This window comes from Cervus elaphus, chromosome 19 (assembly GCF_910594005.1).
Source record: "Cervus elaphus chromosome 19, mCerEla1.1, whole genome shotgun sequence".
Classification (NCBI taxonomy): Eukaryota; Metazoa; Chordata; class Mammalia; order Artiodactyla; family Cervidae; genus Cervus; species Cervus elaphus.
This window is the reverse complement of record NC_057833.1, coordinates 82,306,842-82,451,020: the sequence shown is the minus strand read 5'-3', so window position 1 is coordinate 82,451,020 and position 144,179 is coordinate 82,306,842. Positions and strand designations below refer to the sequence as shown.

General features: G+C 39.7%; 1 protein-coding gene and 2 pseudogenes across 3 annotated transcripts; 1 reads left to right on the top strand and 2 right to left on the bottom strand.

Annotated features, from left to right (window-relative positions):
• The first annotated feature begins 26,255 nt into the window (after positions 1 to 26,255).
• Positions 26,256 to 142,080, top strand: RYK (receptor like tyrosine kinase). 2 transcript variants are annotated; one of them, XM_043873945.1, is made up of 15 exons: positions 26,256 to 26,688; positions 52,546 to 52,667; positions 64,110 to 64,209; positions 65,983 to 66,117; positions 69,145 to 69,198; positions 72,692 to 72,836; positions 79,233 to 79,333; positions 83,180 to 83,305; positions 84,543 to 84,629; positions 91,839 to 91,908; positions 99,060 to 99,192; positions 100,111 to 100,220; positions 100,384 to 100,543; positions 139,326 to 139,462; positions 140,970 to 142,080. In XM_043873945.1, the coding sequence occupies exons 1-15, from the start codon at positions 26,460 to 26,462 to the stop codon at positions 141,079 to 141,081; spliced, it is 1,821 nt and encodes a 606-aa protein (XP_043729880.1). In that variant the 5' UTR covers positions 26,256 to 26,459; the 3' UTR covers positions 141,082 to 142,080. The 2 variants fall into 2 exon arrangements, with proteins under 2 accessions (XP_043729880.1, XP_043729879.1); XM_043873944.1 differs by having other exon boundaries at positions 26,301 to 26,688; positions 83,171 to 83,305.
• Positions 119,322 to 121,742, bottom strand: LOC122675835 (annotated as a pseudogene).
• On the bottom strand, positions 123,837 to 124,480 carry LOC122675352 (annotated as a pseudogene). The gene has a single exon (XR_006335235.1). The product of XR_006335235.1 is annotated as a proteasome subunit beta type-3-like (transcript).
• Positions 142,081 to 144,179: the final 2,099 nt, after the last annotated feature.

The window sequence follows — 144,179 nt, the reverse complement described above, 5'->3', positions numbered from 1 at the left end:
CATGATCCTCTTGGGCATTGATTCTTGGAATCGAGCTGTAATTGTGTGAGAGACCAAGTCATGTGGAGAGGCCAAGTGTTGGCTCTCTGGTTACTAGGACCTGCTGAGCTCCCAGCCAACAGCAGCATCAATTACTAGCTACGTAAGTGAGCCATTTGGACAAGATGCCCAGACAAACCTTTAGCTGACTCCAGCCCTGGCTGCTATCTGAACACAAGAGCGTGCAAGGTCCTAAGTGAGAACCTTCCTGTTGAGCTCAGTCAACCCCCAGAATTGTGAGCAATAAAAGCACACTGTTCTTTTAATCTGATAAATTTTGAGGTAGGACTGTTACAAATGCCATCGATATGCAGGGTATACTGATACCCCTGCAGAACCTAGATCAAGTCTGAGCAGTGTACCAGATGACAGGGAGGCTACCAAAGCTTGCCAGATATCGGTGAATAAGATATTAAAATGTGTGATCACTACATAATAGGGACCAAGTGCTACAGATTGTCAAGAAAGGCTTCCCCAGAGAAAATGAGATTTAATTTGAGTCTTAAAGCCTGGGTAGACCTTAATAGATGGAAAGTAGGGATAAAAGAGAATATTTCTGAAAGAAGTAAACTGGACAAAAATAGAAGACCAAAAGGGCAAAAGGTAGATGAGAAATGTGAGTTTACTGAAAACACTTATCTTTCAAGATTTCAGTTTAAAGGTGCCTCTACCAGGCACCCTCCTCCTTTTTCTTCTATTTCCCTCCTTGTGTGTGTGTGTGTGTATTTAGTCGCTTCAGTTGTGTCCAACTCTTTGTAACCATATGCACGGTACCCCATCAGGCTCCTCTGTCCATGGGATTCTCCAGGCTAGAATACTGAAGTGCGTTGCTGTGCCCTCCTCCAGGGAATCCTGCAGGAGGATTTGAAGCCTCTTCCCTCCTTCTACACAAACTGAACTGATGCTTTCATTTTTATCATAGCACCAGGAATACTTTAAGCTACTCTCTTTTCTTTTAACCATTCCTGTTGTGGTTAGGGTAATTGTCTAAAAAAAAAAAAAAAGAGTTCCCAAAATAGGGTGGCTTAAACTATGTAGATGTTTATTTTTTCTCTGCTGTGTAACAGTTGTGAGATGAGACCTGCTCTTCGTGATGATTCAAGGACCCAGGTTGTTGCTCTGCTAATCCCTCAGGCAATGTCATTAACTGCATGCTAGAAACTTGGTCACCACCAGATCCAGCTCCAGTGTGTCTGGAAGAGGGAAGAGAGGTGTAGGAGGTGAGCCAGATGTCCTGGACCTGGAAGAGGCACACATCACTTCCCCCACATGCCCTTGTAAAGAACAGGGACACATGGCCTCACCCAAACCCAAGGCAGGCTTCCCAGGTGGCTCAGTGGTAAAGAATCTGCCTGCCAATGCAGGAGATGCCAGTTTGATCCCTGGGAAGATACCCTGGAGAAGGAAATGGTAACCCACTCCAGTATTCTTGCCTGGAGGAGTCCATGGACAGAGGAGCCTAGCGGGCTACAATCCATGGAGCTGCAGAAGAGTTGGACATAACGACTAAACAACAACGAACAAGCCCAAGGCAGGTGTGGAAATGTGGCCTGGCTGGGAAGCCACAAAGAGCTGTATCGAGCTGAAATTCTATTACTAGCGGAGAAGGGGATTTGAGGTGGGCAGTGGCAATTGTGCCCCAAGGGCTCATCTTCCCCTGAGTCTGGGAGCTCTGTGAGGGCAGGAACCACATTTTCCTCATCTCTAGTCCTACCACTGAGATTGCTGCCTGACCCAGAGCCGTGTGCTCTGTCCACGCCTCCTGAATGGATGAAGAGTTGCCATGGCCTAGGCTGGACGTGATGAAGGTGTAAGCCACTGCGGAGAGCCGAGAAAGAGAGGACAGATGTGGAAGAATGTAAAAGGGAAATGCACAGGGCTTGATGAGTCTTGCCAGAACAGAGAGCTTTTAATGTTACGATCTTTTGTCATCTAAGTTGACAGTTCTTTGGCCCGAGTTGAAAGGACATGAACCAAATACCTCACTTAACAGAAATTTATTGAGTGCCTTCCAAAGTTAAGAAATTCCTCAATCATTTCAAAATCACTTTAGGACAAAATATAACTCAAGCTTGGAGACTTTCAAGGCTCTTATTCTACACTTGCCTCTGCTACTGTTCACAGGTTAGAGCAACAGACCGCACATCAGGCTTTCACCTGGTGGGTCTTGCACACCATCAACACCTTTCTGTACTGACAGCGCCCCCCACCCCCGACAAGTAGATGTGTGCCCACTCACTGATGTCCGGACACCAGCTGCTTTCTGGAAACCAGGCTCTGTGGCTATAGCCACAGTTTGGGTGTGTCGTTCTTCAATGTCAGCTCAGGTTTGGAATCCGCACAGACTGAGTCTGAATTCAACTCTGTCACTTACTACTGACTTGGGTCAAGTTACATCACCTGTTTAAATCCCAGCTCCTTTATGTGTAAAACGGGGATTGTGATGGAGCTTCATCACTGGGAGTATGAGGATTAGATGAGGTTCCAGGGGTAAAGCACATGGCCCTTAGTGTGCATTCAATGAATAATAGCTCTTAAACTGTTAGGACAATAGGTTTTCAAGCCCCTGTGGCCTCTTGAGTCAAAAGATATTAACAAGATGATGAAAATAATAGCCAAGGGTGGCCATTGCAATAGAACCTTATTAATTTCTTGAACTGGCCTTATTTTCTGATCTGATGACTCTGTTCTGACCTTTGAAGGATGAGTTGATCCTGGCCGATGCAGTCCTAGCCCATGACTTCGCAGCTGCATTTGGGATGACTATCAGGTTGAAGGTCAGAGCATCCTCTTCCCTTCCTCTGCCTGCTGCTTGTCCAGCAGAATCTGAGAACTTTGCTTATCAGCACAGTCACCATGCAAAGAGAGAGACGAATCCCTTTTTTGGTCTCCTAGGCTTCTTGGTTCTTGCCTGGAGAATCCCGGGGACGGGGGAGCCTGGTGGGCTGCCGTCTATGGGGTCACACAGAGTTGGACACGACTGAAGCGACTTAGCAGGCTTCTTGGACCCAGGATGTTGGCAGCTCCTGATGTCTGATGATCTGTGTGCTTTCTCAGAGATGACATAGCGGCAGCTCTGGTCAGTGGCACATTGTGTTCCATTTAGAGAGCCCTGCCTCACCCTTCCCTCACTGCTAAGGATCATTCCTGTCCCTCTCTTATCTCCTGGGAAAGGTTAAGCCCATTCTGGCCCCCATGGGTAGATGTCTCTTCCCGAAAAGACTGGTTCTCCCTCCCTGTTAACCTGTGATTCACTACAATCTACTAGAAGCCTGCAAATCACTCTTGGGCCTGCAAAATGTGGGGGCCCACTCATGATTCAATGTGATGTCATCCTTCTCTCTTCTCTTTATGAGAACGTAGAAGTTCTATCCGAGCAACTGCAATTCAGACACTGAGTCCACGAACCTTCACTTCCTGGGGGTGCCCCACCCTCCAGGGCAATGCTCCCCTCCCTCTTTCCCTCCCCACATCAGAATCCTGTTGGGGGGGAGACTGTACCACCACTTATCACCCTTGCTCTTCCTCTATGACTCTGTCTCCTATCACTGTCCTCCTCCAGCACACAGCTCTTTTTATGGAGGTGGAAGAAATATGTACACACACACATACACATCATGGAAACCAGTTCTCCAAGTCTGTGCAAACTTTCCAGACTGTTTTGTCTCCTGTCCACCAGAGAACAGAACCTCTTTGAAAGAATAAGCTAGGGCATCTGCCATTCTTGTTGCTGGCTGGCTTCTGGTGGTGGTTGAGAGGAGTGAACCTGCTATCTGATGTCTGTGTGCCACAGATTAAGACTTCATGTTTCATCCTGTCTCATGAGTTACACGGGTTTTTACTACGTAGCTGGAATGAGGTCTATCAGGCTGCTCAGTTCACAGGGTGAGCATAACTGCTTCATCATGTTCCAATCCACCCTTCTTTATCCCATTTCAATTCTTCCACTTCAATTTCTTATCAAAAGCCTATATACATATAATTTTAGAAGTCAAGTAATTCTCCAAAACTTTAGAAAAACAGCAGTCTTCTGGTCCCCTCTCTTATCCCCTACTCTCAGTCTCACTTTACAAAGAACTAATTTTTAAAAATATTTTCCTTCACATTGCTAAAAAATGCAATTATATTGCTAATCCTTGACTTTTCAGCAGCATTTACTGATTTTCAAGTATGGGAGTTAAAAGAATCCCGCACATACTAACTTACCCTCCTTCCGTCAATATTTAGGATTTACATGATTTTGACAATATAATACTAGTCACAGGTGAGCCCTGTAGTATACTCTAATTGCTTTTCCTTTCTCTTTTTTTTTTTCTGAAATATTTACTTACTTATTGGCTGTGCTGGGTCTTCATTGCTGTGTGAGCTTTTCTCCAATTGGGGGGAGTGGAGGCTACTCTCTAGCTGCAGAGCTTGGGCTCCTCATTGCAGTGGCTTCTCTTGTCACAGAGCACAGGCTCTAGGGCACCAGCTCAATAGTCGTTGCACACCGGCTTGGTTGCCCCACAGCATGTGGGATCTTCCTGGATCAGGGATTGAACCCCTGTCTCCTGCATTGGCAGGTGGATTCTTTACCCCTGAGTCACCAGGAAAGCCCATCCTTCCTTTCTTGAATAATGTTTTGTCTTCCTTAGGTTTAATAACTGCCCTTTTCCTCCTTTGTTTAGTTTTCTATGTACTTACCTCTAAGTCAATGTCCTCTTCTTGCAGGCTTTGCTCTCAGACCCTCCATCTCATCCTCTATCGACCCTTGGTTGGCAGATGTGGGGGGCACACCTCCGTCCTTGGGCTCCCTGGCAGCATTCAGCAGGCATGACGCACAGCGTTTACCCGACTGCGCTACTGCTCTGCAGTTCGCCTCACTCTCTGGTCCCTCCTCCTTTTCTGTGGTTTCTCATCCTCTCCTGTGCTTTACATTGATGTGCCCAGCGTTCATTTCGCCTCTCTTTCCCCTCACTCTACATAAGCTTCCCAGACTCATCCCATACTAAGTGCTCTCGCCTCTCGTGCCACCTCTGTGTGGATGGCTGATGGATGGCTATGTCTCTTGCTCAGTTTTTCTGCTGAGCTCAGGCCCACATTTCCATTGGCTGGTGGGACGTTTCTGCCAGGATGTCCTGCAGAAACCTCAAACTCGGCATGTCCCAAAACAAAATCACTACTTCAGAACCTAAACGTATTCAAAGCCTATTTTTTTTTTAATCTGTGAAACTGTGGGAAAGTGACTGCATTCTTACCTGGAAAATTGGATGATACTGCGTTCCTTAGAGGATTAAATGGTCTCATGTATCATGATACATGTCAAGCACTCCTCAGGGCATCTGACATGCTGCCCATGCTCAATAAATGGCCCTGATTATTAGTAGAAGCAGAACGAGGAGAGGATGGTGAGGAAGGAGAGTGTTAATATTGCTGTCATCCTCTATCAAAATGGCCCTACCATCACCTGTTCCCAGTCCAAATACAGGATTCGTTCTTGGCCTCTGCTTCCTTCCCACGACCTTACTCACTCTATCATGAAGCCAACTGATCATATCCCTTAAATATGTCTCACATCAGGTACCCTGCTCCCATCCTCACAGCTTGGCCCTGTTCAGGCCCAATCCTCTCTCACCTGCTCTGCCAGGAAGACCCTGCTGCCTGGCTCCCCAGCCTCTGATCTTACATTTCACTTCTAGTCCATCCTCTAAATTTCACCAAAATGATCCATCTGACACTCTAGTCTGATTGTCACGTCTCTCCTAAGCATATTTCAATAGTAATTATAATTGTAGCAGAGAGGATGGAAAGCTAATATTTAAAATCATAACAGGGTGCAGCTGTGTCTTCCCCCCAGGCATGCATTCCTCCTGCATACAAGGCTCTTCATTTGACAAAACACCTGGGTGGATGCAGAAGATGAACTGTTGAGAATAGAAAACAGAGGGATAGTTAAACCCCTCTGCAGAGGAAATATGCCAGAATCAGGAATTAAAAGGTATCTTGAATGGGAAGGGAATTTAGGACAGCTTTTGGGTCAGGAAGAAACACTATCTCACCAACTCATTGGGTGCCTGGATAGAACTGGACCTTGGTGGGACTGGAGCTATCATGTAAAGATCAGCAGTGTCTCAGGATTTGGACCATTGTGTGATGGTCTAGAATCCCCATTCTTCCCTCAACCCCACTGCCCTTTACCTCACATAGTATTACATAAACACTGTCCCCCAGGATCCTGCAAACGGAGGAAAGGGATTGGTGCTGTCTGTATCTGCTTGGAACAGAGAACTGAGAGCAGGGTGGAGAGTGAAGTTGGAGCCTGCAAATCCTAGGAACACAAGGGCACTTTCTGTGGTGGGGTGTGAACCTGAGTGGAAGCAAAGGTGGGATTTCCAATCAGTGATGATGAATTCTGAGACAGTGTCACAGCTGTCCTTGTGTGGTATCCTCACAGCCCTACTCCTTCTGGGCCAGGCAACCAGCTGGGGGCTTTGTATGAACAGCCTCCTTTTCTCTCCCCTGATGCAGAATTGCTGTTATTGATCTCTTTGCAACCACGAATCTACCACTTGCCTGGGGGTCACAGAGCTGGAGGGAGTCAGAGCCAGATCTGTCTCATTATCACTCAGTACTCTCTCCTTGCTCTTGGATAAACTCTCCGCTCCTCCCATAGGTCCCAATTTTCTAACTGTGACTAAATAAAAAGACAGGTTCAGTTTCAGGTCTGTATAAAGCAATCAAGTCTATCCATCTCATTTTGCACATTGGAAGAGGTTGTTCTAAGGAAGAATGGTGACCCTGTGGATCAGGACAAAGTTCCTTTCATTTCAAACCTAGTGGTCCTTCCTCTATACCAGTTTCCCAAACATGGTCTGTAGAACTGATGATGCCAATAGGTGTACTGTGAGAAAGCATCTTGTGATTAAATTGTCTGGAAATTACTGAGTTAAGTAAAGCTCACCAGGACTTCTCACAGTATTTATGACATTAATGTACATTTTAAAGTTTATTTTATTTATTGAAGTATAGTTGATTTACAATATTAATTTCTGCTGTACAATAAAGTGATTCAGTTATACATATATGTGCACATTCTTTTTAATAGTCTTTTCCATTATGATTTAAAGTTTGGTGGGACGACTATAAACCTCTTACCAAGCTGATGTATCACGGGGCAGAATTCTGGCTTTCCTTGCAGAAAAGCATTTACTTGTCGGAAATGCAGACACTGCATTAATCAGAGGCTTTAGGTAGTGCTAACTGATCGCCCAAGATATTTTCTATAGTAAGAATGAGGAACCTCCATAATCCTTCAGGGTCTCATATATTTTCTGATAAAATTGGGGAGAGACAGATGCCAAAGAGAGGGGATCTTCTGAGTTGGAGAAGAAACTCCATGGGCTTTGGGAGAAATGATGCTGCTGCTGCTGCTGAGTCACCTCGGTCATGTCCGACTTTATGCGACCCCATAGACGGTAGCCCTCAGGCTCCTCTGTCCCTGGGATTCTCCAGACAAGAATATTCTCCAATGCGTGCATGCATGCTAAGTCGCTTCAGTCATGTCCAACTCTATGCAACCCTATGGACAGCAGCCCACCAGGCTCCTCTGTCCATGGGAATTTCTAGGCAAGAAAACTGGAGTGGGTTGCCATTTCCTTCCCCAGAGAGAAGGGATAGAATCTAACAAAAAAAAAATCTGAGTAGAATAAGGCCAGATCTAAAAACCCTATTAGATAAGGACTGCTCCACAGTACTCAAAGTGCAAAGATGAGATTGTATACTTTTATTTTTCTCAAACTCATAATGGTCAGCAAGAAGTCTTGTATTAGTCATGTTCAGCAACTCTGTCCCCTTCCCAGGTCATATCAGAAGCCCAGGCTTGTCTAGTCTAGAAGAATGGGGAAAGATGAGCCTCTGGTCATAGTAAACCCTTAAAAGGATCACTAGTGTTAACTCCTGTGGTACAGAGTTGGACTTTAGCTTGGACTAGCCCTGCAGCTCCAGGCAGGACTGAGATGGCCCTCCCAAGGTCTTCATCACAAACATGACTCAGTTACAGGGCCCCTGTGGCAATCAGGGTCACCACTCAGTGGCCAAGACATCCAGCCTCCTCACAAACCCTGAGACACTCCCCCTCCTCCTTTCCAGTGACGTTTCTTGCCAACCAATCCCTTCTTCCCTGGAAGCCCTAATCTAGGCCCCACCTCCACTCCTGATTCATCCAGTTTAGCTTCTTTAACCAAGTTCCTGAGAAAACAGGTCTGGTAACTCTTCGGGGTTCAGGAGAGGTAGGCAAGCCTTAAGCACATTGGAAGAGGTTGTTTAAAGCTATCATGAGCTAAAGATCCTCTTGAACAGGGAAGGGAGAAATGCCTTTTCTCTCTTTGGCTGATTGAATCCATAGCAGCTACCCCTAACAGCATCATTAAATGAAGAAGGAAGAGGAGGAAGAGAAGAAGAAGGAAAAGCAGAAGAAGAATAAGACATTTTTCAGAATAGATTGTGTCATAAATACACTGTTTCTTTGTTATGATTACATTTGTAGTAAAAGATAGGAAAAGGCTAGAGACAGCATCAGTAAATCAATGAAGACAGGGAAGGGAAATTCATTTCAGTGAAATCTTAGTCCCAGTGGAGCTTCCCTCTAAGTGGAGCTTCCCTCTGCGTGGAGCTGGGAGAACCATGGAGTGATTCTGACTCTTGAGTGAAAATGACACCCTTCAGTTTCTGTGGTGACATGGATGCCTGGAGACTGCCGCATGGGGGACACAGGGGACAACATGCTGTGACATCAACAACAATGAGTAACCACAGAGGTCCATGGGCAGAGAAGAGGAGAAGAACAGGTAGACTGGCTGCAGAACTAATTTTATGTGTTAGCCTGGCTCAGCAGTCGTGCCCAGCTCTTCGGTCAGACAGCGATCTACACGCTGCTGTGAAAGTATTCTTTAGATGTGATTAACATTTGACTCCGTCCATAGTTCATCAGGTTCTCTGCCTATCAGATCTAGTCCCTTAAATCTATTTCTCACTTCCACTGTATATTCATAAGGGATTTGATTTAGGTCATACCTGAATGATCTAGTGGTTATCCCTACTCTCTTCAGTTTAAGTCTGAATTTGGCAATAAGGAGTTCATGATCTGAGCCACAGTCAGCTCCAGGTCATGTTTTTGCTGACTGTATAGAGCTTCTCCATCTTTGGCTGCAAAGAATATAATCAAACTGATTTTGGTGTTGGCCATCTGGTGATGTCCATGTGTAGAGTCTCCTCTTGTGTTGTTGGAAGAGGGTGTTTGCTATGACCAGTGCGTTCTCTTGGCAAAACTCTATTAGCCTTTGCCCTGCTTCATTCCATACCCCAAGGCCAAATTTGCCTGTTACTCAAGGTGTTTCTTGACTTCCTACTTTTGCATTCCAGTCCCCTATAATGAAAAGGACATCTTTTTGGGGTGTTAGTTCTAAAAGGTCTTGTAGGTCTTCATAGAACTGTTCAACTTCGGCTTCTTCAGAGTTACTGGTTGGGGCATAGGCTTGGATTAGCGTGATATTGAATGATTTGCCTTGGAAACGAACAGAGATCATTCTGTGGTTTTTGAGATTGCATCCAAGTACTGCATTTCGGACTCCTTTGCTGACTATGATGGCTACTCCATTTCTTTTAAGGGATTCCTGCCCACGGTAGTAGATATAATGGTCATCTGAGTTAAATTCACCCATTCCAGACCATCTTAGTTCACTGATTCCTAGAATGTCGACATTCACTCTTGCCATCTCTTGTTTGACCACTTCCGATTTGCCTTGATTCATGGACCTAACATTCCAGGTTCCCATGCAATATTGCTCTTTATAGCTTCGGACCTTGCTTCTATCACCAGTCCCATCCACAACTGGGTATTGTTTTTGCTTTGGCTCCATCCTTTCATTCTTTCTGGAGTTATTTCTCCACTGATCTCCAGTAGCATATTGGGCACCTACCGACCTGGGGAGTTTCTCTTTCAGTGTCCTATCTTTTTGCCCTCTCATACTGTTCATGGGGTTCTCAAGGCAAGAATAGTGAAGTGGTTTGCCATTCCCTTCTCCAGTGGGCCACATTCTGTCAGACTACATTCTATCAGGACCACATTTTCCCATGGAAAAGAAATGCAAAAAGGCAAAATGGTTGTCTGAGGAGGCCTTACTAAGAGCTGTGAAAAGAAGAGAAGCAAAAAGCAAAGGAGAAAAGGAAAGATATTCCCATTTGAATGCAGAGTTCCAAAGAATAGCCAGGAGAGATAAGAAAGCCTTCCTCAGCGATGAATGCAAAGAAATAGAGGAAAACAACAGAATGGGAAAGACTAGAGATCTCTTCAAGAAAATTAGAGATACCAAGGGAACATTTCATGCAAAATTGGCTCAATAAAGGACAGAAATGGTATGGACCTAACAGAAGCAGAAGGTATTAAGAAGAGGTGGCAAGAATACACAGAAGAACTGTACAAAAAAGATCTTCATGACCCAGATAATCACAATGGTATGATCACTCACCTAGAGTCAGACATCCTGGAATGTGAAGTCAAGCGGGCCTTAGAAAGCATCACAAGAACAAAGCTAGTGGATGTGATGGAATTCCAGTTGAGCTATTTCAAATCCTACAAGATGATGCTGTGGAAGTGCTGCACTCAATATGCCAGCAAATATGGAAAACTCAGCGGTGGCCACAGGACTGGAAAAGGTCCGTTTTCATTGCAATCGTTAAGAAAGGCAATCCCAAAGAATACTCAAACTACTGCACAACTGCACTCATCTCACATGCTAGTAAAGTAATGCTCAAAATTCTCCAAGCCAGGCTTCAGCAATATGTGAACCAAGAACTTCCAGATGTTCAAGCTGGTTTTAGGAAAGGCAGAGGAACCAGAGATCAAATTGCCAGCATCTGCTGGATCATTGAAAAAGCAAGAGAGCTCCAGAAAAACATCTAATTCTGCTTTATTGACTATGCCAAAGCCTTTAACTGTGTGGATCACAATAAACTGTGGAAAATTCTGAAAGAGATGGGAATATCAGACCATCTGACCTGCCTCTTGAGAAACCTATATGCAGGTCCAGAAACAACAGTTAGAACTGGACATGGAACAACAGACTGATTCCAAATAGGAAAAGGAGTACATCAAGGCTGTATATTGTCACCCTGCTTATTTAACTTATATGCAGAGTACATCATGAGAAATGCTGGGCTGGATGAAGCACAAGCTGGAATCAAGACTGCCGGGAGAAATATCAATAACATCAGATATGCAGACGACACCACCCTTATGAGAGAAAGTGAAGAGGAACTAAAGAGCCTCTTGATGAAAGTGAAAGAGGAGAGTGAAAAAGTTGTCTTAAAGCTCAACATTCAGAAAACTAAGATCATGGCATCTGGTCCCATCACCTCATGGGAAATAGATGGGAAGACAGTGGAAACAGTGTCAGACTTTACTTTTTTGGGCTCCAAAATCACTGTAGATGGTGACTGCAGCCATGAAATTAAAAGACTCTTCCTCCTTGGATGGAAAGTTGTGACCAACCTAGATAGCATATTTAAAAAGCAGAGACATTACTTTGCCAACAAAGGTCTGTCTAGTCAAGGCTATGGTTTTTCCAGTGGTCATGTATGGATGTGAGAGTTGGATTGTGAAGAAAGCTGAGCGCTGAAGAATTGATGCTTTTGAAGTGTGGTGTTGGAGAAGACTCTTGAGAGTCCTTTGGACTTAAAGGAGATCCAACCAATCCATCCTAAAGGAGATAAGTCCTGGGTGTTCACTGGAAGGACTGATGTTGAAGCTGAAACTCCAATACTTTGGCCACCTCATGTGAAGAGTTGACTCATTGGAAAAGACCCTGATGCTTGAAGGGATTGGGGGCAGGAGGAGAAGGGGACGACAGAGGATGAGATGGCTGGATGGCATCACCGACTTGATGGGCATGAGTTTGAGTAAACTCTGGGAGTTTGTGATAGACAGGGAGGCCTGGCGTGCTGCGATTCATGGGGTCACAAAGAGTTGGACACGACTGAGCGACTGAACTGAACTGAACTGAACATTTGACTGTGTGAACTTGTAATAAAGCAGATGACCTTCCGTTATGTGGGTGGGCCTCAATCTAATCAGTTGAAGGCCTTACGACTTCAGTTCCATGAAGAGGGAATTTGCCAGACTGCAACATAGAAATTCTGCCTGACTTTCCAACCTGCAGATTTTGGACTCAGGGACAGAGCAGCAATTCTTCCTTGAAATTTCAGAATGTGGGCCTCTCCTACAAATTTCAGAATTACCAACTCCCGCAATTACAGGACTAATTCCTTAAAATCAGTCTCTCTCTTTCTCAGTCATAATACACTGGCCTATGCTCTTTTGAACATACTCTACACTAGAGAGTAATAATTAGAGATGAGAATGGAAAAAGGTAGCAAACTAGGTGAACATATCTTCTGTCCTTTCACACATTCCCAAATCTCACAAAGTCATGGAGCAAGAGGTAGAGGAGAAGGAGAAGGGGGTGGGGGGGGGGGCGGATAATCCATAATGGCACCAGAGAAAAAGAATCTAATTATTGAATTACATTCTTTTTTGAGAAGAATTATACAAAATTATTAAGGGAGAGGAGAATATGTTCACCTGGTTTAAAATTCTAAAAATTACCAAAGGATGTACAATAAATTTTCCTTCCACCACTACTCCTGTTCTCCAGGCAATCAATATGGTGGGTGTGTGGTGATGGTGATGGTGGTGGTGGTATGTGTGTAACCTCTCAGATCTATGTTATGCATATACAAGCATATAAATTATATTCCACTGCCCCTTTTTTGTACAAATAGTAGCATACTCCACATATTGCTCTGCATCTGGTCTTACTCATATACATAGATAAAGAGCCTTCTCATTTTTCTTTATACCCACATGATCATGGGGACCCACCATAGCTTATTGAACCACTGCACTGTTAATGAACATGTTTCCCAATTGTTTGCCCTTATGAAATGATGCCGTGAATAACTTTGTCCACATATTACTTCCTAAGTGTGCAAATATATCTTTAGGTATAAGTAGTTCCAAAGAAAAGCAAACAGATAAGAAAGTCTTCTTAAGTGAACAGTGTAAAGAAATAGAGGAAAACAAAGAATGGGAAGGACTACAGAGCTCTTCAAGAAAATATGAGATATCAAGGGAATATTTCATGGAAAGATGGACACAATAAAGGATAGAAATGGTAAGGACCTAACAGATGCAGAAGAGATTAAGAAGAGGTGGCAAAATACATAGAACTATACAAATAAGGTCTTAATGACCCAGATAACCATGATGGTGTGGTCACTCACCTAGATCCAGACATGCTGAAGTATGAAGTCGAGTGGGCCTTAGGAAGCATTACTACAAAAATGCTAGTGGAGGTGATGGAATTCCAGCTGAGCTACTGAAAATCCTTGAGGATGCTGCTGCTAAAGTGCTGCACTCAATATGCCAGCAAATTTGGAAAACTCAGCAGTGGCCACAGGACTGGAAAAGATCAGTTTTCATTCCAATCCCAAAGGAGCACAATGCCAAAGAATGCTCATTTCACAAGCTAGCAAGGTAATGCTCAAAATCCTTCAAGCTAGGCTTCAACAGTATGTGAAATAAATTCCATGTGTACAAGCTGGACTTAAAAAAGGCAGAGGAACCAGAGATCAAATTGCCAACATATGCTAGATTATAGAAAAACTAAGAGAATTCCAAAAAGGATCTACTTTTGCTTCACTGACTACCCTAAAGCTTTTGACTGTGTGGATCACAAGAAACTGTGGAAAATTCTTCAAGAGATGGGAATACCAGACCACTTTATCTGTCTCCTGAGAAACCTGTAGGCAGGTCAAGAAGCAACAGTTAGAACTGGACACGGCACAATAGACTGGTTCAAAATTGGGAAAGGAGTATGTCAAGGCTGTACATTGTCAGTCTGCTTATTTAAATTATATGCATCATGTGAAATGCCGGGCTAGATGAATCATAAGCTGGAATCAAGAGTACCAGGAGAAATATCAATAACCTCAGATATGCAGATGACACCAACCTTATGGCAGAAAGTGAAGAGGAACGAAAGAGCCTCTTGATGAGGGTGAAAGAGCAGAGTGAAAAAGCTGGCTTAAAACTCGATATTCAAAAAACTAAGATCATGGCATTCAGTCCCATCACTGCATGGCATAGAGAAGAGGGAAAAATGAAAACAGTGACAGACTTTATTTTCTTGGGCTCCATAATCACTGCAGATGGTGACCGCAGCCATGAAACTAAAAGAGGCTTGTCCCTTAGAAGAAAAGCTGTGACAAACTTAGACAACTGTATTAAAAAGCATAGACATCACTTGGCTGAAAAGGTCCATACAATCAAAGCTATGGTTTTTCTAGTAGTCACGTATGGATGTAAAATTTGGACCGTCAAGAAGGCTGGGCGCCAAAGAACTGATGTTTTTGAACTGTGGTGCTGGAGAAGACTCTTGAGAGTCCCTTGGACTGCAAGGAGATCAAACCAGTCCATCCTAAAGGAGATCAGTCCTGAATATTAACTGGAAGGACTGATGCTGAAGCTGAAGCTCCAATGCTTTGGCTACCTGATGCAAACAGCCATCTCATTGGAAAAGACCCTGGTGCTAGGAAAGATTGAGGGCAGCAGGGGAAGGGGATGACAGAGGATGAGATGGTTGGGTGGCATCACCGACTCAATGGGCATGAGTGTGAGCAAACTCTGGGAGATAGTGAAGACAGAGAAGCCTGGCATGTTGCAGTTCATGGGGTTACACAGAGTCGGACAGGACTTAGTGACTGAACAACAACAACTAGCTTGTCAAAGAATGTGTGCATTTGTAAACTTGATACACAGTAGTCAAAATGTCTGCCTTGGAGACTTGTGGTTTTCTTTCCCATCAACCACGAGGAGAGAGTGTTTCCCCACACTGTGACCAGCAGCATGCTATCAAACTAGTAAAGACTGGTTAATCTAATAAGTTAAAATATAGTATCTCAGTGTAGTTTTAACTGGCATTTTTCTTATTTATGACTGAGCTTAAGTGTTTTAATATACTTCCAAACTATTTATGTTTTTCTTTGAATTATCCATTTCTTTACCTGCTTTTGTTGAATTGTAGGTTATGGATGTCAGTCCTTTTACTGGGAAAGATTTTTCCTTAACTTGATTTTTGCTTTTAAGCTTCACTTATGGTGGTTCTGTCATATGGAAATACTGATATCTTTTACATGGATCAGAAAAATTGAGAAATTTGAGCAAAGACAGAAAGCAGATGGTATCAGGCTTCCTGGGTGGTCCTGTGGTTAAGAATCCACCTGCCAGTGTAGGGTACAAGAGTTTGATCTCTGCTCCTGGAAGATTTCACAGGCTGTGTGGCAAATACTGAGCCTGTGTGCTGCAACTACTGAAGCCCGCCTAGAGCCCCTGCTTGGCAAGAAAAGAAGCCACCACAATGAGAAGCCTGGACACCACAACAAAGAGCGGCCCCCACTCTCTGCATCTAGAGAAAGCCCACAAGCAGCAACGAAGACTCAGCACAGTCACAAATAAATCAATAAATCTAGTAAGTAAGAAAAAAAGAAAGCAGATGCTATCCAATCAAGAGAAAAAAGATTAGAGAAAACCACAACGAAAAATCAGAAAAATCCTGTTTTGGGGGTGGGAATGGTTGGTCAACAGATCAAAGTCCAGAGTCAATAGACCCAAGGAATGGGAGGCTCTTTGGGTCAGTATCCACAGGGATATTTCACTTGAAGCAACAGGGTTGGTGGAAAGTTCTGTCAGCTCCTTTTGTGCTGAGCAGGGGTTAACACTGGAGCCAAAGAGGCAGACTGATGTCCAGGCATCAGGTGACATTCATGGAGACCTCATAGCAAAAGATACACAAGCTGGAGGTTCCCCACACTTTCAGCAGAGGCACGCTCTCCTCCCCAGAACCTGGGCCTCAAAAACATGGGTTTATAAGCCCAAAGAAGAGAAAGCTATCAAGAATCAGGAGTTATCTGAGGAAAACCAGTACCCTAGAAGAGAGCAGCAAACTCAACAAGAAGAAAGACTGATGTCAGGGAAAGACTGAGAGCAAAGAGAAGAGCTTCAATGCAGATGAGCAGCTGCTTCAGAATGGCTAAGCACATGAGATCAGGAATCAAACTACCTGAAATCAATTCCTAGCTCTACCACTTTCTAGGTGTGTGGATAGCATTGGCCAAAGTACTTAATTTGTGCCTCAAGGTTTCCTAATCTATGAAATACCAATGTCATAGGAGGGATTCCCAGGTGGCACATTGGTAAAGAATCTGCCTGCCGATGCAGGAGACGCAAGAGACATGGATTCCATTCCTGGGTTGGGAAGATACCCTGGAGAAGGAAATGGCACCCCACTCCAATATTCTTGCCTGAAAAACCCCATGGACAGAGGAGCCTGGCGAGTTACAATCTATGGGGTCGCAAAGAGTTGGACACAACTGAGCTACTGAGCATGCATGCAATGTCATAGGATTGTTGTGAAAATTAAATGAGATAATCCATGTGAAAACACTCACTTGGTTAAGCAGCTAATAAATATGTGCTCAAAAGATGCTAGATGTTCTTTAATTGTTATTATATTATTATTAAACAAAAAAACAATAGTAGACTGGCTATAGTAGAAAAGCAATCATTTGAGAATTTGTAAATTAAAATCAAATTTATGGTAATTTTTAAATGAAAAAGATGAACTGAAAAATGCAACAGACAGAGAGAAAAAGGGAATTAGTGATAGACATTCTGGCCACCGTACCCAAGAGGTAAGCCCATGCGCCCAGCCCATGACCTCCCCTCCTATCCCTTCATGGAGGCAGTGCTTTGGCTGGCATGTCTGGAGAGTGGGGAGTTGGGGTGGAGATTGGTGTTTCTGGGGCTAAGCTTTCTTACTTGTGGAAGGACTGAACAAACAAATGCATTGTGGTTAGTGGGAATCAGGTTACTTACTGTCAGAGGAGCCTTAGTCGCTCTGTCATGCCCCTCTTTGCCACCCCATGGACTGCAGCCCGCCAGGCTCCTCTGTCCATGGAATTCTGCAGGCAAGAATACTGGAGTGGGTTACCATTCCCTTCTCCAAGGGATCTTCCTGACCCAGGGATTGAACCTGGGTCTCCTACATTTCAGGAAGATTTTTTACCATCTGAGCCACCAGGGAAGCCTGCTGTCAGAGAAGGGAGTGACAAATAGGGGATGAGGAAGGAATGGTATAAGAATAGAATCAAATTTGTAGATTTTACAGATTTTTTGCATGCATACACACATTGGCATATACATACATAAACATGCTTATTTCCTTACTCTGTCTCCTCAGAGGGCCTAGAACCAATTATACCTCAGTAGTAATAAGCATACCTAGCTCCCCAATCTTGGTTTCTGAATACCATTCTCCACAAAAGGACCTGAGGCTCCTAAGAAAAATGGACTGACTTCAGGATGAGGACAGAAAAGTCCAAGAGGAGATAAAAATATTTTGTTGTTCCAAAAAGTAAAATAAATAAATAAATAAAAATGTTCAACCAATGCTGGAGACATACGAAAGGACAAAGGAACCAACTGAATGGGCTTTCATTGGCCAAATCTCAAGTCTCATCAGATATATGAATCCACACAGATATACATAAAATTTAAAAATCAATAAGGGAAAGGTCTCCATTAGGGTTGAATGCCAACTAAATAAGGAAGGTATAATAAACTTAGAAAGTCATCCATTGGCAGGTTGATTCACTAGGCAAACTAGTGAATAAATGCTTGATGAAGAGCTAGAGGTTTACATAATCTCAAAGTGTCTCCTTCAAATTTCTTATTAATCACAAAGGGAAAAATAGTAACTTTACAAAAAAGGAAATGTATCAGACAATATATTAACCAAGTGAGAAAAGTTAGTATGTATATATATGTGTGTGTGTGTGTGTGTTTGTGTATATATATATATAGTATATATATACTGTATACATATATATATACTCTATATATATATATATATACTGTGTATATATTTATTTCTTATTCGTTCTGTTTCTGACTAATACAATTGGTTATAACAGGTTCTGTTTCCTGACTAATACAATTGGTAATAACAATTGAGAGTGGAACAGTTGGGCTTCCCTGGGGGTTCAGTGGTAAAGAATCCACCTGCCAATGCAGAAGATACAGGTTTGATCCCTGGTCAGGGAAAATCTCACGTGCCGTGGAGCAACTAAGCTCATGCATCGCAACTATTGAGCTTGTGCTCTGGAGCCCGGGAGCCACAACTACTGATGGCAGAGAACCCTAGATCCAAGGCTTCACAACAAGAGAAGCCACCACAATGAGAAGCCCTCTCACCACAACTAGAGAGTAGCCCCCGCTCCCTGCAACTAGATAAAAAAGCCTATCCAGCAGTGAAGACCCAGTAGAGGCAAAAAATTGTGAAAGTCAATAAACCAACATCATGTGCCTTCTGATATGATGTACAGAGAATACATTATTTCAGTGATATTCCTGCCAAAAATGTGTAACCTGAATCTAATCATGAAGAAATATCAGGCAACACCAATTGAGGAACATTAAAATATAAGAAATTCAGGCAAAAGAAAAATTGAGAAACATTTCACATTAAGGATACTAAAAAGATCTCACAAGTGAATGCAGTATGTGATTCTGGATTGGATCTTGGACCAGGAAAAAACAGTTATAAAGATTTTGTTGAGACAGTTGACAAAATTTGAATATGGACTGTGGATTAGAAAATAACATTGCATCAATGTCTAATGTCTGTATTTTGAAAATTGTACTATGGCTATATAAGAGAATGTCCTTGTTAGGAAATGCAAAATGAAGGACTTAAGGGTAAAGGGGCATAATGTTTCCAACCTATGCTCAAATGATTCAGAAAAAATGCATATTAAAAAATTAATATCTATCTATCAAGGAATGACAAAGGAAATGGAACTGAGGATTTTCTGGGATTTTTTAGGGACACTAGATCCAGGAATCACAATAAATTTCAAGCAAGATAAATGGAAAGGTATCCACATATACATGTATCCTAGTGAAACTGTGGGCTTCCGGGGTGGCGCTAGTGGTAAAGACCCCACCTGTCAATACAGGAGACATAAGATAAGCGGATTCGATCCCTGGGTCAGGAAGATCCCCTGGATGAGGGCATGGTAACCCATTCCAGTATTCTCGCCTAGAGAATCCCATGGACAGAGGAGCCTGGTGGACTACAGTCCACAGGGTCATAAAGAGTCTGACATGACTGAAGTGACTTAGCAAGCACACACACAGTGAAACTGGAACACCACTTAATAAAACTCTTAAACAGCCATAAAGAACAGACAGATCATGTGTTAAAGTGGCAGTGAGAGTTACAACTGACTTTTCAAAGCAATAATGGAAAACAGAAGACAGGTAAGGAAGAATATCAGAATACAGGAGACCCCTGAGGGTCCCCTTAGTTTACTTTGCCCTGTGATCAGGGGCAATGGAAGACTGTGACAACCCAATCCAACCCAACTGACAACCCAATCTGGCTTAGTAATGGCCGGATCCTTTAGGAATGAAGGTTTGGGTCCCCCTACCAGATAAAGAACCATGACCAGCTGAGATGTTGGCAGAAGGCAAAAGGAATACAGAATGGGTAGTAGAAGAAGGTAGTTATAAATGCCCAGCTACAGTCATGGGACCAGCTATAGAAATGAGGGCTATAATTATCACAAATTTTGTTACATTTATTTTTTCCATATAGAAACCATTTATTCCAAATGCCTACTTTATTATGAAAAGATTTCATTTTGTTATGTATAATATACATATAATATATGTATATACACATATATTACACAGGTATCTTTGTTTTTTTCCACTTGTATTCCCTTCATCATGTAACATAAGATAGGCAGTACGTTCCCAACATATGAATGAGTTCCATTCTGAGAGTGCATTTGTAAGTCCAATTTGTTCATAAGTCCAACAAAGTTAGCCAACAAATACCCAACTAACACAACTGGTTATATAGTACTGTACTGTAATAGGTTTATAATACTTTTCACACAAATAATATATAAAAAAACACAGAAAATAAAACAATTTTAATCTTACAGTACAGTATCTGGGAAAGTGCAATAGTACAGTGCAACAACTGGTCTACAAGGTCAGGCATCGAGTGAACAGGCAAGAGGAGTTACTGACTGGGGGAGGGGGAGGAGGTGGGGGATGGCAGAGCTGAATACTCTTCAACAGCAGGATTTGGACGGCAAGTTGCAATTTCACTCACACCTGACGTCGATGGCACAGGTTCTGGTTCCTTGCTGGCACCTGCACATTTGCATCTTTGAAAGTTCACAACTTGAAGGTTCATATGTAGGGGGCTTACTGTATTGAACTTACATCGGTATTATTAATTCACATCATAGTATTTGAGTCATAGGTTATCACGAGAAGAATAAACATCACTCAAGGATTTTATTTCCACTTCTGGGGAAGAAACGAGTGTGTTTTCAGTTGCACGTAAAATAGTTTTATCATGTTGGCAGAGTTATGATCTCATTATTGTTTTTATTTAGAGGTTAAATATAGTTTAAGGAGATGTATAGGGGTGTCAAGTTTACAAGGAGTGGACTTGTGATGGTCATTTTTATGTGTCAACTTTACTAGGATAAGGGATGCTCAAATAGCTGGCCACATATTATTTCTGGATATGTCTGTGAGGGTGTCTCTGGAAGAGATTAGTATTTGAGTCTGTAGATTGAGTAAAGAGGCTCATCTTCATCAGTGAGGGGTCCATCATCTAATTCAGTTAGGGCTGGAAAGGAACAGAAAGGTGGAGGAAGGGTGAATTCCCCATCTTCTTCTGCCTTTCTGATTTGTTTTAGTTCTCCTGGTTCTCAGGCTTCAGCCTGGGATTTAAATTACACTATTGCCCCCAACCCTTTCTCAGGCCTTTGGATTCAGAGTGAATTACACTGCAGGCTTTTTCAGGTCGCCAGCTTGCAGACAGCAGATCCTGGGACTCCATAATCATGTGGACCAATTCCCATAATAAATCTCCTCTTATCTCTCCTCTCTGTCTGCATAAATATATTTACTTATTTATTGCTATCTGTATCTTATTGGTTCTATTTCTCTGGAGAACCCTAATACAGATGGATTAAGGGTCTAACTTTTTTGAGGGTACAAAAGTATTAAAAAAAAACACAAAGATTATTCACTGTGGAGTTTTTCTTAAGCAAGATGCAAAAGTAGAAGCCATAAAAGAATACATTGTGAAAAAAAAAAAAGAATACATTGTGAGAGTTATCTAAAATTAAAAATAAAAAGATCAAATTAAGTAAAAGACATCATAAATAAAGTTAAATGACAAGGGATACAGCAAAAGAAAATATGTACAAGTCAACAAAAAAGGAAAATCACCCACTGGAGAAACAGGCCAAAGCTGTAAACTGAATGGTCGACAAATACCTATGAGAAGATGCTCAGCCTCACCAGTAATGAGGGAAACCCAGAGTAAAGGAATTATTTTTTCTTTCACCAGCCTGTCAAAAGCAAAATGAAAAACGCTGACAGGACTTCTCTAATGGCACAGTGGATAAGAATTGGCCTGCCAGTGCAGGGGATACAGGTTTAATCTGTGATCGGGGGAGATTCCACATGCCTCAGGGCAGCTCAGCTGGGGCCACAACTCCTGAGCCTGCAAGCTGCAACTACTGAAGCTCGTGTGCCCACAGTCTCTGCTCCACAAGAGAAGCCACTGCAATGAGAAGCCCGCACAGCACAAGAAAGTGGCACCTGTTCCCCGCAACTAGAGAAAGCCACTGCAGTGACAAAGACCCAGGAAAGCCAAAAATAAACAAACTAATTAATAAATTTAAAAAATTCTTTGTTGATCCTGAATAAACTCATTACAAAAAAACCCTGACATATTGTGTTGTTTCTTTCATTTATGCCACTGGTGGAAGTATACACTGGTAAAGCCTTTTGGAGGGCAATTCAGTGGAATCTATCAACATTAATAGGTAACTCCCTTTAACTCAGCACATCCACTTCTGAGAATCTTCCCTTCTGAAAATGTGCAGAGTTGCACGTAAAAGGATATGTGGTCCATCACCAGAACTATGAAATCTAGCATTGTCCGTTGCATGCTAGATTACATTCACGGACGGCATCACCAATGCAATGGACATGAACTTGGGCAAACTCCTGGAGATGGTGAGGGACAGGGAGGCCTGGTGTTCTGCAGCCCATGGGGTCACAAAGAGTCAGACACAAATGGGCAACTGAACAACAACGACAACAATTGCAACTAAAATGCTTCTGTGTCCTGTCAAGCAAGTACCCTCAAGACCTCAATTCATTTTGACCAGGGAAGAAAGCAAATAGTGTCAACAATAATCCAGTTCTGTAAAACTAAAATAAATCACACATACATATAGTTGTGTGTCTAATATATGTAGCTAAGTGTCTAGAGAAAGGGCTATAAGAACATACACCAAACTGGGAGGTGATGGAGAGAGCTGATGACTTGTGTCAAGGAGGATGTTCATATTTCCCTCTGAGGACCTCAGTGACACTTGACTTATTCACACCGAAATGGAGGGAGAAAGTTTAAGAAGTCAACTGCTCCACAGTAGGACAGAGCAGTGCTTCCAGCTGCTGATAAAATATACATACCATGTCTTTCTGTGTTGCCACCCTCTGAAGTTGCTTCTTCAGTTAGTTTGGGGTGGGGCCAAGGGATTAGCATTTTCCCTCCTTCCCAGATGGAAACTACTGGTTTGGGAACCACACTTTGACAACCACTAGCTTTTTCTTCCTTGCGCTGATGAAAATGTGCAATAAATGTTTATCATATTAGGTTGGTGCAAAAGTAATTGTGGTTTTGCATTGTTGAATTTGCCATTTGATATTGGGACACATTCTTTAATAAATGTGGGTTATGTGATACATCATTTTAATGTGCATTTCTCACTTTATGTTTTTTGCTAATGACATTACTTGCTGTTTATTTCATATTTATTTTAGATTATAAAAGTGATGTTAAACAAAAAGCAAACTTTTTTTTATTCAGGTGCAAAATGTGTCATAAAGCAGTGGAGACAACTCACAACATCAACAATGCATTTGGCCTAAGAACTGTTAATGAACTTAGAGTACAGTGGTAGTTCAGGAAGTTTTGCAAAGGAGACGAGAGCCTTGAGATTGCCCGGCCATCTGAAGTTGACAAAGACTAATTGAGAGCCATCGTGGAAGCTGATCCTCTTACAACTACAAAAGAAGTTGCTGAAAACTCAACGTCGACCATTCTATGGTTATTTGGCATTAGAATCAAATTCCAAAGCTGAAAAACCTCCATAAGTGGGTGCCTCAGGAGCTGACCAAAAAAAAAAAAAGTCGTTGAAGTGTTGTTTTCTCTTATCCTACTCGACAACAATGAACCATTTCTCAGTCGGATTGTGACATGCAATGAAAAGTGGATTTTATATGACAACCAGTGATACCAGCTCAGTGGTTAGACTGAGAAGAAGCTCCAAAGTACTTCCCAAAGCTTAACTTGCACTGAAAAAAAGTCATGGTCACTGTTTGGTGGTCTGCTGCCCATATCTGATCCACTACAGTTTTCTGAATCCTGGTGAAACCATTACATCTGAGAAATATGCCCAGCAAATCGATATGATGCACCAAAAACTGCAATGCCTGCAATTGGTTTTGGTCCAAAGTAAGGGCCCAATTTTTGCCAGGACAACACCCGACCACTTGTCACACAGCCAATACTTCAAAAGCTGAACAAATTGGGCTGTGAAGTTTTGCCTCATCTGCCATATTCACCTGACTTCTTGCCATCCGACTACCACTTCTTAAAGATACTCAGAAACCTTTTGCAGGAAAAACGCTTTCACAACCAGTAGGAGGCAGAAAATGCTTTCCAAGAGTTCATTGAATCCTGAAGCACAGATTTTTTATGCTACAGGAATAAAAAACTTATTTCTCATTGGCAAAAATGTGTTGATTGTGATGGTTTCTATTTTGATTAGTAAAGCTATTTTTGAGTCTAGTAATAATGGTTTAAAATTCACCATCCAAAACCACAACTACTTTTGCATCAACCTAACACATTCTCAAGGAAGCTCCCTGGTGTCCCAGGGCCAAGTGTGATGCCTGCAATTAACGTCTTGAACTTGGCTCTGGGGTAGGTGTGGTGTTACACTGAATGGTCTTGAGGATCCCTGGTTTGAATAGTTGAAGCTAACTGCTGATGAAACTTTCCAGGAAGTGGTCATTAGAGGGACGAGATTAATTATAATAACACTAACAATGGATGTGACACCCACCGACTCCAGTGTCTGCTTAAGTGTTTTATTGACATCTTGGTCAATTAAATCCTGTAAAAGCCCTGTGAGTGTGGCATGATCACTTCTATTTTATGAATGAGGAAACCAGAGGCTCAGCAAATTTAAGTAATTTTCCCAAGGTCAAGTACCAGAATCCCACCAAGCCTGATTGCCAGATAGTTCTGTGCTTTGTTTACGTCACACCCTACCTCAAGAAGTCATTGATAGGAGGAGACTGTCTTGAGAACTGGAGCTTCCTTACTTGGGGACCGTGAATCATTTTCAAAAATGCTGGGAAGACGCCATCCATTAAGAAAACATTGCCTATCAGATTTGAGAGCCTGTTCACACAAAACATTCCCAGCCCCAAACCATTCTTCTTGACATAGCCCTGGTCCCCCAACAGGTAGCAGTGGCTGCCCCAAGAGAAGTATTTTTTCTGACCTTTGTGGTTTTATTGTTCTCTGGTGGAGCACTCGTCCTCAACCCCCACCCTCTGCCCAGCCTCCATGGGCACAGTATTCTGTGCTGGGGGGCTGAGGCTTGACAAATCGAGGCCATGCGTGTGCATGCATGCTAAAGTCACTTCAGTGGTGCCCAACTCTGTGCGACCCTATGGACTGTAGCCTGCACAGCTCCTCTGTCCATGGGATTCTCCAGGCAAGAATACTGGAGTGAGTTGCCATGCCCTCTTCCAGGGGATCTTCCCAACCCAGGAACTGAATCCATGTCTCTCACATCTACTGCATTGGTAAGTGGGTTCTTTACCACTAGGGCCACCTGGGAAACCCTTTATCAAGGCGAGTTTAATTGGAATCCATCCCTCTCCATAGAGAAGAATACCAAGTTCTGGGACTTCCCCCACCCTCCCCAGAGGATAAAAATAGCAGCCTCTCAGGGGCTCACCACTGGTGCAGCAACTGCTCCCTGAAGCTGGGCCTGGAGGGAAGCAGCTGTTCGTAGGGGCGCAGGACTGGTGGAAAGTACGAGGGGCCAAGGCGGGGACCTGCCTACAGGGACTAGGTGACCCAGAACAGCAAGTATGCTTGGAAGCCTCCAGAAGACAGGCAGCATCTGGAACAGGTTTCACTGCGACACGTCAGTACATCACAAGGTGCACCAGCTCGCTGGATCGCCTTTAAAATAGAAGAGGTGTATCTGTGATTCTTAACCTCTTTGAGGGACAAGGACTCCCTACAACAATTGAGGAGATGTCCATATCACTTCTGTGTATGCTCAAGCCTACACACAGCATGCACTTTTGCACACAATTTCATATGGGGGCGGGGGCTGTCAAAGTCCAGCAAGGACCATATGCTAATGACCCCAAATGCAGGTTAATTATAGAGATGCAGGACGATTCTAAAAAATAAAAATTTGTCACATGTAGAAATAAGGTTAAAAAGTTTGCTGAACAAGATCTTGGAAAGTAAAAGTATATAGTATGTACTCATGAAGACAGACACAAATGTTAATGTTGACCTCTGTTGGTAGGATAAAAGGTGATTTCTATTTGTCTCCATCTCCTCTCCAAACGAAAAGCGTGTTTCTCTTTTGCAATCCGCGGCCGCATCCACGCAATTCCCTGGATTTGGGAGCCCGGTGGGCTGCAGGCGCGGCCTGGGCCTGCCGGCCACGACCCTCCAACCTGGGCGGGTATGTCTGTGTTACAGACAATAGGCAAGCAAACATCAGGCTGGTGACAAGGTGGGACGAGGGCTGGCTCCTTTACAGGGTTAGCGGAGAGCCCTGGGCCGGCAGTGCTACTGGGAAGGCAAAGAGCTCCTCGCGAGGTTCGGGGCCCGCACTGCGGAGGCGGTGCGTGCGTGCGCGCTCTCAGGGCGGCGGCGGCGGCGCGCGCGCGCTCCCGCGACCCGCTCCCCGCAGCGGACGATGCCGCCGAGGAGGAGGCGGCGGCGGCGGCGGCGCGCTCCGGCGGTCTGAAGCGGCGGCCGGCTGCCACGGGCCGGCGGCGCGATGAGCTGGGCGGCCGCCCCCGGCTCGGGGCTGTGAGGGGCTCGGGGCCGGGGGTGGGCGGCGGCGGCGCAGCAGGCGGCCCACGCTTCTCCTCAGCGGCGGCGGCGGTGGCCATGCGCGGGACGGCGGGACCGGGGCCGCCGGGCCAGGGCCGCCTCCCGGGGACCCGCGGCCTGAAGGCCCCGCCGCCGCCGCTGCTGCTCCTGCTCGCGCTGTTGCCGCTGCTGCCCACGCCTGGCGCCGCTGCCGCCCCGGCCTCGCGGCTCCCGGCGCTGCCGCCCGCGGCCGCGGGGCCCAGCGTGAGCCTCTACCTGAGCGAGGACGAGGTGCGCCGGCTCATCGGTGAGTGGGGACGCCTGCGCCAGGGCGGGCAGGTCGGCCCGGGCCCGGGTGCTTCCGGCCCAGTCCGCGCGCGCTGGACCGCGGGCGGGTCGGTCCCAGCTCCCAGGGTCGCCTCCGGGCCCCGGCCGTTGCCTGCTGTGTTGGCCGAGGAGGTGTGGTCGCTGCCCGCCCCCCCCACCCCGGGCCAGCCTTCCGGCCTACTCCCCACGCCGCCTAAAGACCCGGGGACCCCTCGGCCGCCGGCGAGCTACTCCATTCCAGCCTGCTTACAGCCTCTTCAGCCTTTCGCCTTATTCCCTAGAGGCACTCTTCCCCGCCGCTCCAAGTTTCTTTGACCCTATACGTGTCGCTCTAGGGCCCTGGACTTTGGGTACTCGAAATCCACGTTTTATTTCGGTATCGTAGTGATTTTGATGCCCTGGTAGAGCCCACACTACTGTGCTGATACTTTGCTGCTATCATAGGTTTATATTTTCTTCAAATGAAAGAAATTGGTTATAAGGGCGCTGCGTGTTCGAGGCAGTCTCCAGATCAGGGACGATAAGCGTATTTTATAATAGTGAATGAATCTCCAGGTACCAGACCTTTTAGCTTCTTCAGTACTTTGGTTTTTGTCTTGGATGTGTTGGAGTTTGGACTGGTCCTGTATTTCTGGGCCACTGTTACACGTTGAATACCTTGTAAGGAAAGGAGAACTTGGCTTTGGGTCAGCTGGTGGTTCTGTTCTACCTAATTAGTTTTGTTATTGGGGAATTAATTTGAAAAATATGACTTTGTGGATTCTGGAAGGTAACCCCTTAGAGGAAGGTCTAATAGAAATGGCCCCAAATAGGAAGTCTTTGGTACTTTCAGATACCTAGACATTCACTTTCTTTTGTGTATTATGGGCCAAAGAGCCACAGTTGTTTTTTTTTTTTTTCCCCCATCTTTATTTCATCTCAGACTTGTGGTACGTCTGAGGTTTGATGGGAAAAAGTATTCTTTTATCTGTCATTTTATCCTTTTTTTTTTAAAGTCATAAGACTTTCTTGAAGCCTGTTGAAGTCGACTTAGTGTTAAAATGGAATTGCTTTTAAGCAGATTGTTTAGACATTGTTGCATATATGGGTTTGTAGTCTTTAACCAAGGAAGAATGCTGTGTTTTTGTAATGTCCTGCCATTCTAAATCCTCTTTGCAGTCTAGCAGAATTAGCGGAATTTAGTTTAGCTGAATGAAAATTGCAAATTGGATTAGTGCTTGAAACAAGACTAAGGTTTAGGAAAAATATTGTTTAAAAATTAACCCATCACATTAATTAAAAAATAATATTTTAAAAATAGTAATTTGCTCATTTAAAAATACTATATTGTGCATGATTTTGTAAAGATTTTTTGGTTAAACATGTGTATATAATTTGTGGCTTTGTTTATATGTAAGAAATCATCTCTGGGAGAAGGACAGGGAAGCTTGGCATGCTGCAGTCACGGGGACCCAAGGAGTCAGACTCGACTGAGCTGCTGAACTGGATTGAGGAAAGGGACGGCGGACAACCAGAGGCTGACATGGAGTGCCCACCACATACTTGCTCCTCCATGTTTTATACATGTTATTTTCTTTAATTTTCTTGTGACCCAGTGAGGTGAATATTATTATTCTCATTTTAAAGATGAAGAAAGTGAGACTTTGAAGTAACTTGGTCAAGGCCACACATTTAATAATTTTTTTTTTTTAATCAAACGTAGTGTTGCCATAGACCACAAAGTTTCATTGAATGAAATGAAGATATTTATAATAGAAGTTTGATTATGGTGTGGTGGAAAAGAATAATTGCTAATTTATACTTGAAATATTGTATTTGTTACCTGATTGATAAACATCCAATTTATGCCCAGGAATGAGCCATTGGGAAGAAAGGAGAGAGAATTTCCTTGCTGATCAAAACCTCAGTCGCCTCTGGGACAGGGGAGACCTGTAGTATTTTCTTTAATACAGAAAGAGTTGACCTGTTAAAGTCAACTTGACTCTCCATCCTGCACAGATCCAGGTCCTCTTCCTTTATCTATTCTTCTGTTCTAACTTGAAAGTATTCCTTGGCTGCTCCTGGCTGGGAAAGAGCAAGTGGGTGGGGCTGATGTGTACCAGGCGAACTGAATTCTCAGAATGCAGTTTCCCATAGGAACTCTTTATTAAGACTGCTTTTGTCATGTTTTTGTATCATTATGGTTTAAGTGCCTTCTAAAAGCTAATTTGAGAAACTAACCATCACTTTATAATATTTCTAAGACAATGAATTTGCATTGCCAAGTGTGAAACTTATAAATGAAGTTGGTAGTGACTTCATAAATTGAACAAATTGTTTTTGACATGAGAATAAGTTTTTTTTTTTTAATGCAGTTCATACATGCACATAGTTTTTAAAAAATTGTTAACGCTAAAAGACTTAAAAAGCAATAGTTTTCTGCTTTTGGCCTTTCATCTTCCAGGCCCTACTTTCCAGTGGAAGCTGCTTTCCCAAGCTAGCTCTTTTTTTTCCCGTTTTTTTCACTTTTCATATTTTGAAATCAGTGTAGATATCCTAATGTAATAACTGAGCAGTTGCCCTTTTCTCATGCCCAAACCCCTGTGTTTAGTTACATCATTTTTAGTAAAACCATCAGTCTGTATTTACATTATTGTGTATATATTTATATTATAAATGTTTATTATACATTATTATATGTATACACACACACACATAAATATAAATTCACTTCTGAGTTAAATGGTGACCCATAAATGGTTATGTTTTCTTTTCAAAACGCTTTTGTTTTTCCTAGAACAATAAGAGACTTAAACTTTTTGATTAGTCTATTCTGTATCTATGGCTACATTCTCTCATACACTTCAAGAAATATATTAAATGCCTTTGGATATTTTTTTTCAAGTAACACATCAAATCATCTGTCAGTTCCACTTGTTTTCCTCTTAGAGAATCCTTGGTTTGGAGGGAGAAAACAGTAGGCTTGTTTTCTCTGCGGATTCTGTACCCTTCTCTTTTGTCTTCTGTTCCCTTTTCCTCTGTTCCCTGGATCTCCTGCCTTTTCTTTTTTTTTGGTTTGCTTCATTTTGTTAAAGTGTATCCTCAGTAGCTTCCTGAGAAGAGTTGCATGGGAGGTAAATTATTTCAGGCCTTGTATGTCTGGAGATGTCTATACTATCCTCGTACTCTTAGGTGATTTGACAGAATTTACATATTAGACAGAAAAAAATGCATATATTTTTGCTACTTTTGGTGGCATTTTTCACAGTTACCTGGCTTTAAGGGTTTCTGATGAAAAATCCAAAGGCATTCTGATGCTTTTTTTCCTTGTTTTTTGAGCTTAGGGTCTTTGTCTTTAAGAAATTCTGTAATTTTATAAGCTTCTCTGTGGCCCCTTCTCCTGTCTGTGGTTCCTCTTGTCTTAGTGAGCCCTTTCAATCTAGAGACTCATATCCTTCAGTTTTAAAGAATACCTGTTACTTCTGATAATTTTCTGTCCATCACTTTTTGTTTGTTTCCGAAATGTCTATTGGTTTGGTTATTGAATCTCCTGGAATTGATCTTCAGATACCCTTAACTTATGTTGCCTCTTATTTATATATTTATATTTGGAGGTGGAAGGAGGGGGAAATTTTCTCAATTTTGTCTTCTAAGCTCTTGTATTTTTAAAATTTTAATGATGATTTTAAATTTTAGAACTCCTTCTGTTCCCTGTTTCAATTTCATTTTAGTCTAATTTTATGGATATATTATCTTCATTTATCTTTCAGGCATGTGTTGTTTTTAATTTTTTTCTGTATGTTTATTATTTTAAAAATATTTCTTCTGCTTCCTCCAATGTGCCTGTTTATTTCAGAGTTCTTTTTCTGTTCATTTAAATTAAATCTGTTGATGCTTCCGTGTCTGTAATTAAGAGTGAGATTCTGAAAAGTTGATTAGGGGAGAGCAAGCTTGTGTGTATGTGTGTGAGAGGTCTCCTGGCCTCCCATGGGGTACGTGTGGACTTTTCATTGGGAGCCTCCTCCCATGTATCAGCCCCTTGACCTCTCCTTTAGGACTGGTCAGTGTCTGCGGAGAAGACACCTCCTGTCTGCTGCGTCAGATGTGCTTGGTGATACATCAGCTGCCTGGCTTTGGACTATCTGCTTGGGGAGAGATGGAGGGTGCCATTATTCAGGCTGTAGGCTTTGACTTCTCCTGTTTACAGCTCCCTTGTCTCTGTGGTTCAGTTTCTTCAGAGAAAAACTTTGGGTTAACTGCCAGACCTGAGGGCCCAACAGCTTTGAATGCCCCTCATCAGCGGCTCCCCCTTTGACAGGCTAGAGCCTCAGGCTGGCCTTTGGTTGCCCTTGGTGCATCCAGGGCTGAGTCCCTCCAGGGGTCCTGAGAAGCACTGACCACTCCTTCAGTCATGTCCCATCTTGCATATGGGGGTCTCAAAGAGTAGCACACAACTAAATAAGCACACAGGAGCGCATCATGCAAAAGTTTGTTGAAATATCTGATGTGTTGTTGTCTACTTTCCCTTTGTGGTTTAATATCTTTGTGATTTCCTTACTGTCATTTGAGAGGCGTCCTAGGAAGATGGGGTTAAAGGCTAGCGATCACAGCGTGTACGTGACAGTCAGGGTTGGGCTTTGACTGTTGAAGAGCTGGTGATGTGTAGTTTTTTGGTAATAACAACATTAGGAAGAGTAGTGGTGCTGGTCACAGTAATGGTTGACCCTTTAGAGAGTGCTGCTGACATGTTGCAGTCTTTTCCCTGGGTCAGGTACAAAATAACCCCTGTTTTGGGTGTGTATTGTTACAGATTTGAAGGAAGTATGTAACCAGCTCATTCCCTGGTGGTAGGGCATGCAGTCCTGATGGAAGTCTATCGGTATAGAGACTCCAAAAGCCTCAGAAGCTTTATGTGGAATCGCTTTGTTTGCCCCAAGCCTCGTGTCGGCTGCAGTGTTGGCATTCGATTCCCCATTTTACTAATGAGGACTCTGATTTGGGGCCCTTTGGGCAGTGAGTAGAGGGCCAGGTCTTAACTCAATCCAGAATCTATATTGCCTCTTTGTCAGCTCTGGAAGAGCTGTGATTAACTGAAATTCTTAAGGAGTAGAATTGACAAGCCTGCTGCCACATGTGCTCATTTGTCTTCACTATTATCCACCTTCTCTCCTGTTCGCTGTCTGATTGGTAATTCTGATAGTTGAGTTCCCTGGAAGTCCAGAACTGGTGAAAATTGTCTGTGGCTGGGGCAGTGCTAGGGTGTGGGAAAAAATTGCTGATGGATGAGGGGTATGGTATAAACTGGTCGTGATAGCAGAGATGCTGGCGGTAGGGCATCTGTAGGAGACCAGGGGACTTCGGAGAATAGACTCCGCCTCCCACCAATTAGGAATTCACGCTGGATAACTGCCTCTCCATTAAAATAAAGTACCCTCTGGAAGAGGTAAGCATTGTTAATATCTGATTTAAAATCAGTTTAATACTAGTTGAGATCATTGCTTCTCGAATTAGTCCAGTAAAAATTTTTGAAGCCTAACCAAGTACCACATACTGTGGTAGAAAATGGCAATTCAAAGTTACTAAATTTCTTCTCTTAAGGAACTCATAATTTCGTAGGAGAGACTACCAGTTGTAGCTGGAACTCTACTGCTGATTGTTGTAAGTTATCGTGAGAATGATTGCTTTTGACTATAGGAGAGTGGAGGGTCTTAGGGGGTTTAGGAAAGGTTTTTCTAGGAAAGGGGACATTTGAGTCTCATCTCCAAAGATGAACTTGAAAGAGAAGAGGAGCATTTCATGTCAGGCAGAGAAAATAGCACAAAGCCATAGATGTATGGAAGCAGGTATATGTGAAATGAAGGAGTAGAAACAATTTAATGTGGCTAAGATGAGAATATTTGGCAAAACCAGGGAGTGGCAGAATATAAAGCTGAGAGGTAGGTTGAAATTAGATTAGGAATTTGAATTTTATTTTATAGGTAACGCGAAACTGTTGAATTTAGGAAAGGAGAGTACACAGGAGGGTTTTGAGAAGATAGGTTCGGCCCCAGTAAAAGGGTGGCTGCAGACTGAAAAGATGGATCAGGGGAATGGAACAGAGTTAGCCTTGTGCTGTGCTGAGTCGCTCAGTCGTGTCTGACTCTCTGCCACCCCACGGACTGTAGCCTGCCAGGCTCCTCTGTCCATGGGGGTTCTCCAGGCAAGAATACTGGAGTGGGTAGCCTTGCCCTCCTCCAGGGGATCTTCCCAACCCAGGGGTTGAGCACAGGTTTCCCACGTTGCAGGCGGATTCTTTACCATCTGAGCCACTAGGGGCTCAGCTAGGGCAGCTGAGGGTGTGGGATGGGTTTATGAGGAATTCACAGGGAGTTTGGAGAAGACTTAGTCGGGGAGAACAGAGGGCTAAAGAAAAGGGAGGAGGCAGAGTGGAGTCAAAGTTTCAGATTTGGGCAGCTTTTTCTTATTGAAAATGGTTGAAGGAAAGGAAATGAGATGAGCCATTTTTCTCCCAGCACCTCTCTTCTTTTTTAGCCTCAAGCCACGTGTTTGGGGTGGGAGAGCAGTGAGGGTGCCCTCTCTGCTGGTGTGGGGCCTGTCCTTCCGCTGCTCAGACTCCTGAAGAGGTGGGTGCTGGTGGAGGTGGGGTAGCACCCTGCAGCATGCTCTTAAGCTTGGATATTTTGGGTGGGGTTGGTGGTAAAGATACAGTGTTAATTTGAATCCATGTGTTCTTCATTGGGAGAGCAAGACTGAGACATTGTGCAGTTGTGGGTTTTGAATTTTTTCCATCTTCATTCTACACATGTGGGAGAACTGTCCAGTTATGGCTAAACCTGTCTCCTATGAGTCACATCCTGAGTGACGCGTCTGTTCTGAAGGTGCTGCCTGAAATACTGTTTGGACTTTAAGGGTCACTTTAGAAACAAATGAAACGTGGGTTTTTGTTTTTTTTTTCCTTTGAGCATCCTGAATTGAGAAATTGCACATCACTACTTTTGGGGTTTTAACACAGTTATGCCAGTGTTCTGAAAAAACCTGCCAGCTATATATCCTAAAACAAAACAAAAACTTGACATGAAATAGAGCCGTTGCCTACTCTGAAATTGTATTACGCTTAAAAGTATGTTTTTTTCTGTGTTATTGTTGATGTATATCAAGTATAATATTTTCTAATCAAGATGTTATTAAACAACTTCCATTTATGTAGGACCTCTAAAAATGTGGTGTGCCAAAAGAAATGTGTGTATTGCTGAATTACATAATAAACCGCTTACTGAAAATTCTTAACTGTGTCCAGCAAGTAACAGTGCTGAATGGCAGACTATTTCTGAAAAGTAATTTCAGAGGTCCCATTCTTGTTCTTAAGACGGATATGTTGTATCTTGTTCATAAATAATGAACATGTTCCTCTATAAATATGTCTTGCTCTGTGTCATCTGTTTTGCTAACTTTCTTTTATTTATCAACCGTTGGCAGTAGATGGCATTGGCATTTTTTAATAGACAAAGCTGAGACTCTGGGAAATTACACAGTTTGCTGGAGGTCACAGAGATGTCTGGGGCTGTATGACTCTAAAGTGCGCGTTTTCTCTACTGTGCTGCCTCTGCAAGTTAACAGTTTACATAGTCTATCTAACCAGAGTCATCTCAGGGGCTTAAACAAAATACAGATCCAAAGACCTACTCTGAGCGATTTGTTTAGGAGATCTGAGATGGGGTCCAGCCAATGAAGTTTTTGAACAGCATGTCTCAAGAATGATAAGATGTATGGCTTTTTCACCTTTGAACATCTCTGAAGTTGGAATCATTTTACAGTCAGTGGTGAGTCATCATGTAATTGACAGCCTTTTTTATTTCTTAATGGCACAAAAAATAACGGTGCATTTAGACTAAATAAAATACAGTATTTTAACAAGGTGAAATTGTAAAGGAGACTTAGACATAATTTGCCACCTTTCTTGTTTTTTGGCTATCTGTCATAACTTTCTTTCAGAATTGTAAAATTCACTGGTGGTAACTTATTTGTGGTAATGGTGGTGGTGTAGTAATGTCCTTTCAGGGAAGGTCAAGATGGCATTAGGTTTAAAAACAATGGAAACTTGCTTTTCAGCTAGGAAGTTGCTGTCAAGAGAAATATCAGTGGTTCTCAACTTATTTTGTGAAAACCTTAGAGCCTTTTCCTAGACAAGGGTATGGATCCCACATATACTAAGTTTTGTGCACTATGATCGGGGTTCTTAGACTTTGAGGATTTTGCAGGACCTTTTGATGAAAGCTTATGGGTACATCTGAATCCCTGAAAAGCTGCTTCTGGAAGGGAGCAGCCTTCCATATATCATCTTAAGATTCTCTGACCTCCTACGTGATTTTTTTTCTTCCAGTTTTATTGAGATATAATTGACATACAGCACTGCGTAAGTTAAACGTGGCCAGCATAATGATTTGACTTACATACATAATGAAATGATTACCATAGTAAGTTCAGTGAACACCATTATCTCATGTAGATGCAATATTAAAGAAATAGAAAAAAAGCTTTTTCCCTTGTGGTGAGAATTCTTCAATTTGCTCACTTAACAGCATTCATATATAGCATATAGCAGTGTTAATTATCATGTTACACATTTTACTCCTAGTACTTATTTATCTTATATCTGGAAGTTTGGCTTTTTGACTACCTTTATCCAACTCCTCCTGCCCCCTGAATTTGTAAGAAGTTTGCAGACATTAAGGCTTATTCTGTTGTAATTACATGGCTTTTGACAAATGCATCCACTGTAGTATCATACAGAATAATTTTGTAGCCCTGAAAATTCCCCTGTGAAGGGAGCATTTATGTTTATTAATACCTTTACTTATATTTTAAGTTTGCTTTTAAAAAATGTATTTATTATGGAGAATTTCAAACATTCAGGAGTAGACAGACTAGTATAATGAACCTCTATGTACCCATTATCCAGTTTCAACAATTATCAACTCATGGCCAGTTTTGTTTGGTCTGTACTTCTCCACTCCCAATCCACTCCCTTGTCATCACTTCCCCCCATCTTCTGCTTGGATTATTTTGAAGCAAACTCAGAAAATTGCATAAAATATTTTTTGGTGTGTGTGTCTAAAAGATAAGGACTCTTTAAAAATCTATAATAACCAAGATCACACCTAAGAAATTAACAATGATTCATAAAGATCATGTATCTAGGCTTCAGTCTTCCTGCTTTATAAGTTAATGTTTCTAGAGACTCTCGCCTGCCACCTGTTTCTTTCCTTGTCGCTGTTCCCCACCTCACCACTCTTTAGCCCCCTTGGTGCCAAGCTCTTCTCACCCTCGGGTCTGCATTCAGCTGCAGCTCTGCCTCGTGTACTTACCTCAGATCTTTTCGTGACTGGAGCCTTCTGCATCTCAGCTTAGTGTTACTTCCTCAGAGAGCCTTGCCTTCCTGGGGTTGACCCTCAGTGCCCCCCTGTTCTGGCACTGTTTTCTTTTAGGTGGGATTCTCTGGTGGCTCAGATGGGAAGGAATCTGCTTGCGGTGCCAGAGACCTGGATTTAATCCTTGGGTCAGGAAGATCCTCTAGAGAAGGGACTGCACATTCCAGTATTCTTGCCTGGAGAATTCCATGGACAGAGGAGCCTGTGAGCTACAGCCCAAGGGGTCCCAAAGAGTCAGACACGACTGAGAGACTAACACTTTGACTTTTGTTGTTTCTCTCTCCCTCTGTAGGAAAGTCAATTCTGTTTGAGTAGAGACCCTTTTATGTTGTTTCACTCTATATCCCCAGCACCTGAAACAGTACCTGGCACGAAGTTGCTGTTCAGTTAACGTTCAGTGAATGAGTAAGTGAATGAATTGTACTTTTTTTTTGAATTCACCATCTTGTGCCTTACTGGAGTCATCATTCTTTTCATCATTTCCCTTTGCCCACTTAGTTATTATCCAGAAGGATATTGGACTCGTGAATGGAAGTTTAAATAAATTAGTTATAATAGCTTCCTTTGAACTTGCCTAATTTCCCCAACCCTCTCTCCCTTGAAACCCCCCTGCCTGGGTGAGATGTCCCCATCTTGGCTTCCATAGCTCTGTACCACATATAAACCATGCGATCACTGTACCCATCATATTCTCTAGTGTCCCTGCTTCACTAAGGCTACCTTGTGGCTTGGCATGTAGCTGTCTCTCAGCAGACTGCTGGTCCACACTCCAGCTGAAGGGTATAAAATATTCAGCAGAGATTCTGGCAAAGTAATTAAAAGCTGGAAAATGGATTTCTAATCTTCTGAAATGCTAATCTGCTGTTAATCCTAGCCAGTGTATTTTTTTTCATCTCTAGAAATTTGATGTGGGTGTTTTTATGTCTTCCATGCCTCTTCTTGACTTTTTGTGGGGGTACAGTTACAGTAGTTGTTTTAATGTCAGCTGAATCTAACATCTGCCAGTTCTGCATTGGTTTCGGTTGATCTATTTTGCTTTTTTGCATGCCTGATAGTTTTTGACTAGATACAGGCATTATGAATTTTATCCTCTTGGGTCCTGGATATTTTTATATTTCTGTAAATATTTTTAGGTTTTATTCTGGTACTCAGTTAAGTTACTTGGAAACAGTTTGATCTTTTCAGGTGTTGTTATTTAGACTTGTTAGATAGGAAACGAGCAGTGCTCAGTGTAGGTCTAAGTATTTCTGAGTCAAGACCTTTCTGTGTACTTCTCCTGTGACTCATGAGGTTTTCCAGTCTGCCAGATGTGAGTAGGTGATATTCCAGAATCTATGAAGTGTTACACTCTATTAACCTTTTATTTTTACTCTGTCCTCTGTAGCTTCCTTATGCATGCTCTGATCAGTACTCATCCAAAGGCTGGAGGGGTAGCCCTCTACAGATCTTGGAAGTTCTCTCTCTGTGCAGCTCTCTCTTCTCTGGAAATTTGTCCTACATACTCTAGCTGTCTTTACCTTTCTGAACTCATGTATTTTGTCTGTTTTTGATTGTTTCAGATGAGAGAGTTTATCTGGTCCTGTTACTCTGTCTCGTCCAGAGGTGGAAATGTCCGAGGATTATCTTTTCGATTGTTTGCATTTTTTCTAAAGTTGTTTAACTCCCTAGATTATTTGTTAAGATAGTTAAGTTCAATATCAAGAAAAAGTCCTGAGATCTGTGTATGTGTGCATACATGCACATGTGCAAAAATGTGGGTTTATAGAAGATAATATGGTGTGGGATAATATTGGATTTGAAATCTGCATATTTGAGTTTTGAATTATCTCCTCCTTTTGTTATATGTGGGCAGGCAGGTAATTAATGTTTCTGAGTGTTGGTTTCCTCATGTATGAGATGCTTTTCAGTGTATAACAGGAGGTCTGCTACCGTAGTTGCTGTATATGAAAGTGCCATATAATCCTCAGAATAATTTATTTTAGTTATTGGTGGGGGATTTGTATGTTTCTGGATAAAAACTCAAATCATAGAATGTTAGAGGGGTCATTTAGATATCACCTGCTTGATTGATTGCCTTAGGTAGCAACATTTATCACTCATTGAATAATTACTTACTGTGAGTTTACACTAGCCCTTATTTTAGAAGCTTGACATGTTTTGGTGAAATAAAACAGATAAAGATCCCTGTCCTCATGCAACTAACTTTTAGCAGAGAGCTGAGTGACTTGCCTGGGGGAAAAAAAATCAGGTAACTTTGGGATAGGACTCCAAATTTGCACTTGGAGTTGCTTGCAGGGAGGAATAATGTTTGTGAAGTCTCTGCTGTGTCTGTGATTCCCTGGCTGTAACAGCCAAGTCTGAGTTACTAATGGCTGCTAGCCACTGAAGGTGTGTGTGTGCTCCTGTTAGAAATTGGCTATGAAAGAGACTGAAAGGTGGTTATGTCAGACTGTGAGTAGATTACTGCACCTCTACTGTAGAGCTGTGCTTGCAATGCATACGTGAGCTTGGTAAGATAATTTTCTTCTGTAAATAGTGCAGGAATCAATTATAAGTTGTTTTTCAGAGTATCATTTTACCAGATAGAACATTCTGGCACTATGGCAGGGCATGCTTCATATTTTATGTTACAGTGCTAGAGATTAAGGGTTATATTTTTGTTACTTACTATCCTTAGATAGGAGTTGAAGAAAAGATGCCCCTTTTCCTATAGTGTAACATTCGTAAATTCTCTTCTTAGGGTGTAGTTAAATATTAGGCCTCAGCTAATTTTCTAGGTATAATTTGACTATAGCTAGATTTATGAGCTTCTGGTGGACAAGTTATTACTTTATTGTATCCATTTCAGTTTGTTAGTTTCCATAAACTAGGAAAATTTGAAACAAGAGCTCTGTATTTATTTAATTTGAGCATTGATTAAAATACAGACTATTGGAGAAGGAAATGGCAACCCACTCCAGTATTCTTGCCTGGAGAATCCCATGGACGGAGGAGCCTGGTGAGCTACAGTCCACGGGGTCGCAAAGAGTCGGACGTGACTGAGCGACTTCACTATGCTATCACTACTATGTATATATATACATATATATAAAATAGAGGGAAAATTATTTAAGGTATGAAATAGCCTAACTTACATAAATATTTTTATAATAGAGAATGTTCTTCATTGTCTGTGACTTATAAAACTGGATTTCCCCTAATCTTCCAAAAAAAAAAAAAAACAGACTATTTAGTGGCTTCAGACATAGTAAATGATTTAGCCTTTTTTTCCCTCTGGCTCACATACCATACTGTCCTCAGAACCTAGAAGGGTATCTTGACTAAATTTTCAACTTTACTTTGACTAACATTTGGAAACCATGGATGATATCATAGAATAATAGAGTTTTGGCTGACTTTTTGAAACCATCATGATATCATAGAATAATAGAATTTTGTGGCTGAGGAGGGACTTTAACTCCCTTGTTTTATAGTTGAGGAAATTGATGCCTGGAGAAGGTGGTTAAATAATTGATTACCAAAGGTCACTCAGCTACTTATTAGCAAAAACTCCACTTTAGTTCTGTTCCTACAGTGTTACTTTTGTTTTTTGCCTTAACTGATTCCTTATGTTCATCTTTGATGTAGTTGATTTTTATCACTAGCCAGCCATTCATGCATCTAACATTTGAGTACCTACAACTATACTAATACTCCAGCCTTGCTTGAGAGGTGTGAGAGGTAGCAGGGAAGACAGACACGTGAACCGCTCCTGGAATGTATTTTGTTAAGTGCTATAAAGGTGCTCGTTTTTAAAGGGAGATGGTTTGGTCACTGGCACTAGTCGCTCGACCATTGTTGTGGTCTTAGGAAACCAATAGTTAACTTTTAAAATCATTTAGAATAATTTTTAAACTGTTGTGTTATTTGAACTTAAGCTGCACAGGCCAGGTCATGTAGAACATAAGCCTTGAATTAAGCTTGAGCTTAAAATTGTTTAGGGGAAAGTGAATTTTTCTTGATGGATGTTGAGAGTTTTGCAGAAATAACTTTGGTTTTTCAGCTTGGAATTTGGGTTATCTAAAAATAACTTATGAATAAATGTCACATTTTCTAACAAGAGAGTAACATTCCTACTGTGCTAGAATTGGCAGTGAGAAATTTAAGTCTGGTTATGATAGTTGAAGAACTGAAATGTTTTTCATCTTAGAAGAGAACAGTTCTATACATTTTAAGAATAGAATGCTACCTTTTCAATCCATGACTGTTCACCCTTGTTCCTGTCTGCCTTCCAGCAGTCTCTTTCCACTTTCCATCTACTTGTTTGCCTGCTCTGTCCTCTTTTCTGTTGGCCCTTTCATTTTTATCTTGTGGAGCTCAAGTTTTGTTTTGAGGTCTCTGACTTTTTCATAGTGTTGCTTTTTCTCTTCAGCTTAACTGAAACCTGATTTCCTCTTGTGAGTGAAATTTTCCTCAGAATCCTTTCCAGTCACTGGAAAACAGTTTTAGTATCCTCCCTTCACATTTATGGGGTAGGGGTCAGCTTTTTTCCTTTTCTTTTTTAAAAATAATAATTTATTGGGTTAAGTTCACATGACATAAAATTCACCTTTGTAAAGTGTAAAATTCAGTGACATTTAGTTTATATATCATGTTGTGCAACTACCAACCGTGTCTAGTTTCAAAACATTCCCGTTGCTCCAGAGTAAAACTCCTTACCCGTTAAGCAGGTTTTCCCATCTTCCTTTCTCTTCAGCCTCTTGCAGCCACCAATTTCTGTTCCATTTACCTATGTGGATTTATCTGTGCTGGATATTTCATATAAATGGGCAAATAAAATATGAGACATTTTCTATCTGGCCTCTTCTTGGCACTGTGTCTTGGGAGTTCATTCACATTGTAGCATGTATCAGTCCTTCATTCCTTTCCATGACCGAATAGTATTCCATTCTCTGTATATACCAAAATTTACTTATTCATTCATATTTTGATGGACATTTGGGTTGTCTCCACATCTTTACTGTTGTGAATAGTGCTGCTGTGAACGTGTGTGTTAAGTACTTGATTATCTGTTTTCAGTTTTGGATGTAAACCTGAGAGTGGGTCATGTGGTAATTCTCTGTTTTAACTTTTTGAAGAACCACCAAATTTTTTTTTTACAGTGACTGAGCCTTTTTGTGGTCCCATCAACAGTGTACAAAAGTTCCAACTTCTCCATATCCTTGCTAACGCTTGCAGTTTTCTGTTTGTTTTTTAATTAAAGCTATCCTGGTGAGTGTAAAGGGATACCTCATTGTAGTTTTGATCTGTATTTCCCTCATGACAAATGATATTTATATGTTTGTTGGCTGTTTGTGTGTTTTCTTTGGAGAAATGTCTATTCAGGTCCTCTGCCCATTAAAAAAAAAATTACTTATTTGGCTTCGTTGAGTCTCAGTTGTAGCACACAGGATCTGTGTTGCGGTGCACAGGATCTTCGTTGTGGCATGCAGGCTTCTCTCTAGTTGTGGTGTGTGGGCTTAGTTGTCCCACCCCATATGGGATCTTAATTCCCCGATTGGGAGTCGTCCTCTGCATTGGAAGGTGGATTCTCAACTACTGGACTACTAGGGAAGTCCCCCTTGCCCATTTTTAAATTGTTTTTTTTGGTTGTTGGTTGTAAGAGTTCTTTATATATTGTGGACACTAGGCCCTTATCAGATACATGCTTTGCAACATTTTCCTCCTTTTTCTAGGTTGTCTTCACCTTGATAATGGCTTTGGATGTGCAGAGGGTTTTATGAAATCCAATTTATCTATTTTTTTTCTGTTGCTCTTGCTTTTAGTGCCATATTTAAGAATTCATTGCTAAATACAAGATAAAATGTTATCCCTATATTTTTTTCTAAGAGTTTTATAGTTTTGGGTGTTATATTTAGGTTGTTGGTTTCTTTTGAGTTGGTTTTTATGTATGGCTGAGATAATTTCATTCTTTTTACATATGGATATCCAGTTGTCCCAGCACCATCTGTTAAAGAGGCTATTCTTTCCCCATTAAGCGGTCTTGGCACACTTGCCAAAAATCAGTAGGCTAAATGTCTCCTTGGACATCAGGTGGATTTTGAGGTCATGAACAGCCTTGGCCTTGCAGGGTTTTCCAGGTTTGCCCTTGTGCCCCACTGCCTCCTATCTATTGTTTCTTTGCCATGCATCATAACACATCCTTTAACATATAGTTCCTGAGGAATTGAATACCACTTTTTGATGATGGTTATAATAACTATGGGTTTTGTTCTGTTCCAGTACTATCTAATGGAGCCAATGTTTATACATGAATGAAACACCGTGCCAAGAAACCTAAATTTACCCTACAGAACACATTTCCCCTTTGAAAAGTTGCATAGAGAAACATTGCCAATTTCATTGCAAGATATTTTTGTAGTTTGTTTAAAATTAGTGTTTTACTGGTTCCTTAAATTCTACATTATTTGGCTAAGTCTTTTATGCTGATTGGGAAGAAACAATAACTGCTAAGTGACCGATATCTCTGGTTGCACAATATTTTATATCAAAGGCCTGATTATACCTGCATCAATTGTGTAAAACTTTAAACTTTTTAACTATTGAACTTAAGCTATGTAAAAATTAATTGAAAAGATAAATAAGCAACAAGGACCTACTGTATAGCACAGGGAATTCCACTCAATATTCTGGGATAATCTATATGAGAAAAGAATCTTAAAAAGAATGAATATATAACTGAATTATTGTGTCATATACCTGAAACTAACAAAGCATTGTAAGTCAACTATACTCCATTAAAAAAAAAAAAAAAAAACTAAGAAAAACTCAGTTGGCTAGAAATATATAGGCTTATTTCTGGACTCTCAGTTTTATTCCATCAGTCTAGATATCTGTCATTATGCTATTACCACGCTGTTTTGGTTTCTCTGACTTTGTTCTAAGTTTTGCAGTTGGAAAACGTAACTCAACTGTGTTCTTTTTCAAGACTTTTGGCTGTTGGAGGCCACTTGCAATTCCATATTAATTTGAGAATCTGCTTTTCTGTTTTCTGCAAAAGGGCAGTTACAGTTTTGATAGGGATTGCACTGATATATCCCTTTGGGTAGTATTGCTACCTTAACAATAGCAATAATAAGTCTTCCAATGCATGAAGATGGGATGTCTTTCTATTTATTTAGGTCTTCTTTAATTTCAGCAGTTTTGTAGTTTTCAGTGTATAAAACTTTCATCTCCTAATTTAAGTGATTGGAGTTGTTTTCTTAATTTCCTTTTTGGACTGTTCATTAGGGGGCCAGCTTTTATCATGCATTGTATCCTTCATTTGTTACTTTGATTTTTGATTGTTTTGCCTGAGGTCAGTGACTCGACATCCTTTTCTCTTTTTATACCATTGAGGTTTACTTATAGGACCTTTGACCCACTAGTGTTGTTTGAGTCACTGAGTTGTAAGATGATCCTCAGTGACTTGTTTTCATTATTTCCCTCCCTTTATTCCAGAGGATATTAACGTTACTGATTTTTTTTTTCTCACTTGTTACTTGTGACTGTGCTGGTGCTTTTCTAAATAAGGCACTCATTGAAATGGCCACTTTGGACTTGGTCCTTTTCTCAGCCCTTGGAACATCCTTGCTGTGATCAGGGTAACCCAACCTACTGTTAATCACTCCCTTCTCCTGGAACCAGACTGTTTCCTGGTCTCTTAAAGTTACCCTTTTCCTGGCTTGTGCACAACTGGCTGAGTAAAGGATCACTGAATAAATCGTTTCCTTCACTGCCTCTCTAACCATGCCTCACTGCCCACTTCTCTGCAGAACCTACAGCACCGCTCCCAGACAGTGATAAACCCTGCCATCTGCTGGCCCTGCTTCGAGACTGCATTTAATTGTTATGTCATACTTGAAACACTAGTGATTAGTAACAATTAGAAAGGAGTAGATTATCTAGATCCTGTCTTCAATTGTCCATTACTTTTCTCTTTCTTAAAAATTGTGTTTTGAGCATGATGGGGAAGGAAAGAATAAAGATTACATTCAGGAATACATGTATGGTAGTCTTTACAGATTTCATCTTTTTCTAAAAATCAGTTTGTTTAAAATTCTTTTATTTTATTAACTATTGCTTGATTATCTGAATAAAAACGTATGCCATTTGGAAAGTATACAGGACTATAAAGAAGAAGAAAAGTATGCATTATTTAACTATGCATTGGGAGTCTTTGGTAAATATCTTTCCAGCATTTTTCCATGTTCTCATTTTTCTTTATGCAGTTGAAATCTTAGAATATAGGTAACTCTGAGATAAATGGTACTTCAGAACCGATAATGTTATATTTTCCCTCCCTCTCTGTCTCCTTGCCTGTGGTCAGGTTGTGGACTATACGTTTTCTACTTTACAAACTGATTGTGCTTTTCCTTATAGCTGATCACTTTTTTCTGAATCTCTTATGGTTGCTTTGGAAGAATTGGATTTCCTTTAAGAGTATGGTCTTGATGTGTCTACATGTCCACTCCCCCATATTAATTGTGGTTGGAGATACACATATCTACATGCTGAGATCATAGGCTGATAGTTTTGTAACATGATTAAACATATATTGGGTTCTCCTCATATTTCTGTTATTTTGGGAAAATGTATTTACATTGGATTCTTTTTGCATTTCTAATATTTAGGGATTTTTTGGATTCTACATTTTGATTTAGAGCTATATTCATAATTATTATACTAGAATTATTATGTATGATAAACCTTTTCTCAGTATAAAATGATTATCTCATGTTAAAAATAAAAGTGTTACTAACTTCTGAGTATGTTTTGGAGTGACTTTTATGGAGAAGGATCCATAATTGGTATTTTTTTGAGAATCTATTGTCTTTGCACATGATGAGAATTTGTCTGGGAATATAATTCTTGGCGCACTTCTGATTCTCCTGAAACCTATTGCTTGCTCTGTTGCCTTCCCTATCATCTTTAGGATTTCCCAGGTTATCCTCATTCAGACAGTGAGCATGGGTGGTTCAAGGATTTTCTTCTCATTTCAGCCCATTGTCACTGTTGAATGGTGAAATTCTGAGCTTTGATCTTTTTCAGTTTGTAATGCTTTTCCAAATTTTACCTTTTGGTTGGGGCTTCCCTGGTGGCTCAGTGGAATCTGCCTGCCAATGCAGGAGATGTGGGTTTGATCCCTGGGTTGGGAAGATCCCTTGGAGAAGGAGATGGCAACCCACTTCAGTATTCTTGCCTGGGAAATCCCATGGACAGGGGAACCTGGTGGGGCTACAGTCCATGGGTCACAAAGAGTTAGACACGACTTAGTGACTGAACAATAACAATGACAACCTTTTGGTTGGGTATTTTAAGGGAAAGTTGAAGGAAAGGTGTTTTAGTCATTAGTAATTAGTTATTACTATGTTAGTCTTAATATATCAAGAATATTATCTCTATCATTGTGATTTTTTAATTGAATTTTGTCATTTGAGGGCTTTTTCTCTAGCTTTTACTGGCCTTCACGTATTATTTTAGACAGTAATTGGGTTTTTGTTTAGTGAATTGCTGCAACTGAATGAATATTTCTTTAAACATGATTTTGAAAATTAATTTTTATTTTTCCCAGTTTAACTTAACTCATGATAATTACAAGAAAAAGGATAAAAGCATAACCCATAATCTACTATTTAAAATCAATTACTGTTCATATTTTTTGGTATTTCCTTTCTTTTTTGAGAAATGGAACATACACATCATGCATATAAGTTTAATTTTTAAAAAAATGCAGATTCTCTTCTTTTTTGAAAAATCTTTTTTAAAATTGAAGTACAGTTAATTTACCATGTTATGTTGGTTTCAGGCATACAGCAAAGTGATTCAGTTATATATTCAGTTAAAACTGAATATATATTCTGAATTTGTGTATATTCCTTTAGATTCCTTTCCATTATAGGTTGTTACAACATATTGAATATAGTTCTCTGTGCTATACAGTAGGTCCTTGTTTATGTACCTTATATATAGTAGTGTGTATATGCTGATCCCAAACTCCTGATTTACTCTGCCCACTTTTTGACTTCCTTGGTGGCTCAATGGGTGAAGAATCTGTGCGCAGTGCAGGAGATGCAGGAGGCGTGGGTTAGATCCCTGAGTCGGGAAGGTCCCCTGCAGGAGGAAATGGCAACCCGCTCCAGTACTCTTGCCTGGAAAATGCTATGGACAGGGGAGCCTGCTGGGCGACAGTCCAGGGAGTTGCAAAGAGTCAGACATGACTGAGCGTGTGCAGACACATAAACACACTGTCCCCTGTGCTGACCATAAGCTGGTTTTCTATATCTGTGAGTCTGTTTCTGTTTTGTAAATAAATTCCTTTGTTTCATTTTTATTTTTTTAGATTTCACATATAAGTGATATCATGTAGTATTTGTCTTTCTCTCTCTGACTTACCTAATCGCAAAGAGTCAGACTCTATCTCACTTAATTGCGAAGAGTCAGACACAACTTAGTGACTGAAACAACACAGGCAACCAATAAACTTGTCTTCTAAGTCTATGGGTCTCTGTCTGCTAAGTTCATTTTTATCATTTCCTTTTAGAGTCCACATATAAGGGATGTCATTTCTCCATCTCTCTCTGAGTTACTTCACTTAGTATGCCAATCTCTAGGTCCATCCATGTTGCTGCAAATGGCATCAGTATGTACGTTTAACTTTAATTCACCAAACATTTATTGAACATCTGTTTTATACAAGAGACCCATTATAAATGACAGACATTATTTAAAATTTACTATGTATAGTATGTATCTTGCCTGTCCTTATTTAATGTTATTATAAGCAAAACTCAATTTGTTAAAATTTATTTATAATAGTCTTATCGATGGCTTCATAGTCTTTTCCAGTAATTTTTTTAGTCGTTAAAACCTATCTTCAAAGGGGAATTTCAGTATGTCTCGTGGGTGAGCAGGGAGAGATTTGACTAAAGGGTGCAGTGGCTTGGAACACCATCTCTCTCCTCCAGAGAAAGAGAAATTGTTGAAAACTGTTGTTCTCTGTTATGGATGTATTGGATTGTTATGGATGTATTATAGTTTATTGATCATTGCTCTGTTAGTGGTAATTTATATTGTTACTTTTCTTTAATTTTAAATATAATTTTGACTAATATCTTTATACATAAATGTTTGTATCTATATTTGGTCTTCTGAGGATGAATTTTTAGAATTGGATTTACTGGCTTAGAGTATAAACATTTATAAATCATTGATATATGTTCACAAATTGCTTGCTTGCCACACCCTATCTAATATTCAGTATTGTATTGACAGAATATAAGCATTTCTGTTCCAACATCAAATGCATTCCTAACAAACAAAAACCTTTAAGATTTCGAAATCATTGAAAATAACAAGAATTATGGGGAAAATATGGTTAAGGGCAAACCATTCAAGACCTCTGCAATTTTCAAACCAAGTACTAATAAAAGCATAATTGGTACCTTATGGGATAACTTGAACAGCTTGGTCAAACCATTTAGGGTGGCTGAGGCAGCTTCAGAAGAGAGTTAAAAGATGTTAAAAAAAAAATAGGATGGAAATCACTGGCTTGCATGATTTTGAGGTAGTGCAGATGAGAGCTGCTTTCTAAGCTGGTGGGGCTGCCATCGAGTTGGGCATAAGAGAACGTGCAGCTTCCTGAGTCTAGGAACCACACAGAGATTGGTGGTGCTCCTCTGAGGAGAGAACCTTTTGTGCAGGTGCTTATTTTTAGTTTCCTTTTTCGCTGTTTCAGCTTTCTTAAAATAGGGCCGAGGGGGACTCCTGCCTGGCAGTAGCTGAACCAAGTGAGGGTCTTTTCCTTTTCCACGGAAAGTTATAGTTCTTTACCTGCTATTCTAGTTCCCCATGTCTGGGAAGATTCAAATGTTAACTGACACAGTTTCTATTAATATGTTGTAGTGGTATTTTTATTTCCTAACCACTGATATGCTAATTGATATTTAGGAATATGTTTTATGACAGAACAAACTAGATTTACTAATTTGATGGGTGAAAATTTGAACTTTATTTTAGTGGCTTCTTTGAAGAAATTCAAATCCTTTCAAACTAGGAATAACTACCTTAGTAAAGAATGGCTGTTTCAAAACAAATTCTCTCAAAATCTAATCAGGAAACAGCAACTCTGTTTGCAGTTGTATTGCAGTTTTACAGTATTACTGTATTATAGTTTCAATACCTAAATCTAGGGTAGTGAATTTAAAATTTTCAGTTTTTATTTTGGTGGCCATTAAGTGTTTATAGATATGGATCACAGGGCTCCAAACTGTCAACAGCTTATAAATATTTATTTGTTGAACATAGAAGCATGGGTTTACAGTGACTCTCTTCATTGTGGGAATGCCTTCATCCCGGATTATGCAGCATTCAGTTATAGCACCAGAGAAGATAGGGAACAGGGGAGTCAAAGCAATTCAAGATTGGGTGTTTTCAGGATGGGGTATGCATGTCTGGGTTATGGGAGAAAGTTGAGGGTACTGGTAAGAAAGTAATTACAGTAATTGGGGTTGAGGTCAGTAAGAAAAAAACAAGGAAATGATTGCTATAATCAAGTGGGAGAAACAAGAGGATTATGGACCCTGGAGGTATAATGAGCCCAGAGAACAGCTGTTGTAACAATAAAGGGAAGGAACTGAAGAGCTACTAAAGTATTGAGATCATTACAGTTCAAGATTTTGGAGGTAAAGCAATTTATATACTCCCATTGTCCATAGAGATGGGTTACTTTGATATGGATGAAGGTTGTTGGAGTTGGGGAATAAAAGGAACATTGAAGAACACGTTGAGAGTGGGATAGTCTCACGTACATTGGGAGTCTGGCATAATAAGTCACAGGAGAAGGATGTTTAGAAGTTTCATTAACTGGTTCCAGTATCTCAGTGAATGAGGTAGCTAAGATACTGGAAAGTTCAATTTACGAGATGCTCTTAACCTTTTAAACTGTGTCTGGAAAAGGCAAATATTTACGCATTATTCTTATTATTACCAGTAATTGCATTGTAACTGGTATTTGTTAGGAATAGATTTATTTCCCTGTGAATGGTGTTTGAAATTTAAATTTGCAAGTTGTTGATCACTTACGATTATTTTTTTCTAAAACTTTATGTTGGTGCTAGTAACTTTCTATGGTATGCAAACTTTTTGAGATTAGAAAAGAGAGGTAAAAAGTATTGTTGAGTCTTTTTTTCTCCCTCTTTAAAAAAGTTTAGGTGAACTTTATATATAATGAAACATGCAGATCTTAAATGTACAGTTGGTTGAGTTTTGAAAAATACATGCACCTATGTAACCACCACCCCAGTTAGATACAGAACATTTCCATCACCCCAGGAAGTTCCCTTAGCCACAGTGATCTGATCTCTATCACCACAAATTAGTTTTGCCTGTTCCCAGAATGTTTTATAAAAATAATTAATATAGAATATACAGCTTCTTTGGTTCATGGTCTGTTAGAGTCACCCCTTGTTACAGAGTCTCAACAGTTTATTTTCATTGCTGAGTAGTATTCCATTGTGTGAATGAATATAACACAATTGGTTATTCATCTGTCTGCCGAGGGATATTTGTGGTGTTTCCAGTTTTTGCCGTTCTGAAAAAGAGTGCTCTCAATGTTAACATAGGAGTTTTTTTGTGGAATCGTATGTTTTAATTTCTTTTGGTTAAGTATCTAGGAGTGGAATGACTGAAATCTGAGTAGACGTACACTTTGCTTTATAAGAAAACTGCCAGTTTTCCAAAGTGGTGGAACATTGTCCCATTCTCAGCGAGTATGAGAGTTGCAGTTGCTCCACATCCTTGCCAACATTTAGTCATTCTTCTGAGTGGAAATGACATCTCATTGTGGTTTTAATTTGTATTTCACTGACAACTAATAATGTTTAGCACCTTTTTATATGCGTATCATTTACATATTTATTTACGTATCATTTCTTACAAAACGTGTGTTCACATCTTTTGCCCTTTTTATTTGTGTTGTCTTTTAATTTTTGGTTCATAAGAGATCTTGACATATTCTAAAAATAAGTCTTTTTGGTAGATGTGTTGTGAGTATTTTCTCCCAGTTTCTGACTTGAATTTCATTTTCTTAATATCTTTTGAGGAGCAAAGTTTTTAATTTTAATGATAGCCACTTCATCAATTTTTTTTTTTTTAATTTTTTTTCTCGTTGGATTCATGGTTTGTGTGGCCAGTCCAAGAGATGTTTGTTTAACCCACGTTGTGGAAAGTGAAAGTGTTAGTTGCTCAGTTATGTCAGACTCTTTGCAACCCCAAGGACTATAGCTGCCAGGCTTCTTTGTCCATGGGGTTTCCCAGGCAGGAATACTGGAGTGGGTTTCTTAGAAAGCATGAGAGCCTCACCTTGACCTTTTTGCATACCACAAGGTGTTTTAAACTCATGGTATCGGTCAGTTCAGTTCAGTTCAGTCACTCAGTTGGTCCAACTCTTTGAGACCCCATGAATCGCAGCATGCCAGCCCTCCCTGTCCATCAACAACTCCCGGAGTTTACTCAAACCCATGCCCATTGAGTCGGTGATGCCATCCAGCCATCTCATCCTCTGTCATCCCCTTCTCCTCCTGCCCCCAATCCCTCCCAGCATCAGGGTCTTTTCCAATGAGTCAGCTCTTCGCATGAGGTGACCAAAGTATTGGAGTTTCAGCTTCAGCATCAGTCCTTCCAATGAACACCCAGGACTGATCTCCTTTAGGATGGACTGGTTGGATCTCCTTGCAGTCCAAGGGACTCTCAAGAGTCTTCTCCAACACCACAGTTCAAAAGCATCAATTTTTTGGCACTCAGCTTTCTTCACAGTCCAACTCTCACATCCATACATGACCTCTGAAAAAACCATAGCCTTGACTAGATGAACCTTTGTTGGCAGAGTAATGTCTCTGCTTTTTAATATGCTATCTAGGTTGGTCATAACTTTCCTTCCAAGGAGTAAGCGTCTTTTAATTTCATGGCTGCAGTCACCATCTATAGTGATTTTGGAGCCCCCCAAAATAAAGTCTGACACTGTTTCCACTGTCTCCCCATCTATTTCCCTTGAAGTGATGGGACCAGATGCCATGATCTTAGTTTTCTGAATGTTGAGCTTTAAGCCGACTTTTTCACTCTCCTCTTTCACTTTCATCAAGAGGCTCTTTAGTTCTTCTTCACTTTCTGCCATAAGGGTGGTGTCATCTGCATAACTGAGGTATAAGGCTCAGTAAATAGGAAATTTACATTTCAGTTGGCTTCCCCTGTACCTTTTTCCTTCCACCTGTGAAATATATGTCATCCATTACTGGAGGGACACCTAGCCACAACTATAAATAACAGTAAATCAGTTGAGAGATCTTATCCCCTGCTTTTATTCTTTCAGTTCTTCTGGATTATATTGTGGAGAAAACTTCTGATTTTTACCTCTCTCAAGCACTTGCTGTTACCTTCCTCTTCCCTTTTTGTAAACAGTGAGCTGTGCCCAGACTCACTGCCTTGGTGTAGGCAATATTAGCTAGCATTTAGTAGGTAGGTTTTTTCCCTTTTAATTGATTTTGTGTGTGTGTGTGTTACCTTGTATTTTTTTCTCAGTAATTACTGGTTTTCTACTTAAGGTGGTAATTAAATTTTTCCTTTAAATTTTTATTTTAAAATTAATTTTAAAGAAAATATTTAATACAAGTAGGATGAAGGGGTTATCACAAAATTGAGTAATGTTATATGTGTTGGAGGTTGGATGTGACCTTGGCCAAGAAAGTGGTGTGGGAATGAGTGAAATTTGAAATCTCTAGCATTTCTTAGGCATCTTGATATTTTCTCCTTTTACCTGTGGTGCTAGCTTGTCTGACAAGGGTTTTCTGAGCATCTGCTTTGTGTAGAGGACTGTCCTGAGAATATGAGAAGTATAGTGTTCTCTGCTTTGTAGTTTAGATTTGGAAGAGGATGTGTGTCTGTGTGGCAGCGGGGTGTGTGTACCTTGGTAACATGCTGTTCAAGTGGCCCGCACGTCATACTGACAGAAGCCAAGGTCATCTCTGGCTAGGATCTTGAGGCCTTGACTCACACTCGTGTTTTCCCCCAGGTGCCTGTCTCTTTTCCTAAATCCGCATCAGTTTTGCAAGGTGAAGGGGCTTTTGTCCGTAGGCATTTATCTGAGAAGGTCTTTGTCCAAAAGGAAATGTGTTGCATTGGTGGTTCTCAGAACCAGAGTTCTGGCTCCAGCACCCCTGTGCTTAATTGTTCCGAACCTCAGTTTCTTCATCTTTGTTGGCAATGATAAAATCCAGTCTTCTTCCTGCTTCATAAGGCAGCACAGGTGGGGTGTGGTTTTAATCTGTTATTATGATCAGTATTTGAAATATTGATGGTTAATGTTTTTGAGGGTATTTGGGGCATTTAATTTTTTCTCTTTTTTTTTTTTTTCCTAGGTCTTGATGCAGAACTTTACTATGTGAGAAATGACCTTATTAGTCACTACGCTCTATCCTTTAACCTGTTAGTACCCAGCGAGACAAATTTCCTGCACTTCACTTGGCATGCAAAGTCCAAGGTAAGTGAGCGGTCCACCAAAGATGCCAAGACAGGACCACCCAGGCCCAGAGGCTGAGGCAGAGGCTGGATCTGAGGGGTGCTGCCAGCCGCACAAGAGGGTCAGTGGGTGGTGGGCCGTAGCAGTACTGGGTCTTTTCAGATTTGTGTTTTAAGTCTTGAGCCCATTCCTCTAGACTTTCAAATCCTTGAAAATGAAAGTAGCCTTTCATTTGAAAATGGAAAGAAAGCTAGTCATATATGTGACTAGCTTATGATAGAACACTTATTTTCAGGCTTTCCAAACAGGGATATAGCTCTAGCTTGAAGAGGGGACAGGTGGACCTGCTACTGACTGTGCTGTTATGATGAAGTGATATGATTGAGGGGTTGGGGAATTGGTAAGATAGGTGGTTTAGACATGTGTGAGGTCTTGGATATAGTCCTTCCAGTTATGGAGAAGCAGTAAAAGTAAAGTACAGGAGATGTAAGCACTCATGTTGGCGCTGGCTAAGCTTCTTTAACTGTAACAAACTTCTTGCCTGGTTTACTTGTTGCTGAATTCTTCAGATTTCCTCTGTTTGGGCTCCTCGATCATGGTAAGTTTTCTCTTAAGTCAAAGAGTGAGAGGCTGAGTGTGGAGTCGCCTTCCCCGATCAACTTCAGTTTCTTTTGTCAGCCTCATGTATAAGCTTCTGAGTAGGATTTTATTTGGGAAATAAAAATAGTTTTTGCTATACTAAAATAAGTATACCTATTGTAGAGTTTATTTTTTATTTTTTATTTTTTTTAGAGTTTATTTTTTAAAAATTATTATAAATTGGTGTTTGTTCTTAAGCAAATCATTTAAATCTGACCCCTAATATAGATCTTTTTATCTTCTTAGAAAATAATAATGGTTATTGGGAAAATTCAACTATTACAGAATTGTTTTAAGAACTGTTAAGACTTTGTACATCTGAACCAAGAAGAATAATCATTGTTTATAATTTGGTATACTTGAAACCGTACTTCTTTTTCATTTTTAAACAAAAAGGGGATTATCTGATACATGTGTTGTACATTATTTTTTCCCTACCTGATACTATGTCTTGGCAACTTTCCACTTTTCTAATTACAGATTTAACTCAGTCTCTTTAATGGCTTTATAATATGATATTGTATGGATGTATGATGTATGGTTATTTGTTAAGTGCTTCATTGACGTATGGATTTTTAGTAACATTTCCCTTCACTGTTACAAATACTTTCATTCATTTGGCAGGCAAAATTTTATGGTAAAAAGATGGTAAAAACAACTGGTAGTCATCTTTTGTTGCTGTTTCTAGCATTATTATTAATGAATATAGAATCATAGAAAAAATATGTGTGAATGTGTATGTATGTATATAGGTGTGTGTGTGTATATATTAAGAATATCTTAATTTGTTCATAAATTTTTGTGTACTTTTAGCGTTATTTCTGAATAGTACATTGTGATCAGGAGGTGAAATGACTGGGTCAGAGAATATTCATGGTTAAAATTTTGATTGCTGTTGCCAAATTCTTTCTCCCATCCCTCTCCCAAGATGGTACCAATAAGCCAACATTCCTTACAAAGTGAATAAGGTGCTTAGTTCACTGCTTAATGCTAAATATTTTAAGTATATTTGTTTGCCAGTTAGGTAAGTAAAAATGATTATGTAAATATGCATATATCCACATTTTGATATATGCTCACACGTACATTAGAGAAACATACACATATAGACATACGTGCATTAAAATACAGCTGCAGGAATGTTTTGATTAAAGTTAAATTAGCTTGGATCCTGGGTAAAGTGTATGTGCCCTGCTGTCTAGAACACCTCAAGTCCAACATTATTGCCTTGGGGTATCCAAATAGGAGGTGTGTTTTTAGGAGTGGTTAGATCTCTTTAGGATGAAATCTGCAAAAACAGAGGGAGAAGATTCATGTGATCTAAGAACATTTAGTAGATGGTAACTTGGATATGCTGAAGTGCCAGCATAAATGACATAGGTAACTCAGAAAAGGTTCACTTGAGACATTTTAATCTGAGGTCTGTTAGTTTCAATGAGTAGGCACCTGGACTCTTCAAGGAGACAAACCTAATGCATTTTTCAGTACTGTGTGACTTTATTATTACTTGGTGATCTTATCATTATTTGGGGGAGTGACCTTTAATTTTGATATAATTTCAGACAGAGAAAATTACAAAAACAGTGCAAAGAATTCTCATTTATCCTTCACCCAGATTCACAAATTGTTGCTGGTTTGCCCCGTTTATTTTATGATTCATTCTCTCATTCTCCCTACTCTCAGGCACACAGACTTTTTCCCTCTTGAACTGTGTGCAGGTGAATTGCATGTTTCGTGCCCTTTTACCCCTAATTACATCAGTGTATATTTTCTAAGGATAGGAGCATTCTTTATATAACCAAAGTACAGCGGTCAAAACCAGGAAACTGAACACTGACACAAGACTGTTGTCTAATCTCCAGAACTCACACTTCACCAGTTAGTCACAATCATGTTTTTTGTGGCTTTTTTTTTTCCCCTTCTGTGGCCTTTCTTTGTGTTTCTTGACTTTGACCTTTAGGAACATATAGGCCGGGGGACTGTCTCCTGAGTTTGCGTTGCCTGAGGTTCCCTCATGCCTGGATTCACGAGTGTCTCCTTGGTGGTAGCACCGCAGCAGTGCCGTCCTCCACTGTGCACGTGGGGTCAGCTTGTCCTGCTACTGTGGATGTTTCTGTGATCACTCAGTTCACCAGATTTCTCCACTGGAAGGTTCTCTCCTTTATAATGAACAAGTAATGGTGGGGAAACAATTTGAAATTAGGGCTTCCCAGGTGGTGCCAGAGGTAAAAAAAAAACTCACCTGCCAATGCAGGAGACATAAGAGTTGCAGATTCAGTCCCTGGGTTGGGAAGATACCCTGTAGGAGGGCATGGCAACCCACTCCAGTATTCTTGCCTGGAGAATCCCTGGGACAGAGGAGCTTGGTGGGCAGTAGTCCATAGGGTTGCAAAGAGTCGGACGTGTCTGAAGTGACTTAGCACACACACGTGTACAATTTGAAATTATATATTAAAATTCTGTAACTCAACACCCTTTCAAACACTAGTTTTTGCACCTGTGTTTAAAACTCGGTTTTGCCTTTAGCCATTGTGATTGTTCCTCTCACTGAAAGAGGTCAGATCTGTACTGGGTAACCATTTGGTGGGAGTGTTGTACAAGGAATTTAAACATTTGTGGAATGGTGGTCTTGAATTTTAGGTTCCCTTACAACTCTGAGATCCATTGTTTCAAGTAGAGAAGCTTTTTATATTCTCCAAAAAATTGATAGTCCGTTGTTACTTTTCCCATCTGTAATATAAAAACAAATAGTACATATATTTTAGAGTTGTGAAAAATCTAATGAAATAGTAGAGATTCTATTCTGAGTGAACTATTGACTTTGAACAGGATGTGATTGTTTTGGGGCCCACTTGGGAAAAAAGATTGCTGATGTATATATGTACTATGAGAATATTTCCTGGGCAAGAGTATGGGTAGTGATTTAGGAATAAAAAGGCAATGTGGGATGTGGCAGTTAGAATTGAACAGAATTAAACCTCTTATTCTGTTGTTTTCAAAAATATACATACACTAATTTTTTTTTGGGGGGGAGTGAGTTTCAGGCATCTGACTGCTTATGGGTGCCTGAGGAGTTTTAGAAACCTGTAGACAAGGAGGAAACTGGAGTAGGGGAGAATAGATAGAAGAAGGGGCTCAGATGAACGTATATGTTTGGATGGGAAGCAGTGTTGGTTTGGGTACATGTTGGGTGAGGAGGAGCCTTGGTATAGCGCTACTGTACTTCCACATTCTTCACGTTATCTTGTAGAGCATAATTTCTAAGCTACTTCTGTGGCAGGTGTTAAACACCATCCTTAGCGTACATTTGGGCTGCCCTTACTGGTATGATGGTCTTTGTAAGTCAGGAGTTCCCTGACTTGCTGGAGGCCATCACCATTTATTTACATGTCAAGGCCAGAAGCCTAGAAGGGATCCTAGATGCCTCCTACACCTTCCAAGTCCAGATGATCCAGATGATTCTCTCACATGACTATACCTTAAATTAGTTTCTTATCTCTCTTGAGATCTAATGCCTCCTCCTTAACTTAGGCTTTCATGTTTCTTAACTCGATTATGGAAAAATAGCAGCCTTCTAACTGGTCTCCTGGCCTCTGGACTGACTTCTTGCTGCACCCCCTGCAAAGCTGCTCCAAGGCTCTCGGTTGCCAGCAGAATAAAACTCTATTTCGTAGGGAGCCTTCGTGATCTCATCCCTCGTTTTCTGCCCGCCCTCCAGCTAACTGTTTAGTGTCTTTTTTTATTTCTTGAATGCCCTGTGCTCTGTTACTGTGCTGCTGTTTGCTGTGCTAGAAATACCCTTTCCCCATTCTTTACTTCAGTAACTCTTGTTTATCTCATAAAACTTAGACCTGGTGTCACCTCTTTTTCATCTGTGTCTGGTGCCCTTGTCTTTCACACCCTTATCATGCTTTTAAGAATATTTTCGTAGTTGATCTTCTCTCCCTCTGAGGTGCTGAGCACGTCAAGGATAGGAACCTCTTTCCATCTTTCTCTGGGTCCCTCGTGCCTGATGTAGCAGCTGGTACTTAGTTACAGGTGCTTCGTAACTGACCGTGGAGGAGATGCCCAGGGCACAGCTCGGCAAAGGGGCAGCTTCTGAGCGGTTAGAGCCTCTCAGAGTTAGGGGTGCTGCTTTAGAGGCAGTGGATTCCTGTGTCTAGAAGTGTGAAAGCATGGGTTGGGTATACTTGACAAACTGTCTGGCAAACTAGTTGCACACCTGGGATTTTTCAGATATTTTACTTTGAATAAAGTTGTAAATTTGAAAAAATATAAAGTTTTAAATTTGAAAAAATGAATGTAACTCATAGTTTGAACATATAGCTAAGCTTTTTTCACAGCTCATTTGTAGAAGGTATAAGAATTTAGAGGAAAGTACTAGTCATGTTATGTCTTAAAATGTTGCTTTAAAAAGCAAAGCAATGTCAGGTTTGACCTCCATTGCAACTCCTAGTTCCAATTGTAGGTCATAATTTCTTTTGTGATTTTAGCACAGTTGTTTAATTGTAGTTTGTCTATTTTAAACGTTAATTTTTGAGTATTTTGTTTATGCATATGGTACGAAATGCGAAAGGCATAGGGGTATATAGTGAAAAATAAATCCCCTACCCCTTTCTAGGACCATCCCCAAGCTATCTGGCCGCCTAACTCCCCTTCCTTTGGCAACCACTGTTACCTGATTCTGATCTCCCCTTCTAAAGATAGTCTGTACCTGGATAAGCATCTAGATATGTGTATGTATGTGTGTGTATATATATATTTTTTGAAATGATAGTTATGCAAGGGGGCAGGAGAGACATGATGAAGAGTTCTTCACCTGATCTTGTCAGCTCTGGGATGCAGTTAGGAACTTTCAGAAGGAGGGTCATGGTTCCTCGGCTCCAACACTGCAATTATTGCTTTTTAAGAATTACCAGAAGATGAGATACTTGCTTCCAAAGATCGTCAGTCGTCTTGGTATGTCACTTCATTGTAGATATTTTAACATTATCGAAGCTTCTGATAATAGTGTTCTGCGGTGACTGTGTTTTATCTTGCCAAACAGGTTGTGGTCTTCTCAGAGACTAGAGCTGTGTCTTACTCTTGACCTTGTATCACACTGCCTTAGCGAGTAGTTGGTAAATATAATGGGTTAATTGCATTTCCAGATGGGGTAAGAACTCTGGTGTTGCTTTTCTTTCACAGTCTCCTTACTGGTGGTTTTAACAGATAATAAGTTACTTCTGCATTCCGGAACATTCTCCAGTATCCAGGAAAAAACTTCCAATTGCATCTGTTAAGTTTCAGTAGATATTTTAGATAGCTGAGAGGCAAAAATATACCAAAAGGTAGCAGCTTGCTTACCCCACTCAGTCCCATCCTGTAAGCTGTTCTCTGGTTTCAGGAATTCATCATTGTCAGCAGGGTCTGCAGGGAACTTGTCCAGAGTTCCTACAGCAGCCCTGGGGGCCAGCCTGCCGTATCCCCTGCAGAGTGGGGTTTCTGTGAGAAAGGCAGCACTTCTGATAATTTCAGAGAAATTGAAAGGCTGTTGGACTGCAGGCAAAGTGTACTCACTTTAAATCTGTACTGGGTTCCAAGAGGAAGTGGCTTTACTCAGCAGCTGCCTATTTGCAATTACCATTTGTTTCCAAGTAAGGGAAGATTACCAAAAATGTTTATTTCTTAGCTTATTCAAATATTTATATTTTTTTCTTATTTCTTTTCTGAAGTATTTTGGCTCATTCTTTGTTCTGATAAACAACCAATTTTTAGATTTTCTTTGTTCCAGTAGATTATAAATGTTAGCTTTAGAGCAGATCTGATTCTTCAAAGGATTATTGGCCAGTGAGAGTCCATATAGATCGATGGCATGCCAAAATAGAAAAAAATGCCCTTTAATAATAAGCAGTTTCTAACCCCAGAAACTACAGTTTAAAATTTTGTATTCTGAAGATTCTGAGGGAGAAGAGAACTGCTTTGGAATGCCTGTCATGTTTAGGCAGTCCCTGAAAAGGGAGGCAGCAGAGGGCAGGCACCATGCTTTCAGACTTTTTAGTGTTCCAGGCTGCTGCTGGCCACAGGGTTGGGCTTCTCAAATCCTCAACCGCTTCACCACTTCTCCGCATTCCTCTGATGCTACCCAGCTCCATTCACAAGCCCATTTCTCTACCTTCTGCCCTCACCCCCTGCCACACTGAGGCTCTCCAGTGCTGGTCTGGTCCCTGCCCTCAGCACTACAGTCAGGGCCTTTGACCTTGTTTGCAGCTCTGTCTACTGCCCCAGGGTCCTGGTCCCTGGCTGGCTGTGCCTCTGCTTGCAATTATTGAGACCTAGAGTAAAGGAGACAGCAAGTGTGGGGAAGCATAGTAAATTTGGTTTTGAATCTGCTGTGTTTGAGAGCTGTAAGATTATTAGGCACATATGTCTAGTAAGTTATTGGGCATATGGGAGAGAATGAAGATGTGGGAGAGAATGAAGATGTAGGAGGGTGGGAGAGACGAGTTGATGATACAGGATCCCATTAGTGGTCTAGCGGGCTAAGGCTAGTATGCTGAGAGAGACGGGTTTATCATTTGGAGAGGAGAATAAATCTCTCCTTGGGAGTGGAGTGCAAAGGAAGAGTGCTCTAACAGATCTGCCTGGAAAGTGAAACGTGAAGTTGCTCAGTCGTGTCCGACTCTTTGCGACCCCATGAACTGTAGCCCACCAGGCTCCTCCATCCATGGGATTTTCCAGGCAAGAATACTGGAGTGGGTTGCCATTTCCTTCTCCAGGAGACCTTCTTGACCCAGGGGTTGAACCTGGGTCTCCCGCATTGTAGGCAGATGCTTTCCCATCTGAGCCACCAAATCTGCCTGGAGCTGAAAAGAAAGGCAGAAAGGGGGGGCTGGTTCCTGTGTGCCAGGTGAAGGGGCAGGAGCTTTGTCTGAGAGGAGGCAAGCGGGCAGGGCAGCAGGCGGTGAAGCCGTGAATCCCATGAGGTTTGGAGTGAGAAGACCAGGGAGAAGGGGCTGCTGAGCAGGATTAACGGCCGACCCTGAACATGGGGACCATCTTTGCGTAAGAGCAAATTTCTCCTCTGGTGTGTGGTTTCCCCAAGCTGTGCTGGGCAGCAGGAGTGGCGTGAGAGGTGGTCAGCGTTCTGATGACAAAAAGACTGTGTTGGTAGCTAGTCTTGGGGGCACAGTCTATGGGAAAGTAAAACCAGGTCACTGGATGGATAGGCTGGAGAGAATTGAAATAGCGTTATTGGCCAGTATATCCCAGCTATGAGCACAGCCTTTGGTTTACGAGTGTGCTTCATAAATGTTGGTTGAATCAGAGTGTTGGAAACAAAGAACTGGTTTTGTAAGAATCAGAGATTGTGATGGGATCTTTGATAGAGTGGGATTTTCACATTTGTTTTGGCTATGGAGTAATTCTTCAGTACATAGGAATGCTGAATATTAATATCAAAGCCACCAGGAAGAAGGCAGGAGGCAAAGCGATCCGAGCACCACGGCCTCTGTGAGTCCTTGTGTGACGCTGATGATGGCGGCGTGAGAAATAGCCATTGTGAGTAGAAGCTTCGAGCCTCAGAGGACAGGGGCTTTTGCATGAGGAAGGGAAGTAGAGAAGAGACCTGATGATCCTGAAGGAATGCTGACCCTGCTGTCTAGGCCCTGGGCATTAAGGGTTACAGGGAGCAAATGATAGGAAAGCCAGGCTGGAGGAGAAGGCAGGGAAGACACTTGGGAAGAGGCCAACAGTGTGAGAGTCTGTTTAGTGTAGTGGGGTTCCCAAGATAGGAGACAATGCAGAGGGCTGCAGGATTGCTCTTGGCAGGGCACAGGAAGGCTTGTGTCAGAATCCTGGAGGTCAGGAGCAGGCTGGCCAATATGGGGAAGTGCAGTGAGGCATAGTGTGGCCGCTCTGGAATCACTGCTGATGTTACTGGGGTCTGCGTTTATCAGAGGGGACCTGTACCAGACTGACAGTTAGGTGTGTTATTTAATTACTTTATTTGATCCTCATAATGTGATTGTACTAGCCTCATTTTATAAAAACTGAAACTTGGGTAAAGTTAGTAATTTTTCTGATGATCACACAGTCTCATGGTTCTAATCCAGTTCTTGCTGACTGTGCTAAATTTTTTTTTCAGGCAGTTGCCTTTCATGTATTGCTTTGTTTAGAGATAGCATGGATATAGGAATATAGTCAATGCGTTTTCTCAATATTGGTCAATAAGTATTGCTGGAAAGCCTGCTCATTCTTGGCCCAGACTTGCTGGGCTGTGGCTCTCTCACGCCCCCTGGTGGCAGTGGCTGAGTATTGCAGAATGCTACGGTGAGAGGGAACACTTCTAGCCAGGGAACCACCAAATCACCGATGCGCAACAGCGAGAACGTTTCCTTTGCTATGAACACGGCACTTAACAAATACAGCTTCTAACAATTGTTTGTATATCTGTCTTAACTGTAAAGCAGTGCTTTAATACTTGCATACCCCTATAGCGTTCTGGGCACACCTGAATGTCCCAGTGCCCTGACGCTGGGAGGAGAAGGGGACGACAGAGGATGAGATGGTTGGATGGCATCATGAACTCAGTGGACATGGGTTTGAGCAAGCTCTGGGAGATGGTGAAGGACAGGGAAGCTTGGCATGCTGCAGTCCATGGGGTCGCAAAGAGTTGAGCATGACTGAGCAACTGAAGAACAGCAACAGTGGTGTTCTGGGACTTTCAAGCAGAGTGTGAACAGGGAAATCGAGAGAGGGAGTTATAGTCACTGGATCGATCCCTTTCTGCCCATGGGTTAAACACCTCCTGACTCAGTCAGTGCTCAGGTGTCCATCCTGTCTCTTATAATCTGGGAGGTTACTCTTTCCCTCTTTCCTTTCATCTTTGTTATGTCCTATTTTGTTGGGTTTTTTCATTAGCGTGTACCACATTTGAGTATCTCCCATTGAAAAAAAGAAGAAAGATAGGCTTTGAAGTCTCTTCTACCATTACCTAATTACATTCTTTCTAGTTAAGTTTCTTGAAGAATGGTTTCTTGAACCTCTTTCCTACTACTGTTCTCCTAACCCTCTGCCTTTTGGCTTCTGCCAATCCCAGCCTTCACTGGAAGGCGTTGTGGCCACTGAATGGGAGAGGGGTGCCCTTCTTATTGTGTCCCAAGGACAGGACAAAGAATATCAGAAAATATAAGACCCCGTTGAGGGTCTTGAAGATGGCATCCATTCTGAATTTCAGCTATTGCTTTGCAGTTTCAGCTGTTTCATGAACATCTTTCTGGCAAAAGGGGTGTGTTTGATATTTGATATTGATTGATGCTGATTGGTTCTATTAAGCCACCTATGGAGGCCAGGTATTGATAGAGAATATTAATGTTCCAGGGACATTTTTCTAGTCATCTCTCTTCCTTTCTGGATTCTGAATCACTTGAGATCCAGAGGTTAGATGGACGTCCAAACATTAACTCTATTAGTGGTGAAAGCCGGACTAGAGAATGTAGCATAGATATTTTATGAGAAATTTGTACCTTGGAATCTACTTGTGAGGTGAGTGGGTCTGTAGATCAGACCTTCATCTGCCAGTCACATACAGGCCCTCAGAGGTTGGCTTTTATCAGCTAGAGAAGACACTGGTGACTAGTCATGGTCTGTAAACTATACACCTCAGCTCCTTGGCTCTTCATATCTATCTGCCTCTCTGGGGCTCCTCTGTCAGTGACTGTGACCCTCGGCAGGATCTCTGAGTCCTAGATGGCAGGTTGTGTAGGAGAGTAGTGGTACTGTTCGGGGCCTGGAATAGAGGGTGGCTCACTGGGCTGAATTTTTATCCAATTGAAAATTCCTAGGAACAAATGAACAAGCATAACAAAACAGAAATAGAGTCTTGAATATAGAGAACAAGCAGGTGCTTACCAGAGGAGGGGTTGGGGGAAGAGATAGGTGAGGGAAATTAAGAGGTGCAAACTTCCAGTTGCAAAATGAGAGTCAAGGGTATGAAATTTACAGTGTGGAGGGTATAATCAATAACTAAATAATATTATCTTTGTGGTGACTTACCATAACTACTTATTGTGGTGATTATTTTGAAATGTATAGGAAAAAAATCATTGTTGTAAAACAGGAACTAACATAGTGTTGTAGGTCAGTTGTACTTCAAAAACAAACAAATGTACAAACTCATAGAAAAAGAGATCAGATCAGATTTGGTTACCAGAGGAGGGGGACAGGAGGGGAATTGGATGAAAACAATGAAAAGGTACTACAGACTTCCAGTTATAAGATAGGGATGTAATGTACAACCTGATAAATGTAATCAACTGCTGTATGCTATGTATGAATGTTGTTAAGAGAGTAAATCCTGAATTCTCATCACAAGGAAAAAATTTTTTTCTGTTTCTTTAATTCTGTATCTATATGAGATGATAGATATTCACTAAACCTACTGTGATAAGCATTTTGTGATGTATGTAAGTCAAATCATTATGCTGAAACCATTTTATACAGTGATATATGTCAATTATATCTCAATAAAACTGGAAGAAATAAGTAAAACACACCCCCAAGGCAGTAATCTAATGAGTCATGTAAGAAGCAGCGGTCTGCTGGGGAAATGTCTTAGACTCAGCAGATCTGGATTCTCACTCTGGCTGCTTTGCATATATTAAACTTCCCTGGCTTGGTGTGTTTGTTAAAATAAAGAAACATTCTTAAGACTGTTTCTGACAATTTGGACTTAAAAAAAAAAAAAGCTAGATTATTCCTTAATGACCTAAATCAGTGTGGTCAAGCTGTACTAAGCCCTTTCTGTTATCACAGGTCCAGTTTGTTTATTTCTCCATATTATAGGTTGAATATAAGCTGGGATTCCAAGTAGACAATTTTGTGGCTATGGACATGCCCCAGGTCAACATTTCTGCTCAGGGGGAAGTTCCACGCACTTTATCAGGTGAGTCTCAGTGACAGAGTTTAACATGCTGTTTTTAACTGTATCCCCTGTACCTGGAGGGGGGGTGTGGCAACCCACTCCAGCATTCTTGCTTGGAGAATGTCATGAACAGAGGAGCCTAGCGGGCTACAGTTTACGGGGTCGCACAAGCACTGGATATGACGGAAGGAACCTAGCACGTACGCACACACCCATACCTTCAGAGAACACAGGTGTAAGATGCATAAGTTCTTTAACAAGTGATTTTTATAAATGAGGATTATTTGGACTTCTTAAACACTTCCTTCTTTTCCATCCCCTTTAGAACTGTGTGCACTCAGCTCTTCTCTGTCTCCGTTTACGCATTGTTGGCCCTGACCCGAGTCCCTTTGCCTGATGTGGTTTTCTTCCATTAGTTCCCCACTGCAGCCTGGATAGTCACTTCCTCAATGCCCCACCCTCATCGTTAGTTGAGTACCTTCCAGATTCTCCAGCTGGTGTGCCGAGTTTAGCATCTGCCCCTGCCTGTCTGTCTAGCCTGTTGCTGGATCTGCCCCAGTGCTCCAGCAGTGCCAGGCTGCCTGCGATTCTCAGAGCCAGGCCTTTGCCCATGCTGATCTCTGTGTTTGGAACCATCTTTTCATCTTTCCTGCATCTGAATTTCTGTTCATATTAAATATTCTACAAGACTCAAAGTCTTTAGTCTTTTTTTCCCTGCCTCCTCTCCCTCCATTTGTTAACTCTTTTCTTCCTGCCCTGTAAGATCTTGTATTTAACTGTTTAAAATTGATCACATTATTTTGTAATTCTTTGTCCTTGTCTATGCCTGCTAGCCTGTGGCCCCCTGAGGGCAGGAGCTGTCTTTTTCAGCTGTCTATCCTTGGTGCCTAGTGTAACACCTGAACAGGATAGGCTCTCAGGACACGTCTGAGTAAATGATATGCATCATGTTTACACCAGTTTGTTTTGAGCCAGTCTTTTGAGAAGGGCTCCTGAAGATGTGAGATTTAAAGAAAATGAAAAGTTTTAAAACTTGAAAGTATATGCCCCAGTGTTATGAAACTTTCTTACTCACTGTTACTAGTAGCATATGTTAATCTAAGCTTTAAGAGAGTATGAGAAGGCTGATTAATTTTTATGGGCTAGTAAAGAAATTCAGAAATGCCAGTATTGTTCATACGCTGATACAGATGGTAGAAGGATGCATTCTAAATTCGTAGAAAGAGTCTTAAACTGAAAGGTTGAAAAAAAAAATGCACCAAAGTCTGTTATCCCATTGCTGTGGTAATTGATTAAAGCAATTTCTGCTTAGAAAGGTTTTTTAATTCATAGGTAAAATTTTATCAGTTTCATTTACAGCTTTATATTTAATCTCTTCTTAAGAACAATACATAATTGCATTTTGGTGGTGAAATTGTCTTTCCTTTTTATCAAGTAATTTTTGTGGTTACTGTGTTGATTGTGACTGGTAAGATAGTGGAGTTTGCCTTATGATTTTGTAGCTTTACTATATGGTAATAAGAGAATTTAGGAGACAAATTGGTGTATTAAAAATCATGAACAAATTTTAAAATAATTCTCTTCCTTTGTCTTGATTTGTTCTTTAATGCTAACTTTTATAGTACTTTATATTCAAAGCTGTGTAGTCTAAATTCTCTGAAAGTTTTTGCTTAGTATTTTATGTAAATGTATTATTTTTTAGTTTTATTGCAACAGAAATAAATTCTAAATTATGGGGCATTAATGTTGATTTTTAGAAAATTTAAATATTTTTTCTTATTTTTTTTTAAACAGTGTTTCGGGTCGAGCTTTCCTGTACTGGCAAAGTAGATTCTGAGGTTATGATACTCATGCAGCTCAACTTGACAGTAAATTCTTCAAAAAACTTTACAGTCTTAAATTTTAAACGAAGGAAAATGTGCTATAAAAGTAAGAAATTTATTTACCAAAGTATGTATTTTATATAGATGTGAGAAGATCAAAAATAGATTTTGTCGTCTTTTTACAGATTTGTGATCCAATCTTGACTATAGTTGCAAATAAGAAAAGAGAGCACTAACTGATGAAATTCTGAAATAATCACCATGATAGCTTCTAGTTAGGAATCTCATTTAGGCCCCACTCAATCCCTGCTTTCTCAAAACTTTTGTCAGAATTGGTAAGAATGTTTTCCTTTAGGAATGTGAAATAGCAGGAATAGCCGAAGAGGTAAAGAAATCACAGACTTTAGATAGGGGCCCCTGAGTAATGGTGTGTTTAACTATGTTTCCTTTATGAATTACTTTTATGCAGAAACATTGCCCTGGGCCCAGAAAAATGTGTTAGAATTACAACTCTGCCCTTGGTGGGGTATTGGAATAGGTTTCCTTTTATTAACCTAAGTTTCAGGGTTTTTTTTTTTTTTTTCCCATCTATAAAATGGCATAGTAACCTGTTTCAAGAGGTAGGTGGGTTGATTTTAGATTAATCTACTACCATGAAATTTAAAATACTATATGTGGATACCTAACTAATTGTTGGTAGTTTTGGCTTTGAATAATCTGTTACTCAAGAAATTGCAGCAGATATGAAAGAGCTTCAGCACATGAGTTCATAGAGCAAGAATTTTAGAATTCTCCTTAAAGGTTATCTAATCCAGCCCACTCACTTTAAGTTCCATAGAGATTAAAGTGACCTGAATTTACCCATCACAGTGGTGGAACTGGTTAGTATCTAAGGTAGAAAAATAAGTACTAAAGAAAACATGCTGAGTTTGGGTTTTGCTGAGTGTCAACCATGTTCCAAGTGCTTCACAAACACATTAAACCCATTTAATGCTTATAGCAGCCTGAGGCAGTAGCTTCTCTCATTATCTCCAGTTTCTGAGGAGGAAGCCGAGGCTCAGAGAGTCTGACCAACGTGCCAAGGCCGGATAAATAAGTGGTGGAGCTGGGTTGCAAACCTGCGCTTTTGTTTCATTGTCAAACTGTCTCTTAACATATTTCCTAGTCAGAGCTAGTGCTGAGTGTTATGAGAACGCCTGAGGCCAGCAGGTGTTCATTAACCAGAGTTAAAATGGCTAATGTCCAGATATGTGCCAGCAAAAAAGTGGTACTGCATTAGAATGGGTATTTTCTTTTTAGCTCTCATTTAATCTTTTAATTAAGAGTGAACAATTCCTCTCTCTATATATTTTCCCCAGCTTTATTGAGATATAATTGACATATATCACTGTATAAATTTAAGGTGTCAGCATAGTGGTTTGATTTTCATACATTGTGAAATGATTATTGCAGTAAGTTTACTTAGCAGCCATCATTTCATGTGGGTTTCCCCGATGGCTCAGGTGGTAAAGAATCCACCTGCAATACAGGAGACCCGGGTTCAATCCCTGGGCCAGGAAGATCCCCTGGAGAAGGAAATGGAAACCCACTCCAGTATCCTTGCTTGGAAAATCCCATGGACGGAGGAACCTGGCAGGCTACAGTCCTTGGGGTTGCAAACACAACCACTTCATCATTTCATGTAGTTACAATAGAATGAGAAAGCAAAAAAAGAAAAAAATTTTTTTCGTGTGATGAGAATTTAGTAAATTAGGATTTACTCCCTCAACAACTCTCACATACTCATACAGTTAACATATGTTGTTGAATAACACATAATGTATGCCATGCATACATTGTATCCGTAGTAATTATCTTGTGACTGGAAGTTTGTACCATTTAACTACCTCCTCCAGGTCCTCCTCTTTCCTCACACCTGGCCTCTGATAATATCAAATCTAATCTCTTCTCTTATGATTAAAAAAAAAAATTTAATTCTTGTTCTGCAAATATAAGTGAGATCATGGAGTATCTCATAGTCTTTCTCTGTCTGACTTATTTCACTTAGCGTAAGGTCCTCAAAGTCTACCTGTGTTGTTGCAAATGGTGGGATTTTCTTATTTTTTATTTTATGGTGTGTGTGTGTATTTTCACCACTTCTTTATCCAGAATAGACATTTTTATAATGAAAAGTTAGCCCCATGTTAGCTTTGGTGTTTTGGTACATTTGTCAGTTCTTGCATATCCAGTTACGCCCGCCCTTTCATGTAATTTTAAAGCCAAAGTGGACTTTAGATACAGAGTGCAGAGCAGGTGGTTCCTGGTCCCTCGGGAGGTGGCGCTGCCTGTACGATGGCGCTTCAACTGTCAGTGCTTAAAGGCAGAATGCTGGCCAGGGGTGACGGAGTCTGCGGAGCACACCAGTACTAGTGCCCACTGAGGTTTAGTGCTCGGCTGATACTCAGAATGATTGCATACCCTCTCCATTTTCTTTATTATGTACATGAAAACTAACTTGATGTAGTTTTCTATTCTGTTTTAGACTTAAGCTTAATATTGAACCAGCCTTTTTGTTTGGTGGTTGTACTTCTGACCACCCTAATCTTCAAGTTCACATTGATGATTCTTACTTTAGTATGTGATCTTAATATATTTATTTATATGGTTTTCCAACTTAGTACTGTTTGAAAAGTTCTGCAACAGAAAACATGCATGTACTGTATTGAATGTTAATTGGTGGTACTGGCAAGAAAAGTTTCCTTTATCATACGAAGATGGAAACTATTGGTTCAGACAAGTTTCATTATTCTGAAACTCCTCAGTGCCTTTACATTCTCCTAATGTGGACTGTTAGCCTCCACAGAGGTTATAGTATGTAAGCTTTCCCAGACTTCTTGACCACAGAAACCCTTTTTCACTGAGTAAATGTAATTGGCTAATATAGGCATAGGCTGTTGATTGAGGAATATAGTGATGATTATCAGAATAGTAATGTAGCATTTACCATTTTGCAACAAATACCTCGTTACTTAGTTCAGGGTGTTCTTTTAGAATATAAAACTGTTAGAAAAAATTCAGAAAATTTAATTACAATATATAAGGATTTTCATGGAAAAGAATTTCTAAAGCATCTTTTATCTCCTTTTAAATTCAGAACTTGAAGAAGTAAAAACTTCAGCCTTGGACAAAAACACTAGCAGAACTATTTGTAAGTGTTACTGTATTATCTTTTCCCATCATTAGGGATGAAAAATAATTGATTGCAAATAGACTTGATTTCATGAAGCTTGGAGGTTTTGTGGTTTCCAATTTGCCAAAAGATTAAGTGATGCCATGCTACTTATGTAACTGATGTTTTCTAGAATGGTATATTTGGATGGAACTATTTGAATATTGAAAATTTTGTAAAGTAGAATTTTAAAAAACTTCTATAAGCAAGAATTTATATCATCATTTCAAGTGGCAATAATTAAAGTATGAATGTGAAATATGTGTTAAGATCGTCATCTGTTTAACAGAAAGTTAGAAAATCTAATTCATGGCCTGGATGCAGCTCTCGGCTAGTTTCATCCAGGTGAAAATACAAGCTGAAAGATCCATGTTTAAACCTACAGAGCAGAAACTCAACGTAGGTTTTTATTTTTTGGTAATGGTTCTGTAAGATTGTATAACTTAGACTTCTTTTTCCTTTTCTGATATGGATGCATCATTAAGTCTTACTCTTCCTGAAGCTGTCCTATAGCAGCATCTTAAAATGTTACTAGATTCTCTTTATGGAAGTAAACTAAAAAGAATTGGGGAAGAGAAATTCAAAAATAGAGAAGTCAAAGGAATATTTTGATAAGCCCCCATGTGACCATCACCCTCCTTAGTAATCATCAATATTTGCCATTCCTGTACTGTTGATTCCTTCCTTTTTCAGACAGGTGGGTAGGTAGGGAAGGGTAGAATTTTTTAAAGCACATCCTAGGCTTCATGCCATTTCACCTATAAGTGTTTCAGTGTAAAGAATTTTTAAAAGCCACTAGTAAACAAGCCACAATCATCCAACACCTCTTTACTTGTATTTATTTATCACATGTAACAAAACTAACTCCTTAATGTCTTCTGAGAGCTAATCCATGTTCCCATTAACCTGATTGTCTCAAAGCTGTCTGTGTGTAGTTTCTTCCCTGAATCAGGATCCATATGAAGCCTACTTACACTGTATGTGGTTGACATGTATTATATTAATCAGAAACCACCCCTTTCCCTTCACTGTCATTTATTTGTTGAAGAAATTGACTCATATGTCTAACAGAATTTTCCACATCTGCATTTTAATGGTGCCATTTAACATGTTTTTCTCTCTTCTAAACTGGTAGTTAGATTTTGTACTTGGTTACATTGAATAGTTCTGGATATTTCAATGTATACCATTTTTAAAGAGAAAATAATATGAGATTTATCTGCCTTTTAAAAATATTTCATTTGGATTTGCTTTGAGAAGAAATTAAACTATTTTTTAAAATATCACTGCTCTCCAAGCTTACTTTTAAAATTCCGGTGATTTTATCCATTCCCTTTATGCTTAGGATTATTATTTCTGAGAAGGAGAATAGAGTGTTGTATATCCTTGGTCTCTCCCTTGCTCCCTCTCTCCTCCCTTCCTTTTCTTTGTTTCCATCTACCTAACATTTACCAAGACACTATGACACGCCAGGTGGTGTGATTGAGGCAGAAGATTAAACCGTGAACAAAGCGGACTCTGTAGGCCCCTGGGGCTTGTGATGCGCCGCAGGAAGTGGACAGGCAATGAGCAGTGGTAACGATACCCTGTGGCAGGCTGCGGCGTGGCCAGCACAGGGTGCTCGGGACCCTGAGGAGGAGGGTGTGTAACTCTGTGAGGAGATGCGGGGCTGCTTCCCGAGGAAGGGTGGCGTCTCCTCTGAGACCTGAAGCGGGACCAGGTGGTAGCAGGTGCCAAGTCAGTGAGGGAGTGGGAGCAGCGCATACACTAGTCTGGAGTCAAAGGGCATCAGGCGGGGTGCATTTGGGCCTGTGCCCAGCAGAGCGGTGTCCTCTCCTCCGCCCTGGAATGTGCTGAGATGGATGCTGCCAGCATCAACCTCTGGGACCTTCCTTTCCCAGCCCTTCAAGATTGAGTGGCCCCTGGCATTCTTAAGGAAAGTCCTGCTTTCATTCAGACTGCAGGTCAAGTATAGCTGTTCCAAAAGCCATTTGGTCTCTGCATCAGTCTGTGCTGGTTTATTATTTGTTGATTCAGAGTTTAAATTTTAGAAAGCAATCTTAATTTTGAAAGCTGTCGCTTTTATATCTTTTGTCCTGACGTATTCCCATAACTCTGCATTTGTGTATCTGTCAGTTTGACATCTCCACATAGACGTGTACAGGTGCTCTTGGACAAAACAAAACTCTTAATTCTCTCTTTCCCCAACCTGCCTCTTTTTCCTCTTTATAAAGGTACCTTATCCACTTAATTCTTTAAGCCAAAGCTTTGATTCCTCTTTTTCTTTCTGTCCTGGCATAATCCCTTTAGCAAACCCTGTGGGCTCTGCTTCCCTGTCCATGAGCGTCTTACCTTCCCCACAACACCCTTGTCCAGGCCGTGGCTGCTTCTTGCTTGGCGTGCTCTTGCTTCTGCTCTTGCTCCTCCCACAGTATTCTTTATGTAGCATGCAGAGTCATCTTTGTGTTTCTTTTTCTCAAGTATCCTTCTGTGTGTTATTCCTTTGCTTGAAGGCTTGCAGTGACTTCCCGTATCATTTAGGATAAAACTCAGATTCTTCAGTAGAATGCTGATGGGAGTACTCAATCTTCAGTTACACCAGTTCCAGCTACATCATTTCTGTTTCTGTTTCTCTGTCTTCCATTCTGCTTGCTCTTATCATGTGGATCTTTGTTTCTGTGTCTTTCTCTGTTGCTCCTGTGTGTATGTGTGTGCATGTATCTCTGTGTCTTTAAATTATTTCCTCTGTTGCTGAGGCTTTCTTTTTGAATCACTTTAAGATGAATATTATTTCATGAGTAGAGTCTTGTTCTCCTGCTTTTATTTTTAAAAACAGATAGGCAGAATAATTTAACTCTCAAGAGAAAAAGATGAAAGAAGTTTGTTTTACCTCATGGGCTGCTCTGCTGTATGTATATTCCTCCCCCTTTGAGGAGTGGTCATTGGCAGAAAAGATGTCTCATCTCTCACACCAGACGCCACTGTCGAGGAAGGATCTGTAGAGCTTGCTGTCCAGTATGGTAATTACTAGCCATATGTGACTATTTAACTTTAAATTAATGAAAGTGAAATAGAATTACAACTTCAGTTCTTGCATTGTACTAGCTACATTTCAAGTGCTTAGTAGCCTCAGGTGGCCAGTGGCTACGGTACTGCATGGCAGGCTGCAGAGCCTTTCCCTGTCGGACAGCATGACTATAGATAGATGGTTTATTATGTGTATGCCACTTGTGAATTGTACTAACTAACCAAAAGTTCTATTTAAAAACCCTTTTTAAAACTGCAACAAAAGCACTTCAAATTGTATGAATTTATAGTAACACACTACTGGTAACTGATCTTATCAAAAAATGGACATGTGAAATGAAGATCTCTTTTACAAAGAACAGGATACTCATTGTGTATAGTGGGTCACAAAGCAATTGATGACATTTGTTTCAAAAGCTTAATGTGCTGTTCCTTTTTATTTCAGATGATCCTGTACACGCAGCGCCAACCACTTCTACGCGTGTGTTTTATATCAGCGTAGGGGTTTGCTGTGCAGTAATATTTCTTGTAGCAATAATATTAGCTGTTTTGCACCTTCATAGTATGAAAAGGATTGAACTGGATGACAGGTATCGTACATCTTTGGGGAAAGGAAAAAAGTTTTTATTTTTTATATGCAGTCATTTGCATATACGTGGGAGCCTACCCACACCCACGCTCAGCGGTGCACAATGGTGCAGGGGAAGAAGGGAGGGTGATTAAGCCCTGGCCAAAGGAAAAATGCTGTCTTTGTGTTTCTCTGTAGTTTTATTTTTAAAAAGTTGTAAAATCAGAAATTACAGTTTATTAGTTGGTGAAAAAGTAGAGATCAATTTTTTTTCTATCCCCTTTGACATGACTGTCTTCTAGACTTCTAGTGCCTTATAGGAATAGCCCTGCTTTTTCCTCCTCACTCACCCCTCCGTCACTATCCATCCATTCGTCCATTCATCCATCCAGTTTATTAACATTTATTGAGAACCTGCTATGATTTAAATCATTAGTTCTCAACCTGATTGCCTATTAGAGTCATGGGTAAACTTTTAAAATATATCAACACCCCTTCCAAAAATTCTGATGTTATTGGTCTAGGGTGGTGTTTGGGTGTTCAGTATTTTTTTTTTTTTTAATTAAAGCTTCCCTGGTGACTCTAATGTGTAGCCTTTGAGATACACTGTGATAGTTATTAAGCTAAGTGCTAGGAATAAAAAAATAATGATATACTATCATGGCTTCAAGTATTTAATCTTTGACATTAACCATATTTATACAAGTATATAAATTTGATCATATGTATTACAGTGTGGGAATATAGCAGCTTGTCCCAGCCTGGGTGAGTCAGGATGACTAGAAGTACGTTGTAGACAGGATAGGGTGAGAGGTAAGGATGAAATGATAGATGAGTTTATTTTCCTAGTCCACAGTTCTCGTTTCCCTCTTGATTCCCGCTTGCTGACTGAAGACGTTCTCAGCTTTGTGACTTGGCTTTCAAGGTGTCCTCCTTTAAATTGTGGAGATAGGCACCCCTTCCTCTTTGAACTTGCCTCTCGTGCTCCAGTCACATAATTGCTTGTTCCTCACCTTTGCTCTGCTCTTTGCCCTCCAGGACTTTTGTTTATGCCTTCTTTTGTTCCCCGTATTTGCTGTGAATTCAGTCCCTCTCCACTCTCCACATCTCGGCTCCATCGCCATTTCTCTCATGAACTCTTTCTCAAGCCCCCCAACCATCAATTTCTCCCTCCTCTTTTTGTCTCTCTTTCTTTCTCTGTTTCTCTTTTTCTCTTTGTTTGGTAGCAATTACTGTACCTTTTCCTTATGTACTTGTCTTTCCTGCTCGAATGTAAGCTTTTTCCAGTCAGGAAGCATTGCATCTTACTGCTGATTCCCCAGTCCTATGTGGGGTCATACATATAGTGGGGTAAGCATATGGAAATGGGGAAGGCTGGTTGGATTAATTCCTGCCCCTGAGTACTCTCTGTCCCCTCTGTTAGACTTTCTTTATCTGAGCAGAGAAAGAAGAGAAAGGAGGTCAGAGTGAGAAAAGAGGTGTTTCAGAATACGCTTTGTGTGTATGATTGTGTTCATTAGATTTGGGTGTTCTAGAGAAGGAGCGAAGCGGGTCGTGAGGTAACAGGAACATTTTGTTGGACCTCTTGAGAGAGGATATGGCAGAGTTAAAGGTCACTGGGAGGCATAGCATTTCAGAGTTAGTCTTGATAAACACATTCTTCTTGAGGGTTTGCTTGTGTGTGAGGGCTCTGAACCATGTACAGCCGGGTCAGAGTTGTACAAAAACTTAAGAATCTGTGCAGCTTATACCTTTGCTGCTGAAATAATTCGTTACCACCCATTGATTGGTGTGCCAGTTCTCTCTAGTTTTTTGACAATGATTTCCAGATGATGCCTGATGAGAAGCATCTTTCATCATCACTTGTTTTCAGGGTACAGCCTAGTGGTCAAGAGCATGGACTGGAGCTAGCACACCTCTGAATTCTGGGTGTGCTACTTGCTAACTTTGTGGCCCAGAGGAAGTTTTGTAGCCTCTTTATGTCTTGGTTCTCCTTATCTCTAAAGCAGAGATTATCATGGCATGTACTTAGTAAGCATGTTGTTAAGTTCTAGTGAAATAAAACTGTAAGCTCTTAGAACAAGCCCTGCATATAGAAAGTGCCATTATTAGGCTTTTTCTTTTCAGAAAGTTGCAGTGTACTGGTACTAATGGATTGATTTCTTCTTCAACTCTTGCCTGTTCTACTGTTGCTGCTAAGTCGCTTCAGTCATGTCTGACTCTGTGCGACCCCATAGATGGCAGCCCACCAGGCTCCCCCGTCCCTGGGATTCTCCAGGCAAGAATACTGGAGTGGGTTGCCATTTCCTTCTCCAGTGCATGAAAGTGAAAAGTGAAAGTGAAGTCGCTCAGTCGTGTCTGACTCCTAGCGACCCCATGGACTACATACAGCCTACCAGGCTCCTCCGTCCATGGTATTTTCCAGGGAAGAGTACTGGAGTGGGTTGCCATTGCCTTCTCCGCCTTTTCTACTAGCTGTTACTTATTACTTGACAGCAAGCTAACAGTGGTGACTAGAAACTTCCCATGTAGTAATCTAATAGTATTTGAGGCACTTGCTTCTTCTCTTTGCATTGGGGCCTGTGAGATAACAATGACTACCACTTCATCAAGTGTTGTCAGCTAGTACTAAACCAGGCCGTATATGTGTAGTATTTTATCTGATGCTCACAGCCACTTATGGGTATGATGCTGTCCTTGTTTTAAAGATGAAGAAACAGGCTTGAAGAGATTAAATAACTTCTTCAGGGTTGTGCTGCTAGAACCAGAGCAGAGCAACAGGAAGGACTCGTCGTTGTGAAAGTGAAAGTGTTAGTCGCTTAGTTGTGACTGAGTCTTTGCGATCCCGTGGCCTGCAGCCCACCAGGCTCCCCTGTCCTGGAATTCTCCAGGCAAGAATACTCGAGTGAGTTGCCATTTCCTCCTCCAGGGGAGCTTCCCAACCCGGGGATCAAACTCTGGTCTCTTGCTTTGCAGGCAGATTCTTTACTGTCTGAGCCATAAGGGAAGGCCAATTGTTGTAATAGCTGTATTGTAGTAACTCAGTATTGTAATTGTATAAAGCACTTATATTTGGTTTCCTTTGTGGCTCAGATGGTAAAGAAACTGCCTGCAATGCAGGAGATCTGGGTTCAATCTGCGGGTTGGGAAGCTCCCCTGGAGAAGGGAATGGCAGCCCTCTCCAGCATTCTTGCCTGGAGAATTGCACGGACAGAGGAGCCTGGCAGGTTACAGTCCATGGGGTCACAAAGGGCCAGACACAGCTGAGCAACTAACACTTTCACTTCTTTTTTCACTTGTTATGTGCCAGGCACTGTTCCACGTGCTTTATATCCATTGATTCCCTTAGTCTTGACAACAGCCCTGTGAGGTTTGTTGGAGCCCATGGCTGCACGGAGTTCCTTGCACAGGGGTGGTAGCGAGTTCTTCCATTCCTGACGCTCAGGAGCCAGGGTCCCGTTCTGCACAGCTCGTTTAGAGGCAGAGACCGAAACTGCCTAAGGGGTGCCCGTGCCAGCGGCAGTTGGAGCCCATGTGTGCGGCTCACCCTCTGCTGACTGTACAAGCTCATCTTTTCTGTCTCTGCTGTGCCAGGGGAGTGTGTTCTGGAGAAGCAGAGCTTCTGTGAAGTCTTTGCACAGAGGGACTGGCCTCTGCCCTATCTGCCCCATAGTCTTTCCCTGTTGGCTCTTGAATGTAGGAGAACTCACTCCTTTGTGGGGTGCTTGAACTTGTTGTTTGGCAGTATCTTCATTTTCCATTATCTCATGACTGGCGACGAGGCCGTTTTATTTCCCTTTATTCATTTCTGTGTCTGGTGTCTAATAGCTATCACTGAGTGAATATTGCGTGAAGAATTTGTTGAGGAGGAATGAGTGGAGAGAGGCAGGAAGCCATTCTGTTAGAGCAGTAATTCTTTGCCTCTTTTGTTACGTATCAGTAGCTCATATCAGAAGCAACCATTCTGTGTGCTTTATAGCTTTCTATGTGAAGAAAGTGTGTTTTTCTCTGTTTGTTTATTGGTTGATCCAATAAGTTTTAATTGAGCTCTCACTAAGGCTCAGTTGGGCCCACTTGAGGCCTCTTGGGTCAGGCCTTGGCTTTAGTTTTGGGGAGGAAGGAGTGAACAAACAGGTACTTTTCCTGCTCTCATGGAGTTTATAGTCTGCTGTAACAGATATTAAACCAGAAATCCCTGCTAGAATGTAGGCTTCATGAAAGTAGGGATCTTTGTTTATTGTGTTCACTACTGTATCGCCAGCACTTGGCACAGTTTCTGGCATATAATATACACTTAGTAAATAGTGTTGAATGAATAAATGAATTACATGCATAGATATAAATTATAACAAGTGCTTTGAAAGAAAATGATGATCTTTGCCCTAAATTCTAACTTTAACTCTATAGCAGAGTTACTATCTGCTAATTTTACTTGCTTGTGAAAATTAAATGAGATAATTTATTTAGACTGGTATTAAACTATTAAGTGCAAGCAAATGTACATTTTTATCTCACTTTTTACCTCATGTGCTGTAGCTATGTAAATACTGATTTTAATAGGTAACAAGGGTTGATCCTCAAATGCCCCATCTTTCTCTCATAAATCTGGGATTTCAAAGGTTTGTTCTGGCCGCTTGACATAGTGCTTTGCTCATTGAAGGGACCACTGGAATATGTATATGCTCGCAACATCGTTGCATGCCCAGGCTTTTCAAGAATTCTGAGGTGGTACAAGAGTGCCACCTACTGTTGAATTGCTGAAGAGAACCTCAGTAACTAGTAAATGCTTTGGGATCTGTGCATATTTATTCAGTCATCAGTGTAGGTTTCAGGTAATATTTAAATTGTACTTTCCACATATATTATGTAACTTGAGCCTCCCCTAGATCCTGGGATGTGGGTTTTCTTAATCCCATTTTATGGGTAAGAATTTGTATCCTATTATTTCCTCCATCTTTGGGAATGATAATGCTTCTCTTCCCTCCCAGGATTATTGAATCCTGGACTTCTACAGTTTTAATTTCTGGTGTGATCTTTGAGTCGTGCTCAAAACTCCAAAAACGGGTGCCCTGTGGTTCTAAGGATTAGGGATGGTAATATTAGTAATAATTGAATATAGATAGTAATAATACTGTATAAATGTATATTTGACGGCAGGGCACTGATCTAAAAGGATTATATTTGTCATGTAATTATTTTAGCAACCTTTTCAGGAGGTAGTATTATCGTCATTTTATCCATCAGGAATTTGAGGCTCCAAAAGCACTATTTTGCCTAAGGTCATACAGCTACTTAATAAACGGTGGCGCTGGCAGTTTTGATTTCAAGGTTATACTTTCCATCTCTTCACTGTGCTATCCTGTACCTACTATACATGTAGACCTATATAGATCAATTTTTTAGTAGCAGCTTTTTGTCATTATGTGTATTTTTAATCATTGGGCTTTGAAAATATAGAACTATTGTGTGGGGTGTGGTCATTCAAAAGATTTTCATATTTAGGAGAGTTCGGAGTCTCTGATTGGACTCTGCTAATCCTGCAGCTAAGGGAGACATGGAAGGTAGCCCTTCCTTCTTGAGGGTATGACATCTTGCCTTTGATTTCACACTTCATGCTGAATTTCTATGCTTTACTTCTCCACTGCTGCAGAGTTACTAGACTGAGGCAGTGTAATTAGAATGTGATCGAGAGTGACCTGAGATAAGGTGGTTGTCCACTGACAAGATGAAAGGACATTGATTTGTAGTAATCTTGAGTATGAAGTTATTTGAGCCTACCGTCTTCTGGGTCTCTTGATTACTTAAAAAAATATGGCATAATAAAATGCTTCAAATGCTAATGATTTCTAATAAGTTCTAGAAATTCCAAAAAGGTGGGATTAGGGAAGTAGAAGAAGCAAAATGTATTTGATTAAACAGACTTGAACCAGGTAGGATATCCCTTCCCAGGCTTTGAGCATGTTTGATTTGCTTTCATATGCCATCATCTGTAGGCCATTTGATTATGGACCATCATTAAAAGAATCCTGTCTTTATACTCCTTTTCTTAAAAGTGATCTAAATGGAGTGGCATGAGCTCTTTCCTAAGTGTTGGTCCACAGTTCCCTAACATATTGTATGAGGTTCAAGACTGCTCTCTGGTATTTGAAGAATGCTACATTTGTGAATGACTTTGATATGATGAATTGCCTGATGATTGTGGAGATAGAAAGGAAAGAAAAAGAATAGAGCTCTGCATTATGAGGTAGAGTAAAATTTCAGTATGAAACATTTGTGATGGAGATCCATGCATTATTGTGATCTCTGTTAAGGTTTTAAGCTGGTTATAATGGCTCCATGTATTTTGTGTGTATTGAAAAAGGAAATGTCTCATTGAAGCTGACTTGCCAAGTGTTTCTCTTTTAAAAATTATTTGCAGCATCAGTGCCAGCAGTAGTTCCCAAGGGCTGTCTCAGCCATCTACCCAGACGACTCAGTATTTGAGAGCCGACACACCCAACAATGCAACTTCTATTACCAGTAAGAGTTAATTTAATTCTGAAAGTTAAAGATGATTTACTAAAGTTGTTTATGGTCTGTCTGTCCTTGGTCCTGTGTGGTTAATTACTTATGGGACATATGCCATGCTACATTCATAGAATCTAACATGTACAGAATTAGGCTTAAACTTTTGTTTTCTAGAACACTGAATGAAACATTCCAAAATTAGAGTATTAAAATTTTAGGTTTAGTTGTTAGAATTAGTTTTAGGGAGGTTTCTATAGATTATGTTAAAAGGGCTACTGAATCACTTCTGTACAAATTCAAAAGGAGGATTTTCAAGTCGTTAGAATAAGCCACTGAGCTGTGTGAAGACAGAGACTTGGATTTTAATGAATTATTTGATGGTCTCATGGGCTGTGGTAAGGACTTTACATTGTTTTCTGATCATGATGGGAAACTAGCTGCCATTGGAGATCTAATTTCCATTTTTTGAACAGGATTTTAATGAAAGTTTTTATACTGTAGCTGTTCAGGGGAAAATAATCATTCTTGGAGTATAATTTAGACATAATGAGGATTGAGCAATGTCATTCACCAAACAAGAAACAACACAATCATCAGGATAGACAGTGGGCCACAAGTCAGGACTCAACTCACTGGTGCCATTGATTAATTAGGTTCTTGTAGGCAAGTTACCTTTATTTCCCTTGGACTGACATTTACTTTCTGCTAGTGCTAAGTCTGGAGAAGGCAATGGCAGCCCACTCCAGTACTCTTGCCTGGAAAATCCCATGGACAGAGGAGCCTGGTAGGCTGCAGTCCATGGGGTCTCGAAGAGTCGGACATGGCTGAGCGACTTCACTTTCACTTTTCACTTTTATGCATTGGAGAAGGAAATGGCAACCCACTCCAGTGTTCTTGCTTGGAGAATCCCAGGGATGGGGTCGCACAGAGTCGAACACGACTGAAGTGACTTCATGTCCGACTCTGTGCAACCCCATAGACAGCAGCCCACCAGGCTCCCCCATCCCTGGGGATTCTCCAGGCAAGAACACTGGAGTGGGTTGCCATTTCCTTCTCCAATGCCTGAAAGTGAAAAGTGAAAGTGAAGTCGCTCAGTCGTGTCCGACTCTTAGCAACCCCATGGACTACAGCCTACCAGGCTCCTCCGTCCATGGTATTTTCCAGGCAAGAGTACTGGAGTGGGGTGCCATTGCCTTCTCCGATGTTAACTTTCTAGTAAACTAAAATTAAGAATATCAGTTCTTGGACTTCCCTGGTGGTCCAGTGGTTAAGAATCTGCCTGCCAGTACAGGGGACACAGGTTTGATCCCTGGACTGGGAAGATCCTACAGGCTGCAAAGCAGCTAAGCCCGTGGACCACAACTACTGAGCCTGCATGCTGCAGAATACTGAAGCCCGCGTGCCTTAGAGCCTGTGCTCCACAACCAGAGAAGCCGCCACAGTGAGAAGCCAGGCACTGCGTCTGGAGAACAGCTCCCGCACACCACAGTTAGAGACAAGGCCAGGCACAGCAATCAAGACCCAGCACAGCCCCCAAATAAACAGATGATCCTAGGAGTGAATGCAAAATGTAAAGTCAATAAAAAAAATGATCAACAACATTACTTAAAAAATAAGAATATGTATTCTTCACCCAGTGCCCTCCTATGGTCTTTCAATATTGTTTCTCATTAAGAAGAATCAGGATTCTTTGGAGAAATGGATGATCTCAGGACTGGGTCAGGAATAAGTAAGATAACCTGGGACATTTGCTGAGCCAAAAATCAAGGAAACTACTAAAGACAAGAGCTTTCCAAAATGGAACCATTGAGCATCAAAAAGAATAATGACTGCAGTAGATTGAAGTGATATAAATGTGAAATGTAGAAATGTGTAAAAATCCACAAATTTGTAGTGATACTTTTTAAAATAAAGTTCATTATGGGAGTTAACTGAGGCACCAATAATACCTTACTCTGACAGCAGAGCATGAACTATTTTGCAGTAACCAGATAGTGCTGGCTTATGAAGGGAACATTTTTTTTTTACAGAAGAATCCCAGCTAATAAATGCAGAAGGAATGATAGAATCATAAAATCATACTTGTATCCCCTAATAAAATACTTCATTCAGGAAAAGATTGTCGATGTTTTAAACTATACGAACAAAGGGAGGAAGGGAGCTTTACCATTTGAGGGATCATAGTGTCACTGCCTGAATCTGCTACTGAAACTTAGCATCATTAAAAGTAGGATAGCTAGTTAGTTTGTATTCCCAGGTGGAATATTCTTGTCGTCTTCCCCCGCAGAGAGTTAACCTGGATCTAATCAAGGCTGTAAGACTGATTTTCAGTTTACAGGGATAGAGGAACGAGTTAGATGACACTGGTAGAGTCAGATGCTGGACTTTCTTCAGGATAGTTGATCTAGTTTCTTTAGTAAGAGATGTGGCAAGAAAAACGAAAGGGGAAAGAAGGGGCATTGGAGCTTAAAAGAAATCTAAGAGAAATCATAGCAGCAGTTAACATCTCTACCAAGGAAAGAAAGATGTATGGTCCTCAGGATATATAATGGTAGATGTGAGGGTAGTTCAAACTATTCCTAAGAAACACATCATTGCTTTAAATGTTTAGCTTTGCTCATTAGAGTCATTTCTTGATTGTGGATATAACCTTAAAGAGGTAGATAAGCAAATTATTATATATGCTAAAAGCAAAATGCATCTTAAAAAATCAGTGGAAGTGCAGTTATTTTTTGACAGATTTTTAAATTTACCACCAATAAGTTTACTTGTTTTTGTAGACATTACCTTAAGGAGATAGATATTTCATTTATTAATGTATGATACAAAATAAATAGTTTTTTTTTTTTTAAAAAAAACAGCAGAAATATATTTGCCTGTAAATAAAAAAAGAGAAAGGAGCAGAAAAAAATACTTGAAGATAAAGGAGCCAGGAGTTTTCAAAAATAACAAAACACAATAGTATACAGATGGAAGAAACTCAGAGAACTCCAGGAAGGATTAAACACTCATATATACTAGACATTCACATACACACACCTAAATGTATCGTGGTCAAATTGCTGATCAATGGGATCAGGTTTTATCATCCTAATCCATCCTTTTTAATAAAGTTTTTCAAAGCTTTTCATGTAGTTCTTCCAGTAGCCACTGATAATCATTGTCTGAGTCCACCCTTTCTTTCGGGATTTTTCTTCCCTAAAATACCATTCCAGTTTCTGCTTGCTAGTAACACTAGATCTTCCCTTTATTCTAGCTTTTTTTGTTGGAATGAGAATTTTAATTTATGTCCAGAAATTTTGTTTTGCTATCATCATATTAAGAATGAATATGAATTAAGGGAACTGAAAAATGAATATGGATCTCACAATGGTATGACTAGGCTGTATGGATGCTAGAATGATTAAACCAATTTTTTATATATATATATATATATTTTTTTTTTTTTTAAGAAAAGATATTTTCACAAACATTTCACTTGAAAAGTTTTTTTGTTAGGAGACTATATTAGAAAATCTTTGGAGAAAAAGTAGTTCATTCAAGGGATTAGATTAATTCCATGAGTCAAAGCTTGTTTCATTTGGCAGAAAAGCAGTTGAAGTGGTATTAATAAAATATTATTTTTAGTGTTTCCTGTTTTAATTCTGCATTTTAAGGTTTTGGAGTAGGTGGGAAAGTGTTTCTTTAAAATTTGGTATGGCCTTCATAAATAATTCTCCCTGTGTGTCCTTTTTTGTTTTTGATTCTTACCTTCATTTGTTCCTGTGACTTGACTCCTGGGGTTATAACTGAACTAGTTGATCCTGATGCCATAAGAAGGTATTTATATTTCTTGGTTTGGCTTTGTTGGCTCCTCAGGTTATCCTACCTTGCGGATAGAGAAGAACGACCTGAGAAGTGTCACTCTTTTGGAGGCGAAAGCTAAGGTGAAGGATATCGCAATATCCAGGGAGAGGATAACTCTAAAAGATGTACTCCAAGAAGGTATCTACTCTCTCAAAATCAGGTTTTCAAGGAAGATTTACTGTTAGTATAAATATTTTTTGTTTCAGATTTTAAGAATTTCATCTCATCCCTAGGATAGAAAGCAGTGCACAATTTATTTCCTCTATAAAACTGATGTTTATTTTCCCTTTCTTTAGACTTTTAGCTTGCCTTATTAAGCTTTGGTACAATTTTGATATTCAAGTATATTAAAGCATGATTATTAGTGTTTATCACCTTTAAAAGGATATTTCCTGTTTAGTTCTTGTCCAAAGATGATCACTTGCTCACAGGCCTTTTTGAAACATTCTAAGTAATTTTCTCTGTGATGGAAAGTGTAGGGGTTCCGGCAGAAGGAGATGCATCAGTGTTGGACTTATGCCCAAATTACGATCTCAGTCCCATAATTTATTACCTACATGACCTTAGAGAAATCATTTCTTATAGCCAGTTTCCTTGTCTGTAAATATGGGCTTATGTTTTCTATTTTAGATATGAAGATTAGATGAACTGATGTATATTAAATGAACTAACACGTGATAGGTTTTTGAGAGATAAGACCCTGCCCTTCCCTGTTTGCTGGCCCTTTTTTTCTTTTTTGAGTTTCAGGGTATTGACTGGGGACAATGCTGAAAGAAGAGGACAGAAATTAATAATAAAATACTTTCCTGAACTCTTCAAGTTGTTAAATAGACAGTAACTTTCCCCCCTTCCATAAGTCAGTTTGAAGGGTTTTGGATGCATCTGAGTCATTCTGAATTCATCTATCAGTTAGAGATGCTTATTTGTCAGTCACAGCTAAGGGAGGGGCTTGAACTGTCCCAGAGGCAAATAGTCATTAACGGAAGCAGATTTTTTTTTTTTTTTTGCATTTTTGAATGTATAAGGAGAGTCCATTTTTCTCCTTTGTCATTGCTCTGAAGCTAAGCCTAGAAACTCATAAACGTCTCTATGGATAGCCCATTACTGAGCTTCAGTGCTCCTAGCTATATCGTTAGTTTGTTTAGGCTATTTCAGAATGAATTCTCATAGACAGTTTAAATTCTAAAAACGAGTTAAGATGTTTTGTAGTTAAAAAGAACAAAAATAAAGATTTGAGTCTTTTTACGCTAGGGCTGGAGTAATGTTGATCACATTTGGCCTTGTTATGTTTAAGGTGTATTGTGCCAAAAAGTTTTGTACTTATAATTTTATGAGCATATCATATGATCTCAGTAATTACTGTTTTTCCTTCTAGGTACTTTTGGGCGTATTTTCCATGGGATATTAGTAGATGAAAAAGATCCAAATAAAGAAAAACAAGCATTTGTGAAAACAGTTAAAGGTAAGATTTGTTCCCATCCTGTCTCCATAATGCTTTTCTGTCTAAGGTGGTTTATGCCAGTGAAATTGTTTCAGGTTTTCAAAGTGTGACAGACCTTTCAATCAGTCCATGTTAATTTAGCTCATACAGCCTAACTTTTAGGAGATTTGTGTTGTTCTCATTAAGGTATAGAAAATAGAAGCTAATAGTTAAGACATTATGCATTTGTTAGATAGTACTCAAAAGTGAAAGTCACTCAGTCGTGTCCGACTCTTTGAGACCTCATGCACTATAGAGTCCATGGAATTCTCCAGGCCAGAATACTGGAGTGGATAGGCTTTCCCTTCTCCAGGGGATCTTCCCAACCCCGGGGTCTAACCCAGATCTCCTGCATTGCGGGCAGATTCTTTACCAGCTGAGTCACAAGGGAAGCCCCAGGTAGTACTCAGGCTTCCAATTAAACTGCATCCACTTAACTTCTTTTTTCCTATATCTAATATTATGTTTTTCCTAGATTCCAATTATTTGGTTTTTCCTTCTTAAAAAACATCTCAGCACCCCCTATCCCCAGTACTGAGGAATTTTAAAGAAAAAGATAAACCACTGTACCTTATGTGAATAGCTGTTATTTGCCTTCCTCTCACTCCCGGTATCCCCTTTTGTTGCTGTTATATATAATTTGCAGAAAGTATCTGTTTGTGTGTGTTCTGTCTTGGTAGAGTTTTACAGATACAGCCATAGTTAGAGTTGCTGCCCCACGAGGTATTTGCTTTGAAAATTTTGATAGTCGTTGCCAGATTGTTTTCTAAAAGGTAGTACTTAGTTTATATTTTCATGAACAGAATACCTATTTTCACATATTCTCCTTTTGGAGAAATGTATTGCTTAGATTTTCACTTACTGATTTATATAAAATTTTCAGTTAGAGTTTCCCTATAAAAATATATTAGAATATTTTAAAATATGGTTTATTGCCTAATACTGGTAAATTAGCAAACCTTTTTATGATATCAAAATTTTAATGATTTATGATTGGTATTTGTAAAAGCTTGAAAGTCCCTTGGACTGCAAGGAGATCCAGCCACTCCATCCTGAAGGACATCAGTCCTGAGTGATCATTGGAAGGACTGATGTTGAAGCTGACACTCCAGTACTTTGGCCACCTGATGCAAAGAGCTGACTCATTTGAAAAGACCCTGATGCTGGGAAAGATTGAGGGCAGGAGGAGAAGGGGATGACAGAGGATGAGATGGTTGGATGGCATCACCGACTCGATGGACATGAGTTTGAGTAAACTCTGGGAGTTGGTGATGGACAGGGAGGCCTAGCGTGCTGCAGTCCATGGGGTCTCAAAGAGTCGGACACGACTGAGCAACTGAACTGAACTAAAATAATTCTTAGTTGAGTCTATTTGCTTACTTTAAGAGAAGGAAAAAATGTGGTAATTTAAAGTGTGCTTAATGCCTTGACAGTGTCTGATGTAAGGTGAGATAACTAGAATATTTTGGAAAAACGAATTTAGCATTTCAAATGCAGAAATTGAGGGCAAAACTAAATTCAGCTTTATGAGTAGGAGGTGACAGTTTTATAAAGTTCACAACGTTAAATTATAAGAACTTATGTTTAATGTTAATTTATAAGAACTTATGTTTCTAAATTTACTTAAAGGAATTCTTGGAAAGTATGAAGGACTTATGTTTATCCTTTCTAAAAAGTTGGATTGTACTAATCTAACCAAAAAAAATCTTAGGAATTTACTTTCTTTTAATTTAGCAAAATTGTTTAAGGATGCTACAAGCATAAGCTTACACTTTTCTTTTCTAAACAAATGGTTTAACTTACTGTGTTCAATATTTATTCATTCACTTCCCCTAACCGTAGAACACTTTTAAAAACTGATATTTAAGTTTGGTCCCACTAGGTTTTCTGACTAGTTTTGAAGGGTACTTTACCTATTATTCTTCGTAAATGTAAAATTTGAGCCCTAATTTTAATAACATCTGTCTTTTGTTACACTTTTTCCACTTTTTAAAGGAAACATTTCCCCTTAATTCTAATATTTCTTGTGAGGTTTGTAAATGTTCTATGGATAATTTAGAACTGAGCTGTTATTAATTTGTTCTGAATAAATGTAGAATTAACTAAAGAGGTTTTTATACAGAATTGGGTTGATTTAGGATTGGAATCGGGGAAAAAAGGAAATAGTGATAAGAAAACACAATGCAGATACTGGGACTGTTTCACAAGATAAGATTTCTCTGTCTGTATACATTTGCATTGTAGTCACTTGCCTGTTTCTGTATCTTAACCACTGTAATTACAATGTTCTCTCTGAGTTACACGGAAACCAGAGAAAGCACAGTGAGTCCTTAGCCAGGATACGGTCATGGTTTGTGTGGGAAACACGGAGGAAGTGTACTGACCACAGTATTTGCTTTAAAATTGTTAGATAGCTCCACATGATTGAGTATCACTGAGATTTATTCTTTTGGAATGTTATTTTTATTTTTTAATTGAAGCCACATAGAGCTGACAAAGTTCTCTCACAAATCTGTGTGCTTTGTTACATGCTGTACAATTAGAAATACAGCTAAAAAATACAAAGATACTTTTTTTTCCCCATTTATTTTTATTAGTTGGAGGCTAATTACTTTACAATATTGTAGTGATTTTTGCCATACATTGACATGAATCAGCCATGGATTTACATGTATTCCCCATCCCGATCCCCCCTCCCACCTCCCTCCCCACCCCATTCCTCTGGGTCTTCCCAGTGCACCAGCCCCGAGCACTTGTCTCATGCATCCAACCTGGGCTGCTGATCTGTTTCGCCCTTGATAATAAACATGTTTCAATGCTGTTCTCTCAAAACATCCCACCCTCACCTTCTCCCACAGAGTCCAAAAGTTTGTTCTGTACATCTGTGTCTCTTTTTCTGTTTTGCATATAGGGTTATCGTTACCATCTTTCTGAATTCCATATATATGCGTTAGTATACTGGATTGGTCTTTATCTTTCTGGCTTACTTCACAAAGATCAGTGACCTTTCCTTTAGGCATAAGCACAAAATTGGAGTTTGGCTTCTTTAAAAGTTAATAATTTTTCACAGAAACTTAATGGATATGCTAATATAAATTTCCAGAGATTGAAATTAGGAATCTGAATTTCACACAGTGAATATTGTGAAATTGAATTCCATAAAATAAATGAATTAATTTGAGGTTATTGGTATTAAGTTCTTATTTTCTTTTGTAACATCTAAGTTTTTACAAATTAGAAATAAGTAGGCTTTTTAAAAATCATTTTGTTGTTTCTTGAAACTTTTAGAATGTAAGTTATTGTGTAGTATTCTTTTCAAATACATACCTTTTGAAGTTAGACCTTTCAGTATTTAAAATTAAAAGGCTAGGGCCAACTGGGTAAAGAATCCAGGAAAATGATTTTTCCTTACTAAATGTATAAAATTATTTCCCCCCAAAGTTTTCTTAGCTCATTATCCAGCTTAGGTGTCCCTTGCTTAATAGAATATGCTTATCAAAGTTAAGTACTTGAAAAATTATGCAAAAAATGACACTGTGAAATTACTTCTTATTTTACTTGGATGTCTGTACTAGCTGGCAGGAAGATAAACTCTTACCAATTAGTTGCAGACCTCCAACTATTACTAGTTTTAAATTCTAAAAAATCCTTCCAGCCCCCAAATACTGATAGTTCTGACCATAATTTGATTAAAAATTATTTATATTACAGAAAGAGTAAAAAAGACGTATCCTGCCATTTACTGAATGATCCTAAATTTTAAATAGTTTCTAAACAACTAAAATTTATTTCAACAGACATTGGGGTAAAGTGATTTTTCCAAAATAGCAAGTGTTTCAGGTCCTTGGGTTTGTGTCTACCCATTTTGTATTCCTACAAAAGTTTTAAGTGAAGCCATCTGGAGTGATTCCATGGGTTAGTCTTGGAAGTAAGTGAAATTAATAATTTCTCAGCTTTGACCGCTCCACTTTTAAGGAGTGAGTATGTAATCATGGTGCTTGTGTTTAGTGGTCTCGATTTTATTGATGGTTCAACATTTTCCTCGGTAGGACTGGAAGCTGGATGTTGGCTTTTCCAACCTTTGTATCTTCTTCTCCCTCCTACTGCATTGATCATAAGATGTATAAATTATTACTACTTTTTTTTTTTTTTTTTACTGTTGACATACAGTGTTGGTTTCTTTGAAAGTATTTTTAAAGGTATACTCTTAACTTTGTTTTTGATATCTAAAAACCATTTTAAAAAATTAAAACTCATTTTCAGTTACATAAGAAAATATACTATTCACTTATTCACTTAATGGAAATGTTCTTTTCAAACAGGAAAGAAAATCCTCTATTCTATTAAGATAGAGGAATCCTTATAGATTTGTACAGATATTGATGGCTTTGGATTCTTTTGAAGGTGTAGACTAAAGATATTAATAAATTGCATTATCATGTTTTATTTCAAAAACATTGAACTAAAAGCCAGTTTTAGTTCTGTTTGTTACCTAGAGAGAAAACCATGAGTTCAGAAGCTAAAAAGTAAATAGAATAATCCTACTAATTTTGACTAGTATATGAAAATTAAATCTTTTTCTACTAATGTAATGGTAGTTCTTTTTGTTTGTTTAGCTACATAGAGGTAAGCAGGAAACAATAAAATGCACCACAGTCTCCTGTGGTCATTCTTTTCTAGTTGTATGTTTGTAAAGTTAGAAAATTTAAACAGGACAGAAAAGTACAAAATGTAGCTCTTCCACCTCTAAAAGTAACCACCCTAAACAATTTCTTATGACTCTTTACCAGTAAGAAGAAGAACACATCCAAATATATCTAATTTTCAAAAACCGTTTTTAAAAATAATTTTTACTGGAGTATAGTTGATTCACAGTGTTGTGTTAGTCTCTGCTGGGCAGCAGAGTGAGTGAGTTATCCATCCACACATGTCCACTGTTTTAGATCCTTTTCCCATGTGAGTAGGTCATTGCGCAGTACTGATCTGAGTCCCTGTGCCATACAGTAAGTTCCTGTTGGTTATTTTGTATGTAGTAGTGTGTGTCAGTCCGTCTCCTGGTTTATCCCTCTTTCCCTTCTCCCTGTAGTAACCGTGAGTTTGTTTTCTACGTCTTTGACTCTATTTCTGTTTTGTAAAGAGGTTTATTTGTATGATTTTTTAAGATTCCACATATGACCTTATCATGTGATATTTGCCTTTCTCTGTCTGACTTAATTCACTCAGTATGACAATCTGTAGGTTCATCTTTATTGCTGAAAATGGTGTTATTTCATACTTTTTTATGGCTGAGTAATATTCCATGTATATATGTACCACATCTTCTTTATCCATTCCTGTTGATGGACATCCAAATAAATTTGATTTTGAAATATAGCTGATCACATAAACACAGTTTTTTACTTTGCTTTTAAAATTTAATGTATCTTGTAAATATTCCTCTGTCAGTGCATATAAATCTGACTTTTTAAATTAAGATATCTGCATAATGTTCTTGCATGGTAAAATTTAACTAGGTCTCTGTTGATGGGCACTTTGGTCTTTGGTTGTTTTGAGTTTTTTGCTGTTAGAATTGAACAGTATTCTTGTTAAGTTATGTATAGATGAGTTTTTGTGAGTAGACTTTTAGCAGTGGGATTGATGATGGTACATGGTATATGTATTTAAAAATTTTGTTAGATGTTGCTTCCTGTATCTACCCAAGATGGTCTTCATGAGCCTGTTTCCTTACACTCTTGCCCAAACTGGCAGGTTGCTGACTTTTCTGTCTCTTCCAATCTTAAGAGGAAAATTGCATCTCCTAGTTTAATTTGCCGGTGACTCAGATGGTAAAGAATCCCCCTGCAATGCAGGTGACCCGGGTTCTATCCCTAGGTTGGGCAGATCCCCTGGAGAAGGGAATGGCTACCCACTCCCTTGAGAATTCTTGCCTTGAGAAGTTCCATGGACAGAGGAGCCTGGCGGGCTACAGTCTGTGGGGTCACAAAGAGTCAGACACAACTGAGCGACTTTCACAGTTTAATTTGCATTTCTTTATTTAGGAATGAGGCAGAAAATCCTTTTTTAATTTTGCTGATTCTTTGTATTTCTTTTCTAAGTAAACTGTTTATATCCTTTGCCTCTTTTTCAAATGTGTTTTCCTGTTGTATGAGCTCTAAGGGAGGTGGGGGAATTGGCCCTTTATATGCCTTATGTGTTGCAGATATTTATCCAGTCTGTTACTTTCTCTACTTGGTTTCTGAAACCTTATTTAATTTCAACTTTATGTAGTCAAGCTTATCCTTATTGGCATTTGTAAATATTGACCTTGTCAATGAGATTCTGTGTACTACAGTAGAATTTTAGGCTAGACCTGTTTAGATTTACCTGAAACTTTTCATGAAAATTTACCATATGGTCTGTTATTCAGTCACTAAGTCATGTCTGACTTTTTGTGACCCCATGGACTATAGCGCACCAGGCTGCTCTGTGTACCACTATCTCCTGGAGTTGGCTCCAACTCATCTCGATAAAAATTCCAGCAGGTTTTTTCTCATAGAAATAGAAAAACTGATGCTAAAATCAATGTGGAAATGTTATAGCCAGAATAATCTTGAAAGAGAACAAATTTGGAGAATTTATAGTATACTTGATTTTTAGATAAACTAGAAAGCTACAGTAATCAAGAAAGTGTTATATAGACTTAAGATTGATGGAACAGATTCAGTTCAGTTCAGTCGCTCAGCTGTGTCTGACACTCTAGAACACCATGAATTGCCGCACGCCAGGCTTTCCTGTCCTTCATTATCTCCCAGAATTTGCTCAGACTCAGACGTCCATTGGGTCAGTGATGCCATCCAACCATCTCACCCTCTGTAGCCCTCTTCTTCTGTTGCCTTTAATCTTTCCCAGCATCAGGGTCTTTTCCAGTCTGTCAGCTCTTCATATCAGGTGGCCTAAGTATTGGAGCTTCAGCTTCAGCAACAGTCCTTCCAGTGATTATTCAGAGTTAATTTCCTTTAGGATTGACTGGTTTGATCTCCTTGCAGTCCAAGGGACTCTCAAGAGTCTTCTTCAGCACCACAATTCAAAAGCATCAGTTCTTTGACTCTCAGCCTTCTTTGAGATAGTTCCTTACTAATATCAGAAAATATTGGTGTCATAAGTGTAATATTATCATACTATATATGACAATGTTTTTTTCTTTATATACAGATCAAGCTTCTGAAATTCAGGTGACAATGATGCTCACCGAAAGTTGTAAGCTCCGAGGTCTTCATCACAGGTGAGAGGAGAAACCACTCAGCATTTAAGTGTTAATTACACTTAATATATGGTAACATAGTATGCTACGTTTTTAAAAATGTTGTAATGTGTTCTTAATTGAAAGCCTTTTTGGAATAGCTTAATTTTTTTCCTAAATATAAAAATGAAATGTATGCTTATTGCACAAAATTTAAAAACATAATACAATGTAAAGAGTATGTAAGCCCACATCTAGATAATTATAGCTGAGCTTTTAGGAAAGGGCTTATATTTATGTGTATATTTCCCTTTAAAAAGTAGGATAATGATATACATATGCTAAAAAAATATTTGTTAGGAAATTTTGCGCATATAGAGCAGAGGGTCCCCAGGCCTGTTAGGAACTGGGCTGCACTGCAGGAAGTGAATGGCAGGTGATCCAGCAAAGCTTCATCTCCCGCTCCTCATTGCTCAGTTTACCACCTGAACCCCCCACCCCCGCCTCATCTGTGAATAAATTGTCTTCCACCAATCTAGTCCTTGGTGCCAAACAGATTGGGGACCTCCAAAGTAGAGTACCAAAGACCAGAATATAAACACCAATAAGCCTGCAGCCTAAATTCATTGATAGTTTACATTTTGCCATTTGTGCTGTGCATGTGTATGTATCATTCATCTATTTAGATAGATATAGATGGATAGGTATTTGTGATTGTGGAAATATTTTAAACTAAATTGGATATCTCAGCACTTTCAATGCATTTCCAACATGCATTTTCCCAAAATGTTGAGAATATTTTCCTACAAAATCATAACACTATTATCTTTAGTAAGGTTAGCATCCTTCTTGATATAGCAAAAAGATGTATCGAACTTTTCATGTAACTATAGATTCATATCCATATTTAAAAAGACTACTTGTAGTTCATTTAATGGATGCATCAAATTTTATTTTACCAGTCTCTTATCATTAGTTTTCAGTATGACTTTTTTTAAAGATACATATAGTTCTATTAGATGAAGAAATTTTTTTAAAAGCTTGATAGCAGTCCTTTTCCAGAGCTATAACAAGATATTTTAACTTCTGAGCCAAAAAGGGCATAATTATAGTATCACATTATGTAGTGGTATCAGTGTCTGGGCAAGGTGTTTGTTGTTGTTTTAAAGCACTGTACAGAGTCAGTTTAATTTGTGTGCCTACTTGAAATTTGGTCACGTATGTTTGAAAAATGGGAGGGTGACCATCCTTATTGGAAGATATTTATAGACTTCTAGGAAAAAAAAAAGTAATGTGTGCAAAAGGCATTATACATTGTAATTTCTGTGTACTTTCTGCAGTTACTTATTCTGCCAAAAAATGACTATGCAGTTTTATTTTTGAATTTTATTTATACTTCAGTTCATATTCAAAAGAATTTGAGGACCTAAAAAGGCAGCTATAGTAAGATTAAAAAAAATGGTAATGAAAACAAAACTGAGTTTTATGGCATTTTGATGCTGGAAAAACCAACAATAAGGAGACAAAGCAACTCTTAGCTTCTGGGCAAGCAAGGCTGAAGGAAGTATTAACATTTGTTAAATCTCAGTATTAGAAGAGAAAGAAATGTACGTGTTTCCTGGAGAAAAGATTTCCTGGCTTCATACCCTGAGACAGATGTCTCATTAGGTTTATCATATATTTGGGACATTGATTAAGTTAATGGACATTGAAAATAAAGCAGCCAGAGAATTTTGAAAAAATTGACCACACAGTAATGAGGGGCTAAAAATGTCCTTTTGAAGGATTAAAGTCCTGTACTTTTAAGGATATTACCTTCTGTTGGCCTGATTCACTGATTTAGTCCAAGAATAGAACTCATTTGAAGAGGAATGGATAGATAACTCATTCCTTAGATTATATTTTCTGAAAAAAGCTACATTTTATTTCCTCTGAGTAACAAGATAAGAACTAGGTAATGATGAACTGGGAAATGTTACTGCCGACAGTGTTGCGAGTACTTGATTTATCATGCTGACGCTCGGGGGAAGAACCAAAATGTTAAATACTGGTATATAATATTAACCTAATACTTAGGTGCTTAGCTAGTATTCTTACCCTGATGAAAGATCTGTACCACATCAGCACAAAAGTGGGTGGCAGGGATAAAAATAGACAAAGCCAGAATTTTCTCACGAAGCAGTTTTATATCCATGGTAGCCCAAAGGTGCTTTGGCTGAAAAATGTTCAGAGCAAGCATTTGTAGCATTTTCTCAGGCATTTTAAGCTACAGGATATTCCAGCATCCAACTAAGATGAATTAGTATCCCCAAGATACCCTAAGGTGGTGGAATGGGGTGACTTACTGAATTAGGGTTATTTGTTACTGCATGCTCAGTGATTAGGGGAAGTCTTCTAAAGATAGGTTATGGTTTGATCCTGATTACTTGTTCTTTCCAGTCATAAAGTGATACCAGGACTCCTAGGTTTTAAATTAGCCTGCAGCCTAAACTCATTGATAGTTTGCATTACATAGTTAATATGTAGAACATATATGGTTCTTTCTACCCATTGTAGGAATTTATTTCATTTATAAGGGGACTAGGGTCTACAATACATTTTTTTTTGACCCCTAATGCCTAGACTGTAAGAAAATTAGAGATACCAAAGGAATATTTCATGCAAAGATGGGTACAGTAAAGGACAGAAATGTCATGGACCTAACAGAAGCAGAAGATATTAAGAAGAGGTGGCAAGAATACACAGAACTATACAAAAAAGATCTTCATGACCTAGATAACCATGATGGTGTGATCACTCACTTAGAGCCAGACATCTTAGAATGTGAAGTCAAATGCTGAGAATGCTGAGAAAACTCAGCAGTGGCCACAGAACTGGAAAAGGTCAGTTTTCATTCCCATCACAAAGAAGGACAATGCCAAAGAATGTTCAAACTACTGCACGATTGCACTCATCTCACACGCTAGCAAAGTGATGCTCAAAATTCTCCAAGTCAGGCTTCAACAGTACATGAACCGTGAGCTTCCAGATGTTCAGGCTGGATTTAGAAAAGGCAGAGGAACCAGAGATCAAATTGCCAAGATCCACTGGATCATCGAAAAAACAAGAGAGTTCCAGAAAAACATCTGTTTCATTGATTACACCAAAGCTTTTGACTGTGTAGATCACAGCAAACTTGGGAAAATTCTTCAAGAGATGGGAATACCAGACCATCTGACCTACCTCGTGAGAAATCCGTATGCAGGTCAAGAAGCAACAGTTAGAAGTGGGCATGGAACAACAGATTGGTTCCAAATGGGGAGAGGAGTACATCAAGGCTGTGTATTGTCACCCTGCTTATTTAACATATGTATAGAGTACATCAAGTGAAATACCAGGCTGGATAAAGCACAAACTGGAATCAAGATTGCTGGGAGAAATATCAGTAACCTCAGATATGCAGATGGCACCACCCTTATGGCAGAAAGTGAAGAAATGAAGAGCCTCTTGATGAAAATGAAAGAGAAGAGTGAAAAAGCTGGCTTGAAACTCAAAATTCAAAAAACTAAGATCATGGCATCTGGTCCCATCACTCCATGGCAAATAGGTGGAGAAACAATGGAAACAGTGACAGACTTTATTTTCTTGGACTCAAAATCACTGCAGGTGGTGACTGCAGCCATGAAATTAAAAGACTTGCGCCTTGGGAGAAAAGCTATGACCAACCTAGACAGCATATTAAAAAGCAGAGACATTACCTTGCTGTCAAAGGTCTGTCTAGAAAAGCTATGGTTTTTCCAACAGTCATGTATGGATGTGAGAGTTGGACTATAAAGAAAGCTGAGCACTGAAGGATTGTTGCTTTTGAACTATGGTATTGTAGAAGACTCCTGAGAGTCACTTGGACTGCAAGGAGATCAAATCAGTTTATCCTAAAGGAAATCAGCACTGAATATTCATTGGAAGGACTGATGCTGAGGCTGAAGCTCCAATACTTTGGCCACCTGATGTGAAGAACTGACTCATTTGAAAAGACACTGATGCTGGGAAAGATTGAAGGCATGAGGAGAAGGGGACGACAGAGGATGAGATGGTTGGATGGCATCACCGACTTGATTGACATGAGTTTGAGCAAGCTCTGGGAGTTGGTGATGGACAGGGAATCTTGGTGTGCTGCGGTCCATAGGGTTGCAAAGAGTCGGACACAACTGAGTGACTGAACTGAACTGTCTAGACTGCTCATGGCTGTATGTATGCATTTGTTTATTCATTGTTTTGTTCTCCTTTATTAAGTGCCCATTTTACACTTGGAACACTGCGAGGCATGAGGGTTAAAAATGAATAGTGATCTTCAGTAATCAGATTATAGAATTTATCAAGCAAACTCAATATGCTCAGCAACAAATGACACCTGGTTTCTTATTTTACCTTTTTTAAAAAACTAGGTTTGTTATGTAATTCATCATGTTTACTTCATTTTTTACCTTCTATGATTAAGAGTTGTAAAGTACTGAAATATTTTAAAGCATTTTGAAATTCTTTTCACTCCTTTTTCCAGTGGAATTTTTGAGAATAATTTTTATTATAAGTTAAAATAGCTGTATAAATAAAAGATAGCTATCAGTTTACTTAAATTCCATTAGGACTGCTTTATAAAAAGTACTTGCGCTGTTTTTCTTGTGGTTTGACTCTCCATTGGCCCAAGAGTGCCTGATGGTAGGCACTTTGCTGAATGCCTCACGGCTCTCACTCTGCAGGCCCACTCGGCAAGATGGAGAATTGTACTAGTTCTTGTCTCAACTCCCCCTGGAACCCATCTTTCCTTTATACCTTTCCTTTATACACCTGCTTCTGCTCCCATCCACTCTTTTTATACATCCCAGACCTTCCTCTTTATCATCCTTCCCTTTATAAACTGGGCAAAATGAAGAGCAGCCATCTGTTCTCGGAAACATTTTTGTGCAGCTTGTTATTTCTCCTGGAGGGCTTTTAAATAAAGAATAAATGCTTTGACCTCATCCAGCAAACTTGCTGTGCTTGAGTCAGATTCCTTTAACTCTGCTCAGTGAATTTCAGTCATGAGGAAAGGAGTAGAAAAATAATTTTGAAAGTTAAAGAGATTGGACAGCTCTCCACATATCTCTGAAGTCATAGTAGGTTCACTTAGACCTGAGTGCACACCTGTTCATCATTTTTTCCACTTTTATTGAGAAATAATTGACATATCACTGTATAAGTTTAAAACATACAGCATGATGGTTTGATTTATATATATTGCGAAATGATTACTGCAGTAGGTTCAGCTAACATTATCTTCTTATATAGATATAGTAAAAGGGAAAGAAAGAATAAAGAAAAAGTTTCCTCCTTGTGATGAAAGCTCTTAGGATTTACTCTCTTAACCACTTCCCTGTACATTCTACAGCAGTTTTAGCTGTAGTCATCAGGTTGTATATTACCTCCCTAGTACTTATAATGAGAAGTCTGTACCTTTTGATCACCTCCCTCCAACCCTCCTGCGGCAGTCATTTTAGGATGTGTGGGACGTGGTGTGAAAAGAAGCTCTGTCTTGCTCCCCTGGTAGGAAATATCCAATGATCCAGGAAAAACAGAGTTTTAGAATCAGATGAAGACTTGAATTTTTCCTTCATGTGCTTGCTGTTGTTCTTGGCAGATAACCTTATCACTTACCTCTGCATGGATTACCTCCCCTGTGAAGTGGAACTAATCATCGTTGCCACTCCCAGGCTGTAATACAAGCAGAAGCCATACAGAGAGGTTACCACATACATGTTTACAGATCTAGTCTTCATTTTCCTGGCTCCTCAGGGTCAGTGCTTTCCCTCTTAGTAGCTCCTCACAGCAGAAGGCGGGCCCATAGCTTTCACTTGTGCACTGTTGGGCCAAAATTGTGTGACTGTGGTTTTAATAGATATATACTCAATTGAAACAATTTAGGAAATACAGAAAAGCAAGGTAGGAATGATCTAAAGTCTCACAACTCAGACAACAACTCTTGGCACATTTCTGTGCAGAGTTTTATTATTTATCTACTATATTTGTAATTATCCTGCAAACATGTGAGTTTTGTATCTTGCTTTCCTGTAAAGGAAGCTTTTACTCCCATTCTCATAGCATCTCTTTGTGACTATTTGTTTTGTATACTAGCCTATTATTTGGCTGTACTTTCTTACTTTTGGACAATCATGTTGTTTGCAACTTTTTACTAATAATCCTGCATTAACTATCCTTGTTCATATAGCTTTATGTTAAATAATGTTTCCTTATTAATATGCTTAGAGACAATTTTCTAAGTTAAGGAGGAGAAGTTTTTTTAAGGTTGTCATTTGGTATTATTTTTCAGATATTTATTAAATGCTTATTTCTGTGACACAGAATACAAAGTATTGGGTATTTTAAAAAGTTCACTTTGGTTTTTGCCATCTAGGAATTTTCAGCTTATTGGGGGAAATGAGGTATTAATAATTATGTAAAAATATAACTTTGGGAAAATTATTTCCAGGTATCAATGGAAGAGATGTCACTAGGCATAGGATGTATGTATTTATGTCTGCCCTGGAGATTTTAAAAGGAACAAGTTTTTTTTTTTAATTACATGCTTGGCTTTTTGCATATCACAGCAACTTTGTATGGTTGGGGGTGCCCCTATGTTAGAGGTGTGGAAACTAAGGCCAAGAAAGATGGTCACACAGACAGTAAATGGTAAATTTAGGATTTAGTAATCTCATGTGAACTGCTAAGAATTCTTTGGCTTTGTGAGATAGTTTCAGGCTCTTGATTATCATATTCTTTTCTGTAGACTGCATTGGGGCCTTTTTTTTTTTTTAAGTGTTGATAATGAACCAAGTAAGCTATTATCATATGCTCATGATCAAGTAATTTTTTTGGTCTCTCTGATTACCCTTTAGAGTAACGATTTAGTGTGGCTAGAGTAGTATCTTAGAAGAATCTAGTCCACAGGAAACAGCTTTTGAGTTTTTTCCCTATCAAGAAAGTGGATACATGGGAAGCATTAAAGTCTATTCTAAAAGAGCTTTATAATTTTACATTTTAAATGGTTATATGTTTTTAAATAAGTTTGAGATTTTCTTGTTTTCTTTTAGGTTATCTTTATTTTACTACTTTTAATTAAAAACAGCCCCCTGAAGTTTCAGATTTCACTTGTCTTCTCCTGATTTCTTATTATTTTATAGAAATCTTCTTCCTATTACCAATGTGTGTATAGAAGAAGGAGAAAAGCCCATGGTGATATTGCCTTACATGAATTGGGGGAATCTTAAATTGTTTTTACGACAGTGCAAATTAGTAGAGGCCAATAATCCGCAGGTGAGAAAAATTTGCCCAAATACCAATTATTTGCCAGTAGCTTCTAAATAATATCTTTGAAAGTAAATGTTAACATTCTTGAATACAAACTGTTTAGAAGTCTGCAAAAAGAAACTCACACTGAACCAGAAGGTGTTGCTAACCTGTTGATTTAGAGGAAGATGGTTTGTGATTCCTGTCTTGAGGCTGGTGTTGAAGGTTTTCCCTGTGTAACTATTGTGTGTTATTCATAACCACCTCAGACCCTCTGTAGCACCATTTCAGTCATTTTCCTGGTAATTCTTTGAAGGTACTTGTACTAGATCTTCCTTCTAGAAATGAAAATAGACCTTACAGAGGTCGTACTCCCCCCACCCCCCCCCAAACTGGTGATAGCCGGAGGTATACATTGTGGGGAATAATTTGATAACCAGGATTTCCAACAAGTTGTTGGAGGCTGTGCCCATCAGCATCATCTGGGGAAAAATTTCATTCCTTAACCTACAATATGGGCACACTGGCTTGAGAGAGCACATCAGAGTTAGCTGTAAACTTGTATTAGTTTGAAAATGGTCCCTAGGGGATAACCTCCTATAAAATAACGAGTTATTGAATTATAAACATTAGAAATATTACCTGGAGAATTCAGCATTCATTGATCAGATGTTTATTGAGCCACTATTGTATATTCTAGATGTTGGGGTGATATACCTAACAGATGAGAGATAGTAAACTAAATGGTCAACAATGATAAGGACTATAGTAGATATAAGAAGCTATGGGAACATATTCTTAGTCAAGAAGTAAGTAGCTTTTTAAAGCTCAGTGTGCAGGTATAAAGAAAGTATTTGGGGATGGAGTAAGACGTGGGATAAAATAAACAACGACCATCAGTGTTTTTGTGCTAACCACAAGCATTGTCCTTTTCTGTTACCTCAGGCAATTTCTCAACAAGACCTGGTCCACATGGCTATTCAGATTGCCTGTGGAATGAGCTATCTGGCCAGAAGGGAAGTCATCCACAAAGACCTGGCTGCTAGGAACTGCGTGTAGGTGCCATGACTTGTCACTGTGGTTTGATGTTTAGTGCTCCCTGGATTTGGGATTCTTTCGAGGAGTCACAGTGGGAATTGTGTTGTATTTAAGAGTGACTGTGCTCCTTATTTTTTCAATATGCTGATCGTATTTGATGTTCATGTCTTTACTTTTCAGCATTGATGACACACTTCAAGTTAAGATCACAGACAATGCCCTCTCTAGAGATTTGTTCCCCATGGACTATCATTGTTTGGGAGACAATGAAAACAGGCCGGTTCGGTGGATGGCTCTTGAAAGTCTGGTTAATAATGAGTTCTCCAGCGCTAGTGACGTGGTAAGTGCTAAGACGCCCACATAGCAACAAAATGTAGAAGAGGCTCCAAACATTTTTAGAGTGTTTTCCAATTTTTTTGATCCAGTATCTGTTCCCCCCAATTTTTTATTCAGAAAGCAAGTGTAGTTAGCTCCCTGTCAGCTGATTTGTGGAGCCGAGCTGTGACCCAAACCATGGACCATCACTGTGTGTAACCTCATTCCATCCTCACAATACCCTGTGAGAGAGAGGTAGACACCATCCCAGTTTTAAAGGTAATGATATTGAAGATAGGCTATTTAAGTCTCAGAGTGACCAAATGGCCGTCATATAGTAAAGATTTATTGTTTTCTTTTTGTCAAATGACCTCTTCCAAGTTTTATGGCCTGTATAATTTATAATTCCCCAGATGTCACTCTTTTCCCTTTTGTCAGTGTCTAGGTGGTTCTGCTCATTCAAGGAGATCATATAGTGGGATCCTTTAAACTTAACAATGTATAGTTTCAGAAGCCACTTTTATCGGTGTGTATTTTGCAGATATTTTAATTGTTTTTAATTTCTGTCACGGTTTAGTTTGATTTGGAAAATTATTTTTCTGTCTCTTGCTTACTGCGCTGTATTATTATAGCTGAATATTTAGAGATCAGGTAAAACTTCTGCTTCCAAGTCCCCTGTATCAACCAGGATCTGTTAGTGTTGCATGTAAAATTTTGTAGGGTAATTTGCTTCAAAGTTTCAGCTGTAAAAATCAGACTTACCATATCACTGTATCCTGGGTCTCAGCGATTTATTTTATTTATAATATAGGGTTACCCTTTTACTAAGTTTGTGTCATTTAAGGACTTCTCATTTAATACACACTTTTTTTCAGTGTACTAGTGTCCTGTGACTGCTGTTGTTAACCATTGGTGGTAAAACAGCAGAGATTTATTCTCTCACAATTGAATTCCGGAAGTCACATGTTTGAAATCAGGGCGTAGGCAGGACCATGCTCCGTCCAGAGCCCCTAAGGGAGAAACTTTCCTTGCCTCTTCCAGCTTCTGGTGGCTGTTGGCATTCCTTGGCTTGTGGATGCATCTCTCTGCTCCATGTTCATATCATCGTATCCTCCACGTGCTTGTCTCTCAAAACTCCCTCTACCTCTCTTACAGTGATATGTATGATGGCATTTCGGACTCACCTCAAAATCTAGAAGTTACTACTGTCAAGGTCCTTAATTTAATCACATCTTTTGTCATATAAGGTGATATTTATAGGTTTCAGGGATCACAATGTGGACATATCTTTGTTGCCACCATTCAATTCACCCCTCAGTAATTGAAGTTATTTAATATTTCCTTGTTGAAAAGCAGATATTCCAGTTTAAAACCTTTGAAATGAGAATGATTTATTTGGGGAGAAACCCTCTCTTGTTACTATAATCTTTTACTTAAAATTTGTTTTTTCTTTTTCAGAAGTTAGGTTGGCTATTAGACATATTGTGCTTTTCTGCAAACCAAGTGTCTTGATAAAATGTACTTACTTGATGTGAATGAACAATTTACATGTGTACTTTTTAAAGGTTTTTTTTTTCCCCCTGTAAATGAAGGTCTTTCATTATGCATGTCTAAAAATGCTTTTTTAACTTAAAGGCAGCTAGTCTCTGGGAAAAAAAAGCAAAACAACTTATCTGACACTTGTCAGATAGGCAGAGTAAATCTGGGTAATGGGTACTTCCCTGGTTGTCCAGTGGCTAAGACTCTGTGCTCCCAATGCAAGGGCCCAGTTTCGATCCCTGGTCAGGGAACTAGATCCCACATGGCGAAACTAACAGTTCGCAGTCTACAACTCAAGATCCCACATGATACAACTAAGACCCAGTGCAGCCAAATACACAAAAATAAATATTAAAAAAAATACAGATGATGATAAGAAGGATGTTTTCTGCTTCATGGAGCAGCTGCAAAGGTAAATAGTGGATAGAAACTAGCTTCATGTTGCCACAGTCTTTCCCAGCCAGAGGCATGGGTTCTGCTGGAGAAGGGATGGAAGTGGGAGAAATAAATGCTGATTCTTAGATACGGAGCCCTGAGGGTTCAGTTTGTATGCAGTGGGGAACTAGGTCTAGTCTGTTCTTCCAGAGCTGTGATAATAAAACTTCTCTAACATTAATGTCACAAAGTTAAAATTCCAAGTAAAGCAGTACAGATACAGAAAGCAGCTTACATAATTCCATAGTTACGTAAAGATAGCCTGGACTTCTTTGCAGGGAAGGAGGGGTCGCTTGTTTGTTTTTTATGTTTATATTTCTCAAATGATATTTTAAGAAAGGAAGGCAGGATTTAGGCCAGCACACAGCTGCTGTATTGAATGACAGTAAGGACCAGTTATACTCAAGTGCTTGTTTTTCAGGTTGCCAAACCTATGTTAAGAAGTTCTGAATAGTAGATGAAATACCAGTTTCTACACTAAGCAAAACTGTTTTCATGGGGGTGAAAATTGAGTTTAACTTTGGTATTAGAACATAATTCTAAAACGTAATATCAGTTGAATTAGAGCTGTATGGTTTTCAAGTTCACCCCTGTAGTAGGAAAGCCTACATATGAACACTTTTGAATGCAGAAAAGTAAAAGAAACTTTCCTTACATTTTCTTTGAAAATATCATTCCATAGTTGATTTAAAAGATCAATTCATTCATCTCTTTCAGATGTTAATATTCTTTTCAATGGTTTATTTTAAAATTTTATGATTTTATTTCTCATTGAAATATAGCATAGTTGCCTTAGCAGAAATGAGGTGGCAGTCATGGTGAACTCAAAACTAGTCTAACAGGCAGGAAACCCAAAGATATTTCTGAGATTATAATCATCAGGAATGCCATGTAACTTAAAGAGATTGGGGATTGTTTGATTATTCTCTTAGAAAAATTTTCAGAGGGGTATACATGATGGTACTGTTGTGCTCGCACAGTGAAAAACCGCCAAATACGCATATTTAACTTAATGTATCTGCTTATTTCTGTGTTTAAGTATTCCATTGTATATTTAAGCCGTATTAGGAAATTTTTTTAAGGAGATATTTTTAGTAACACATTGCATATTTCACAGGAACTTCAGAGTAAAAATTAGATGATACACTTCAACTAATGAGGTTTCAGTTAATAATACATTTCTAAGCAATATGATCTACAGTACACTGTGCTGTATTAGCTGGCAAAGTCCATGTAGACCATACGTTGCTTAGTTAAGCAAATATTTAAAAATCATACTTAGGATCAGTTATTCTTACTGTTAACAATATTTTACAAATTTTATAAGAGTTCATATATAAGAACTTGCCTTCTGTCAGTATGCAGTCATATCAAATACTCTGTTACTTGATCACTTGATGGCTTTATTTTTAAAAATCACCGCAGTCTTACTGGTAAGAAGCTTAACAGGAAAATTACTTTAAAATCATCTCTACTTTTAGTGTGTCTTAGCATAAACTTGAAATATCTGTGTGACCCAAGTTCTTCGGAGCAGTATTTAGAATATGATAGTGAGCATACCCATTGATTTACAATTAACATGGTCAGATCTTAAAAGGTTCAGATTTTTCTTCTTTAGATTCTTATAATGTCATTTCTTTTAAGATAGACATATTTTTCCCTTTAATATCTTTTTCTTGGATAATTGAGATTGAAAGGAATGGGAATACCTTTCTATTTCCTATGACTCTAATGGGACTATTTAGTGTAAAAATCCAGCCTTTCAGTTTTGTGAGATTGAATATTTTTTGAATTCTTATATTAAAGCACACGTGTTAAATTGCTTTTTAACTGGTATTGAAAATGTATAATCATGTATTCTGATCCCACTTTTCCTTTATGGATGGAGTTGGTTTTTTTTTTTTAATTTTGAAATTTTTAATTTTATATTGGCATATAGCCGTTTAATAATGTTGTGATAGTTTCAGGTGGACAGCAAAAGTACTCAGCCATACATATACATGTGTCCCTTCTCCTGGAGTTGGGATTTTAGAAAACGACATTTAGCAGTCCTCTTTTGGGCTGTAAAACTTGATTCAGAGTCAAATACAAAATAAGTAATGTAACCCCATTCCCACCAAAATATCTATGCATATAAAATACCTATTTTAGCTATTAATGTAACATCTAACAAATGATATTACTGCCTTGGAAGGGACATTTTCTCTGCCCTTTAAAAGACCCTTAATATTTTTGCATTCCTTTATATTTAAAAGTTCTCCTTGGAAATACATTAATGTTTTCCATCTTAAAAATAATACATTGCATTTCTGGCTTGTGTTTTAACAGTTTTTCCTGGAAGGATTCAATATTTCACTATGTCGAGATTCTTAAAATGTTAATAAAAGCTTTTAACTGTTGAACGTAGGAAATATGCACAATTAGATTTGACTAGTTATAAATCTCTAATATTATTCTAAGATATGATGTCATCCTAACCATTCTTAAGAATTTCTGGATATTGTTTTTATTCTGTTTTCATCAGATGTGGTACTGCCATAGTTTTTTTTGTTTGGTGACTTTCTTTTCCTTTATTTGAAAACAGATTTCTTGATTTATATCTTCTTTGAATTATTTAGCTAATTATAGTAGCTAACATAATTCTGCTAAGAGACTACCTTATATTAAGAGACAAATGCAATCAGGAATGCACAATTAAGAGTTTTTCATGGTAGTTTTCTTGTCATTGTGGTATTACATAGTGTTTAGAAAGTATTTTCTTGGGAAAAACAAATCAAGGAAATGATTTCCATGCTAGTCTTATCAGTGTGGTTTGTGGCAATGAGGAGATCCTTTAAGGTATTTGAACAGTTTTTTAGGGTGTAGGGCATATGAAAAGTGGGCTTCCCTGGTGGCCCAGATGGTAAAGAATCTGCCTGCAATACAAGAGACCCGACTTTGATCCCTGGGTTGGGAAGATCCTCTGGAGAAGGGAATGGCAACCACTCCAGTATTCTTGCCAGGAAAATCCCATAGCCAGAGGAGCCTGGCAGACGACAGTCCATGGGGTTGCAAAGAGTCAGACACGACTGAGTGACAACACTTTCACTTTTTACACATGAAAATGTATTCTTTGACATTTTTTTTGTGGACATAAGAGATTATTTCTAGAAGAAGGAGAGAAATCTGTAAGTTATCCAGATATTCTGTTTGGTGCAGAGTGCTTCTTACTACTATTTGCCCAGTGCCATGGAAAGTCACTGCCAAAATCCTGAACAGACTCAAGCAGGAGAAAGTCATGTTGGTAATATACCCAGGAAGAGTGGTCTTTTGAACTGCTGTGATACTGTGGTATCAGAGAGAGAGCTATAGTTTTCAGAGAAGGCTTATTATTTTTAAAAGAACAGAATATGTTCCATGTTATGCTACTCCTTTGTTATTAATTTTCAAATAATACTTAGTCCCATGACTTATTTTGTTTCCATTATAGTTGACATTTTATACATCAACAATCTTACAGACATTTTTTTTTTTTCATTTATTTTTATTAGTTGGAGGCTAATTACTTCACAGCATTGCAGTGGGTTTTGTCATACATTGACATGAATCAGCCATGGAGTTACACGTATTCCCCATCCTGATCCCCCCTCCCACCTCCCTCTCCACCCGATTCCTCTGGGTCTTCCCAGTGCACCAGGCCCGAGCACTTGTTTCATGCATCCAACCTGGGCTGGTGATCTGTTTCACTATAGATAATATACATGCTGTTCTCTCGAAACATCCCATCCTCGCCTTCTCCCACAGAGTCCAAAAGTCTGTTCTGTACATCTGTGTCTCTTTTTCTGTTTTGCATATAGGGTTATTGTTACCATCTTTCTAAATTCCATATATATGCGTTAGTATACTGTATTGGTCTTTATCTTTCTGGCTTACTTCACTCTGTATAATGGGCTCCAGTTTCATCCATCTTATTAGAATTGATTCAAATGAATTCTTTTTAATGGCTGAGTAATATTCCATGGTGTATATGTACCACAGCTTCCTTATCCATTCGTCTGTTGATGGGCATCTAGGTTGCTTCCATGTCCTGGCTATTATAAACATGTCCTGCTGCGATGAACATTGGGGTGCACGTGTCTCTTTCAGATCTGGTTTCCTCAGTGTGTATGCCCAGAAGTGGGATTGCTAGGTCATATGGCAGTTCTATTTCCAGTTTTTTAAGGAATCTCCACACTGTTCTCCATAGTGGCTGTACTAGTTTGCATTCCCACCAACAGGGTAAGAGTGTTCCCTCTTCTCCACACCCTCTCCAGCATTTATTGCTTGTAGACTTTTGGATAGCAGCCATCCTGACTGGCGTGTAATGGTACCTCATTGTGGTTTTGATTTGCATTTCTCTGATAATGAGTGATGTTGAGCATCTTCTCATGTGTTTGTTAGCCATCTGTATGTCTTCTTTGGAGAAACGTCTGTTTAGTTCTTTGGCCCATTTTTTGATTGGGTCATTTATTTTTCTGGAATTGAGCTGCAGGAGTTGCTTGTATATTTTTGAGATTAATCCTTTGTCTGTTGCTTCATTTGCTATTATATTCTTCCAATCTGACAGCTGTCTTTTCACCTTACTTATAGTATCCTTTGTTGTGCAAAAGCTTTTAAATTTAATTAGGTCCCATTTGTTTATTTTTGCTTTTATTTCCAATATTCTGGGAGGTGGGTCATAGAGGATCCTGCTGTGATTTATGTTGGAGAGTGTTTTGCCTATGTCCTCCTCTAGGAGTTTTATAGTTTCTGGTCTTACATTTAGATCTTTAATCCATTTTGAGTTTATTTTTGTGTATGGTGTTAGAAAGTGTTCTAGTTTCATTCTTTTACAAGTGGTTGACCAGTTTTCCCAGCACCACTTGTTAAAGAGGTTGTCTTTTTTCCATTGTATATCCTTGCCTCCGTTGTCAAAGATAAGGTGTCCATAGGTTCGTGGATTTATCTCTGGGCTTTCTATTCTCTTCCATTGATCTATATTTCTGTCTTTGTGCCAGTACCATACTGTCTTGATGACTGTGGCTTTGTAGTAGAGTCTGAAGTCAGGCAGGTTGATTCCTCCAGTTCCATTCTTCTTTCTCAAGATTACTTTGGCTATTCGAGGTTTTTTGTATTTCCATACAAATTGTGAAATTATTTGTTCTAGTTCTGTGAAAAATACCATTGGTAGCTTGATAGGTATTGCATTGAATCTATAGATTGCTTTGGGTAGAATAGCCATTTTGACAATATTGATTCTTCCAATCCATGAACATGGTATGTTTCTCCATCTGTTTGTGTCCTCTTTGATTTCTTTCATCAGTGTTTTATAGTTTTCTATGTATAGGTCTTTTGTTTCTTTAGGTAGATATACTCCTAAGTATTTTATTCTTTTTGTTGCAATGGTGAATGGTATTGTTTCCTTAATTTCTCTTTCTGTTTTCTCATTGTTAGTGTATAGGAATGCAAGGGATTTCTGTGTGTTAATTTTATATCCTGCGACTTTACTATATTCATTGATTAGCTCTAGTAATTTTCTGGTAGAGTCTTTAGGGTTTTCTATGTAGAGGATCATGTCATCTGCAAACAGTGAGAGTTTCACTTCTTCTTTTCCTATCTGGATTCCTTTTACTTCTTTTTCTGCTCTGATTGCTGTGGCCAAAACTTCCAAAACTATGTTGAATAATAGTGGTGAGGGTGGGCACCCTTGTCTTGTTCCTGATTTCAGGGGAAATGCTTTCAATTTTTCACCATTGAGGGTGATGCTTGCTGTGGATTTGTCATATATAGCTTTTATTATGTTGAGGTATGTTCCTTCTATTCCTGCTTTCTGGAGAGTTTTAATCATAAATGGGTGTTGAATTTTGTCAAAGGCTTTTTCTCTGCATCTGTTGAGATAATCATATGGTTTTTATCTTTCAATTTGTTAATGTGGTGTATTACATTGATTGATTTGCAGATATTAAAGAATCCTTGCATTCCTTGGATAAAGCCCACTTGGTCATGGTGTATGATTTTTTAATATGTTGTTGGATTCTGTTTGCTAGAATTTTGTTAAGGATTTTTGCATCTATGTTCATCAGTGATATTGGCCTGTAGTTTTCTTTTTTTGTGGCATCTTTGTCTGGTTTTGGAATTAGGGTGATGGTGGCCTCATAGAATAAGTTTGGAAGTTTACCTTCTTCTGCAATTTTCTGGAAGAGTTTGAGTAAGTAGGTGTTAGCTCTTCTCTAAATTTTTGGTAGAATTCAGCTGTGAAGCCATCTGGTCCTGGGCTTTTGTTTGCTGGAAGATTTTTTATTACAGTTTCGATTTCCTTGCTTGTGATGGGTCTGTCAAGATCTTCTATTTCTTCCTGGTTCGGTTTTGGAAAGTTATACTTTTCTAAGAATTTGTCCATTTCATCCAAGTTGTCCATTTTATTGGCATAGAGCTGCTGGTAGTAGTCTCTTATGATCCTTTGTATTTCAGTGTTGTCTGTTGTGATCTCTCCATTTTCATTTCTAATTTTGTTAATTTGGTTCTTCTCTCTGTTTCTTAATGAGTCTTGCTAATGGTTTGTCAATTTTGTTTATTTTTTCAAAAAACCAGCTTTTAGCTTTGTTGATTCTTGCTATGGTCTCTTTAGTTTCTTTTGCATTTATTTCTGCCCTAATTTTTAAGATTTCTTTCCTTCTACTAACCCTGGGGTTCTTCATTTCTTCCTTCTCTGTTGCTTTAGTACACCTAAAGTTAGGTTATTTATTTGACTTTTATCTTGTTTCTTGAGGTAAGCCTGTAATGCTATGAACCTTCCCCTTAGCACTGCTTTTACAGTGTCCCATAGGTTTTGGGTTGTTGTGTTTTCATTTTCATTCATTTCTATGCATATTTTGATTTCTTTTTTGATTTCTTCTATGATTTGTTGGTTCTTCAGAAGCATGTTATTTAGCCTCCATATGTTTGAATTTGTAACAATTTTTTTCCTGTAATTGAGATCTAATCTTACTGCACTGTGGTCAGAAAAGATGACTGGGATGATTTCAATTTTTTTGAATTTACCAAGACTAGATTTATGGCCCAGGATGTGATCTATTCTGGAGAAGGTTCCGTGTGCACTTGAGAAAAAGGTGAAGTTGATTGTTTTGGGGTGAAATGTCCTATAGATATCAATTAGGTCTAGCTGGTCCATTGTGTCATTTAAGGTTTGTGTTTCCTTGTTAATTTTCTGTTTAGTTGATCTATCCATAGTTGTGAGTGGGGTATTAAAGTCTCCCACTATTATTGTGTTACTGTTAATTTCCTCTTTCATACTCGTTAGTGTTTGCCGTACATATTGCGGTGCTCCTATGTTGGGTGCATATATATTTATAATTGTTATATCTTCTTCTTGGATTGATCCTTTGATCATTATGTAGTGTCCTTCTTTGTCTCTTTTCACATCCTTTATTTGAAGTCTATTTTATCTGATATGAGTATTGCGACTCCTGCTTTCTTTTGGTCTCCGTTTGCGTGAAATATTTTTTTCCAGCCCTTCACTTTTAGTCTGTATGTGTCTCTTGTTTTGAGGTGGGTCTCTTGTAGACAACATATATAGGGGTCTTGTTTTTGTATCCATTCAGCCAATCTTTGTCTTTTGGTTGGGGCATTCAACCCATTTACATTTAAGGTAATTATTGATAGGTGTGGTCCCGATGCCATTTACTTTGTTGTTTTGGGTTCATGTTTATATAACCTTTCTGCATTTCCTATCTAGAGAAGATCCTTTAGCATTTGTTGAAGAGCTGGTTTGGTGGTGCTGAATTCTCTCAGCTTTTGCTTGTCTGTAAAGTTTTTGAATTCTCCTTCATATCTGAATGAGATCCTTGCTGGGTACAGTAATCTAGGTTGTAGGCTATTCTCTTTCATTACTTTAAGTATGTCCTGCCATTCCCTCCTGGCCTGGAGGGTTTCTATTGATAGATCAGCTGTTATCCTTATGGGAATCCCTTTGTGTGTTATTTGTTGTTTTTCCCTTGCTGCTTTTAATATTTGTTCTTTGTGTTTGATCTTTGTTAATTTGATTAATATGTGTCTTGGGGTGTTTCGCCTTGGGTTTATCCTGTTTGGGACTCTCTGGGTTTCTTGGACTTGGGTGGCTATTTCCTTCCCCATTTTAGGGAAGTTTTCAGCTATTATCTCCTCGAGTATTTTCTCATGGCCTTTCTTTTTGTCTTCTTCTTCTGGGACTCCTATGATTCGAATGTTGGGGCGTTTCACATTGTCCCAGAGGTCCCTGAGGTTGTCCTCATTTCTTTTGATCCTTTTTTCTTTTTTCCTCTCTGCTTCATTTATTTCCACCATTTTATCTTCTACCTCACTTATCCTATCTTCTGCCTCCGTTATTCTACTCTTGGTTCCCTCCAGAGTGTTTTTGATCTCATTTATTGCATTATTCATTTTTACTTGACTCTTTTTTATTTCTTCTAGGTCTTAATTAAACATTTCTTGCATCTTTTCAATCTTTGTCTCCAGGCTATTTATCTGTAACTCCATTTTGTTTTCAAGATTTTGGATCATTTTTATTATCATTATTCTAATTTCTTTTTCAGGTAGATTCCCTATCTCCTCCTCTTTTGTTTGACTTGGTGGGCATTTTTCATGTTCCTTTACCTGTTGGGTATTTCTCTGCCTTTTCATCTTGTTTAGATTGCTGTGTCTGGAGTGGGCTTTCTGTATTCTGGAGGTCTGTGGTTTCTTTTTATTGTGGAGATTTTACCCAGTGGGTGGGGTTGGACGATTGGCTTGTCAAAGTTTCCTGGTTAGGGAAGCTTGCATCGGTGTTTTGGTGCGTGGAACTAGATTTCTTCTCTCTGGAGTGCAATGGAGGGCCCAGTAATGAGTTTTGAGATGGGTCTATGTGTTAGGTGTGACCTTGGGCAGCCTGTATGTTGACGTTCAGGGCTATGTTCCTGCATTGCTGGAGAATTTGCTTGGTATGTCTTGCTCTAAAACTTATTGGCTCTTGGGTCGTGGTTGGTTTCAGTGTAGGAATGGAGGCTTTTGGACGGTCTCTTATTACTTAATGTTCCAAGTAGTCAGGAGTTCTCTGGTGTTCTCAGGTTTTGGGCTTAAGTCTCCTGCCTCTGGATTTCAGTTTTATTCTTCCAGTAGTCTCAAGACTTCTCCAACTATACAGCACTGATAATAAAACTTCTAGGTTAATGGTGAAAAGATTCTCCCCCGTTAGGAACACCCAGAGAGGTTCACAGAGTTACAGGAAAGAGAGGAGAGGGAGGAGGGAGATAGAGATGAGCAGGAGAAAAAGGGGGACTCAAGAGGAGAGAGACAGATCTACGCAGTTGTCTGTTCCCAGAGTGTTTCCGTAGCTCAGACACCCACAAAGATTCACAGAATTGGATTGGGAAGGTAAGGGGAAAGGAGGAAATAGAGGTGTTCTGAGGTAGAAAATGGAGAGTCAAGATTGGGAGAGAGTAATCAACACACTCCTGAATAAAAATGGGAACTGAATATTGGATTCTTAAATGTCCACAATTTATATCGTATACTGAAAAACAAAGATTAAAAATCTAGAGTAGAGGTTAGACTCTTAAAAATACAATATTAAAGACAAAAACCAAAACAAAAAAATTCTAGAAATATATATGAAGTTCGGTTTAAAAATAGGGCTTCTCTTTTTTTTTTGCAAGGTTATAGTGTAATGAAAATGAAAAGTAAGGAGTAGTAGAGGAGTAATAGAGGACTTTAAAAGGTAATAAGAGAAAAAGTAAAATAGAAAAAAGAAGAGAAAAAGGAAAAAAAAACAAGAAAAAAAATTTTCCTAATTAAAAAATGATAAAAATCTATGAAAATGAAAGTTAAGGAGTAATGGGGGAGTAATAGGGAATTTTAAAAGAAAATAAAAGAGAAAAAAGAAAAAAAAATTTTTTTTTTCTTACTTAAAAAAAAAAAAAGTAAAAATATATCTAGGAATTTCTCTGGAGCTGTTGCAGTCAGTGTGGGTTCGGTTCAGTTTCAGATAGCTCCTTGTTCCAGCTTACACTTCTCGATATCTAGAGGCCCCTTCCGGTGTAGTCGGTGTTATCTACAGGGATTATAATCTGTTGCACCGGTCCCTTCTGAAGCAGTTCCCTTTGTTTATTTGGCTTCTGTTTGCCGGTCTCTTCAGTGCCCAATTTCCGCCCTGACACAGGCGGGCGGAGGTGGACTCTTATTCAGGTAGCTAGTTCCGTCACGCTGCGGGGAGGGGCAGGTGCTGCTTTCCCCTAGGCTGCTCAGGCTTCCGGCTGCTCTATATGGAGCGTGCCCTGCGCTATGCGCAGTTCCAGCCCTCGGGTGTTCCACAAAAGCGCGGACTCGGCCGCGCCTGCGTTTTGTGCCTTCCCCGTCCGAGAGCCTCAGGCAGCCAGGAGCTTCACCGGCGCACTCTCCCTGGGTGCGGCGCACCTTCTCCCCTCCGCGGTCCCAGTCTCAGTGTCCGCGCGCGCCAGTCGGGTGCGTGCGCCTTCTCCCCTCGGCGTCCCCAGCCCCAGTCCCCGCCCACGCCGGTCAGGTGCCTGCGCCCTGTGTCTCGCTGCGACCCTCTCGGCGGATGTCGACCATCCAGAATCTCAGGAGGTCTTTGATTGGAAACTGGGGGCCTGTTTGCAGTGTGGTAGGGGATGGGGTCCTTGAGGCCGAGCCTGCCCCTTTCCCCTCCCCCCTGCCTCCTTCCTCCGGTGGGGCTGGGCCGGTCCGCAGCCTGGGAGCTCTTCTGTGGACTTGCTGGGTCCCTTTGCTCTGCGAACGGCCGGCAGTGTGTTAGGGCTGGTTAATTTTCTCTCTCTCTCTCTCTCTCTCTCTCTTGCTATCCCACAGTTTTAAGTTGGTAACTCACAAAAGCTCCCTCCGATTGTCCTCAGGGCCCTCAGGCCGGGTCCTTACCCTAAGCAATGCCGCCCGCTCCTCTCCGTCCGCCTTCCACTTGCTGGTGGCGGATGCGGGCGTCTGGGGTACTTTTCTGCTGGGAGTTGCTTTTAGGCACGTAATCTGTGGGTTTTATTTATTGTTCCCCTCCCAGTCAGGTTGCCCTCCGAGATTCAAAAGCTTCCCCCAGACCCGCCAGTGCGAGGGTTTCCTGGTGTTTGGAAACTTCCTCTATTAAGACTCCCTTCCCAGGACGGATCTCCGTCCTTAGCTCTTTTGTCTCTCTTTTTATCTTTTATATTTTGTCCTCCCTCCTTTCGAAGACAATGGGCTGCTTTTCTGGGCGCCCTTACAGACATTTTTTATTTATCTTTGGTTGCACTGGATCTTTGTTGCTTTTTACAGGTTTTGTTTAGTTGCAGTGAGCAGGGGCTGTTCTCTAGTCATACCATGGAAGCTTCTCGTTGAGGTGGCTTGTCTTGTTGCAGAGCACAGGCTCTCCGATGCATAGTCTTGAACAGTTGCAGCACACGGGCTCAGTAGTTGTGGCTCATGAGCTTAGTTGCTCTGTGGCATGTGAAATCTTTCCAAACCAGAGATGGAACCTGTGTCCTCTGCATTGGCAGGTGGATTCTTAACCACTGTATCACCAGGGAAATCCTGGACTTAGTATTTAAATATTAAACTTATATTAAGATGAATTGGTTAAAAGCTGTTAGGAAAAAGCTGGAGAAATGAAAATATCATTGAGACATTAGGAAATAAAGATTTAAAGTTTAATATTAACATTAGGAAAATATTGTTTAGTTTTATGAAATAGTCCTAATATTTCCTGACAATGAGGAATAAGTGGATTTACTATGGAAACAGTTAACATAGTTTCAGAGTGACCAGTTCTTGTCTTGTGATCATGTAGTTGCCCTCAGTACATTTTCTGTATTTGGCTCTCCTTGAGAATAGATGTGATTTAGGTCATACCTGAATGGTCTAGTGGTTTTCCCCAGTTGCTTCAATTTTAGTCTGAATTTGGCAATAAGGAGTTCATGATCTGAGCCACAGTCAGCTCCCAGTCTTATTTTTGCTGACTGTATAGAGCTTCTCCATCTTTGGCTGAAAAGAATATAATCAGTCTGATTTCGGTGTTGGCCATCTGGTGATGTCCATTTGTAGAGTCTTCTCTTGTGTTTTTGGAAGAGGGTGTTTGCTATGACCAGTGTGTTCTCTTGGCAAAACTCTATTAGCCTTTGCCCTGCTTCATTCTGTACTCCAAGGCAGAATTTGCCTGTTACTCAAGGTGTTTCCTGACTTCCTACTTTTGCATTCCAGTCCCCTGTAATGAAAAGGACATCTTTTTTGGGTGTTAGTTCTAAAAGGTCTTGTAGGTCTTCATAGAACCATTCAACTTCAGCTTCTTAAGTGTTACTGGTTGGGGCATAGACTTGGATTACCATGATATTGAATGGTTTGCCTTGGAAACGAACAGAGATCATTCTGTGGTTTTTGAGATTGCATCCAAGTACTGCATTTCCGACTCTTGTTGACTCTAATGGCTACTTCATTTCTTCTAAGGGATTCCTGCCCACCATAATAGATATAATGGTATCTGAGTTAAATTCATCCATTCCAGTCCATTTTAGCTTGCTGATTCCTAGAATGTCCACGTTTACTCTTGTCATCTCCTGTTTGACCACTTCCAATTTGCCTTGATTCATGGACCTAACATTCCAGGTTCCTATGCAATATTGCTCTTTACAGCATTGGGCCTTGCTTCTATAACCAGTCACGTCCACAATTGGGTGTTGTTTTTGCTTTGGCACCATCCCTTCATTCTTTCTTAAGTTATTTCTCCACTGATCCATTCAGTGGATTTCTCCACTAAATCCATTAAGTTATTTCTACACTAAACCATTCAGGTATGACCTAAATCAAATCCCTTATGATTATACAGTGGAAGTGACAAATAGATTTAAGGGACTAGAGCTGATAGACAGAGTACCTGATGAACTATGGACAGAGGTTTGTGACATTGTACAGTAGACAGGGATCAAAACCATCCCCAGAAAAAGAAATGCAAAAAAGCAAAATGGCTGTCTGAGGAGGCCTTACAAATAGCTGTGAAAAGAAGAGAAGTGAAAAGCAAGGGAGAAAAGGAAAGATATACCCATTTGAATGCAGAGTTCCTAAGAGGAGCAAGGAGAGATAAGAAAGCCTATCTCAGCGATCAATGCAAAGAAATAGAGGAAAACAATAGAATGGGAAAGCCTAGAGATCTTCTCAAGAAAATTAGAGATACCAAGGGAATATTTCATGCAAAGATGGGCTTAATAAAGGACAGAAATGGTATGGACCTAACAGAAGCAGAAGGTATTAAGAGGAGGTGGCAAGAATACACAGAAGAACTGTACAAAAAAGATCTTCATGACCCAGTTTATCATGATGGTGTGATCACTCACCTAGAGCCAGACATCCTGGAATGTGAAGTCAAGTGGGCCTTAGGAAGCATCACTATGAACAAAGCTAGTGGAGGTGATGGAATTCCAGTTGAGCTATTTCAAATCCTACAAGATGATGCTGTGAAAGTGCTGCACTCAATATGTCAGCAAATTTGGAAAACTCAGCAGTGGCCACAGGACTGGAAAAGGTCAGTTTTCATTCCAATCTCAAAGAAAGGAAATGCCGAAGAATGCTCAAACTACCACACTGTTAACACTTATCTCACACACTAGTAAAGTAATGCTCAAAATTCTCCCAAGCCAGGCTTCAACAATACATGAACCGTGAACTTCCAGATGAACAAAGCTGGTTTTAGAAAAGGCAGAGGAACCAGAGATCAAATTGCCAACATCTGCTGGATCATCGAAAAAGCAAGAGAGTTCCAGAGAAACATCTATTTCTGCTTTATTGACTATGCCAAAGCCTTTGACTGTGTGGATCACAATTAACTGTGGAAAATTCTGAAAGAGATGGGAATACTGGACCACCTGACCTGCCTCTTGAAAAACCTGTGTGCAGGTCAGGAAGCAACAGTTAGAACTGTACATGGAACAACAGACTGGTTCCAAATAGGAAAAGGAGTACGTCAAGGCTGTATATTGTCACCCTGCTTATTTAACTTATATGTGGAGTACATCATGAGAAATGCTGGGCTGGATGAAGCACAAGCTGGAATCAAGATTGCCAGGACAAATACCAATAACCTCAGATATGCAGATGACACCACCCTTATGGCAGAAAGTGAAGAGGAACTAAAGAGCCTCTTGATGAAAGTGAAAAAGTTGGCTTAAAGCTCAACATTCAGAAAACTGTGATCATGGCATATGGACCCATCACCTCATGGCAAATAGATGGGGAAACAGTGGAAACAGTGGTTGACTTTATTTTTCTGGGCTCCAAAATCACTGCAGATGGTGACTGCAGCCATGAAATTAAAAGACGCTCACTCCTTGGAAGGAAAGTTATGACTAACCTAGACAGCATATTAAAAAGCAGAGATATTTTTTGCCGACAAAGGTCCGCGTAGTCAAGGATATGATTTTTCCAGTGGTCATGTATGGATGTGAGAGTTGGACTGTGAAGAAAGCTGAGCACCGAAGAATTGATGCTTTTGAACTGTGGTGTTGGATAAGACTCTTGAGAGTCCCTTGGACTGCAAGGAGATCCAACCAGTCCATCCTAATGGAGATCAGTCCTGGGTGTTCATTGGAGGGTTTGTTGTTGAAGCTGAAACTCCAATACTTTGGCCACCTGATGCGGAGAGCTGACTCATTTGAAAAGACCCTGATGCTGGGAAAGATTGAGGGCAGAAGGAAAAGGAGACGACAGGATGAGATGGATGGATGGCATCACCAACTCGATGGACATGGGTTTGGGTGGACTTCGGGAGTTGGTGATGGACAGGGAGGCCTGGCATGCTGCGGTTCATGGGGTCACAAGGAGTCGGACATGACTGAGCAACTGAACTGAACTGAGAATAGGTACTTTCCTTAAGAGATCTTGTGAACGTCTCTTTCCTTTCCTGCCTTTTCCTTATCATTCTATTTAATATTCCCTTCAAATGGCCCCATTGTTCTGATGGAGCAATGTCAAAGCATCTGATACCATGGAGGAAAATACAGTATGTAGCAGATATATGTGATGGCTTGGCAGGCATCCAATATTAGATCTGAGGACAGATTTATGGTAGAATTGGTCTCTTTTCAGTCATGTATGACTCTCTGTGCCCAAAGATTGCTGATTTTGAAGTTGAGTTAACAACATGTACTAAATTTGTTACCTGTTGCAGTAGTGTGTATTTTTTGTCATTGCATTTTATATACAGTCATTGTACACTTGGGGACTTTTTTTTTAACTGTAGTAGAATAATATTGCCACAATATAAAATATTGTGGTAGTTTACACTGAAGAGTTATTAAGACCCCTTTAAAGCTCACTTGTATAAATTTATTAATCAGATCCCTGCCTCTGTCCTTTGCCTCTCTCTGTTCAACATGCCACCACTGTGCCTCCAGTAAAGCTTTTTTATTTTTTGTTTTCTTTTAACAGTGATGGATGTGATTTACTGGTAAACTGATTACTAATAAAAGTAAGTTTTATACTAACTTCCTTACAATTCAAGTAGGTCACAGAATGAAGAAAGCAAAGCAAAGCACATCCCCAGTCCTTAACCCTTAAGTGTTACATTTCCTTCCAGCTTACCTGACAATACAAATATATGAATATGTATGACTGTGTATGGAGCTATACCATTAAATTTACTTGAGTGGCATTATTTTTTTTCCTACTTAAATGTTTACTTATTTAATTAGAAAAAATTAAAGAACCATCAGTTTGAAATTACAGCAGTTAACACAAAGGGCAACAAACTAAAAAAAAAAAATCAAATGGCTAAAAATAACTCAGTTATAAAAGTACAATTTACAGTATCATTTATCTCAGTAAAAGAAACAAAACCACTAAATGTCTTTCCTTCTAGATAAGACTTTTCTCTGCAGAAAGGAAAAAAAGGCAACTAATAATTTGCAATTATAATCAAATATAACTATTATTTACCCCAGCAGCATCTAAAATACAAGAGCCACACAGCACAAAAATCTCCTTTTAGAAAATTATTGTATTAGTTAAGCTGTTTATTCTTGCTATGAAGTTAGTTTCATTTGTGTAGGCCACAAAAGTTTAATTGGCACATTTTATTAAGAATAAGACAAAGTAAGTCATTGTTCTTTTTAAAAATTACGGGATCATCCATTTTCAAATAACAATCCCAGATACTTTGTTCATTAAATCAGTGTTCTACCATAAGCAGTCAAGCTTTTTGTATGATCACTAAGTATTCACCTGAAGTTTATCAATGCTGTGTAAATTGTTAACTTCTTTTGAAGATTTGTGTACATTTTATAATATGATACAGTTTTGTACTGAAGAATTTTTTTAAAAAGATAACCTACAGTACCATATAGTTAATTTGCCTCACAGAACTTAGAGATACAGTATAAACATTTAAGAACCACAGCAGAGTCCACTGTGGTTCAAACTTGAATGGAGGTTTTCTTGAAACTAGTACAGAGGTTACTGGCTCAAGACCATATTCCAGAGGGACATCAGCACAGGATTCTGTTGTAAGACTCTACTTCTTTAAAGAAGAGCACACTTGGTTATGTTGTTGTTATTGAGTCACTAAGTCATGTCCAGCTCTTCTGTGACCCTTTGGACTGTTTCCCACCAGGCTCCTCTGTCCATGGGATTTCCCAGTCAAGAATACTGGAGTGGGTTATTGTTTCCTTGTCCAACAGATCTCCCCAACCTGGGAAGTGAAAGTGCATCTCCTGCAATGGCAGGTGGATTCCTTACCACTGAGCCACCAGGGAAGCTCTACACTTGGTTATCCATGGCTTTTAGCCTTGAGCTACAGTTATGCTACAAGTCCTTCCCACCCTCCCAATCGAAGTTAGTCATGTGGAGATGTGTACATTTTCTGAGCACTGTTCAGACAGTCCTTGGTTTTTAGCTCTAATGGAGATCTCAAAAGCGCTCAAAAGTCCATGTGCTTACATTCAGACCAGGATTAACTTTATGAATGCAACTTTCCTTCATTAGTGACAGGCCACAGGTTCCAAAGTGTACATGCAAAGCATCTAAATGACTATCTGGCCACTTGACAAATCCTCCTATGAGTCAATCTTGAGTTGATGAGATGTAATTTTTGTTTACCTCAGTTACTATATTGGAAATTTACAGTTGCTCCCACCCAAAAGAAATAATAGGTATCTTTTGGCTTATTAGGTCTTTCATGATAACCATTTTGCTGTCTCATTATACACCACCTCTTCATCCTGTTCAGTGCTATTTCTGGAAAAGCTTCTTCTAGTTTACCCATCAGGCACAGTGATGCAATGCCACAAAAAGTTGACCCTCCATGAGATTTAAGTCCGGCTCCCTGTGTGAACTCATTGCATAGGACATACTTCCAGTATAGTTGATGGCGTTTTTCATATCCATGCCAGACCAGTTGTTGAGTATATGGCAAATGCAAGAAGCACAGTTAAGTTCAGTCACTCAGTTGTATCCGTTACTTCGTGACCCCATGGACTACAGCACACCAGGCCTCCCTGTCCATCACCATCTCCTGGAGTTTGCTCAAACTCATGTCCATCAAGTCAGTGGTGCCATCCAGCCATCTCATCCTCTGTTGTCTCCTTCTTCTCCTGCCTTCAATCTTTCCCAGCATCAGAGTCTTTTCTGGTGAGTCAGTTTTTCGTATCAGGTTGCCAAAGTAATGGGGCTTTAGCTTCACCATCAGTTCTTCCAATGAATGTTAAGGTTTGATTTCTTTTAGGATTGACTGGTTTGATCTCCTTGCAGTCCAAGAGACTTGCAAGAGCCTTCTCCAACATCGCAGTCCAAAAGCATCAATGCTTTGGTACTCAACTTTCTTTATAGTCCAACTCTCAGATCTGTATATAACTACTGGAAAACCCATATCTTTGACTATACAGACCTTTGTCAGCAAAGAAATGTCTCTGCTCTTCAATATACTGTCTAGGTTTGTCATACCTTTTCTTCCAAAGAGCAAGTGTCTTTTAATTTCATGGCTGCAGTCACCATCTGCAGTGATTTTGGAGCCCAAGAAAATAAAGTGTGTCACTGTTTCCATTGTTTCCCCATCTATTTGCCATGAAGTGATGGGACCAGGTGGCATGATTTTAGTTTTTTGAATGTTGAGTTTTAAGCCAGGTTTTTCACTCTCCTTTTTCACTTTCATCAGAAGCTTTTTAGTTCCTCTTCACTTTCTGCCATTAGCATGACATCATCTGCATATCTGAGGTTATTGATATTTCTTCCAGCAATCTTGATTACAGCTATTGCTTCATTCAGCCTGGCATTTCACATGGTGTACTCTGCATATAAGTTAAATAAGCAGGATGACAGTATTCAGCCTTGATGTACTCCTTTTACAATTTTGAACCAGTCCATTGTTCTATGTCTGGTTCTAACTGTTGCTTCTTGACCTGCATACAGATTTCTCAGGAGGCAGGTAAGGTGGTATGGTATTCCCTTCGCTTTAATAATTTTCCACAGTTTGTGGTGATCCACACAGTCAAAGGCTTTGGTGTAGTCAATGAAGCAGATGTAGATGGTTTTTCTGGAACTCTCTTGCTTTTTCTGTGATCCAGTAGATGTTGGCAATTTGATATCTGGTTCCTCTGCCTTTTCTAAATCCAGCTTGAACACCTGGAATTTCTCAGTTCACATATTGTTGAAGCCTGGGTATACAAATTACATGACATTTTTACTGCCTTCAGGTATGCACAAAAACTTTCATCTTTTAGCTGAAGGGTTCTCTAACCTGTGAAGCAAGCATCGTTATTTACTTGGCTTAAGTCAATCTCCAAGAATAACTAGGAATGAAAGGTCAATGTAGGTCATTGCCATGTGGCCACTATCACAAGGGTGAACTGTTCAAGGATTCTCTGGTGGATTGAATGAATACCCAGGTGTGAAGAGCCTCAGAAACCACAGTGATTTAGATTTGATCTGTCTTCTGTGGGGAATACCTGCAGGGAGTAAATCCAGTCGGTTATGTCATCGCTGTTCGCCGCATCCGAGGAGGCCGGCATTTTGAACATGGACAGCGCACAAGTGCCGCAGCCACTTGCTCTGCCCAGCCCTGCACCTGACCACGTGAGGCGAGGACAGCCAGTCTGCTGGGGTGGAGACAGTGCCAGGTCGGGGGCTGCCCGGCCCCACAGCGCCTTTCCCCAGGACCAGCCTATGTCGCACACTCAGTGACTTACCTCCTGCAGGCAGCCCTGGAAGAACTGCACGTGTTGATCCCACAGGAGATCCAGCCGCTCATCCTCCGTGGCTGCCATGCTGCCAGTCAAGCTTTTTAAAAGTAACATAATTCTACAGATACATGTTTCAGCTGTGGTTAGTTGGAAAGGGGTTGAAAATATGTGTCTGAAAAATTATACTTGGTAGAATATTATAGCTTCAAAAATTGGATATTCAAAAAGGGGTATATATTAATAAAACCTAAACCTTGAATATAGCATAGTGTAAGTTTTGGAAATTTGTGAAAATTGTTTAGTTAATGTCGGTGAAAATTGAGTTAACTCAGGCCTCCACTCGAGGAATGTTACTTCATGATATTTTGATCTTCAGAGTGAATTCTTAAAGGAACTGGTAAAGAGAGATCCAAACTCCTTCCCCGTGGTTTTCAGAACTTCCTGTCCCTTATCTTCCTGTTTTATCTATTGTTGTTCAGTCCCCCAGTTGTGTCCCACTCTTTGTAACCCCATGGACTGCAGCACACCAGGCTTCCCTGTCCTTCTCTGTCTCCCAGAGTTTGTTCAAACTTGTGTTCATTGAGTCGGTGATGCCATCCAACCATCTCATCCTCTCTTGTCCCCTTCTCTTCCTGCTCTCAGTCTTCCCCTGCATCAAAGTCTTTGCCAGTGAGTCTGATCTTTGCATCAGGTGGCCATAGTATTGAAGTTTCAGCTTCAGCATCAGTCCTTCCAGTGAATATTCAGGGTTGATCTATTTTAGGATTGACTGGTTTGATCTCGTTGCTGTCCAAGGGACTCGCAAGCGTCTTCTCCAGCACCACAATTTGAAAGCATCAATTCTTCGGCACTCAGCCTTCTTTATGGTCCAACTCTCACATCGGTACATGACTACTAGAAAAACCATAGCTTTGACTATGTGCACCTTAGTTGGCAAAATGATATCTCTGTTTTTAAATATGCTGTTTAGGTTTGTTGTACTTTTTCTTCCCAGGAGCAAGTGTCTTTTGATTTCTTGGCTGCAGTCACCATCCACAGAGATTTGGAGCCCAAGAAAGTAAAGTGTGTCACTGTTTCTATTTTTTTCCCCATCTATTTGCCATGAAATGATGGGACCAGAGGCTGTGATCTTCATTTTTTGAATGTTGAGTTTTAAGCCAACTTTTCCACTCTGCTCTTTCACCCTTATCCAGAGGCTGTTTAGTTCCTCTTCACTTTCTGCCATTAGGGTGCTGTCATCTGCATATCTGAAGGTGAAGGTGAAAGTTGCTCAGTCGTGTGTGACCCCGTGGTCTGTAGCCTGCCTGTCTCCTCTGTCTGTGGAATTCTCCAGGCCAGAGTACTAGAGCTGGTAGCCATTCCTGTCTCCAGGGGACCTTCCCAACCCAGGGATGGAACCCACATCTCCCACATCACAGGTGAATTCTTTCCTCTTTACCACCTGAGCCACCAGGGAAGCCCAGCACATCTGAGGTTATTGATATTTCTCCCGGCAGTCTTGATTCCAGCTTGTGATTCATCTAGCCTGGCATTTCTCATGATGTATTCTGCATATAAGTTAAATAAGCAGGGTGACAGTATATAGCCTTGACGTACTCCTTTCCCAACTTGGAACCAGTCTGTTGTTCCATGTTTGGTTCTAACTGTTGCTTCTTGACTTGCATACAGGTTTCTCAGGAGGAAGGTAAGGTGGTCTGGTATTCCCATCTTTTTAGAATTTTCCACAGTTTTTTGTGATCCACACAAAATTGTTAGCATAGTCAATGAAGCAGAAGTAGATATTTTTTCTGGAATTCCCTTGCTTTTTCTATGATCCCACAGATGTTGGCAATTTGATTGCTGGTTCCTCTACATTTTCTAAATCCAGCTTGTACATCTGGAAGGTCTCAGTTCATGTACTGATGAAGCCTGGCTTGAGTGATTTTGAGCATTACCTTGCTAGCCTGTGAAGTGTGCCCTATAATGTGGAAATTTGAACATTCTTTGACATTGTCCTTCTTTGGGATTGGAGTGAAAACTGAGCTTTTCCAGGTTGTCACTGCTGTTTCCCAAATCTGCTGGCATATTGATCTTCTTTGTACAGTACTTATATGTATTTTTTCCATCTCTTCTTGATCTCTTCTGCTTCTATTAGGTCTTTTTTTTTTTTTTAAAGAAAATCTTTTATTTAAAAAAAAAAAAAAAAAGTGGGCTCTGAGAAGAGTTAGTCCATGCAGGCCTTCAGTGTCCTCGTGGTGATTTTGTCCTTCTCAATGATGTGGACAATGACTCCCATGCCTGACACTGCATCCCTGTCCACAGCATTCAGCATGGCTTGTGAGATGGTTTCAAACAGGTGTTCTGGATCCATGTTGGGCTCCCAGAGGGACTCGCACATCCCGTACATTTGTTCAGTGCCGGTACCACTGACTACAAAGTCATCGGTCACCATGGGGCAGCCAATAAGGTCTAGAGAGCAAATGAAAGGCTTAAAGGTCTTCGGGTCCAATCCGGCAATGACCGGCTCCGTGTAGTAGGGCCCAAACCGTTTCTCGTACAAGAGGTTAGCCACCATGCTCATGAGGGTGTAAGGTTTGATCTGCCGGCCTTCCTTCAGCTCATACGGGTTCAGCCGGAACTTGAGGCGCTGGGCAACTGTCTGGATGTCAGTGGCAAGACCCGCCAGGCCGATGTACAGTCATTCGCCCATGGGAAAGATCTTTTGGAAGTCCGTGGTCACCATCTGAGCCTGGATCCCAAAGCGCCTGTCAGCAGCGATGGCCACACAGTTCTTCCCCTTCATGGCCATGACGGCCCCTCCGTTATAGGACATAATAGACATGATTGCGGTGTGTTAGGACCTCCAATCGCCTTCTATTAGGTCTTTACTGTTGCTGTCCTTTATTGTGCCCATCTTTGGATGAAATGTTCCTTTGATATTTCCAATTTTCTTGAAGAGATCTGTTGTTTTCCTCTTATTTCTTTGCATTGTTTACTGAAGAAGGCCTTCTTGTCTCTCCTTGCTATTCTCTGGAACTCTGCATTTAGTTGTGTATACCTTACCCTTTCTCCCTTGCTTTCAATTCTCTCCTTTCTTCAGCTATTTGTAAATCCTCCTTTGGAAGGCTTTCCAAATTTGGAAAACCCAGCAGTGGCCATAGGACTGAAAAGGTCAATCCTCATCCCAGTTCCCAAGAAGGGCAGTACTAAAGAATGTTTAAACCTCCGGACAGTTTCACTCATCTCCCATGCTAGTAAGGCTGTGCTCAAAATGCTGCATGCTAGGCTTCAGCATTATGTGAACTGAGCACTTTCAGATGTTCAAGTTGGGTTTAGATAAGGCAGAGGAACCAGATATCAAGATTGCCTACATTGGCTGGATCATAGAGAAAGCAAGGGCATTCCTGAATAACATCTACCTCTTGTTTCATCAACTATGCTAAAAGCCTTTGACTGTCTGGATCATAGCAAACTGTAGAAAACTCTTAAAGAGATGGGAATACCAGATCATCTTACCTTTCTCCTGAGAAACCTGTATGCCAGACAAGAAGCAACAGTTAGAACCTTGTATGGAACAACTGACTGGTTCAGAATTGAGAAAGGAGTACAAGGCTGTTTATTGTTGCCCTGTTTATTTAACTTATACATAGAGCACATCATGAGAAATGCCAGACTGGATGAGTTACAAGCTGGAACCAAGTTTGCCAGGAGAAATACCAACAACCTCAGATATACTGATTCTAATGGTAGAAAGCAAAGAGGATCCGAAGAGCCTCCTGATGAAAGTGAAAGAGGAGAGTGAAAGAGCTGGCTTAAACCTCAATATTAAAAATCTAAAATCACGGCATCCAGTCCCATCACTTCATGGCAAATAGAAGGGGTAAGAGGCAGAAGCGGTGACAGATTCCCTCTTCTTGGGTTTTAAAATCACTGCATATGGTGACTGAAGTGAAGTTCAGTTGTTCAGTCGTGTCTGACTCTTTGCAACCCCATGGACTGTAGCCTGTCAGGTTCCTCCGTCCATGGGATTTTCCAGGCAAGAATACTGGAGTGGGTTGCCATTTCCTTCTCCAGGGGATCTTCTCAACTCAGGGATCAAACCAGGTCTCCCGCATATGGTGAGTGCAGTCATGAAATTAGACGATGACTGATTCTTGGCAGGAAAGCTATGACAAGCCTAGACAGCGTGTTAAAAAGCAAAGACAACACTTTGCCGACAACATCCATATAGTCAAGGCTCTGGTCTTTCCGGTAGTCACGTACAGTTGTGAGAGCTGGACCATAAAGAAGGCTAAGCACTGAAGAATTGATGCTTTCAAACTGTGGTGCGGGAGAAGACTCTTGAGAGTCCCTTGAACTGCAAGGAGATCAAATCAGTCAATCCTAAAGGAAATCATCCCTGAATATTCATTAGAAGGACTGAGGCTGAAGCTGAAGCTCCAGTACTGTGGCCACCTGATGCAAAGAGCTGACTCATTGGAAAAGACCCTGATGCTGGGAAAGATTGAAGGCAGAAGTACAAGAGGGCGACAGTGGATGAGATGGCTGGGTGGCATCACCAATGCAGTGGACATGAACTTGGGCAGACTCCAGGAGATGATGAGGGACAAGGAAGCCTGGCATGCTGCAGTGTATGGGGTCACAAAGAGTCAGACATGACTTGGCAGCTGAACAACATTCAGGTTATCTACTTCTTGACTGAGCTTTGAGAATTCTTATCTTCCAAAGAATTTGTCCATTTCATCTGAGTGTCTAAACTTATTGAGAAAAAGTTTTTCATAATATTCTCTTACTACTTAACACCTGTAAGGACCTTTAATGATATCACCTTTCTCATTCATTATATTGTTAATTTATAACATTTATTTCCTTTAATCTGGCAAAAGATTTATCATTAATGATATTCTCAGAGTTAAGAATTGTATTCACTGATTTTTCTGTTTCATGTTTCATTGACTTCCATCTAGTCTTCATTATTTCCTTTCACCTACTTACTTGGGGTTTAATTTGTTCTTGTTCTAGTTTCTTAAGTGAAAATGAAAGTCACTAATTTAAGACTTTTCTTCTTTTCTAATATTGATGTTAAATAGTATACATGCAGCATCCCACAAATTTTGAAATGTGTATTTATTTTCATTCAATTCTAAGTATTCTAATTTTCCTTTTGATTACTTCTTTGACACATGAGCTATTTGGATGACATGTGTTATTTAGTTTATAAATATTTGAGGATTTTCTAATTTCTGTTTTTGTTTTCTAAATTTAATTCCATTGTGTTCACAAAACCCTACTTTGCATGAATTAAATCCTTTAAATTTATTGACTTTATCATGGTTAAGAATATGGTCCACCATAGTAAATATTCCATGTGTACCTGAAAATACACATTCTGTTGTTGTTGGATGGAATGTTCTATAATTGTTAGTTAGATCAAGATGGTTGATACTCTGTTCCAAATCTATATCCTTACTGATTTTCTGTTTTATCAATTATTGCAAAAAGGGCATGGGAATATGTTCAATGATCTTTTTAAAGGATTTATGCAATGAAAAAAAAAAGTTGTACATATTTACCCATGCAGTTACCATGTCTGGTACTCTGTTCCTCTGTTAGAGCCATATTTCCATTTGACATCATTGGTTCCTATCAGAGTTCCTTTACCATTTCTTATAGTGTGTATCTGCTTGTGATAAATTCTTTCAACTGTTTTATTTCTGGAGAAGTCTTTATTCCTCCTTCATTTTTTGGAAGGCAGCTATGCTCACCACTATACCACCAACGCCTTCATTTTTTAAAAGATATTTTAGCTGGGTATTTTTCATACAGTAGATGTTGAAGATGTTTAAAGATGTTGCTTCACTGTCTTCCCCCTTGAATGGCTTCCAGTGAGCAAGTATCCTGGTTCCTCTGTATGTTAACATTCTTTTTTCTGGCAGCTTTTAAGATTTTCTCTTTATCACTAGTTTTGAACAATTTGATTATACTCTGTAAATTTCTTCATGCTTATAGTGTTTGAGGTTTGTTGAGCTCTTAGATCTGTTGCTTTATAATTTTCATCAAATTTGGAAACATTTCAGTTGCTATTTCTTCATCATTCTTTCTGTCCACTGTCCCCTGCCCCATATCTCCACTGCATGGTTTTGAGGACCCCAGTTACAAATATATTCAGCAACCTGAAGTTGTCCCACAGGTCAATGAGAGATCCTTCTTTAAGAATTTTCCGTATATTCTCTCCTGTCTCTCGCTTTACCCCCATCTCAGTCGAGGTATATCTCCTCCTATGCCAAACTATGCCTTCACCTGGACTTCTGGGCCCATTCACCTATCATTGCTTAGACCTCTCTTCCAGTAATCATATGTCCAGTTTCTTTGTCCCTATTGATTCCTTGCCTAAAAACCAAACAAACTCAATAAAAGAAAACACAGTAAAACCTCTCTTGCTCTTACCAGCCCATTAAGGTACAGTCCTTCCACTCCTCCTCATAACTGAACTTGTCAAACTGTAATCTACTTATTGTCTCCACTTTCTCATCTCCCACAGGGCCATGACAATCATATCTATCTTTACTGATTTACTAAACCTGCTTGTTTAAAAGCCCCCCAATGATTTCTTTATCCTTTCTGACCACTGCAGGTACATTTAGATACTAGAATCTTCTTGAAATTATTTCCTTCCTTGGTTTCTGAGACACAGCATTCTCTGGATTCTTTTCTTACTTTTCTGCTTTATTTCACTGTTCATCTTTACTTTCTCACTAACTAAAAGTAAACATTCGCTATGTTGTCTTGGCTTTCTTCTCTTTTTATTTGCTTCTTTATATCTCTGAGAACCATAAGCTCTCTGTTTATTCAATCACCACTTTCATGAAGCTGATGTCCAATTTATAATACCCCGCTTCTGTGTCTTTCTAGAAGTCCAGACCTACGCTCCACCCATCAGTATCTTGAACTCAACATGCCCCATAGCAAATCAGTCATGTTTTCCTCCAAAACTAGACAGTCTACTTGTCCTCAATTGTGTTGCATCTTCACAGTGCAAAGATTATACTGACATTTTCAGAAACATGGACCCTGGGTACAAAAGTGCAGTAGATATCTATGCAGTGTATCTAATAGTTAAGAGGGACACCTTAGGCCACAAACGTCAGTTAAATAACTGGTCATAAAGGTCATAAATAACAGCTGTAGTTAAGGGAGCAGATGGGACCTCTGAAGGGAAGTCTGTGGGAGTGAGACACAGAAATAGGAGGATTCAACATGGAAACACAAGGTAGAAGAGGACAGTGTGAGGCCCTCTGAGAGCCTTTTATATAGTCAACTATGCAGCTCTCCAAGCGTAAGACTAACACTGCTGGGTGTGAGTGATCATAAAATAAAGGCCCCAAAAGGCACATGCCCATGTGTGTGCACAAACACATGTTATCAACTTCAATTCTGTAAATATGGAACACCTGCTAAAGGAAAATAAGACAGAGTTCCCCCACTGCCATTGGAGGTGACAGAATTCCAGCAGAGCTATTTAAAATCCTAAAAGATGATAATCTGAATACCCCATATCTATTTAAAAGTTGAATTTTTCTTTTTTTTTTGGCTATGCCGTGTGGCTTCCACTGTCTTGAACGTAGGCTCTTGACAGTGAAAGCTCAAGAGTCCTACACACTGGATTGCCAGGGAATTTCCCCCAAATTTAATTTTTAGTTAAAAGCCTGCCCCAAAAGAAAACTTTAGGTATGTATTAAACTGGGGCACTGGTGAATGCCTTGAAATGTTTAAGGAAGAAATAATACAAATTCTATACAATTTCCTTCAGAAAGTTGAGAGAATACTTTATATTAATAATTCATTCTGGGGCTTCCCTTGTGACTCAGCTGGTGAAGAATCCACCTGCATTGCAGGAGACCTGGGTTCGCTCCCTGGGTTGGGAAGATCCCCTGGAGAAGGGAAAGGCTACCCGCTCCAGTATTCTGGGCTGGAGAATTCCATGGACTGTGTAGTCCATGAGGTTGCAAAGAGTTGGACACGACTGAGCGACTAACACTAATAACTCATTCTCTGACATCAGCAGTACCTTGAAACATCACTGAAGAAGACTACATATCATCATGGTCACAGATGTAAAAATTGAAAGTTTAGACTCCATAAATATATTTTAAAATAATAATATGGCCACATAAACTTTATCCCAAGAATACAAGCTTTTTTATTATTTGAAAAATCAAGCAGTGCAATATACTGTGTTAACATACTAAAAAAGAAAAAACCACATGATCATCTCAGTAGATGCAGAAAAGGTATTAGAAAAAAACCCAAAATTCATTTCTAATAAAAATTCCTAGCAGTCTAGGAATAGACAAGGAAATTCCTCAATCTGGTAAAGAGTATCTATACAAAACAAAACACTATAGCTATTACTGTACTTAATGCTTAAAGGCTGAATTCGTTTTACCTAATAGCAGTAACAAGACAAGGACACCTACTCTCACCAGTATTGTTCTCAAGGCTCTAGCCGGTGTAATGAGGCAAGAAAAGGAAACAAAAGGCAAGAAAAGATTGGATAGAAAAAGTAACTTTATTTGTGGACAACGTGATTGTCTATGAAGAAAATCGAGTAAATGAGTTTAGAAAAATTACGGAATATATGATTAGTGTTCAAAGATCAGTTGTATTTCTATATACTAATAAAAATCAGATATTAGAGGTTTTTGGGAAAAAAGCATAATTATAAAATTCTTAGAAATATGACAAAAATTGGGGAAGATTTTTATGATGAAGACTAGGAAACATTGTTGAGAGAAATTAGCACCCTGTATAAATGGAGTTCTGTACCTTGTTTTTCAGCCAGAAAACTCGAGATGTTCTCCAAGGTGATCTATAGATTCAGCACATTTTCAAAGAAAATATTTGCAGACTTTAAATGTTTTCTGTAGAAGTTGATAAGATTAATATGAAAAGATAACTTTTTCACTTCACAAAACATTTTGAAAAAAGGACATTATGGGTTTGATTTCAAATTACAGTTATCAAAACAGTTCTGGTATTGGCACTAAGGTAGTTCAGTGGAGTAGAATAGAGTGTCTAAAACTTGACCTACATATGTATGGACAGTTAATTTGCAACAGAAGTGCTAAGGCAAGTCAGTAGAGAAGGGATTATCTTTTAAGTAAATGACCTTGGAGCAACTGGATATCCAGCTACCAGGGGAAAAAAAAATGAACTTCAATTCATAACTTGTTCCATGTACGAAGGTTACCCCAAAGTAAATCACAGACCTAAGTGCATGACCTAAAACTATAAAACTCCTAGAAGAGAACAGTACAAGAAAATCTCTGGGGGCTTTGCATTAAGCAAATTACTTGGTGACACCAAGTAAAGATCTGTAAAAGAACAAATTAGACTTTATCAAATTTTGAAACTTGTTCTCTTTGAAATTGTGTTGAGAGGATGAGAAGATAAGTCACACTTAGAATATGTTTGCAAATCGTATATCTGTGGTAAAGGACAAATTTGCAGAATATATAAAGAACTCTGGAAATTCAATACAGGCATTCCCCACTTTTCAGAAGTTCACTTTATGTGACTTTGCTTTTACAAAAGACCTATGTTAGTATACTGATTTTTCACAAACCAAGAGAAATCCAAAGAGGATTTTGGTTTTACAAAAAAATGGTAAAAAGCAAAAATAGCTTTCAAGTGTTTGTTTTGCCGCAGTGATTATAGAAGCATCTTTCACCCTAACCGCCCTAACCAAGAGTGGCCTTGCCAAGCTCCTTACCCAGGCACTACACTTAGCATATCAGCATCAAGCCACCATAGCTTTTAACTCTGTTTCCACAAACATCTGTGATTTATCTTGTGGGCAAGATAAATCATGTGGACAGCTGTGATTTATCTTGATTTATATTGTGCCTGTGTTAGTAAACTGGTCCTAAAGTAATTACTGCCATTACTGCCAAAAACTGTCCTAAAGAAATTATACCATTTCAGTTTATAAACTGTTTCATAGGAATGCTCTACTTTCAGATAGCAGGGGAAACTTGTAATAAAAAAGCAACCCAAGGGACTTCCCTGGCAGTCCAGTGGTTAAGATTCTGTGCTTCCAGTGCATAGGTTTTGGGGTGGAGGGCCAAATAAGTAAATATAAAAGGTAAAAAAAAGCAACTCAATGTTAAAAAAAAAAAAAGGGCAAAATATCTAAACAGATGCTTCACCGGTAAAGATACATAGATGGCAAATAAGCATATGAAAATGTGATTAACATCATTAGTCATTAGGAAAATGCAAGCTTAACCACAATGAAATACTATTAACACACCCATTAACTGTGGCTAGAATTGAAGACCGAAGTGTTTGCAAGGATGTGGAAAAATGGTAGCTCACTTACACTGCTGATGGGAATGTAATATGGTCCATTCACTTTGGAAGGCAGTTTGGCAGTTACTTAGAAAGTTAAACATATACATACCACATCTAGTCATTTTGCTCCTAGGTAAATGTAAGCATGTGTCCTTACCAATACTTGTACATAGATGTCTATAGCAGCTTTGTTTTTGAAGCTAAACCAGGAAATAATCCAAATGTCTATCAACAGGTAAAAACTGCTTTATTCATATCCTATTCAACAGTGAAAAGTTGATGCATGCTATATCATGAATGAATCTCAGAATTGTTATTCTGAGTGAAAGAAGCTAGGAAAGATGTACAGTTTAAATAATTCCATTTATGTAAAATTCTGTAGTCCTTGGGTCAGGAAGATCACCTGGAGGAGGGCATGACAACCGACTCCAGTATTCTTGCCTGAAGAATCCCATGGACAGAGGAGCCTGGCGGGCTACAATCCATAGGATTGCAAAGAGTTGGACACTACTAAAGCGACTTAGCATGCACGCAACAGAAAATGCAAGCTAATGTTAATGACAGAAAGCAGATTAATGGTTATTTGGAAATAGTAGGGGTGGTGGTGGAGAGGACTAGGGGAAAAGGATTAGAGCTGTAAGAATCTTTTGGAAGTGATGGATTTGTTTATTGTCTTGATTATGGGACTTGTTTCAGGGGTGTATATATGTGTGAGAATATATCAAATCAGTTTATTATATGTTGGTCGTACTACAGTAAAAGTAAATAAAAACTGTCTTTTGTTTTTGCTGTCTGACCATCACTGCTAACTCATCTAAGACTATTTCCTAAATTTGCAGGATAGGTGGGTCTAAATATCTGTTAAAAATGCCTTCACACTATTAAGATGGGACTGGGGAATCTGTATTTTTAACAAACACTTCAGGTGATTCTTCTTATTACTCAAGCTTGGAAAGCCCTTGTCCCAGATTAAATTAATTCTACTTTGGTCATCTGAACCTATTTCCATACATGTAAAAAGGATGTTAAGTTTCTAGTGTTAACAGATTTTTTAGCCATAGAAAACTTGATGATGCTCTACTGTGGTCAGATGAGATCATTCAGAATTGGACAAAATTTTTTTCTCATCATATATAATATATTGAGATCAGCCTTGCATTATAAATACCTGAAGTAACAAAATGAAAATCTCTGAATAGTCCCAGCATTAGTGAACATTCCATCAAAGGGTAAAAAAGAATTTTATTTACATACCTGTTGACAAGTCACATCAGTGTGTTAGTGAACATCACATGTTGTTAGTGAAAAGAGGTATTTTGTATCTTTGTGTATTAAGCTATAAAAACACAAATTGGAGAAGAGGAGTAAGAGAAATAGAAGAACACTGTTACTCTCTACATGTTCCTTAAATGGACATAGCAATACATTTTACATAAAACTCTGGGAAAAACAGCCTGACTTTCTTACTGCCCCCTTTCCAACAACATCAAATAAGCGGAAATTATAGAATGTCTGTCTAAATTTAAAATAGTTCAGTTATCAGAAGACTTTAGAGAACAAGTTTTCCACAAAGTTTTCCACAAATCGTCCTTGTGCTATTTGGTCCTGATTTTTTTTTTTCTTTTTAAAGAGGGTTAGTGAGCCAACATGTAATTAATCACTTTTTTTGTTGTTGTTAGCTTCTAAGGAAATGAAACTGCAACTTTCCATTCGGCTTTATTGTTCTTTTTTGGTGTTTATTAGTGCTACAGTTTGTAATACAAGAACCTTAGATGGTGCTTAGTGATAATGTGGACAAAACTGTGAAAGAAGTACTTTTTAAAAGTCAGCTTATATATGTTATACTGTTACGATACCTGTGCACACTCCAGGTCACAGATACCACCAGCATTACTGTCTTACAGTCAGAAGTTGTTAGAACTTCTCTTGTCAGTGGATGGGGTTACTGAAGTGGCAGCATCCAGTTCTTACCAATTCTCATTGTTTCTTCCTCCAAGATTGTTTGGATTGATTATCCCTTCCCCACAGCTGCTGCCCCAATAAGTGGATAACAGATCTGTCTCATCTTGTAAAGCTCTGCTCCATCTGTGTAGTGAACTACCTTCCCTGTGGAAATAGGACACTACTTTAAAAATTAATCATTGCATTGACTCAAGTTCAAGTTCAGTCGCTCAGTCGTGTCTGACTCTTTGCGACCCCATGAATCGCAACACGCCAGGCCTCCTTGTCCATCACAAGCTCCCGGAGCTTACTCAAACTCATGCTCATCGAGTCGGTGACGCCATCCAGCCATCTCATCCTCTGTCATCCCCTTCTCCTCCTGCCCCCAATCCCTCCCAGCATCAGGGTCTTTTCCAATGAGTCAACTCTTCACATAAGGTGGCCAAAGTATTGGAGTTTCACCTTCAGCATCAGTCCTTCCAGTGAACACGCAGGACTTATCTCCTTTAGGATGGACTGGTTGGATCTCCTTGCAATCCAATTACTATCATTATTAAGAGTTTATATAAAGGTTCAGTTCAGTTGCTCAATCGTGTCTGACTTTTTGCGACCCCATGAGCTGCAGCACGCCAGGCCTCTCTGTCCATCACTAACTCCTGGAGTTCACCCAAACCCATGTCCATCGAGTCGGTGATGCCATCCAACCTTCTCATCCTCTGTCGTCCCCTTTTCCTTCTGTCCTCAATCTTTCCCAGCATCAGGGTCTTTTCAAATGAGTCAGCTCTTCGCATCAGGTGGCCAAAGTATTGGACTTTCAACTTCAGCATCAGTCCTTTCAACGAATACCCAGGACTGATCTCCTTTAGGGTGGACTGGTTGGATCTCCTTGCAGTCCAAGGGACTCTGAAGAGTTTTCTCCAACACCACAGTTCAAAAGCATCAATTCTTCAGCACTCAGCTTTCTTTATAGTCCAACTCTCACATCCATACATGACCGCTGGAAAAACCATAGCCTTGACTAGATGGACCTTTGTTGGCAAAGTAATGTCTCTGCTTTTTAATATGCTGTTTAGGTTGGTCATAACTTTCCTTCCAAGGAGCAAGTGTCTTTTAGTTTCATGGTTGCAATCACCATCTGCAGTGATTTTAGAGCCCAGAAAAAGAAAGTCAGCCACTGTTTCCATTCTTTCCCCATCTATTTGCCATGTAAAGTTTAAAGGTAGACAAATACCTGTGTGTAAGCAGGCACTTTCTTTTAACTTTATTAATTTGAAATCATTTATCCATTTTTAAGCAGAATAGAATATTACTCTTAAACTGGTAGGTTTATGGAAATTTCAGTAGATCTGTCTCTATGGAGATTCTATAAATACAGGCCCATCTGCCTCTGATCCTGTTCTCTTCCCTCCTCCAAAGCATAGACCTCAGGGATGGCCATTGCTCTACTTAGTGGTAACAATTAATGGAAAAGATATTAAGTTCCAAAAAGTTTAATTCTTTGGTTTGTTTATTTAGGATAACTCTGGTCTAAAAAAGAATTGAGAAGTATTTCATCCTCCTCTGTTTCTGAAAGAGTTTGTATATGATGGTGCTGTGGTTTCGGTTGTGTTCCCCCAAAAGATACATTGAAACTGTTAACCCCCATACCTCAAAATGTGACTTTTTGGAATTGTTAAAGATATAATGTTGAAATGAAGTCATAATTAAGGTAAACCTTAACCCAGTATGACTGATGTCATTATAAGAAGAGACACTGGCCTGCAAGGGGAGAATGATACGTGAAATAGAGGTAGAAATTGAAGTACTACAGCTGCAAACTAAGGAACACTTAGGATTGCTGGCAAACCACCAGATGCGAGGAAGAGGCAAGGAAGGATTCGCCGTTGCAGGCTTCAGAGGGAAAATAGACCTGCTGACACCCTAATTTTGGACTTCTAGCCTCCAGAGCTGTGAGATAAATACCATTGTTCAAGTCACCTGGTTTGTGGTGCTTTTTATGGCATCCCTAGCAAACGAATAATAGGCTTGTATTCTTTTCTTTCAAGCCTGATAGAACTCACCCAGTGAAATTGTTTGGCTATTTCTTTGTTTGGAGTTTTCTTTGTGGAAACATTTTAAATTGTGAATTCAGTTTCTCTAAAAAACATTACTGAGCTATATAGATTTTCATTTTTGTGTGTCTGTTTTGGTAATTGTGTATATCAAGGAATTTGTTCATTTCATCTAAGTTACTGAATTCATTGGCATAAAGTTGAGCTACTTGTGATATTTTTTGATGTCTGTAGGGTCTGTAATGATGTTTCCTTTTTTATTCTTCATTTTGGTTCTGTCTTTTTATCTTCTTTGATCAGTCTAGCTTAGGGCTTCCTCACTTGGGGGCAATTTTGTACCCTCTGTCCTGGGGGTTTGGGCATTTGGCAGTATCTGGAGGCATTTTCAGTTATCACCACTTGGGGCATCTAGTGGCTGAAGGCCAGGGATGCTGCTGAACTAAACATCCTGCCATGCACAAGGCAGCCTCTTGCAACAGAAATTCAGTCACTCCATAATGTCAGTAGTGCTGAGGTTAAGAAACCTGTTCTAGGATTTACAGTGTACACATCCTGCTTTCAAATATTATGCCACTTCATATTTAATATAAGCAGCTTACAGTACATTGTTTCACTCATCCCTACCCATCCTTTATGCTGGTCTGGACATACATTTTATTAGGTTGATCCAAACATAATTGTGGTTTCGGACCATGAATTTTAAATCATTATAACTAGACTCAAACACATCTTTATTAATCAAAACAGGAGACATTACAATCAACACATTTTTGCCAATGAGAAATAAGTTTGTTTATTCCTGTAACGTAAAAATCCATTCTTTGGGGTTCAACAAACTCTCAGGAAAGCATTTTCTGCCTTCTGCTGGTTATGGAAGCATTTTCCCTGCAAAAAGTTGTAGAGATGCTTGAAGAAGTGGTAGTTGGTTGGTGAGAGGTCAGGTGAATATGGCAGATGAGGCAAAACTTCATAGGCCAATTCGTTCAACTTTTGAAGCATTGATTGTGTGACGTGAGGTCTGGCATTGTCATGGAGAAGAATTGGACCCTTTGTGTTGATCAGTGCCAGCAGCAGGCATTGCAGTTTTTGGTGCATCTCACTGATTTGCTGAGCATGCTTCTCAGATGTGATGGTTTTGCTGGGATTCAGGAAGCTGTAGTGGATCAAATGGGCAGCAGACCACCAAACAATGTCTGTGACCTTTTGGTGCAGGTTTGGCTTTGGGAAGTGCTTTGGAGCTTCTTAGTCCAACCACTGAGTTGATCATAGCTGCTTGTTGTATAAAATCCACTTTATATTGCCTGTCACAATCCAATCGAGAAATGGTTCATTGTTGCATAGAGAAAGAGAAGATGACACTTCAGAATGACAATTATTTTGATTTTCGGTCAGCTCATGAGGTACCCACTTACCAAGCTTTTCCACCTTTCCAATTCACTCAAATGCCAAATGACTGTAGAATGGTCCATGTTGAGTTCTTCAGCAGCTTCTCATGTAGTCGTAAGAGGATCAGCTTCCATGCTGGCTCTCAATTGGTCGTTGTCAACTGATGATGGCCGGCCACTACGCTTCTCATTTTCAAGCCTCTCCTCTTCTTTGCAAAACTTCTTGAACCACTACCGCACTGTACATTTGTTAGCAGTTCCTGGGCCAGTTGTGTTGTTGATGTTGTGAGTTGTCTCTGCCGCTTTACAACCCATTTTGAACTTGAATAAGAAAACTGCTCGAATTTGCTTTTTATCTAACATCATTTCCCTAGTCTAAAATAAATATAAAACAGCAAGTAATAAGTCATTAGCAAATAAATAAATAAATGCACATTAAAATGGTGTATAACATAACCACATTTAACAGTGTATTGCAGTATCAGATAGTAAATTTCAACAATGCAAAAACCACAGTTACTTTTGCACCAACCTAATACTTCCATTTATATTATAAACCCCACAGCACATGGGATTTTGCTTTAAACAGTCTATTAAGGAAATTTTTAAATGAGGAAAAAATACCTAGTTCATGTTTTCATTATTCTTCATGCTTTGACTAGATCCAAATTCCCGTCGGTGTTTTTTCTTTCCACATGAAGAACTATTCTCATGTGTCTCACAGTGTAAGTCTGCCAGTGACATATTCTCTCAGCTTTTGTTTGAAAACCTGTGTTTTGTCTTCATGTTTCAAGTATATTTTTGCTTAGTATAGAATTCTTCATCAACAATTTTAAAAATACTCTAAAAGATACCATTCTATTGTTTTCTTGTTTGTCTAGATTATAATAAGAAATAAAGCTATTGTTCACTAATACATTTTTTAAAAATCTGTATACTTTAGATAATTTTCTAGATTTTATTATTATTTTTTTAAAAAAGCTGAAGATTTAATGCATTGTGCTTAAATGTTTTAAACAGACCAGTTCTTGTGTTTTCCTCTCCTCTTTTTTCCTTTCCTTTTTTCCCCCATCACTTATAAAAAGTGTATTTTGTGGCAAGTTATTTCTTTGAGCCTGTTTCCTCATTTGTAATATCAGGCTACCAATTATAGGCTTGTTGTGAAGGAAAAATGAAAAAAATGAAAAAAAAAAAGTCTAGAACTTGAAGGGATTCATAAATGTGATAGCATAGTACACAGATATCTTCCTTCTTATTCACCTTCAGCTCTCCTGACCTCAAGGCTCATGCATGGTAGCAGATGAGTGGGTATCCTAGTCTGAGTCCTTTCCTGCCTCATGGCAGCAGCTGCATGTAGACGTATTCCTGCCAACCACATACTCCCCAGAAGCTGCAGCTGAACTGAGGAGCCCTGGTTGGACCATGACTAAGCACTGTTGCCACTGCTTATGATTTCTGCTCCTACCAATAGTTTACATGTTGATTTTAAATAAATCTGATCTTTTACTCAAGCAAGGTTGAAAGGTATTCTTTCAGGATACTGAGATTTCCTGAATTTCTGTTAATTTAAATTATTTGAATATAGTAAAAATCCATGACATTGTATTTTACACGATTTACACTTTCCACTTCTCAACTATGCAGGCTAGCCATGGTATTTAAAGTAACACATTTAAATATTAGGAAAATTTTAGAAATAATTAACAGTTCTGAGTGGTGGGGTTTAAAATTCTTTTAATTCTTTCCAGTGGCTCTAATTACTTTAAAATGTACAATAATAATATTCATCTTAGAGGATGCATTCATTGAAGTGTTCTTTTCTGTTCAATAAGAGAATCTAACTGGATATGTCAAGAGTTGATTGGTTTGGTATTTTTGATCTGTACCTGGCCACAAGTAGCAGCATTCTGACAACTGTGTTAAATATCCCCTCATGGTGTTGCTTCTCTTCTTCTCAGTGGGCCTTTGGAGTGACGCTGTGGGAGCTCATGACTCTGGGCCAGACACCCTATGTGGACATCGACCCGTTTGAGATGGCCGCATACTTGAAAGACGGTTACCGAATAGCCCAGCCAATCAACTGCCCTGATGAACTGTAAGTTTCTTTCTGAGCTTGAAGACATGGATTTGATTCCATTTACAATGATTGGATGAAAGAAATAAGATCAGGTGTCCATACTGATACAGAGACTGCTCTTTCGAGAAGCATGCCTCTTTGGACTTGAATTATACTCCTGTAGAGAAACCATAAGCTTCCCTGATGGCTCAGTGGTAAAGAATCCGTCTGCAATGCAGGAGATGCGGGTTCAATCCTTCGGTCAGGAAGAGGAGGAAATGGTAACCCACTCCAGTATTGTTGCCTGAAAAATCCCATAGACAGGGGAACCTGGTGGGATACAGTCAAGAGGGTCACAAAGAGTCAGACACAACTGAGTGAGCATGCACACAGAGCAACCACAAAGTCAGCCAGACTAATTCACTCTTGAATGCATTTGACATTAGGACTTTTTTGTCTCATATTTGTAGTGATTAATCCAAGATACTCATTTGCATAGTGAGAAAACATTGAATACACTGTTATTCATTCAGTCACCCAGTTATGTCCAACTCTTTGCAATCCCATGGACTGCAGCATGCCAGACTGCTTTGTCCCCCGCCGTCTCCCGAAGTTTGCCCAAGTTCATGTCCATTGCATTGGTGATGCCATCCCACCATCTCATCCTTTGACGCCCTCTTCTGCTTCTATATAGAGCCCTTCTCTTTGCCATCTGGCCTTGCCAACTGGTGTGAATTGATATACGTATAAGGAAGATGTTTGGTCTAGTGAGTGAAATATCTCCTGTGTCCTGCTTTTACCACATAGCTAGTCTTGCCATATAATGGGATCAGAGTGGGCAGGAGGCTCTTCAGGGGTGATGGAGTGCCCAGTGATTAAGTCTCAGTTCCAGAATCCCCTCAGGTTTTTATACTGTGGTGAGGGGGCAGCTTTGTACAGATTTTACTACAGATCCAGGATTCTTACAGCTTAGTTACAGCTTCCTCTTCCTCCAAGTTTTTTCTGTCACAACTTACATACAGTTGATCCTTGAACAGTGTGGGTTTGAGCTCTGCAGGTCCACTTCCATGTAGATTTTTTTTCAGTGATAATGCTGCAGTATCACAAAGCCTGTGGCTGGTTGAGTCTATGGATGTGGAGGAACTGGGGATATGAATGGCTGACTATAAGTTATATGCAGATTTTTGACTTTTGCAGAGGGTCAGCTCCCCTCGCCCCATGTTCTTCAAGAATCAACTGTAAAGGATAATGCAGATTATTATTTTGACTGTTTTAAATAGTTACATAAAATCTTTACTTGCTGGTATATTTTGACATGTTTCAGAATTGAAATCTACATGTAACATCCAGATAACTCATTTTTGCTCTGCGAAGAGATTGATTTTTAATATATCTTCCTCTCCATACCCACGTTTAGACCGAAAACATAGCTGGTATCATATTGATCAAAAGGTTAAGAGTAACATCTTGCGGAAAAACCCAAACAGACTTTTTGGCCAACCCGGTATATCGTCAGTAGGCAAATTTTCTGGTTTTGTCACTGCAGATTTGCTGTGATGGCTTGTTGCTGGGCCTTGGATCCGGAGGAGAGGCCCAAGTTCCAGCAGCTGGTCCAGTGTCTCACAGAGTTCCACGCAGCCCTGGGGGCCTACGTCTGACTCTGCTGTCGCCGTCCCAGTGCCAGGAGGAGGGTGCCCGCGGGCCTGCCTGGGGCCAGTGTTGGATGCCGCGTTACGTCACGCAACACCACAGAAGCACATTCGCCTTCCAGAACACCGTGCCTTAGGAATGCTTTAGAATTTGAACTTTATGAGACAGACTTAATGATGCGGAATATTTTCTAGATATCACTTTTATTAGATTGAACTGAAAATGTGTACATTTTTTGGCCAAAATTTTTTTTAAACATAGTTAACTTTGGACTAGGGTACATTGTTACAAAATAAATAAACCGTTTTTAAAATTGTTTAAATATGGATATTTGGAATAGCTATCTTAGTGCCAACTGCTTTTTATTTTTTTACTTCATCAATGTAGGTGATTCACCTTTAAAGTTTTTTGTTTGTTTTAATATCACCAGTCTTGGGAATGGTTTGCTTCAAGATGCAGTACTTTTTCTTAGGAAAAGAAAAACAGAAAAAGATGTTGGTTTGCCTTGTACAGGAAAAGCTTATGTTGGAGGAAGAAAACTTAAAGAAAAGCTAGAGAGGAAAAAAGAAAAATACTAGGAATAGAAACTGGCCTTTCATGGAAAATTGTTTCTTTTTTTATTTTTTTAATGAAAAAGAGTTCTGCTTTCTTATTTAGGGGGAAGTAGGAACTGAGTTCGTTGAAACATCTTGAATTTGGCAGAACCTAGCATTTCTGAGAGCCAGGAGTGGACTTGGGGGCACGTCAACAGTAAACAATGGTGATTTTATTTATTTTTACTCTTTGGAAAAGGAGATAACAGAATTCCAGAAAGTGAAATCCTGTTTTTATAGTTAAGACTCCCTTTTCTTGCACCTAGAATAGTGCTATGCACAGAATGGGTGCTTGAGTTGTTGTGAGTTGAAAAATGTAAACAGGTAGATTTTGTGCTTATTTTCAAGGCTGACTTAAGTATAAAATGTTTTAAAAAAAAACACTTGAAAAATTAAAAGATTTGTTTTATATTATGACAGTATTGAAAATATTCTTCATAATGAATGGTTGTTTGTGTCTGGTAAGTCTTTGAACACGCAACAGCTGGATACCTGGTTTCGTTTCATGCATCTCTCACTCAGGTTCCCAAGCCCTAACACAAGTGCAGTTGACTCTACTCAGCCTCCAGGTTCTAATAAAAAGTTGAGATTATTATTACAGGACAGTGTTACAACACTAAAGCTTTTCTCCAGAGCCGTTAAACTCAGGGTATATGTGTTTATGCTTGGCTATAGTTGGCCTAAGGCAGAGGTGAATGGGTCTCTTAAATGTTAATAGCTAGGCCTGCAGGTGCCTGCCTCTGCTCCCATCCTCACTAGAGAGTAGAAAGGGTACATAGCAGTTGAAGGCTTTTGCTGTTCTTTTTTTTTTTTTTTTGCTTTTGCTGTTCTTAAAGGAGCTTTATGAATCAGCAGTTCATTTGGGAAAACAGCTCACATGGTATGTGCTCTGCTATAAGCAGCCAAGACCGTGGTCTTTCTGTGTGCTTAATACTGGTTCTTCAGTTTTATGAAGTACTCAGTCCCCTGAAGGGCCAGCTCTTTTAAAGCTCTTTGAACTTTGTAAGTCACAGAAGTTTGGGTTCACAGCCTGCAATCTTAGAAGGCATTCAGTCAACAAATATTTATAGCATTTACTGTATATTATTATGCACATGAAGTGAGTGGTTAAGCTCTGGCATCACTTCGAACATTCAGTGCGTGTTTTTAAGTGCTTGGGACAGTATGTTGTTTAGATATCACAGTTCGGTACACAAGATCAGTTCAAATAAAAAAGTGCTATCGTTGACGTCTCCCCTAAGTTAGCATGTAGTAAGAGGTGCTCTCAGTTTGCTTGGATGTGCAGTGCCTTTAACTGTATCTCTGTTTATAAGTTATTTTACGTATGTATATTTGTTTTAGAGGTGGCTTAAGACTTAGGTTTTTCTTGCTGAACTACTTGGAGTCATTGACTTCAACGAAAACAGCAGTTATAAGTTTTCCATGGCTGGTCTCGTTCCAGTGGTTTGTGGATATTACTGAATAGATTTTGTAGAAAATGTAATTTTTATAGGAAAGAAGCAAATTGGCAAAGCACTGATGTGGTATTAGCTGACTCTAGTGACCAAGAGCTCTGTTACATTCTCTCCTTTCTTGTAACACCCCCACTGTAAGGAAATTTTCTACCTAAAAGTAAGGAAGTTTGGGTTATTCATTCAGTTTGTATTTATTGAGAGCCCATTGTACATCTGGCCTTCAAGATATGCAGGGAACAAGACACTGATGTCCCTCCCATTTTAGGTCTCACATTCTAGTTAGAAGACTCAGATAATGAACATAAGTAAGATTTTGGTAAGTGTTATTAAAAAAAAAAATGCAAAGTGGTATCAGAGAGAGTAACTTTAAATGTCTTTAGCCAGGCTTCTCTGGGCAGCTGGCATTTGAGTTGAGATCTGAATGACAAAAAGCCAGCTATGAGATGATCCAGACGGAAGGGACATCCTTAGAAGCCTTAAAGCAGGAACGAGCTGGCCTCCAGTGTCAGCCATCCCTGTTCATTCTCCAGCCGCTGCCACTGGAAGAAGAGAATAAAGGCCAGTGTGGCTAGGATGTTGTTAGGAAAGAGGGCTGCAGAGGAGATGCAGAGACAGACCTGTGTGGGGAGGGTGGGTTGTAAGCCAGGTGACACATTTATATTCTAAATACAATGGAATTTCATGCAAGGAGTGTTTAAATAAGGGTGTGACATGTTCTGATTTGTCTTTTACAAAAGATTATGCCAACTTTTTGTGAAGATTAGGCAAGGGTGAAGCTAATGAGACTGTAAGAAACTGTTGCATAGTTTAGGAGAGACAAGATAGTGGTTTGGGACTAATCTGAGTAGTGCAGGAAATCAGGAGGGACAGATTGGACCTGATTTGTTGGATGTTGGAGGGTGGGGTGAAGAAAGAAAGAGCACAATCAGGAATGATAATTTGACACTTGAATGTATAGTTGAATCTGTATGGCCAAACTATACACTGAGATGGAGGAGAAAAAAAACAAAAAAACTCAGAACAGGATTGTACTTTGGCAGGGGAAATCAGTAACTTTGT

Coding starts and splice junctions, on each gene's coding strand:
- RYK (XM_043873944.1), top strand. CDS start 26,460: ATGCGCGGGACGGCGGGACCGGGGCCGCCGGGCCAGGGCCGCCTCCCG. Junction 69,199..72,691: donor AAACACTAGCAGAACTATTT/GTAAGTGTTACT, acceptor TTTTTATTTCAG/ATGATCCTGTACACGCAGCG. Junction 100,221..100,383: donor CTGGCTGCTAGGAACTGCGT/GTAGGTGCCATG, acceptor TTTACTTTTCAG/CATTGATGACACACTTCAAG.